Genomic DNA, 144,179 nt, shown 5'->3' with positions numbered 1-144,179 from the left:
TGGCACCGCCTGCCCATTGAAGCAACCAGAGTACGGATGACATCCCGGGGGATGGTGGCCCACTCGGCCTGCAAGGCTGCTGCCAGCTCGGGCAGGGTCTGGGGCTGTGGTTGTCGCTGTCGGAGGCGTCGGTCCAACTCGTCCCATAGATGCTCAATTGGGTTCAAATCTGGTGATATCGATGGCCAAGGAAGGACATTAATGTTGTTGTTCTGTAGGAAAGCCGTTGTGAGACGTGCTGTGTGAGGCCTGGCGTTGTCATGTTGGAACACTGCGTTGGCCATAACTGGAACGATGTGTGGCCGGAGGATCTGGTCAATGTAGCCCTGTGCATTCAGGTTGCCCTGCACGTGGACCAGGTCAGTTCTGCCAGTGTGTGAGATGGCTGCCCACACCATGACACTACCCCCGCCGAATCTGTCCACTTCCTGCACGCAGTTTGCCGCATAACGTTCACCACGACGCCTATACACGCGACATCTTCCATCATGACGTCGGAGCAGAAATCGGGACTCGTCACTGAACCACACCTGTCTCCATCGCAGTTGAGGCCATTGTCGATGAATCTGGCACCACTGCAGTCGGAGTCGACGGTGTTGTGGTGTTAAGATGACACCTCGAACTGGACGCCTGGCACGAATTCCTACCTCACGTAGGCGGTTCCGTACGGTCTGGTCGGATATCCTGCGCAAACCTGGTATTGCTGCGGCTGTGGAGGTGGCAGTAGTCAATCGTTCCCGAAGGTGGCGTACCCGGATGTAGCGGTCCTGCCCGGGGGTAGTGACCCGTGGTCGACCGGATCTAGGGAGGTCACGTGTTGATCCATGTTGCTGGTAACGGTCCCACAGTCTGGAGATGGTGCTTGGGGACACATGGAATGCCCTGGCAACGGCCGTTCTGGATTCACCTGCGTCTAGTCGGCCGATGGCATTGTTTCTCTGCGGTTCACCGAGACGTGGCATGTCCTGGATTGTCAACTGTCGGCCAGATACAGAGGCCAGGCAAGCGAACACCCTGCACTTTTATACTGTCGGTGTTCATGTTGCACGTGCAGACAACGCACGTGCAGTGGTGACATGGTTTGCACGTGGCTGCGTTTTTGCGAATATTCACATTTTGAAACTTTATTTTACAGTAGCTGCGTTTTATCGAATGTAACCGTGGGAATGTGTTTGGGACATGCAATGACCTTATATTCACAAAGCATGAACCGGTAGGAAACATAAAATCGGAGTTATAACCCATTTGTACCCTTTTGCGTTTCTTTTTTTGAAGAGTATATATACAATAAAGGTTCAAGCACTCTGGTATGAACACACCTAATCCATATACGCTGTCTGTTCAAGACAGTGGTTAATTGTTAGTAAGTGTTAGTGAGAGTGTTAATGAAGAAAGAAGGTGTAGTGAGCTTATACATACATTTTTGACTGGCCTTTTCGTCAGCTTGTTAAAATGCACGTATGGCTGTGAGTTGCCCTCCCACACTTTTACTACAACGTGATCTTTATACCAAAAGTTTATTTTTTTAGATTGATTCATTTTCTTTTTATTGTTATTCATTTTTTTTTTTTTTTTAAATATTACAAAATAAATTGTGGTTTAAAATTTTGACAATGAATGTTCAGGGCAGAGTGATACAAACTGTGGTGTTTCAAAGTTTTATAGTACCGTGTAACAATATAGTAGAAACTCTAAAACGATTGGCAGGTTGCTATTAACCAATAGAATATCTATAACCCGTTTCCCACGATTTAGTGTCTTGTCATTTTCCCCCTACTGTTTAGAAATGGCTAGTTGTGTCAAAGTTTCTATTTCTATAGAAAGCATAGATGTCGGTCACATCTTTAATTTCAAATGATGGGAGTATGTTCTTTTAATTAGAAAATTCCTCACGCTTTTTTTTTTGTAAATACTTTAGGTTAAATACATAATGGTCAAATTGTAAACATATTCTGGTTCTTCAATTATCCAAGACTATTTTAAGATGTTACCATTGAACCACCGGGCTTTTGGGTCCCGCCTTTTGGTTTTAAACTTCTATTCATCAATAGAAATAACAGGTGTTTCGTGTACTAATAGTTTGCCTCGAAGCATTAATAAATTTGAATGATGATGGGTATATTTTTGAAAATAGGTTATTCCTAAGTATTTTCACAAATACATACTGGACAGTGATTAAACATTAAATATAAAACGTATTGTGTTTAGTATACCAAGCGAGACTATTTTCTATATTATGTTCAAACGATGTTTGGTTACTTTTATTATTCTCTACTTTAAAGAATAAAATACAAAAGTGTTAACCTAGAAACGTAGATAGCATTACCCTACATCCATAACTTATTAAACATATTTGTTTGTAAGCGATTATTTTTTAAATCAAACAAATATATTAATGTTATATGTAAATTAAAGGAATAGTTAATGAGTCAATCTATACTAAAATCGACACTATCGAGAGCTCTACTTATTGATCTGTTGAATGTAATTTTACTCTGCGAGTTGGTTGTTATTTAATGTTAACATATATGTATATCTTAAAGGTATAATTTCAATATTAGTTAGACTGTAGGTTTATTTTAATATCTGTTCAACCACTTTGATAAACTAATCGACGTTGGAGTGTACTATAAAAGTTCAGTAACATCACTACAGTAATTAAATGATTGACAGATTATAAGTTGTATAAACCGGTTTTGTAATTGGGTTACGGGGTACAGTGTAGTCATATAAAAAGTTATTTGACCCCACCGCTATAATTAAACCGTTTATGATTGGTTAATAAAGCGGTTGACGGAAAAGACAAAAAATGATCTTTCCTTTAAAAGCAATACGTTGCTCAGTCACAGACACTCTTGCTTGGGAGTGCTACTTGCTTGGGAAATCTACCAACTAAATCTCTTGCTTCTGAATCTATATTGAAGGTATGTGTTTTAGATATACTTTTCATAGTGCCAAACTTATCCTATTTTAAAGCAACCACTTAGCTTTTATGCGTTTGTTAAGCCGTTTAACATACAACTTGGAAATAAATTTTCAGTTAAATAGTGTAATTGTTATAACTTGAAAATATGACTTACTAATGTTTTATTCACTAATCATACTAAACAGCTTAGTTAAAAGGTTTTTCATTTATTTGCAGGGTACTGAAAGTGTTCATATGCAACATGTTAACATAAAATGTGATCAAAGTTTTAAAACAATGTAATCAAAGTAGATAGTTTAATATATAACCAGAATAGTCAGTTAAAATATGTAATCAAGAATGTAGTTTTATATATATGCAATTAGGAATAGATAGTTTATAATTAATCTAAACAAGAATAAACAGTACTTAAACCTTTAAAATGTCCTCTCACACAACATGCAGAATATTTTTGTGTGAACTGTGTCAGAGCCGCTTTTCTCGGAATGCTGATCTTCTTAGGCATAAAAGGAATTGTTTCAATCAGTCACACATTTTCATGTGTGAACTGTGTGGTGAACATTTTACCAGAAAAGATAACTATCACAGACATGTTAAACGGTTTCATGAACATACTTTACAATGTTTAAACTGTTCGTATCAGTGTTCAAACCGAAACAAGCTCGAAAATCACGTTTCAGCATGTATCAGTAGACCTCAGTCGTATTCGTGTAATCAGTGTCAGAGCATTTTTTCAACATTTAGAGAACTATCAATACACAACTCTCGTAATCATAAACCGCAAAGAACATTTCAGTGTTCATTATGTCTAATAGACTTTGTCAATGTGCATATGTTAAAAAGACATTTTAAAGTATGTCGAGAACAATCGGGGGGTGGAAAGCCACGAACCAAACGAGCAAAGCCACGAACCAAACGAGCAAAGCCAGCTCCGTCAGTCAGTACTACATCTTCCCAAACTGTCAGTAGTGTTCAGCCACATAACAAGCGACGCAAACCATCGGCCACCATTAGTCGTAACCCTGACACAACGCCCCCACCACAGATTAATCTCATAGCTGAACAAGCCCCTTCCCCACAACCAGAAGATGATCAGATTCCCGACGAGCCACTTTCTCCAAACAGAGGTTGTAATAGACAAGCTCTGGGTGGTGACGTGAGAGAATTTGACTATGTCGGTACTGAGCAAGATAGGTCGGACTTGATGCGATTTCTAGTCGCACGTCGTAGTGACATTATTCGTGATATTCAGTCAGAACTAAGAGAAAAATTATCGATAAAATGGGGTATTTGTGTACAAATTAAAATGTCAAAAGTAACCACAGAAGGTGAACAGACATTTGTAGAACCGTACTTCAAAAACAAAATGGTCGTTGCTACAGAGACAGATGATTTAGCAGAACAATATTCTACTGCAATGAATACTATCATGATTAGATTAGACGACTATGAAGGCGAAGAATCAAATCTTAATTTTGAAGAAGTCATTACCATGAAACTGACCGTTGTTCGATTTCAACCTTTCAGGGGCGCGTCATACATCGAATTACCTGTAGAGTTAAAGCAAAAGAAAAAAAGTATACTTAACATTCAAAACGATGATGACAAATGCTTTCTGTATTGTGTTCTGGCGCAACTGTACCCCGCTCCCAGTCATTCACACCCAGAGAGAACGCATCACTATTTACCTCATGAAGACAAACTGAATGTTAATGGTATAACATTTCCAGTTACACTAAAACAAATCGATTTATTTGAAAAAAATAATGACTTGACTGTAAATGTTTACGGTTATGAAGAAATTCCACCAGTGGGTAGAAACGAACCTAAAGACTCTCCGCCCCCGAAGGTTGTATACCCCATACGAATAAGCAAATCTCTCAACGTATCAAATAACCATCACGTTGATCTTCTCATGTTAACGGAAAATACACTAAACGATAAAAAAAAAATTCATTTCTGTCTAATCAAAAGCTTGTCCGGTTTAACATCGTGCACGGAATACCGTGATCGACAACATTACATATGTAAAAAGTGTCTGTGGCCCTTTACCAGCGAAGAACGGTTAGACAAACACAGAGATTACTGTTATCACAACGCACAGAGAATAGTTATGCCACCATTTGATGAAGCAATAAAATGTTTTGGTGTGAAACAAAAGTATAAAACACAGCGATTTCCGTTCATTATATACAGCGATTTTGAGAGTGTTCTCGAACCAACAACCGAAAAAAATCGAATACAAAAACACGTACCGTGTGGGTACGCATACAAGGTCGTAAGTATCCTAGATAAATACACAAAACCCCTGAAAGTCTACACCGGTAGAGATGCGTCAGAACATTTTATAGAAAGCATTTTAGAGGAATATGAAGAAATAATGGATATTTTTAATAATCCCGTTGACGTTGTGCTCACGACCGAGGCAAGATGGGAAATTGCTAACGCTACACACTGTTATCTGTGTGGCGAAGAGTTAGATTACAGTAGACACGTAGACCACTGTCACCTCACGGGAAAGTTTAGGGGGGTTTGTCATGGTTACTGTAATTTAAATTTCAAACTGGAAAAAGAAGTGATATGTGTGCTTCATAACAGCGAACGGTATGACACGCATTTAATACTTCAAGCATCTACTAAGTTTGCTGATAGAAAACTCAGCTGCATTCCGCATAATACTGAACAGTTTCTGTCGTTCTCCATTGATGATTTAGTTTTCGTCGACTCTTTTAAATTCCTAACAGCATCTCTCGATTCGCTGACAAAAAATCTCATGAGCAAAGGAAAGCAATGTTTTGTACATTTAAGTAAACATTTTCCCAATCACATCGACATGCTAACCCGTAAACTTCCTTTCTGTTATGAATACGTAGATTCATTCGAGAAATTAAATGACAAACAGTTACCCAGTCACAAAGACTTTTATTCACAACTCGCGGAAAGTAACATTTCTGACGAAGAATATACCTTTGCAGAACAACTTTGGAAGGAATTTCATATCACAACACTAGAGGAATTCATGAGACTTTACGTTTCTGTCGATGTACTCTTATTGTGTGATGTCATGGAATCATTTAGGGATATGTGTATTAAAAGTTACGAACTAGATCCGTTACATTACAAAAGTCTCCCGGGTTTTGCTTTAGATGCTGCTTTAAAAATGACCGATGTTGAACTCGATCTGTTCACAGACCCTGACATGTACGGTTTCATTGAGAAAGGTTTACGTGGCGGGGTGTCGATGATTTCGCACAGATATTCCAAAGCAAATAATAAATATATGAGTGATTTTGACACACAAAAAGACACGTGCTACCTCATGTACTTCGATGTTAATTCACTGTATGCAACCACTATGTTAGAACCACTTGCTCTCTGTGACTACAAGTTCATCTCACGCGACGAGTTTATTGATATCGAATGGACGACTTTGGACACTGAGGGTGAGTTAGGGTACATTTTAGAAGTCGATCTGGAATATCCAAAAGAACTTCACGCAAAACACATCTCTTTTCCTTTTGCCCCACTACACGATAACATACCCGCAGATGAGTTTTCACCATACTGCAAACAGTTACTTGAACAATTCGGTCTAAATTTAAATAAACCATCGGGCAAAAAATTGTTTTGTACTTTAAAAAATAAAAGCAACTACGTCATTCATTTTGCAACTCTAAAGTTATATTTAAAACTCGGTTTGGAGTTGAAATGCATTCACAAAGTTTTAAAATTCAAGCAATCAAAGTGGATGAAACCTTTTGTAACTCGGAACATAGAAAATCGCAAGCATGCTAGAGACAAATGTTCACAAGATTTGTACAAAGCAATGTCAAATGTGTGTTATGGAAAATTCATAGAGTCGGTCAGAAAATACAAACAAGTCGAATTGGTTACACAACGAGAACGACTAAGACGATACACTGCAAAATCAAATTTCAAACACGTAAATATTTTTTCGGAAGACTGTTACCTTAGACAAACCAATTGTCAGTTGAAATGCAAAGAACCACTGTTACCTTAAACAAACCAATTGCAGTAGGATTTTGTATTTTAGAACACGCTAAACGTCACATTCTGTCTTTTTATTATGAGACCATGGTGAAACAGTACAACGACCGCGTGCGACTACTCATGACTGACACTGACAGTTTGTTCATGGAAATCAGGGAAGCTCCGGGTAAACATTTGTTAGACCCATACGAGTTCATGCAACAAAAGAGTCACTTGTTTGACACGTCCAACTTTCCCCCAGACCATCCATTATTTTCTATGGTAAGGCACAAGGTGACAGGACTGATGAAAGACGAAGCTGGCGGTTCAGTCATTGACGAGTTCGTGGGACTTAGGGCTAAAAATTACAGTTTTACCATCATCGATAAAAATACAAATTCTAAAATCGAACACAAAAAAGCAAAGGGTATCAAACGGGGTTTTGTTAAAAAGTCATTGCGTCACGAACTGTTTAAGCAATGTCTGTTTCAGAAAAAAACGTTCTCTGCCACATTTAATTTGATACGTTCATTTAACAATACCCTGTACACAATCAAAAACACTAAAGTAGCTTTAATACCTTTAGATAATAAACGGTACATTTTAGAAGATGGCATTACCTCAGTACCATATGGTTATCAAGCATTTTAAAATAAATAAAGATCACAGTTATTGTTAACATGTACGAACTGAACGAAAAGAAGAAGAAATATACAAGGTACAACTTTATTTATAATCTATATATTTAATTAGCAAAGTTACTTAATGTTAACGAATCCATATACATACTGTATGTCTACATAGCGTTTCAGAATTTAAAACAGATAAATGTTCACACACACTTTGATTAAAGTAATAAATTATGACTTATTAATATATGTGAAGATATTAATATATGTGTTTTTATGATATAAGCTCTGCACAATCTAATAATAATAATTATATATTAAACTAATATTTCACTCTATTACAGAATGGACTCCAACTGCTATTATTACCAGGTGGTAAACAGGGACACGGGAAGAGTTGTTTATAGACACTCAGTTCTATTTAGAAGCCGAAGACGGTGCCTGCGACATGCACTTAGGCATAACCTAGCTCAGTACAGAAATGAACATACAGCTGTACGCATAAAGGTTGTTATGTGTTCAGTGAACATTGTTGGGGAACGGAATACTTCTTGGAGAACCCCCTTTGAAATGACCCTCATTGCCTTTTACTTGCATGTGCTGCAACCAGCAATAAACCAAATGACAAAAGACAGTTGTGAAGGATGTGCAATTGATCATCCATCTCAAACGCAACACAGTTGTTTAATGATGACTCAGAATGAAGCCATTGATACCTATTTTCAAAGAGCCCTGCAGTCGTTGCCACACGAGTCAATAGTGCGAGATGCAGAACGTTTCGTTCGCATACACGGTGAACCGACTCATGCGATACACACCCTACCTTACACCAGCGTTGAGTGGCTGCAAGAGAACTTTCTTAGTGAAGATCGTCGGAATGTACTGGAGTTGATGTTACGTGTACAAATGACTGAATGACTTTCCAGCAATAAAACAACACTATAGATTAATTAGAAAACTAAGTAATAAACAAAGACTACATATTAATTAGAAAGTAAGAAATAAACACACCATACTAGTGAATAAAGAACACTTTATTTCTTTTAATACTTTTCTAACACCTTTAATTTCTTCACGCCGGGAATGCCCGCGTTAGCTTTTCTTTTTAAATAAAACTGTTTATTCTTGTTTACAGCTGGTGTTTGTTTTCTTTGTTTGCCGCTACCTTTCTGTGTCAATACCAAGAGTTTCTGGGGTACATTTAACTCTTTCAATTTATTAATGAAATGTTCATAGCCCACGGGTTGCTTTGTAGAATCAGTGTCCAACACAGCGTAGCGTATCATCATTGGTATATTAGATCCCACGTGAGCGTGTTCATCTTTATCAAGTAGTTCACCATCATCATTCCACTGTAATGTGCCCTTTTCAAACTGATCCTTAACAAAAATCCACAAAGCCATTAATTTTCCGATTAGTCTTGCACTGGGAACACCTTGTAGTATAGCAGTTTGTAAAGATAACAGTGAATTGTTGTTGTTTGACTGTTCTGATAAACTCGTATAATGTTTATTAGATGTATCACCATCATTCGACATGGTCTGTTTCTCTGTTGACGAAGCAGTTTCAATAGAACGGTCTTCACATTCACTTTTAATAGATGTAGAATCACTCAACCGAGTCGGTGTGTTGCTCCTCTTCAATAGATTGTTGTACGTGTCTCGGCTCAATAGAACATGTGCTTTCGCCATTGTTCAACTGTAATTCGGTAGTGTCGTTCCCTTTCAAGTAGTTTAAGAGCGCTTCAATGCAACTAGGTATTATGAAATGGTTAGATCGTAACAGTCTGTATTTCTCCTTTTTGTTAACTGATCTATCGACCAGTTGACGAATGATCACTCTGTAGCGATACAGACGTTTTTGTACACTGTCCGAGATTGAAATGTTACCACGTAGAATGTTATAGATCACTTCAATTAATGCCTTGAACTGTTCGGGTGATGCGTGGATCAACAGCGCACGTCTCTGTTTGATGCATGCATCCTTGAGAAGTGTCAGGTAGCTCAAATTGTTGCTAATTAAGTCTGTCATAATTTACAACATAATCGGATCTCCTTACTATAAAATAGTACGGACCACCCCAACAATCTGGAATGTCAACACCACGTGCAACAAAACGTTTAAGTGAGTCGATAGCTTCAGACTTGCTTTTATACCACTGCGAACCCTCCGATAATACTCTCTCTGGTTTACCACGTGGGTATGCCACAATAATCCAAGAGTACTGCTTGCTCATGTCGTATGCAATCGCACAAATGAGCATTATCGTACACAACACTGGTTTTATATTAGTCTTTAGGAAGATAGACAGTACACAGTTCTCCAGGTAAAATACCCGTACGTAGTCGTCCATATTCGGGATTACTGTATGGTGCCACATCCACTAACATATATCCATATTTTCTTGATTGCACGGCATCTTGATATGCCTCGGTAAAGTACTTAGACTGACCGGGAAATATCTGTGAAGCAAAAATCTTATATTCATGCGCTGATCGCGCATTAGCCATTAACACAAACAAATGGGTATTTAAACTCATGGTGCGAGAACACTTTCCTTTAGGGTAAAGACTTTGTTGTAAACTAATGCATGTAATACCCAAATGATGTGAAAGAGTAGAATAAACTTTCAACATGAGCTCACTGTTACACACTTCCATCATCAGATCGTCCAAGACCAACACAATATGGTTCTGAGCCTCGTCTGCCCACGTGTACAGCTCTTCCTGTGTCGGCAGTCCCTCGTAAAACAGTATGTTAGGAACGGAGTGTTGCATGTCTGTGTACACATCCTGCCATACCACGTAACAATAAACAATGCGTGTAGGTGTTACATCAAACACAAACTTGGCATTCTCCAAAAGACGCTTTGTAAAAAACGTTTTCCCGCTACCACTTCCACCTACTATCGTAATTGTTGTAGGGGTCGTTATCTTTATCAAACATTCTTGTTCGGTCATGGTTTAGAATGAACCGTTACATACAAAGCACTGACGTCAATTAAACATAATGTTTATGATCATTAATCTATGTACCATACACAATTGTTAGGTCAATCGCATACATATCTTGAATAACGTTGATTTCCTATACAAAAGAATATTTCATTATAACTAAAAATAAAAATCCTTTTAAAACCAATAACACATTTATAAAAACAACCTTTCAAAAGCCACTTTATTTCAAATACGCACTTTTGCAGTGACCCCATCGCACCCAACAAAAACATTATTTATAGAACAATAGAATATTGCACCACACTTGCACTGCCTTGACCCTATTTCTAAAAATAGAAGGCTCCTGATGTAGAACTCTCATAATGCTACCTTTTAAAAAGCCACTTTATTTCAAATACGCACTTTTACAGTGACCCCATCGAACCAAACAAAAACGCGGACGTTCCCGCCCAAATTTGAAAAAATGCCAGTCATCCTTTTTAAAAAAAAATGCCAGTCATCCACTCAGCACAATAGGTGCACTTCTTTTGTTCAAAAATCCATTATTCGCTCCACTGAACCGGAAAACCCAATTATCCGCTCCACTGAACCGGAAAAACCAATTATACGCTCCACTGAACCGGAAAGACAATAGGTGCGACCCTATCATCTAGCTGTGTCTCTGACGGCCCTATCATCTAGCTATGTCTCTGACGACCCTATCATCTGGCTGTGTCTCTGACGACCCTATCATCTAGCTATGTCTCTGACGGCCCTATCATCTAGCTGTGTCTCTGACGACCCTATCATCTAGCTGTGTCTCTGACGACCCTATCATCTGGCTGTGTCTCTGACGACCCTATCATCTGGCTGTGTCTCTGACGGCCCTATCATCTAGCTATGTCTCTGACGACCCTATCATCTAGCTATGTCTCTGACGACCCTATCATCTAGCTGTGTCTCTGACGGCCCTATCATCTGGCTGTGTCTCTGACGGCCCTATCATCTGGCTGTGTCTCTGACGGCCCTATCATCTAGCTGTGTATCTTGCGACCCTATCATCTAGTTGTGTCTCTGACTGCCCTGTCATCTAGCTGTCTCTGACGACCCTATCATCTAGCTGTGTATCTTACGACCCTATCATCTAGCTGTGTCTCTGACGGCCCTATCATCTAGCTGTGTCTCTGACGGCCCTATCATTTGGCTGTGTCTCTGACGGCCCTATCATCTAGCTGTGTATCTTACGACCCTATCATCTAGCTGTGTCTCTGACGACCCTATCATCTAGTTGTGTCTCTGACGACCCTATCATCTAGCTGTGTCTCTGACGACCCTATCATCTAGCTGTGTCTCTGACGACCCTATCATCTAGCTGTGTCTCTGACGACCCTATCATCTAGCTGTGTCTCTGACGACCCTATCATCTAGCTGTGTCTCTGACGACCCTATCATCTAGCTGTGTCTCTGACGACCCTATCATCTGGCTGTGTCTCTGACGACCCTATCATCTAGCTGTGTCTCTGACGGCCCTATCATCTAGCTGTGTCTCTGACGACCCTATCATCTAGCTATGTCTCTGACGGCCCTATCATCTAGCTATATCTCTGACGACCCTATCATCTGGCTGTGTCTCTGGCGGCCCTATCATCTAGCTATGTCTCTGACGACCCTATCATCTAGCTGTGTCTCTGACGACCCTATCATCTAGTTGTGTCTCTGACGACCCTATCATCTAGCTGTGTCTCTGACGACCCTATCATCTAGCTGTGTCTCTGACGACCCTATCATCTAGCTGTGTCTCTGACGACCCTATCATCTAGCTGTGTGTCTGACTACCCTATCATCTAACTGTGTCTCTGACGACCCTATCATCTAGCTGTGTCTCTGACGGCCCTATCATCTAGCTGTCGACAATGAATTTGCCAGATTTTGTGGATTCGCCCATTTCAGAAAATTAGTTACAGCATGATAAGATAGAAATCTAGTCGTATTGGCATTCCAGCTAGCACAGTATGTACAATTTCGATATTCCTGAGCCAATTATAGAAAGATTACATGTGTGGCATCAATTAATCTGTAGTTAATTATCACAAATAAATGTACACATTTCTGACATTCTTTAAACAGTTAATAAACATGTTGGATTTACAGTTTTAAATCGCCACAAACTACACTGAACAGGGTATGCGAAAAATCATGGAATATGCATGTCACGATCGATGCCGGTTTTTATCATGTAGGGCCTAAACACCAGCGGCCTAATTCACAAAGGTCTCTTAGGCTCTGCTAAACAACAAAGCATCCTCTTTGCAAGTCTTTTGGCATTGCACTGCGATATCGCAAAGTTGCGAGAGTTGAGTGAATTAGGCTCTTGATCTATTGCTACATTTGCAAATGCCTGTCAGATTAAACACGATTCGTTGACCACATGTTAATTGATATGATACTAGAACTTTGGTATATCACTTCTAGGGAAGGGGTGCACTACGAAAATAGTCCACAGTACACTAGAATGAATTATATGTAGACAGAGTTTTAAAACAAATAACAACATGAACTGATTATAATATACATTGTGTACATGTATACATCTAAGCTATAGGCATGCGCTAAACATAGAACACGTTGGCACTTGTCGCTCTTTAGAGTTGGAATGGGGTACGTATCCCAGTATAACTTTTAAAACTGCGTATACATCATATTTTAGATTTGTACGGTCTAGCTCAGCTAAAACAGTTAAACCATTACTGAACTTAGATTGGCAAACATAAGGTATGGGCTTAAATATAATATGTACACATGGTTGAAGCCCTTTAAAGATAAGGGTTTTAGTTTATGCGAATTTGTTATCTTTCTTTGCATATGGGATTTTCACACGTGAGGTAAGAAGCACCAAAATAGCGAGCGACTATTCAGAATGTAGGCTATGTACTGTAATAAAGGTGAGGTTTCGCAAGCACACTGTTACTGTTACGGATACTGGTAATCACACCGTAGGAACGGTGTACGGCAGGAGTTAATTGCAGGGGCGTATCATGATCTGGACCTGGGGGGGGGGGGGTCGAATATGAACCAAGTGGACCTTTTTCTATTTTGTTTTTGCACCACCCGAAACTCCATATTTATAAACCTGTATGTTTTAGTACTGAAAGTGGACCATTTGCTTCAGCGGGGGGGGGGGGGGTCGTCCGACCAACCCCCCCGACCCCCCGACCCCCCCCCGACCCCCCGACCCCCCGACCCCCCCCCCCCCAGCCTACGCCCCTGAATTGCACACCAGGAAATGCTTGTTTTGTATCACGAATTCCTTTCGTTATCACCGTGACATTTTAAACAACATCTCAATACATAATTAACTAATCTGTATGAAATTTTAGGCTGTAAAAATATACAGTTTAATTGACTTTCATACCGAAAATCACATATTTTTTTCTTTTGCCATTCACGAACAGCATGAATAAACGGCACTGGTTCGGTGTCTTCAGCTCTCTTTCACAACAAAGGCCACATAACGTCATTCATAACTTCTAAAATTGAATACACAACCTTTTACGTAGATAATATTTGAATCTTCATGTAAAATATCTAAACTTTCTGTTCGGTGTTAATTGCACAATTCGCTTCGAAAGACGATCATAGTGCACAACGCGCACCAGCCCGTGTATACGACGCACGCCCATTTGCCAATTTTCAACGTGTACGAATTGCATCTCGTAACCTTTTGCTTGTCTCGTTACATCGTGTTCTTTTTTATGAATTATTTTTCTTTTACAACTACATTTCTACGGTGATAATGAAAAAATGGAGCCTACCCAAGCAAAAAAATCGTGTGCCATTATTTCCTGCCGTACACCGGTCCTACAGTGTGGTAATGGGCTGAATTTACAAAGCCTGTTTGTGTCTTACACGCGTGTAACTACATACAAGTACACTGCTTAAACGTCTGTATTTAAAATAAATAACAAAACAAAACAAAAACAAACAAACAAAAAAGCAACAAACAGGCTTCGTAAATTCGAACCAATATGATTCGGTAGGTCTACTAATTGTTCAGCTAGTTTCGCAGATCGGCACTTAGTGATTTAAAGATGGCGGTATTTTCAGAAGTACTATTTATTTATTATTATTATTTAAATTATATATTAGCCACAAAAATTAATTGTAACAAGCATTCAGAGAGTACTGCTAAAGCAATGCATGTCTCCTACCGAACCCAACAATTCTTCGTATCTCCTAAATTCAAGAGCCATAACTCCGTCAAAAATAAAGTTAACCTTGATCTGTAACAGTACATGATAAAGCTATATATACAATTTCAGGTCAATATCTGAATGCCTTCTGAACAAAAAAGTCCGGAAAACAAATGTTCATATCTCATTAGTTCAAGGGCCATAACTCCGTCAAAAATGAGTAAATCGCCATGAAAGACAAACTTGATCTGTAACACTACATGATAAAAATATACACAAAATTTCAGGTCAATATCTCAAGTCTTTCTAAAAACAAACATCCGGAACACTATGTGTGAGACAGACGGACAGAAGGACGGAGATGAAACCTATAGTCCCCTCCTGTTGGACCGGTAGGGGACTAAAAAGCGGGTTGCAAATAGCTGTGACGTCACCAAATACACTCTAAGTGGTGACCTACCACTATCCGTAACAGTAACGGTGTGGTAGCGAAACATCTGTAATATAACAGTGTTCAACTCTTTCAATAGTCCACACTAGTAGCCCACTTCATCATGAAATTCGCAGTTGCATTTGTTCTCGTCGTGGCAGTTTGTTCCGTTAATGGTTAGTAAATATTATCATTACTTTTTACTTTTTATTTATTAAAATATGATATTACGTGTTGTATTTACAATGTGTTTCTCGTCTTCCTAACGTTTGTAGCATGTCAAACTTCTTTTAACTTCCTACTACATGTATTCATATTATTCGCACGTTTGAAATTATTGAGAGCTAAAACCCAGTTTGGAATACTGCAAATATTAGCACGACTTGAAAGACGTGCCGAATGGTATTAAAGCGCTTGTCTGATACGCGGTCGGTCTAAGATCGATCTTCGTCGGCGGCCCCATTTCTTTTTCTGGTATATGAAAGGCTGAGGTATGTGCTATCCTGTTTGTGGGATGGTGCATTTAAAATGGAAAAATGTAGCGGGTGTCCTCTTTAAGACTATGACAAAATTACCAAATGTTTGACTTACAATACCCGATGATTAATAAATCAATGTGCTCTAGCGGTATCGTTAACCTAAAAAAAATTAACTTTACTTTATTCAGCTGATATTTAAAACACATTCAGAACACTTCATTCGCTTTTACAAGTACGAGAGGATTCCACTGCCAGTATATGAATGAATGAATGAATGAATGAATGTTTAACGACACCCTAGCACAAAAATAGACATTGGCTATTGGGTGTCAAACAAGGTAAGTACATCAATATGATTATTTGCATATTAAATATATTTTCTTGTTTAGAATATCAGTGTCTGTATATTCAATGTGTTTCTGGTCGTCTTAATATTTGTAAGAAGCCCAAACTGGATTTTTTCTTCAAATAATTTCGTACGTACGAAAAAATTATATTTTAGGAAATAAAATGAAATTTAACCTAGTACTAATACTAGAACGATCCCATAGCAGATGAAATTGGGAAAACAAAATAAACAATGAAGACAAATTGAGAATTTTCAATGCCTGTTTCTTTTGGGTGGGGGACCTTTTTGGGTACCAGAGAATGTCTGGATAGATCCCTGACATATAGGCCTATATGTAGTTATATTATAGAATATTATAGACTCATACTGTAAGTAATGACTTCAGGGCCCCCAACCCTGACATTACTAGAACGATCCGAAACACTTTTAATATACAGCCATTAATATTTTATGCAGAAAAATATATTTGATAAGTAATTACAATCGTTAAAAAGTCTCTGTTAATCGATAACATCTTAAAAATTGCAGCAAACTCAGGAATGTCTCTTTGAAAGATTCCAAAACATATCTGTTGCCAAATATATCGTTTCTCGTCGGCTTCAGATGATTACACTAAACCAAAATGTGGCGCACAGTCAATGTTCACTGACAGTGTTCACACTGAGGAGGAGAGTCCTTTAAAATAAATGTTGTGTTAAAGGTGTATGGCCGATGCGAGCACGACACAGGACTTCTTCATCCTTCCTGCACCGCCTGGCTTCACGGAATGAAGTTTGTTCGCGACCGCATATTGATTTAATTGACACTTTGGAAACTCCTTCATATTTTGTTTTACCACCATGGTGTATTACACCACCTAAAATTGTGTTTGATGTGGCGCATCTGAAGAAAGATCGCACAGATGCTGTTGTGTTTAAACAGTTTTTAATGGAAATTCAGGACAAGTACCGTGATTACATTCCTGTGTATACAGATGGATCACAGGATGGGAATTCCGTGGCTTGTGCTACAATTTTTCCATCAGACACAATACTTTCCATGAGACTGCCTGACTCGGCATCAATTTTTAGTGGTGAAGTTTGGGCAGTCATTAAAGCCTTAGAAGAAATCAAAGATTCCATAGCATCCAAGTTTATTATATTTACTGACTCACTTTCGTGTCTCCAAGCTTTACGTAATATGAAGCTGGACCATCCCTTAATTGGGATGGTGATACGAAAGTGTGTCTTTTTATCTATTGCCAATAAAGACATTGTATTTTGTTGGGTACCCAGCCATGTTGGCATCAGGGGTAATGAAAAGACAGATTCAGCTGCCAAGTCTGCTTTGGATTTGCCTCATTCCAGGATTGGTGTAGGCCTACCTTATACTGATTTTAAATATTGTATCAACCAATTTATCTTTTTGACTTGGCAACGTAATTGGGACGGTGAGGTTGCGAACAAGCTTCATGCTATCAAGCCGGTCTTGGGAGAGTGGCAGTCCTCCTATAGACAGTGCAGAAGGGATGAGGTAGTCTTGTGTCGTGCCCGCATTGGTCATACCTATTTGCCCATTCATTTATTTTGAAGACGGATCCTCCACCTCAGTGTGAGCACTGTCAGTGTACTCTGACAGTACGCCATATTTTGGTGGAGTGTACACATCTGAAAGCAATTCGAAAAGATATATTTGGACTAAGAACTGTGATGGAATCCTTTCGATTCCATCCAGAACTTATTTTACAATTTTTACGTGATACTGAATTTTATTCTAAATTTTAATTATATATATCTGTGATATTTGTATTTTTACACAGTCCTTTACACTGTGTTTTAATTTAACTGTTGAATTTTTATATTGATGTTGATTATCAAATTTGGTTTGGTTTTACCATAGTTTGACACCCAATAGCCGATGTATTTTTCGTACTGGGGTGTCGTTAAACATTCATTCATTCATTCATTCGTTCCAATTACTTTGCCATGTATATATATATATATATATATATATATATATATATATATATATATATATATATATGTATATATAATGTACGTACGTACGTATGTATTTATGTATGTATGTATGTATGTATGTATGTATGTACGTATGTACGTACGTACGTGTGTGTGTGTGTGTGTATGCATGTATGTATGTTTGTATGTATATATATATGTGTGTGTGTGTGTGTGTATATATATATATATATATATATATATATATATATATATATATACACAAAGAAACAAGTTAAGCACCCCCTGTATTTTTCACAATGACTTGTCTTACGAGGTTTGGCGTTGAAAGCCTGATCACATAACCTCGGAAAAACAAATGTGTTTTGCAAGAATACATCTTTGACAGTAAGAAAACATAAGAAGTGTATCCAATTTTGAAATTTTAATCATGATTCTGAGAAGAATTCCAATATGCTGTATTTGAGCCAAAAACTGAGGCACAATAAGTATGGAGGTGCAGAGTCAGAAACACAAGTCAACATCATGATTGATGATGAAAAATGTCATTTGAAGTTCACAGATGACATTCATGACACAAACCATCAATAGCGGGTAAACCCACCACGTGCCCGGATGGCAGCTTCCACCCTTTGTCTCATCCCTCCAGTAAGTCGTCTGATCTGCTGCATGGGCAACTGCTGCCATTCTCAATGAAGAGCTGCTTCTAATTGTGCCAGAGTCTGTACAGGTGGGGTCAGTGCCTGTACTCAACACCCCAAGATGTCCCAAACATGCTCTAGTGGGTTTAGGTCAGGACTCATGGCCGGCCAGGGCAGGGTCGTCACAGCTTCAGTTTGGAGTAAAACTGTTACTACTCGGGAACGATGTGGCCTAGCTTTGTCATCCATGTACAGAGGTCTGGTGGGGAGTGGATGGTTGTCAAAATGCGGCACAACAATTGGTTGCAGGACATTACGAATGTACCGATCACCACTTAGGTTGCCTTGGATGGTGACAAGATCCAGCCCATTACTGAACCTCCACCATACATGGTCATAGGTCGTATGTTCCTGGGTGTGTAGGCAGCATTTTTATGCATCCAAACTCTCAATCGGCCATCTGTGACATGGAGCAGGAACCGGCTTTCGTCGAACCAATGGACTCTTCGCCAGGAACTCAGATTCCAACCTCTCCGGGCCAAATACCACGCTAAATTGCGTCTCGCATGATGATCAGCAAGAAAGGGACGCTTGATGACCCTTCTGGCCTTCCATCCCACAAATTTCAGACAATTCCTCACTGTTCTGGCTGACATCCGTCTATTGGGTAACCATTGGCTCTTCAGAACAGGAGACGTAGCAAAGGGTTGACGACGTATGAGCCGAAGCAGGGCCCTGTCCTCATGTTGTGACGTCAGCCGCGGTCTCCCTGACCGTGGGAGATCCTTTACAGCATTGGTATGCCCGTGTTTTCGTATCAGTCTGCTGATTATGGTGTAATGATACCCCAGTTGACGTCGTATACTTTTGAAGGTCATGCCGGTCGCATGCATACCAATAATACACCATCTTTGGGCCTCTGATAACCGTCGACGTGCCATATTCAACAATTAAACTTCAACAATGCAAGACAGTGATGTTAAATGGCAACAATTGCAGTGTATTGATACTGCATTTTGAGCAAAGCATGGGTGGCATGATGGATGTGCATGTCGTTCTGTTGTGGGACGTCACAGTTGTCATTGTACTCTCCTATTATTTCGATGGAACACCATTCTTGACATACTCGTCACGTCATTTGCAGTTTTTACGAATGGGGATATTTCAGTACTAACTACATCTAGGGGTGCTGAACTTTTTTCTTAGAAACATATTTAAACTCACTGTAGGGTACACCAACATTGGCATGTGGCAAATTCAAAGCAGACTTGGCTGTAGAATCTGCCTTTTCATTACCCTTAATGCCAACATGGCTGGGTAGCCAACAAAAAATAACATCTTTATTGGAAATTGAAAAAAAAAGACAAATGGCCGCCATTTTCATATTTAGCTATGTTTCTAAAATGGTCATCACGTTTTCATACAGCTGACATCAAGTTCACTGAAAACAATAGTTACTTTTAGTCCCATTGTAGGTAGTCTAATTTTGTCTGGCTCATGGACTATGTTTAATATGTAATTGTGATTGTTAAAAAGGCTCCAATAGCCGAAACACATCTTACAATGGTAGCAAACTCAGGACTGTCCCTTGAATACTTACTTTGATACGCATTAGCCAATATTTTTGTTCTGGGATGGCATTCATTCATTCATTCATTCATTCATTCATTCATTCATAATTTAAAACTTTTTTTTACACGTATTATGTCGTCCAGATTAAAAAAGCGGCGATATTATATTTATTAACAATCACGAAATAATTTAGAAATACTAAAACATAGCACTGAATTTAGGTGATACTTCAAGTCTTATTTATTCAAGCTGTTATATATACTGAACAAAATAAGAAACTTCCGCTAACTTTGCTTGAACATAACTTGATGAAAACAAACCGGGGGAATAATTGTTACATATGCGTTTAAAGAGTGTTCCATGATGCATCGTTTGGTGCAAAAATCATGGCCATAGGTCAACAGAAACTGGGAGAAATTTTGACCAAGTGTCGTAGGGGTTAAAAATAAAAACACCCACTTAATAACTGGTATGACCACCTCTTGAACTGACCACTGCAGTGCATCGCAGGCGCATATAATTGACTAAAGTGTTGATTTCTGCCTGTGGAATATTGTTCCATTCCTGAATGAGCGCTTGATGAAGTTCGTTGACGTTAGCGGGTGGGTTGGGACGACGCCTCAATCGTCTGTCCAGACTATCCCAGGCATGCTCGATGGGGTTGAGATCAGGACTTTTAGTGGGCCAGTCATCAATGAAATCAATGTTATTTGTCCTAAGAAAATTTACAGTGTCTCTAGCTGTATGAGAGGTGGCATTATCATGCTGAAAAATCGAGATGTTGGCGTTGTTATGGAACAGAGGAATGACGTGATGAGCGAGAATGTCATCGCGGTAACGTTGAGCATTTAAATTGCCATCAATGACTAGTGGTGAACGATAACCATGGGCAATGGCTGCTCAGACCATGACACAACCCCCACCCCCGAAACGATCTTGTTCAAGAACACAACAGTCAGCATAGCGTTCATTTCTCCTACGGTAGACGCGCACCCTGCCATCACCACGTTGTAAAGAAAATCTGGATTCATCCGAAAAAAGAACGGTATTCCAGCGTTGCCGTATCCAACGAGTGTGTACACGTGCCCAATTAAGACGATTTAGACGATGACGTTGCGTTAAAACGCATCCGACGTAAGGGCGTCGTGCATGTAAACCGTTCTCCCGCAGACCATTACGAACAGTTTGCCCACTGATTCAGTTATTATGAAGCCCAGGTGTGTTAGCAGCAGTAGCAGTGGCAGTTTGGAATCGATTGCGCAAATGCGTGTTCATGATATAGCGGTCTTGACCACGCGTTGTAACACGCGGACGTCCACGACGTGGCAAGTCGTTGTTGCTTCCTGTCGTTCGAAATCTTACGCGAAGATTTCGTATCGCTCGACTAGAACTCCCAACATGCCTTGCAACGTCTTCTGTCGACATGCCAGCATCAAGCATGCCAATCGCCCGTTCGCGTAAATTATTGGTTATTCTTGGCATACTAAAAATGCTACAATGTAAAAAACGGTAATTTTTTTACAAATTTTGAAGCGTTTTCGTTCACTTGACAACAATGTCAGTAAGACAAGTAAAACAAATTGACCGAATACTACACGGGACATGTCGAACCATTCATGCATGTGCAAATTGAATTTCACGTTGTCGACGATTAACAGCGCAAAAATAATCGATAAAATTCATGAATCCTGATAATACAGCTCAAGGCTAATACTACCTATATAATTTCATTACACAATGAATTCTTTAACACAACAAATACTATATGTACAAATCGGAAGTTTCTTTTTTTGTTCAGTATATATATATATATCATTTCAGGTGCACCAGTTGAGGAACGAAGTTTCCTTGGTGGCAGTAAGTATAAAGGCTATTCAAAGGAATTCAGTGTAGCGCTACCAGCTTTAAACCCTGTGGTCCGACTATTGCGCTGTATAAACCTACGGTTGGTTATACGTAATTTCAAGTCAACCAGCCATCAATATTTACTTACACCTTCCAAAACTAGACCCATCAGAGTTACATTTGAACCGTGAATGGGAAGGTTAGGGTGTCACAGACTAACATTGGTTAATATCAACGTTAGGTTGTGTACACCTGTGGGAGCGATCGAGTGCATGTACCTCACAAGTTTTTACCAAATGCTTTTAGATGCATTCTAAACATTTTAGGTAAGCTTTTCTATCATCTAACAAAGAGGTCGGTTAAAAGGGAGGAGGGTAGCCTCCTAAGAGTCCTAGTCTTCCTACCCTGCTCTAGTCAAGATAACAACTCACCGATATCGACATACGCTACCTATATAATTTTCCTTTGTTTTATTGTGCATGTGACATAACATAACACTGGCCCTATCGCCGATATTCTTTAGTATAGGGCACCACAGAAAATAGCTGATATTTTCTGAAGAGCGTACTTTTAAATTACAAATATATCTTATGAAAGATTATCATCTTTATTATTTATAGGTTTTTTAGTTTTTCAACATTATTTCTATGAAATAGTCACAATTTCCAACTTGGAAAGGAACAAAAAATTGCAAGAAATCATTTAACAAATTTTGCTATGGTTTTTCTGTATTCCACATCTCAGTACATAATTTCAATACCTTCATGTTTTGCAGTCACCGAGTTATATATACACGGAACTATACAATGAGTTTCCTTGTTGTTTGTATATAATAAACGACTATTATAATAAAAATATTGTGTAAATGTGTTCTGGCATACAATTAAGATAGAAACTATTGTTTTAGTCTTGGGGAACAACTTCGGATGTTCGGGCATGGTCAACTGCTTTGTCGACCCCTGTATGATGGGCTGCGCGGCGCACCCAGGCGCCGTGTGCCAGTAAGTGGGCTTTTTTTGTGTTCACTTATCAAGCCTGAACAATTATTTAATGGAACTAATACATTTTTCTTTCTTAAATCACAAATTGACAAATGACTAATTCTTTACCCCAATTATCAAACTTCATGATTTCCTGAACAATCAGTGGAAAAGCGAACTCAACAAAAGTATTAATTAACAGTAACATAAATACGCACAGATAACATTTATTTACTGTAATGTATCGGCTTCAAACATTCAAAAAGAGCAGAAAACTACCACTCAACTGATTCACCAATTTTCTTTTCATAAAAAACTTTAAATTATTATTATTAATATATACATATTGTATTTATTTCCTACTATATAACATTAAACATGTTTTTAATTTCAGCGCTGGGTGTTACTGCAGTGCAACATACACTGTGAATGGTGTAACAGTTCAATGTTAATAAACAGCACGCTTGGTGCGTTCTTTGCAATTATATACAAAGGAGAAACAATAGTACTTCGTCATGTTTTAGTTTATTGAATATTTTCTTTTACAAAATCCACGATGGGGGGGGGGGGGGGGGGGGAGGAGAATGTAGCTCAGTTTGTAGTGCTCACCTAAGGTGCTCAGGTAGAAGGATCTAATCCACGATGATGGGGAGAGAATGTAGCTCAGTTTGTAGTGCTCACCTAAGGATCTAATCCCCTTGCTGGACCCATTTTCCTATCCCAACCTATACTACCCAACTAGTAAATACATGGTATATGTTGTCCTGTATATGAATTCTCATGTCAGGCCTCACAGCCACTTGTACATATTAAAATATAGGAATTTGCATACCAAAATATAGGAATTTTATAGGAATTTTGAGGTCAAATATAGGACTTTTATTGGAAAATTTGGACCGATTGTCACAATTATAGGCATTTTACACGGATTTCTAAAGACATTTACATTACTAGTAATGGTATGTTCTTACCTTGCGTATGTACACAAGATACAATCTACTACCTCAACAATAATATACCAAGGCTTGCCAGCAGTCCATGCCCATATCCTGGATACTTTGAAAGTTGGTGCATCTTGTATCAGTAACACATCCTCCTCACCTCATCAGGTGAGCAGTATCTTGATTGGCACTTGATACAGATCTCCCACATTCAAAGGATCTTCTGAATTTCTGACAGGGTGGCTACCTTTCACTGCGAATATAACTCAGTAATATATTTTATTCATCGGCATTTTGGCAAAGCAATCGAGTCAAATATAGGAAATCAATCTCAATATAGGAGTTTTATAGGATCCTATAAAAAATATATAGGAAATATAGGAGGTTTGGGAGGCCTGTCATGTATATAAGTCAGAAGTAGTTATGAGATAGGGTAGACCAACCTAACAGTTAACCCTATAAAAATATGAAGAAACAAATTACATTAGAAAAAGATTTATTCTGATACAACACAAAATAATGCTGACGTTTCTCAAACAAAATCATACATATGAGAAAACAACGTCTAATAGAAATGTTTTTCACATTGGTACAAACACTGTTCTTACAAATGAATAAACAAGAAAATGGAATTAAAAACCAAAACAAACAAAAAATCAAACATTAAAAAACAAATACATGTTATTTTTATAAACTTTTTTATGCTTTAGATAGATATGTATTGACCAAATTGCATCAGTGTTCTTCAGTCAACACAAATGCATACTTCTCCTTACTGTTTCATCTGACACAACAATAGACTTGTGGAATCTGTCAGACTGTGTTAAAATTGCCACAGTTCTAGGACTAAGTATTTTGTGTCATTTAAAACGTGTAGTAGTAATGTACATGACAAAACATAAAAGAATCATTTGGATAGAACACGATCAGTGACTACCATACAAATGGATTTAAAATCACAATTCAAAAATTGATCATAATTGCTTAAAACAATTCTAGTCCAATAAAGTCAAATAAATGATCAACAAGGCATTGCTTTTAACTATCCTGAACGGAGGAGCCCACATGGATCGACACCTGCACCCATGGCAGGCGTGCGCTACAACAACTTACTCTGAATGTGCAGTTAAGCCACACGAACTGACTTGACCTTGCTATTAATTTGAGAGATGTGGGTGTAGGACAATTATTTAATTTGCTAAAGGTAAATTTAACCTAATTTGTTTCATTTTAAAAATTGTAAACTCAATGTTAACAAAATATTCCTTGTAATAATCTTGTAAACACAAGCAAAGGTGTACCAAAGAGAGTATGACGCTACCAGATATAAGTACTGTTTCTGTTAATAACAATTTGGTTTCTTTAAATGTCATTAAATGCCACTACAAAGTTATAATGTTTTCATCCTACTTGTGATAACTATGTATCAGCAGAATATGAGGACAAAAAGGAGAGAGAGAGAGAGAGAAAAAAGAATAGAAGTATTTTAACAAATGTATTGTTTTAAAGAAATAGCAACATTGTCCTTACACTGAGGACTGTAACATTCCAGGACATTTTCAAAACACCTTGGGATTTTCCCACAACACAAAATTTGAAGTGATCGAGTTTACAAGAGAATGTGCAACGCCATCACTAGCCATACACGCACATGGAATGTTTCATTTCCATGTGTGTTATAATACTGAGTTTATTCTGCTAATTATGAAATTAGCAGACTGCTTAAAAACAAGTTATAATCTTACAATTTCCAAACTGTAATTCTGACCGAAATGTTGTTTTTAGTGAAATTCAAGCACAACATGGATAAAGGTATTTTGCCAAGACATTCAAGGCCTGAATTTTAACATCATAAAATTCAAGCACTCCCCAGGATACGTACAAACCCCTGAGTAACCAATAAAGCTTAGATGTTACTTTACTGGTACCAACATGGTTCTTGCAGTTGGAGGACCCTAACATTCCAGGATCTTGTGGGATTTTATTCCAGAAAAAAATAAGCAGTGACTGCATTTATTAAAGTATGTTGACTCCATCAAATGTTTCATTTCTCTGTTTGTATATTACCGGTAAGTTCATTCAGCCTTTTATTAAATTCACAAATACGTAAGGTTATGTTACAATTTTCAGAACTGTAATTCCAATCAAAAGCATAACTTTTGTTGCATTTAATAGTTAATTTCTATTACTGTTAGTTGTTTTTGTTAAAGCACTTTTTAAGGACAACAGGTAGTTTTTCCAGGACATTTTTTAACTTTAAAATCATGAAATTCAGGCACTTTTCTGAATGCCCAAGCACCTGGTTACAAATGTGTTTGTTTTAGACAGTGATAGTGGGAGACAAGTGATAATGGACATCTAAACGTTGTTATGATCTTAGTCCTACACACTACCTTTACACTACTGTTTCAATCTACATGTAGATGTGACATAAAATTCAGAAGTAAGAGAGGAAGTGAGAGGAATCCAGGTGTTGCCACACAGACTGCTTGTATCATAAGCATTTTCCCATATGCAGCAGTACACACCACAACCTCCATGTACTATTTGTTCAGCACTCGTTGGAATGTTAACCATAAGAGAGGATTTCTTATAACGAGAATCTGCACAGAACTATTTAAAAACTGATACTGTACTTTCATGTAATAAATAAATGACCTTTTTCTTGATAATGTTAAAATGCAATAAACTGAATCATAAAACAATATGTAATACATTTATTATATTAGCGACAACTTACCTTGGAATGTGGTTAAATTTAGGTGATTTTATATTTTTTTAAATATTAAGTTCTACTTAAAAATCTCACGAAGTATTTCTACAAGTTCTCACTGTTTATGTATCCATGGGAGACGAGCACGAAAAATTACACTCATCTATTTTCGTGCTTATATCCAATGAAGGTTCAAGCACGCTGTCCTGGGCACACCTCAGCTAGGCTGTCTGTCCAGAACAGTGAGTTAGCTGTTAGTTGGTTAGTGGTTAATGAGAGAGAAGAAGGTGCAGTGGCCTTACACCTACCCATTGAGCCCTTAAGAACTCGTTCTGGGTTGGAGCAGGTACCGGGATGCAAACCATGTACCTACCAGCCTATAATCAGATGGCTTAACCAATGTGCCACCAAGGCCGGTTATAAAGGATATAACATGCAACCCAGTAATACAATGTATACTTAACTGTCACACGGTCAGTGTGTTTTTTCACTGAAGGTCTGGGCACTTGTAACTGTTAGCTGCCAAACCGAATGTCATTCTACCAGGGTAATTAATCGAAATATTTCACCCTTTAACAAGGATAAGTTTGAATGTGTTGTCTTTGGTTTAATAACACAAATTAGAGCACCAAGGCAAGCTATCTGGGTGCCAAGGCACGCCGAGGCACCACACCAAAACTGGCTGTAAGTATGTTTAGTTGTGAAAAATCAAGATAAAAAACTGTCACAAATTGTTCTGCCTAACTGTCAGTTCTTTCACAAATTTGTATTATATTTTTTGCATTATATTTTTTGCAATTAAAGATACATATAAAATAAGGGATGTAATGGTAGAGACAAACAAAGTACAGCACCACAGTATTTTTCTTGTCACTGATAACGTCTGATTTTCAGGGACACAATGGCAAGTAAGGAGGGCAACCACAGCACTTGCCATCAGTGTCGTGGTAAAATTAGGAATGTTGCTTTAACATTTAATTTTTTTTACAATATAGACACTGAGATTTTCATTTTGTAACTTAATTTTTTTTATTATTGGAAAAAAAAAAAAAAAAAAAATAATGAAGCAATGAACCATAATCGACTGCGGACATTGCTGTATACTAAAACTGATGAAGACATTCTTGAAAAAAATTTGAAATTATTGCTAAAGGAAAATGTAGACGACAGTAGAGTTAATCCACTGAAATCAATTACATCCGGATTCTGTCATAACAATCTCACATTCAGCCAATAATTGATACAGATGATCCAGGCCTCAAATTTGGCAAATAAGAGGGCAATGTCATTTGGCCTAGGCCAACGAAGATTTATGGGAAGGCATGTGAACACGGCAAACTTTAACAAATGCCTTAACATAACACAACAGCGTTCATTCAAAATAAATAAGTGAACAGTTTCACATTTTTGTAATAAAACAACTCAAAAGTCTTGTTTGAGGATGATGACAAATTATAAATAGCAAATTACAAACAAAGGCACGGCCAGTTTGGCCGTGAGACTGTTTCATTTTCAGGGCACTGGAGCATGACAAGGTCATTGCTGAAATTTGCTGCATGGCCAAGTTAAATCCAAGCCCTGTTGATGCATTAGTTCAAAGCTCATATACAATGTATAATGTACAAGAAAGCACATACCTACCATAGCATTTCAAACACCAGTCACATAATATAGAATGGCATGAGAACAAACTACTGGGTCCACTGAAGGGTTCCTTCATTAATGCATAGGATATTGAGTGAACGCTTTACAAGTGAGCTACACCCCATCCACGAAAAAACCAGTCAGTAGCACACAGTGGTAAAAAAATATGTATCAATACAGTTATCTGCTATCAAGACACTGGAAGAATAGCGACATGATAGATGAACTACATTTTAAACTTAACATCTCTCTTTTTCAGTGTTAAGAACAGTATGCAAGGGATAGTTACATCAGACATCTTCCCAATATCAATAGTAAATAACTGAAGGAAAAAAACAAAGAAGAAAACAAAATCCCCCAGAAAAACATCAACTATCAGGAACAGCGAATGCTTGTACACACAGTGACAATCTGTAAAGACATGTAACATTTACTGTTCTGTGTACAGGGAACATTTTGTTCAGTATTATAAGTTTCAAAGACTGCCACACAATTCTAAAATTTTAGACAGTACATTATTTTTGCTAATGAACTAACCGATTAGCCAAATCAAAATTTTAAAAAAGAAATGTCTACCGAGTACGGTACTAGTAATTTCTTGTCCATACAATTTGTGTAACCCATTTATGGATTAGGCAAATCCAAATCCAGGTAAGTCATTTTGGTTTTTTGCATAACCCATATAATGACCATGGAAATTATGTTCTAAATTTAATATGCAAACAAGAAATGGATTACACAAAACGAGTCTTGCCTGAACGAAACCATCATTCATCAAGAGCCTGCTATCTACTTTGCAAGGACAATCACAAATTAATCCTGTGTGATACTGCCTAGAGATGACTTTAACCTGCATCAAACAAGACTTTGATGATCATAATGCATTCAGTCATCAAACAAACGATCGACCAACGTCATAAACTTTAAGATTTTAAGCTTTGATCTGCTTAGAGGATTAGAAAAAAAATAATAAAAAAGAAAGACATTTTCAAAACTTACCTGTTCAGTGACAATTAAGGATGATCTAAAATTGTCTTTGTTCCTTGTTTGAAGGTCTCATCATGCTTACAAATATACTGGTAGCATTTCAAAGGACTCTCACCAAAAAAAGTAGTTAAAATGAATGCTCTGATATTCACAATGCTATAGACAGAGGCCTATACAATATCCACACATCTTTTCTTACAGGGATGCCAGTGAAAGCAGAGCACAATGATCTGATCAAAGTTAACGTTTCTTATTAAAATCATCTTACTGTTATATGTGGAGATTACAATATTAATATTTCACTTATAAACTATACTTTGATGCTATGTATTTTTCTACAATTTATCAAATACTTCAAAATATTGTTTCAAGTGTCGAGTGGAGTGGGGTTGATATTACAACAAAAAAATCAAAAAAATCAACAAAATGAGATTTAAAAAAGATGTTAGGGCCCCTAGTTTTAAAGCTAAGTTAGCAATTTCACAAGCTACTGCTTGTTTGTACATTCCTGGTAACCAGTGTTTGTGACATACATACACTGATCCAGTCCTGTGATCACAGCAAGAACAGGAGTAAATCATTCAACTCACCGTTTACTGCTTACTGGCTTTGCTGAAGATTGCACCATAGCAAACAGTGGAGTCATGTTGGAAACAAACCCCAACTAACTTTCTGTCAGTCATATAATTAAGCTTAATTAGAAGACTTCAAGACAGCTTAGGAGTTACAAAGAATTTTGTTGTTGGCTTCATAAACACTTATTTCCATCTATGTGTCATGCAAACTTTGTCCCACAATGAAGTGGAGTTTTAATAACATTGATGAAGCCACCTTCGTTGAGGAAGTTTCACTAAAATGAAAATAATCTGAATTTAGCAACATTGTTTTGGGTATTTAATGCAATTTTAACTGATAACACTACCAAAAAAGTACCATTTCACATTTCTTCAATGGCATTACAGAAAAAAATCCAAATATAGTTCATACACAAAGAGTGAATTGTTTTATTATTACATGTGTATGTTTAGTTTAGTTTGTCATGAAACAATGCCAGCATGTGTTTGCAGTCACTTGCCCAAGACAGTGTTAATAGATTATGCCATGTGAAAGACTTGGCAGAACGAGAACACACTGTTCTGATCAAAGTTAATGATTTTTAAGAGAATCCTTACAAAAAAGTGCAGACCAAACGGCAATTTATCAGAACTTGTATATGTAGTAGTATGTTCACGATATTTACGGAAATACTATTCTAGCTTGTTCAGCTACAATATGTGAAACAAAATAGATGGCTAAAAAATCAACAATATCAATGAAAAACAAATCCATGCTAGGAAACAAAAGTGAAGCACCCTCCAGTAAACAGGAAAGAGTGCAACGTTTCTAACTGCATTCAGGCACATGCGTTTGCAAAAAGTATCGTACCGCGCAAATGTGGTTCGTCATTTAAAAAATTTAAGGTCACTATATGAAAAAATATAGGTTTCTTAACTATGCACAGTTGACAAACACTTTGTTAAAAAAAAAATTAAAGGAAACTTTTAGTTTCTCAAGCGTTCTGGTTTGGTCCACGTTTTACCAATACCCATTGCTAACACTTGATACTGATAGGCATTACATTCATACCAGTGAATATTTTGTCAAATATATATATATTTTAATCAATTGATTCTTAATTAACACAATTTATACTCTCAAAATTATTTATAATTGTTATGAATGGATTACGAATACTATTCACTACAGTAGAGGCACAAAAATGTAGCATACCTTTTGCAGATCGAATATAATAATTGAAAGCAAATTCTAACGGGGCTTAAAAATCATAAAAATTAAATGCTTTGGCGTTGTTGATCTGGCACGTGTGAAGTCATGTGACGTGCACCAAATGTTTATTAATCTTCCTCCATTTTATGTCAATTTCTACAAGTCATGTGGACCCATTATTGTAAGGAATAAACAAAAATGACTTAGTGAAAATAATGGTTTTAAGGGTTTGTAAAGTATTTTATTTATTTACTTAATTATCTGAACTTTATTGTTAATGAAAATGTTATAGAACTGTGAAGAAAAACCTCACAAATGAACGACAAGCAGACGACAACAAATCGAATGTTGATTGCGTGAACCCTGAAAAAAAGTGGTTCGGAAGTATCAGTGCATGAATATAAACAAAAGATGCAGATCAAATATTATATTTAAGAACCGTGGAATATTCACAAGAATGCAATATCATATGAATGCAATATCAGATGAATGCAATATCACAAGAATGCAATATCAGATGAATGCAATATCACATGAATGCAATATCAGATGAATGCAATATCACATGAATGCAATATCACATGAATGCAATATCATATTCATATACCAGTTAAAAAGTCCAAACACAAAGCAGTATGTGCATCACTTTTGTAAGCACATGTGAATTAAAGCTTACTCTAAATATAAAAAAAAGGAAAAAGAAAAGATAATATAGAATAATTAATAACTATTAGGCCAACAAACAAAAATATAAAATATATTTTAATTTTTCCCTCTTGGAACATTTTATAGGAAAATATAGATGGTGTACATTCCTTTTAACCGTTGTTAATTGTTCTTTATAGAGACTATCAAATGAGTGTGGATGTTCGTCTTTTAGACTGTCAAAACAATGGCATGTCATAACAATAATTGATGTATAGAACACTCATTAAGCAGTATACACATTGTAGCCTGTCCAGATAGAGTGGAAAAACAAATAATCACATCCGTTAACATTGTGTTTAATGTTCTTTCTTTGAACATGTATTTGGATCTTGACAATGATACAGTGGTACTAATTGCTGTACTGGCTTATACAACAACAAAAAAGGAAGAAAACAAGAGCAAAGGATATGTTGTGTGCACCCAATTAACATGCACAGAAAACACCATTGTGTATTTCACCATCTTTGTAGGGAACTATATACTAACAGAATCTATCACTGTTGTGAAGCATAGATAAGGCAATTCCAAACCCAAACCTCGGCCCTAAAAAAAACCCCCAAAAAAACAACATTTTGTCCATTGGTCTGGAATTGCCTTATACACCAGAATAGATTCAGTTAACATACACACAAATACAACCCACGGTATTGGGGGTTTTCCCCATACAGATTAAATACAGTGACAGCAAACAATCACTACTCTAAGATTCGGTCACTTGCTAAATTGTTGGATTGCCACATTATTGGATGCTATCACCATTACAGGCCATAGGATTTCAAATTTCATGGGAAACACCTTTTCGGTTCCATGCCTTGTGATCATGGGCACGATCAGAAACTGTTTTTAGGTTCCGTTGAATAGTCGTACTCGATATATTAATCATGGGAATTTTTTTTTCGGTTCTGCGATTTTACCGACACAGAAATCCAAAGACCTGCCATTACTGTCCACATGTGTACACAGACATTGGATCTAGTAGTTAGTAATTTGCATTATTGTTGCCATTGCTGGTAAAATGCTACATGTGTATACAGACATTGAATCTAGTAGTAGGTAATTTGCATTATTGTTGCCATTGCTGGTAAAATGCTACATGTGTACACAGCTTTATATCCAGTGAGATGATCAATCTGTTACAAGCTGCCTGACCAACAAAAAGAACAGAAACACGTGTATTATTGTGACCATATAATTATTTTTACTTCACTAAAGGCAACAGCCACAGCCTTCTACTTTTTATGCTTACAGCTATATACCTCACAGCATTCAGCATAGACACACAGGCTCCCATTTTAGTAGGGGGCATGCCGACTTTTGCTCAAATAAAAAGCAAGCATTGAAATAAGTAATGTGTCTGATAACCCATGTATAGCTTTCCACTAAATACACACACGGTAACCAATAGGTTACGACACATTGTATATTTTTATTATTAAATCCCTTCACAGAAACACCAATACTTGTTATTCATTCTTATCTCTGTTCTCACGAACAAGACAGTGTATGTGTTATCTAAATAATATTCAACTGATCACAGTGTAAGTGGTGTACTTATACTTTAATAAGATTCAGCGAACAACAAAATACTGCTCGACTTTTTTGACAAGTGGTAACCCCCTGGCAACCCAAATGACCGTTCTCGGCTTATTTCGATGCCTGTAAAAGAAAATACCTGAATCTGGATAACATCAGATGTTCATATTAGCATACTGCCAAACAGCTATATAAAGTTGCAAATGAATCACTATGCATATGTTTCCACAGATTACAAGTAATACTTTGCCTAAATCTCTCTATTGTTTTAGCTATAATTTTAGGAGTTGCTTCAGAACTGACCACATCTTGTAGACCCTGCTGCCTACTTTTTTCAAAAAGCCTCCTAATTTCAAAACCACTTGATCACGCTCACTGCTATTTACTATATGGAAATATGAAAAGAATTAATATGCAAACAGCATCAACCTAACTCAAATGCTTATCCTTAAACTTACATTTACAAAATAAAGCTAAAAATAACAGCATAATTTGCATATTGTACGATCATGTGAAAATACAAACAAATATCAACAAAGAACTGAGTCTGGCAAGTGAAAATGTTTACAATGTGCAAAGATAGGGTTAACTCAACAAGTATCCAGTTTCTACACATTCAGCAAGCAGTTCACTAAGATAAACCAATAAACCTGGAAAACAAGAAAACTAGTGCAATGAAATTTACAAATGAAATATCCTTATCTATTGTTTTTATTAAAAACAATAATCCTTTAAGCATTTGCTGAATGAAAATGCATAAAACCATGATGAACAATACAAAGATTCATTTGTGACCCACTCTGGCAAAATTAGTTGCATATCGCAGAAGACCATTTTGTACAACTGGCAATTAGTAAAAAAATCCAATACCTCTTTAAAATTGTGATTTTGACAGAAAACAGTACTTTATTGTTTAACTTAATATCTCAGACTACTCGCATTTAACTTAATCAACTTTAACACTTTTCCTAAACCAACCATAAACAACCTGGTTTGTTGCTAGGCAGCTAACTGATATATCACCCGTGACTGGCCCACTCTGGCATTCTGGGTAATTGTTTACAGCAGTATAAATATATATGGCTGTATTTGTAGCATAATTCGGAATTTATATAACATTACGATAGATTACATTACATTACACTGTGATATATTTACCACGTGTACAAAAGAATCTCTTATTGTGAGAGGTTTTAAAAAGTTGAACACAAAAAGTTTAAGTGGTGCAAATGGTTAACAAAATTACAGGCAAAAACTGAGTACCACATAAAATATGTCTAAGTATTTGTTTATCTAGTTTGGGCATGAATAATGTTGTTACATTTGCTATTGATCTCTGGATTAATCTGATCTGTGAATATTTCTAAGATGATGAGAAAAATGATGAGGACAAGATTGTTTCTTCTGATGGAGAGAGAGTACTTGTCCTCATACAGACATCCCAGGCCTATTTTGGAAATGTTAATTGGTACAGTGCCAGTAACAATCACAATACACTTTCAAATGTTGCAAATGCTGTGTTATATGATTATCGTGTACCTGTGTTGAATGATTCTACTCTTCCTGTGCTATATCACCATTCTGTTCCTGAAGTCACAACAGACCATGAAATTAATGACATAATGAAAAGTGGCATAGAACAAACTGATTTGAGTTTTAAGTTTTCAGTGGCCATTATCTCAAAATAAGTTGTCATATACCCCAAACATTTATACTCAAACTCCGACAAATTAATATATTTCAATAAGTTTTGCACCAAAATGATGCTGAACATGTACAGGTTCAGAGTATGCATGTAACTCCCAATTTGTTAATTTGTTTTGCAACTTTTGACTGAATTCACCCAGGTGGGTCACATTTTAAAAATACATTTATGGAAATAAGATATAGTGGTATTCATTATTAAGGAATATTAGGGCTCCGGCACACTTTGACTGGGAACAAATGTGCATCCGTTTCATTTTGATCATTACAATGGAATATTCAAATATACCAGTAGTAATTGTTGATAACAAACGTGTATTTCAAATGTATTGTTTGTTCTTTATTATGACACACAGATTTACTGGCAGGTGTATATCTGTAATTAGTAAAGTTGTTTTGTTAAATAGTTGCACCGTTTTTGAGCGCCGTCGGTTCCCACCGTAAGACTACCTGTGCACACCGGATTAGGTGTGGTTAATCGCACATGCAACGTAGTGATTACAAGGTCTATTGTTTAACACTAGTGTCTTAGAACCAGGGTGGGAAGTAATTAAAACATCTCACATTATGTTCTTCGAGTTCAATTACTATTGTCAAATTTTGTTAACAGACAGTTTGGGATATACGAATACAGATTATTTTTCATTTATTTACGATTTATATGGAGAAAATGTCACAGCCTCAGGTGAAGTGACGTCGTACAGACATTTTGTTAAGTGAAAAACAAGTAACCAATTTCAAAGAGTCACCCTAAACACACACACAATGAAATTGCTAGCCATATTAGCACAGAATGGCGAAATAGTCTTAACAGGTCGACAGTTGGAGACATTCTGCTAGAAATTATGTTACAGTATGTGATATTCAGATTGTTGTGTACGCACACCGTACTGTTACGTATATATAAAATATATTATTTTGTTGTTTAGTTTTGTTTCTGTGTCAGAAGTTTATTAAATATAATACAGCATGTGCATATTAATTTTTTTTTAATCACTTTCAAATTCGATATAACGGCAAGACCTGTACAGCACCAATATGGCTGTTATAAAGAGAGTTCACTGTATATTGGGCATTTGCTATTTACTTCCCTTTATTTCCAAATAGTGTATCCAGAACTTAAAAACTCTGAATGCAAAGTAAACATACAAAATATAAAACTGACCTATGGAAACTTCAAATGCATACATATCTACCACCACTACTGTTACTACCTTCAGTTTAAGAGAAAAGGTTCAGTTGTTTTAAGTGCAGGTCATAATGTGAAACCATGGAGACAATTACAAAATTCTGTTAATTAAGGACACTTTCCATTTTCTTTTTGTGCCAGGTTTCCTTCCACATTCTACTGCTTACATCTTTTTTCTACTCTTGTTGTTGTTGCTTTCCTTCAACATGCTACTACCTATGGCTTCTTCAAGACAATGCAAGTTTTGCACTCAAAGCTTCTATCTGCTTTTTAATTGTTGCATCATCTGAAAAAGAAGAAAACAGGACTTTGTAAAGGGGTGTGTGCCAATGAGCCAAGCCTTCAAAGAGAGTGAGGTATATACAAGGTTTTGCTGCATGCTCCTTAATTTTTTTTTAAATAAACGATACTCAGACATGTTTTTACGACAATATAGTGTTGTAAATTGTGGATGATGAATTAAAGAAGGCACTTCAATCAGGCAAATGGGCCACGGGAACACTGTGACCCCCATTCTGGATCCATCAATGTGTTAAATAATGTCATTAGAAACTATTTTTTGTCTTGTTAAACAACATAATCTATACCATTATAAAATTTTATGGAAGGTCCTTTGAATTAGTCTTGAATATTTACTTATACCTACATTATGCAGAGTTTTTTGAACAGTACAATTTAGAAATTATGTTTTTAACAGTTGTTATAACAGAGGTTCTGGAATATGGTTTTTTGATTCGGGTCACTAAAATTTACTTTGAGCGATCCTGATGGCAAGTGGTGAATGTTTTTTAAACTGACGCTATTTCGAAAACAAAACAAACATCTACAAGTCACTTCTTTCTATTTGCTGTCACATGCAACATTTCACTAACAAATAGTTGGCTACCAGTGATCTTTGACCTATCCATGACATTAATATACCTAGCGATGTAATTTTATTCAAGTTATAAAAGTGTAAACATTGAAAACACAAAAGTTCATTGTTTTGCCGCCATTTTCGTTTGGAAAACGTTAAATTTGTAAATTTATTTATTTAATTTAAAAAATATCACATACTGTAAATCATAAAATTAATGCGAGCAAGTAATTAAAGCGAAAAATGCGGTGAACACATCGACGCAATACATTTTGTTTAGACTCATTCCCAATACAAAAAATGTGCAGGATTTTGCTATAATACTTCTCAATAAAATCAATCTAATTAAAATTAGCTCCACTATTACATGTGGATCTAACACCAGCCAGTTGGAGCTCATGTCCACCAATCAAAACCTTACTTGCAGAATCGTGCCAGTGATTTGAAAATAATTTGAAAATATTCCGAATTATCCTGAGGGTATACGATATGTTTCATGTGAATTACGAATGCCTTATTTAGACCAGTAGAACTAATTTTAATCGGATTACTAACAACACTGCGTAGTCTCCAATGTCAAGGTAACATTTCGTCAGTAAATAATAATTTAAATATTGACCAATCACACTTCGCCTTTTATAACGTTATTTGGGAGCATACAAATTCTAAAAATATCGGGTGAGTGTATTTTAGTGGCTGCAGTACAGCGAACCATACCAATACGTACGGGATAAGTTATCAGTCTTCAATTTTACATTAAAAATTATTTATTTATTTATTAAAAACCCCCAACTAAATCAGTCTTCAGTTTTACATTACAAATTATTTATTTTATAAAATAAAACATGTTTTAAGGCATTTGTAATTCGCACGAAACATGTCGTATACCCTCAGGATAACTCGGAATGTTTTCAAATTATTTTTAAATCACTGGCATAATTCTGCAAGTAAGGTTTTGATTGGTGGACATGAGCTCCAACTGGCTGGTGTTAGATCCACATGTAATAGTGGAGCTAATTTTAATTAGATTGCAATAAAATAAAACTTTTATAATATAAAGATGAAACAAAATACAAAAACTATTTTTCTTAAACCAGGGTTCATACACTTAAAGGAAGTCAAAATTCCAGGGTTTTTCAAGCACTTTCCAGGTCAACTTTACCAAAATTCCAGGACCTTACCGAGTTTCCACAGGTCGTTACACATGCAAGTGCCAACCATCTTTGTGGGTTTACAATAGATTCATTAACTTGACACGCTCCCTGAACTTGCTAAATACCCAGCGGCAAAAAGTGACAAACTTTCTTTTCCAATATGGCGACGCTGTCGCTTGGATCTCGTGGCCGCGTGATCCTCGCATCGCAAGATAAAAAACAACAACAAACATTCACACGTCAACTGAGCCGGTAAACATCGATTGGCCGGACGATTGGCATTTGATTATGCCTCGGAAATGAAACAAATAATTTAATTACATGTTAAATAAAGTAAATAAAGCCTCCGTTTTAGGCGTTTATATTTTATTTGACATCAAATTATCATTTTCAAGGATTTTCCAGACCGCAAGATGATTTTCAAGGGTATTCAAGCACTGGAATACATTAGTTTATTTTTAAGGGTTTTCAAGGATTTTCCAGGCGCGTACGAACCCTGTTAAACGTCTTTTTGTGAATACTTCAAGAATCTTTCTTTTGTTTCGATGTTGCCATTCTATTTTCACTTTCCTGGAATATCATAGTGGTTATATAATACAGTGATGTTCCAAATGTTTTGTTTTTAAAAAGTTCATTTTGCGATGTGAGTATTTTTCAAATTTTCTTATACTTCTGGATTACTGTATACATTTAAACTGTTTTGAACATTTGTAAAATTATAATCAACAAATTTTATTACTAAATATATTCCTGTAAAAATGAAACAGTAGAAAATTATATAACCGTAACCAACAATCTGTGCATATTTCTTCAAACCATTTGGTCTTGACTCTATACATGGCATTTAAATTTAGACTGGTCGCAAGTTGTCACTGTTGTAAGATATCGCATTTGTTAACGTCTATTCCTATGCTGCGCATCAAGAGTACAAAATCAGTCTCAAACATTTGTTAGAATAATACGTCTGCGTTCGCGTGAAATATTGTGCCCTGTAATAGCGACTCGTTTACCTTTTATTCCTACTGGTGGATTAATTAGAAGCAATCACCACACAAAAGTGCAAGGCATACCCTTAACAATAAGGTGTAGTTATACTAATTACACTGCTTTAATTAGGGCTTCTTGGTCGACCCACCATGCGATTAGCTTCAGGTTATGTAGTAGCTGTGAAAACAACTACTGACTTCTTTTAACATGAAAGATGAAGCCCAAACAATATAATAACAACACAACTGGTTTTTATGTGATGTGGACTTTTAACCGACGCATTAATAAAAATACGCATTTTTGTTCACTCATGTACGGACGCAATAATATCATGACGTATTAATTACATGATTTACAGTAAATTGCAAGACTTGTCAAAAAATAAATAAAAAATAAAAATAATTAAGTATACAATATCATGAAATAGATTAATTTAACAAAGTATTTACATTAACAAATTATTAATTTGGTGGTGGTGGGGTGTGTGTGGGGGGGGTGTAAGCCTTAAATATATACAGTGGAATCTGTCTAAACCGGCACAGTTTTAAAGTCACGTTCAGCTACTGTTAATTTATTAAGAATAATACTCTGTCTGCACCGGATGCTACCTATTCCAGACTTCGGATGCAAATTCAAGAACAAAAGAACGGTTCATGTAGTAATTAGCTCTGTCTACACTGGCAGGCTATCTTACCTCTACGGTCTACACCGGCACGCGATCATACCTCTACTGTCTGCTACCTTTTAAACAATGACGGCAGTTCCCCAGTAATTAGGACACCAAAGAAAGTGTTATGAAATAATCACGCCTCTTTGAAGGCTTAATAAACAATGAACCACACCTGTAGTAACGGGTGTAGGTAGCAAGATAAATCGGATTATTATTTGTATGTGTTCATACCTGCGCTAAATAATATCCATCTGTCTAAAACTATAAAACTTTTAAATGCATTCTAGTTTATAGAGGATACTCCCTGAGTGTCTTGTGGTATCATAATTTATCAGCACGAGTTGATAAAAGTATAAAATCCTTGGTAAAAGTATGAACTCTGAGGCTTGCCGAGGATTTTGTACTTTTATCAACGAGTGCTGATAAATTATGATCTCACAAGACACGAGGGGGAGTATTCTTTTAATCATCCATTATCATTCTTTTCATTTGCGACAGTTGTAAACAATGTCAGTAATGTGGTTTGAATGTTAATTAGCAGAACGGCAGTGGCGTGATGTCACTAATGGTAGGTTTAGTGCTGAAACAAAACATTGTCTTGTGATTAAAATCTGACAATCAAGATTAGTTATTATAATTATACAAATTATAGTGCCAGCGATATCTCCTACAAAAGCCTTTAATGGATGATAAAAACACATATTTTTATTAGTTACCGTATATTGCCGTCTAGAAATACTTTCCAAAAGAAGAGTCGGCTTATACACGGAGGCAACAAATTGGTTCATAAAATTCTGATCGAAAACACTCATAACCGCTACTTACAAATTTGATCAGACCCTTACAGCCTTTCACAGCTTATGTAACAATAATTTGTGCACAGTATAAATAGAACACCCCATCAGGCAATATTATGTATTTTTTGTTCTTGACGAACTCTGTCTACACTGGCATATTTTATCAGTTCCAAGTGAATCCAGTTTAGACAAGAGTCCACTGTATATATATATACTCATTTATAAGTTACAAAACATGCATTTGTTTTTAATGCTGTTAATTGTTATAATAGGTAACATGGATTATTTTTATAACTTAGGTTGTTTTTGTTTTTTTCACCAAGGCCAGTAAAATTTCAAATCCACTGGTCCCATGGCAAGTGAATTAAAAAACAATTCTAGAACCCCTGTACATATACTTCTTATTAACTAATTACAGTTTACCGGCCTCAGTGGCGTAGTGGTTAGGCCATCGGTCTACAGGCTGGTAAGTACTGGGTTCGGATCCCAGTCGAGGCATGGGATTTTTAATCCAGATACCGACTCCAAACCCTGAGTGAGTGCCCCGCAAGGCTCAATGGGTAGGTGTAAACCACTTGCACCGACCAGTGATCCATAACTGGTTCAACAAAGGCCATGGTTTGTGCTATCCTGCCTGTGGGAAGCGCATATAAAAGATCCCTTGCTGCCTGTCGTAAAAGAGTAGTCTATGTGGCGACAGCGGGTTTCCTCTAAAAAAAATCTGTGTGGTCCATAACCATATGTCTGACGCCATATAACCGTAAATAAAATGTGTTGAGTGCGTCGTTAAATAAAACACTTCTTTCTTTCTTTCTTTCCAATTACAGTTTAACATACTAATAATATGTAAAGATATTTGTCAAACACACAAACCTAATGCCAAGCCATTGATGACCATCTCCTTTGCCAAGTCTGTATCTGTCTCAGGATCAGTTAACTGGATTTTGTAAACATGATTCTGAACATTTACAACAGAAGCATTCAGCAGCTTTTCTTTTCGTTGGGAGAGAAATTCCACAGCTTTTGCATCCCATTCTGCACCAACAGGATGCACATCTATAAAAAAAAAGTAAAATTTGGCACCAAACTAAATACAGAAATAAAACATAACGAAAATGAAAAGTAGTTTCATTAAGATTTTGGAGTAAAATTCATAACTTTGCTTTATATTACATGCAATTACTATATTGTAAATTATGATGTTAATGGAAACAAGTTGAAATGAGAAAAATGTGAATGATGAGTGCAATAATTAACTGATGCATTGTATTTTTAACCAATACAACAACAAAGAATAAAACATAAAAAAAGACAACAAAACCAACACAACAGACATATTTCTGTCAGAATGAATGTTAAAGTTTTGTTTAATGACACACTAGAGCACCTTAAAGCCGCACACCCTAGTTCCATCCAGCGAAAATAAATTATAATTTGGTTAATCTACAAACCTGTAACACACTTAGATCACGTTTTTATCAAATGGAGTGAAAAAGCAGGTTTTATATCGATAAATACCATGGGAATCCCCATGTCCCAATTGCTTGAAATAATTTTGAAAGTTAGTATTCTGATGTCACCGGTATATGTCGCTCGAAGCACAACAATGCCTACGTCACGACAAATTTCACAGAGTGCGCACAGACTTGGGGTGCGTTCCTTTCACCTCTCCTGGACATGTTCCAACTGTTCTGTCCTGGTTGTATCCCCTCTCCAGATATCGTAAGACTTAGCAAAATTATTGGTTTAAAGGGTTTGTAATGTTTTGTATTGAGACACTTACTTGTCTGAACTTTATTGTTACTGAAAATGTTCACGAACAACAAATCGGATGTTGATTGCGCAAACCGTGCACGAGAAAACAAACCGAACCAAAATGATTACGGTCACGTGATATACCAACGTCTGTGACATTGAAATGGAAATATCCCCTCTAAAAATAGGTTAGACCTTGTCTGCTCAACGTTTTTTTTATCAGACGTGTGTGCGATTTTATGAAATACGAAAAATGCATTTTGTGGTATTACAAAAACCAGGATTACCAAAAAACACTTCAGGTGAATGGAAATGTATATTCTAAATAATAAACGGTAAGTAAAGTGCAATTTTATTTGTGAAAAAATGGGTTTAATAGCGAAAAACAACGCCGTAATGGTTAACAGCTAGCCGTAACTAGGGTGTGTCCCTTTAATTAATCATCGGCTATTGGATGTAATCCTGACAAGTAGTCATCAGAGGAAACCCGCTACATTGCTCCTAATGCAACAAGGGATCTTTTATATGCACTTTCCCACAGACAGGAAAGCACATCCCACAGCCTTTGACCAGTTGTTGGACTGCACTGGTTGGAACAAGAAAAATCTCAATCAATTGAATGGATCCACCGAGGTGGATCATGCGATGCAGGCACCTCAAGCCAGCACTCAACTGATTGAGCTAAATCCCACTCTCTGTCAGAATGAAAATGAAAGAAAGAATTGGTTTATATTAACAGAAAATAATATTAACATTTTACTTGTTAACTTAGCTGTAATCCATGTTAAAATGCGTAGAGATTTGCTTGCTTGCAACCTTGTTTGGCAGTAATGCTAATATGAATAAAGGTTATCCAGATTCAGGCATTTTCGTTTAATTCGAGCAAAAACCAGCCCGTACACCTATGGTCAAAACAAATGCTGATTTTTTTTTTCAATTGATGCAAGGTAAAAAAAAACCCCACACATTTAGTGAAACAACTTTTTAAAATGTTATTATTTTCACAATCTGATGAGGTGAAAACTGGGTCCACCAAGAAGGATCAATCTTACCACCCATCACACTTCACAAGCACCTTTAACGGAGTTAAAAATAAAGACATTTAAACGGACAGTCAACTCAAACAAGAGCCTTATATGTTGGAAAGATGCATACCCTGGCCACCAATAAATAAAAACACTTTAACAAATAAAAAACGTGTAATTTTAGAGTTAATAAAAAACTATGATTATTCCTGCTAACGGGGGGCAGCCATTTTGTTCAGTTTTTGTGGTGTCCGGTGCTATAGCTTGGGGTGAAGTGACGTCAGCTCCGACCAACTCCTGTATGCACAGTGTCAACAAACGCTCTACTTTCATCAACCTGACTTGTAAAACAACATAAATGACTTGATAGTATAATAAACTATTTAACTAAATATATTTCAATTTGCATCAATAGAACGAAATGGAGCTATAGTATTTTTCTCTCCTAAAAAATCCAAAAGAAAAAATGCATATTATTAGGCCTATTGGTAGGATACGTTGGAGCAAAAATGACCACTCACGATACCCACACAATACCCTGTGATCTTAATAAAAGACACACATATTTTCAGTGTGTCTAAACAGAGTCTGGGACCGTCTAAATATACACCTGTCAATCAGGAACCACAGGTACAGGCCATGGAAAGAAAAGACGAATTAACTAAGAAAACACTCCGATTTTTATTTTAGTATATGGGTTAATTTATGGACAAAACATAATACAGTTATTTCGACACTTTGACAATGGTGGTTTATTTTGTATTGAAAAATAATATATACTTATTGCTGGATTACTGGGATGGATATTATTACAGAACATTGCAATGCATCCGCAAAAATCAGGTACGTTTTGTTTCTTCAGTTCTAAGACTAATTCCTGATGTGACATATAAGTATTATGTAACCACTGGCTCGCAAGAGGGCGTATTCACTAGGATGGTACAAACTGGCTGCGCCCGTTATATATAACAGCCGTCACATTTAACAGCCGTCACATTTAACCGTTTTATTATTAACTATATGATTATACTTGTTGATATTAAGCAATAATGTGTATTATATATCACTGAATATGCATACCAGTCCAATAGCCTTGTGTGAGCATCCCTTTAAGAAGAAAGCTGTTTTTTAAGTTCTGTGCCGGTTAAACATTACCACCTTATTTTCACTGACATTTCAGCACGTTAAGAATATCTACTGGTGTCTGACATCTGTAAACTCACCATGCAGTTTGCAGTGGATGGCCATCACTTTAGCTTGTGCATGCTCCTTCAGCAGGATGCGCGTGTCAGACAGATCCACCTCGTTGGTGTTGCCGTAGTCGATGTAGAACAAACTGACACGATTACCAGGGAGTACTTTCTTTACTTCACCGCGAAACCATTCTGTTCAAGCAGAAAAAAACCTTACTATTTTCCAATGGTTTATGAATAATAACTGTTGTAATGACATAAGACTGACAACTTTAACTGTACAAAGGGTGCTAAACACTGAGAAGGTGTTCACAGTACAGTTTTAGTGATTATACTGTAAAATAATAACTGCTTCTGGATTGGTTGATAGCTGTGAAGTTTTCCTTAGAGACATCTGTGGAAACAATAGTGGAGTAACTACCTGACACGGATCATGGAATGTTGTTAAATTGATTTTCAAAAAGTTTCACTAGGTTACCTTTTGGATTTGATTAAGTAACTGGTAAATAATTTTAACGCTTATTTTTAAGTCAAGATGGTGTCACACCATTGAAGCATGCCCAATTTGTGTCTTAACAACTGGCAATTGCATTTGCCAAAGAACACTGTGGGCTGTGGGAGTGCAGAAAATACTTGCCCAGGGTACACACAGAATTTCTAAATTAAAATTCCCTGCATTTCCCCTGTCTATTTTATTGCATACAAGGGCCTCCTGCCACCCTCAATAGTCGCGCCTTTACCTCCAAATACCATAATCAACTTATTGTTACAATATGTGTGTGTGTGTATATACATTTCAACTCATTAATTTGTATTTATTTTTCCAGTTATTGTTAAAATTGTCTAGCCATAAAAACTACAAATGTTCATTGTGGTCCTTGGGGAAAACATTAGGCATTATGTTGTATTATAACTACATGTAAAAGCTACATGCTGAATATAAAGATTATGGTTTACAAATATAACAATACTTGTATATAGATTAAGTCTGGTATAACCTTCTACTCTTGACTTCTAGTGTTTTGGGTGCTATATGTAGATAATATAAATATGACATTTTCTTTGGTGGTACAATTTGATAGTGACCAGATGATTTCTGAATAAAAATAAATAGATAGTTTTTGAAACACATACTAGAAATCATCAGTACATGTAGCTATCACTCAATACCCTCATGAAAAAGACAAAGGAATTGAAAACACCAATATCTTACATTTTTACATGATATTGTATCCATGTATATAAAATATAGGACTCAACAAAATTCCCTGATATTTTTCCAGATTCCATTACATCCAAATAAAATTCTTTGTATATTCCCTGAATCAGACAAAAATTTCAAATTCCCTGAATTTTCCCTACAGGGAATTTTTTAAAACCATTTTGCCTGTCCCGTGAGTAACCTGTCGGCCGAGGGGCAGGACGTAGCCCAGTGGTACAGCGCTCGCTCAAAGTGCGGTCGGTGCGGGATCGATCCTCGTCAGTGGGTCCATTGGGCTATTTCTCGATCCAGCCAGTGCATCACGACTGGTATATCAAAGGCTGTGGTATGTACTACCCTCTCTGTGGATGGTGCATATAACTTGCTGCTAATCGAAAAGTAGTCCATGAAGTAGAGACAGTGGGTTTCCTCTCTCAATATCTGTGGTCCTTGTCTGACGCCATATAATCGTAAATAACATGTGTTAAGTGCGTTGTTAAATAAAATATTTCTTTCTTTCTTTCTTTTCCCGTCTCCTGCTCACCAAATGAGAGTACAAATTCTGATGGATGAGTTAAAAAATGCAACTAGTAGTCCGACGGACGATCTGTCTTTTTCCGACTGACTAATTTTAAATTTTTTTGTTCATTGAATCTGTGACTCCACATGCCAAAATTACAAACCATTCAAACAAACGGTTTATATTGTTAAACAATAACATTGTTCTACAGGCTGGAGGATTAGTAAAAATTCTGGCAGGCTAGTAAATTTTAGTTGGTTGTGGTCCGGCGGGCCGGTAAACTATTTTCCATTCTGCACCTCTAGGCTGTGATGGCTATTGATCTAGGGGATGACTGGCACCGAGAAGTGGATTCAGCATTCAGACCGGTATGTATTTCAACTGTTATCAATGCCTTACAAATGACTGGCACCGAGAAGTGGATTCAGCATTCCTACCGGTACGTATTTCAACTGTTATCAATGCCTTACCAATGACTGGCACCGAGAAGTGGATTCAGCATTCCAACCGGTACGTATTTCAACTGTTATCAATGCCTTACCAATGACTGGCAACGAGAAGTGGATTCAGCATTCCTACAGGTACTTACTTCAACTGTTATCAATGCTTTACCAATGACTGGCACCGAGAAGTGGATTCAGCATTCAGACCGATACATATTTCAACTGTTATCAATGTCTTACCAACGACTGGCACAGAGAAGTGGATTCAGCATTCCAACCAGTACGTATTTCAACTGTTATCAATGCCTTACCAATGACTGGCATCGAGAAGTGGATTCAGCATTCAGACCGGTACGTATTTCAACTGTTATCAATGCTTTACCAATGACTGGCATCGAGAAGTGGATTCAGCATTCAGACCGGTACGTATTTCAACTGTTATCAATGCTTTACCAATGACTGGCATCGAGAAGTGGATTCAGCATTCAGACCGGTACGTATTTCAACTGTTATCAATGCTTTACCAATGACTGGCACCGAGAAGTGGATTCAGCATTCCTACCGGTATGTATTTCAACTGTTATCAATGCCTTACCAATGACTGGCACAGAGAAGTGGATTCAGCATTCCTACCGGTAAGTATTTCAACTGTTATCAATGCCTTACCAATGACTGGCACCGAGAAGTGGATTCAGCATTCCATCCGGTACGTATTTCAACGGTTATCAATGCCTTACCAACGATTGGCACCGAGAAGTGGATTCAGCATTCCTACTGGTACTTACTTCAACTGTTATCAATGCTTTACCAATGACTGGCACCGAGAAGTGGATTCAGCATTCAGACCGGTACGTATTTCAACTGTTATCAATGCCTTACCAATGACTGGCACCGAGAAGTGGATTCAGCATTCAGACCGGTATGTATTTCAACTGTTATCAATGCCTTACCAACGACTGGCACCGAGAAGTGGATTCAGCATTCCTACTGGTACTTACTTCAACTGTTATCAATGCTTTACCAATGACTGGCACCGAGAAGTGGATTCAGCATTCAGACCGGTACATATTTCAACTGTTATCAATGCCTTACCAATGACTGGCACCGAGAAGTGGATTCAGCATTCAGACCGGTATGTATTTCAACTGTTATCAATGCCTTACCAATGACCCAATGACTGGCACTAAGAAGTGGATTCAGCATTCCAACCAGTACTTATTTCAACTGTTATCAATGCCTTACCAATGACTGGCACCGAGAAGTGGATTCAGCATTCCAACCGGTACGTATTTCAACTGTTATCAATGCCTTACCAATGACTGGCAACGAGAAGTGGATTCAGCATTCCTACAGGTACTTACTTCAACTGTTATCAATGCTTTACCAATGACTGGCATCGAGAAGTGGATTCAGCATTCAGACCGGTACGTATTTCAACTGTTATCAATGCTTTACCAATGACTGGCACCGAGAAGTGGATTCAGCATTCCTACCGGTACGTATTTCAACTGTTATCAATGCCTTACCAATGACTGGCACGGAGAAGTGGATTCAGCATTCCTACCGGTAAGTATTTCAACTGTTATCAATGCCTTACCAATGACTGGCACGGAGAAGTGGATTCAGCATTCCAACCGGTACGTATTTCAACTGTTATCAATGCCTTACCAATGACTGGCACCGAGAAGTGGATTCAGCATTCCAACCGGTACGTATTTCAACTGTTATGAATGCCTTACCAATGACTGGCAACGAGAAGTGGATTCAGCATTCCTACAGGTACGTATTTCAACTGTTATCAATGCCTTACCAATGACTGGCACCGAGAAGTGGATTCAGCATTCAGATCGGTACTTATTTCAACTGTTTACCAATGCTTTACCAGTGTGCGATTTTGAGGAGTCTGGGAGCCCGGGCAATCTAATTAAAATTAGCTCCACAATTACATGTGGATCTAACACCAGCCAGTGGGAGCTCATGTCCACCAATCAAAACCTTACTTGCAGAATCCTGCCAGTGATTTAAAAATAATTTGAAAACATTCCGAATTATTCTGAGGGTATACGACATGTTTCGTGTGAATTACGAATGCCTTAAAACATGTTTTATTTTATAAAATAAATAATTTGTAATGTAAAACTGAAGATTGATTTAGTGGGGTTTTTTTTATAAATAAATAAATAATTTTTAATGTAAAATTGAAGACTGATAACCCACCCCGTACGTATTGGTATGGTTCGCTGTACTGCGGCCACTAAAATAGACTCGCCCGATATTTTTAGAATTTGTATGCTCCCAAATAACGTTATAAAAGGCAAAGTGTGATTGGACAATATTTAAATTATTATTTAGAGACGAAATGTTACCTGGACAACGCAGTGTTGTTAGTTTTAAATCACTGGCAGGATTCTGCAAGTATGGTTTTGATTGGTGGACATGAGCTCCAACTGGCTGGTGTTAGATTCACATGTAATTGTGGAGCTAATTTTAATTAGATTGGGAACCCAGGGCTCACAAAAATCATGTAGGACTCTCTAGCTTGGCTAGCATACGAGCCTGCATGGCTTGTAAAAAAAATTGTACAAATTACATTGATTCTTCAAAATGACACAGTCAACATATATCTCAAAATCCTGGGAAACCAGAGTCTTGAATAGCAATCTTTTCTAGTTTCATGCCAAACATTTAGTGTATCTTCTGTTCTAGTGGAGATGCACAGCAGGGCTCGCTGGGTTGCTCTAAAGATTTGCAAACAGGGAGTCTTTATGACACTTAAATTTTGGCATGTTAACTAGTACCCTTCAAAACTTCAAATTGCTTAATGCCAAATAATGTCATACATATTTAGATGGAACACTTTTCTTATGTTAACTTGCATATGGCCATCAAAAAAACATGCATAAATGTGAGGTGTTTATATTTTCTAAATTATGTATCATTTCTTATATTACTTTGGATAAAACAAAAAATTAAAGTTTTCATAAAAAAAACTAAAGGAGGATTGTAAAGGAGGAGGTGCCCTTCTTCAGGCCAACACATTGCATTGTGTGCATATTTAAAAAGCTTCATGTAGCCAAAGCTGTGCTGAAAAGGGAAATAGTATCACTGCTGATGCGACAACAGATTGCTGTGATCACAGCATTTTAAATATCATTGCAGAATCCAATTTCTTGGCTGTTAGTCAGGTTAACTATGAAAAGAAATTGACCTGTAGTACAAAGCAGGACATGACGTGAACCTACCTCCATCAAACAGGCCGCAGCAAAGGTCTCCAACTTTCAGGTCTGTGCATCTGGGTGTGGAGGGGTCGTGACAGCACTCAGTCAGAGCTGCATTCAGGGCAGTCTGCTCCTCCATCGCTACAAGCAAACAACAATTTTCAACAATCATTTTATCATCCATTCCAAATAGCATATTCCAACTGTAATGACTGTGTTGTTAAATTTAATCAGTTAAAAAAAGTAACTTTATGTATCCATGAATACAGACACTGAGATGCACCCAATTTTAATATTCACAGTAATAAACAGTTTCATCTTAAAAGCTACAATAAATTCATTTGTTAGCACAAATGCTATATTATAGTGTAAACAAAACACTAAGAAAACAATGGCTAAATGTTATAATGGTACACCGTAGCAACTTTATTTCATTTTTAACATGGGAATTTAATTATGTACAAGCATAGCCATTTCTGTTACCTACAATGTATAAATACTGTTATACTATTAGTGAAAATTATTTAATCAAACATGAAGTTTGTAGTTTTTTCCAAGATGTGAAAATGATAATCATTTATACCCATGGACTTATTCAAAAGTAATGTAAGAACCAACCTTTAATGTCAAGTTCTGTGCAATAAAACTGTGATGGACTAACAACATCCTGGATTGCCACCTGGAACTCGGCTTCTGTTGGCTGGTGATACGTGAGCGATTCGACTGTCACCGTTGGTGTGACTTCTTTTTCATGCAGCAATTCCCTTACATTGCTACCATCAGGCAAAAAGACCTCAATAGCATATCGGTGCTGATTGTCTGATGGGACAACTTTCACTTTCACCTTTTTGGCAGCAACCAGATTCATAAATGTTTGCTTTACTTTTTCAGAGGACAAGTCTTTTTGGGGAACATCAACCAGACCACATGGGATAGCTTGTACTGGCAATTTGGAAAAGTTTGAATCAAGCTTTCTTATCGAGGAGAATGTTGCCTGTTCACTGTTTCCAAAGTCAATAAAGTTGACCCTGCACGACTGACCAGTAACCTCAAACACCAGACCTCTATTCCATGTGTTGTCCTCACTGAAATTCACAGCTACCACTTCTCCAACGATCGGTTTGTGACTCTCTGTAAGACCCTTGCATGAACTGTTCAAGTTCACCATCAGTTCATGTAACGCGGTTCTACATTTGATGTCATCTTTCCTGACAAAGAAGTTGGTTAAATCTTCCACATGGATGAATTCACAGTCGACCAGGGATCCGTCAATGGGTAGCTCTGCTGAGGACATGTCTGAAGACATGACTACAGAAGGTTTCTTTGATGACAGAACAGATGTGAGTTCGGACGACAGCACATAATTGTCCTTGTACAGGTCAATGCCAATCAGATCTCCTTCTAGACTCTTCACTTCTGCTTGGGCTAGAGGCATTTCCACAGACAGTAAAAATATGCCCAATATCTTCTGGCAAAGTTCACCTTTTTCTGCCATTAACACTTCATCGTTGTTTGCTCGGTGGACTCCCTCAATGATGCAATTCACTACAAAAGCTGGCTGCTTGGACCATTCTGTTGGCAAAGGTCGGATGTTCTTTAGTTCAACATCTTCTTTGTTTCCAAAATCAACATAAAAAACACTAAGTTTTGTGTCAGAAATGATTTCAACCTTTGCTCGATACCACTGTTGGTCTTCCGAGAACTGAGCCACTACATAATCTCCCACCTGAGGGCTGAAATTTAATGAACATTATTACATCATCTTTTAATTTTATTAATACTATATCATACTACAGAGTAAACAAACCCAATAAAAAAATAATAATAATAATATAAAGAATAACCGAAAATAGAACACACATACAAAAACACACACCATAATAAAAATTAACACATTTTCCTATTTAATCAACAATTTGTATTTCTTAAAAAAAGGAAAGTGTCACATGAACTTCAGTGTCTGCTCTGCTATTGCATTGTGCACCCCTCATTATTGTTCTGCATCCTGCTATATTTGACAGGACCCAGTCTGCTATTTCAAAATGCACACTTTTTCCACACTTACAAAAAGTGATCAGTCTGTAACACTGGACATCAAAGGCAATAAGCCGCGATGTGTACGGAACACAACTGACGAAAAACTACAGTAGCTTTCGACAGTTACAATAACATAATTTAGGCAAATGTTTATCTTACAAATTTTGGTAATTTGTCTTGGCATTAATACTCATTATTACTTCAGGTTAATCTCCTTATCATGTACAATACAAAGCAAGCTTCAGAATCATACAATATTTAGCATCCCCATTAAAAAAGAATCATGATGCCTCAAGCCAACAACATCCTAGATGACATCATTACCTAAGACCGACAGTGGGCAAGTTGGCAACAGCTTGGTTCAGTTCAGCCTGCAGCTCATTCCTCTTGTCCAGTATCTCCTGGTCAACAATTTCCACGGTCAGCCGGTCAGGTGGGCAATAATTTGAAATTATCACTTGGAACTGTTGTCCAACGTGCAGACTTCCTGCTAGTGAAGGAATAGTAGGCGACACACTGGAAATAGAAGGAAATATTTTATTTAACAACGCACTCGACACATTTTTTTAAACGGTTATATGGCATCAGACATATGGTTAACATTGGAAATAGAAGATGGTAAAATAACAATCCAAAGAATATTATATTTAGGAAGGTTTACTGAGACAACAAACAAATAATATATATATATATATTTTTAAATAACTGAATAAAGCACAATTTTCTAGTATATTCTATTATATACTCTTCAAAAAAAGAAACGCAAAAGGGTACAAATGGGTTATAACTCCGATTTTATGTTTCCTACCGGTTCATGCTTTGTGAATATAAGGTCATTGCATGTCCCAAACACATTCCCACGGTTACATTCGATAAAACGCAGCTACTGTACAATAAAGTTCCAAAATGTGAATATTCGCAAAAACGCAGCCACGTGCAAACCATGTCACCACTGCACGTGTGTTGTCTACACGTGCAACATGAACACCGACAGTATAAAAGTGCAGGGTGTTCGCTTGCCTGGCCTCTGTATCTGGCCGACAGTTGACAATCCAGGACATGCCACGTCTCAGTGAACCGCAGAGAAACAATGCCATCGGCCGACTAGACGCAGGCGAATCCAGAACGGCCGTTGCCAGGGCATTCCATGTGTCCCCAAGCACCATCTCCAGACTGTGGGACCGTTACCAGCAACATGGATCAACACGTGACCTCCCTAGATCCGGTCGACCACGGGTCACTACCCCCGGGCAGGACCGCTACATCCGGGTACGCCACCTTCGGGAACGATTGACTACTGCCACCTCCACAGCCGCAGCAAATACCAGGTTTGCGCAGGATATCCGACCAGACCGCACAGAACCGCCTACGTGAGGTAGGAATTCGTGCCAGACGTCCAGTTCGAAGTGTCATCTTAACACCACAACACCGTCGACTCCGACTGCAGTGGTGCCAGATTCATCGACAATGGCCTCAACTGCGATGGAGACAGGTGTGGTTCAGTGACGAGTCCCGATTTCTGCTCCGCCGTCATGATGGAAGATGTCGCGTGTATAGGCGTCGTCGTGAACGTTATGCGGCAAACTGCGTGCAGGAAGTGGACAGATGCGGCGGGGGTAGTGTCATGGTGTGGGCAGCCATCTCACACACTGGCAGAACTGACCTGGTCCACGTGCAGGGCAACCTGAATGCACAGGGCTACATTGACCAGATCCTCCGGCCACACATCGTTCCAGTTATGGCCAACGCCAACGCAGTGTTCCAACATGACAACGCCAGGCCTCACACAGCACGTCTCACAACGGCTTTCCTACAGAACAACAACATTAATGTCCTTCCTTGGTCATCGATATCACCGGATTTGAACCCAATTGAGCATCTATGGGACGAGTTGGACCGACGCCTCCGACAGCGACAACCACAGCCCCAGACCCTGCCCGAGCTGGCAGCAGCCTTGCAGGCCGAGTGGGCCACCATCCCCCGGGACGTCATCCATACTCTGGTTGCTTCAATGGGCAGGCGGTGCCAGGCAGTTGTCAACACACGCGGAGGCCACACCCGGTATTGACTCCAGATGACCTTGACCTTGGTGGTGTGTCCTATCACTTACTCACAATGGACTAGAGTGAATTGTGAACAATCCTGCAACATTTGGTAATTATCGGACTCACCATTCAATAATTAAATCAATTCTCCAAATGTTACGACAATGTGGTTTTGCGTTTCTTCTTTTGAAGAGTATATATCAAATTCTATTAAAATAGGTAAAAATTTAAGTCAATACACTATCAAAAACGTTTCACATTAAATACATAAGTGTACATCTGAGACAATGATGAATGAAAACTATTTACAATTTCTTTAAGTTAATGAATCATAAGGTTATTTTGATTTCAGAAATAAAACAAACCTTTGTTTAGTTGGAGTTGAGGCAGAAGGTTCATCTTTTTCTGACAAAAAACCCAAAACAAAACCCAACAATTTATTAGAAAAGTAAATATAAAAGTGAGTATAAACATCACAATTTTCCTAGGCAGCAAATATAGAACTGAGCTATAAAACAAAGACAAAAGAAAAGTACCATTGCATTAAAACAACATTTAACAAGTTTTATAAATATATTTAGCTTTATAGCTATATTTAAACAAGAGTACCGGTGAGGTACATGATACGCCCTTCACAGGTTTGATGGAAAACCATATCTATATTAGTGAATATGTCACAGGTATGATTCAGTTCTAATTATTTGAAATTTTTGCAATGGGATGGATGAACAGTTTGTTTTGGACCAACCACCACTGTTCCTACATGTGATTTGATAGTACTGTATGCATCTGTAGGCAAGATATGATCTGTACAAGGGTTTACTGTTATGTGCAGTAGACCATGAAAAGTTGGTCACAGTGACTTAGTAATAGTATGCGACACACCGCCATCCAAAGTTGTTCTTACATGTGAGGTCTGATGGTCCTGTATGCCTCTATATGCAAGATATGATCCGGACAAGGATTTACTGTGATGTGCAGTAGAGAGTACCCTAGTAACAGTATGCAACAGGCTGTTTTTCTTACACACATGGTAAATATATAGTTACATGTGTACAAGATATGATCCGGACAAGGATTTACTGTGATGTGCAGTAGAGAGTACCCTAGTAACAGTATGCAACAGGCTGTTTTTCTTACACACATGGTAAATATATAGTTACATGTGTACAAGATATGATCCGGACAAGGATTTACTGTGATGTGCAGTAGAGAGTACCCTAGTAACAGTATGCAACAGGCTGTTTTTCTTACACACATGGTAAATATATAGTTACATGTATGCAAGATATAATCCGGACAAGGATTTACTGTGATGTGCAGTAGAGAGTACCCTAGTAACAGTATGCAACAGGCTGTTTTTCTTACACATATGGTAAATATATAGTTACATGTGTGCAAGACAAAAATAGACTTAGTAAATTAAGCCCACAATGTTTTACAAAATGATTTATGATTTGTGAAACTGCCTAGAGTCAGATTTATAGTTACATACAAAGTACTAAACTTAGGATACTTTGTGAAATAGAGCTCCAGGAGTTTTATTTGTTAAACATTTTAACCTTTGACAAAAATCCCATTGTGTGGGTACAACTAATTATACATACGATAAAGTTCATATTTGAATAGGTAAGTACTATTTTTGTGGGTTCTTCTAATTTTTATTCCCAATAACTGTGGTTTTCTGACCAGAATTGTTATTATTTTTTTAACGAATTACGATTCATATCGTAATATATGGTGATTTTCGTTGTTGGTAAAGCAATCAAATTTATTATTAAATTAACTGTCACAATCAGCTATCAATTCTTCAAAATGACTGCGATGTTCCACCATTGTTGTCTAGCAAAAATACTTGCCGAAAACCACTTTTTCAACTTAAAATTCCCAGGTATTTTCCATTGAAAAATTAAAAATTAAAGCTGCCATACCCTGAACTAAACTGTTTCCTGTTGTTCTATTATTATTGGGAAAAATTGGGGAACATACTGTATATGGTATGTTGACTGGTGTGACGTCGGGTGAGATATCTCGTCTGCAGTAGTCAGAAGGTAAAATAATAATTATTGAAGATTGCAGCCAAATATTTTTTATAAGCAAAAATATTCTGTGCTCTAAAACTGATTGAAGACTTACCAAGTTTTGAAAGAGCAAAGCCTTTGTTCAGAAGCATCTCAGCAACATGAACATTTGGCTTTTCATTTTGCACCAAACTGACACTGTAGCTTGCATTAGTTTCATCTTCAACTTTCAACATCATAATCTTGCCCATGAACTGTCTTAGCATATCGCTGCATTTTTCACTCCAAGAACCTTCCTTGGGCTGCAATCCTGAAATTTTTGTTTTTTAAAACCATACTTAAAATTCCTTTCAACAACTCTTTAAGAACTCTCAAACCAAGTCTGGAAATAAGTGACCAGTCACGGTCGTTATCCGGTACAAATTTGTCATTTGTCAAGCTTTGACAGTCACCAACTTAATATTAGCGGTCATTTTGTCCAACACAAACTGAAGTATTTCTGTGTTGAAGCAGTTAGATGCAGTACATTTTTAAATGCATATTTAAAATATTTTTTTTAACCATATCGTGCAGCATGCATGTGTTTATGGAACTCTTCCTTGAACACCTTCATATTTGCCAGGAAATGGTGTTACCAATGTCTATTAATAGACCCAAGCAAGCCCAATGATCCATGTGTTCTGAATGACTCAACAATCAACACATTTTTTAACTGGAAAATTACCTGTCTAAAAACTGAACAGTGGACGATTTATCTAGTGGCATTATGTTTACTTAATGTAAGTTGTACCTCACAAACTGCACGGTCCTGCTGGTAGCAATCATTATTTACAGCAGCCTAATAAACAGTGTTATGTGTGCATGCTCTGGGCTAGCTGTCAGTACATATATGTGTATTTATCAACAATAGCTTAGCTTGTGGTGCAGTTCTTACGAATGTCAGTTAAGCAAACAAAAATAAATGGAAACGGATAATAATTGTTTTAAAATAACTAAAGAAAACATTATTCAATGTTTATTAGATGCTTTGTTATTCTAAAGTTATTTCAATTGCAGAATCTGATGACATTTCGGAGGCCTCATCATACGAATACAGGCAGTCATGAATTTTATGTTTCTGTTGTAATTTTCTTAACGTATAATGAACTAAATGAATTTTTCAACTTGGCTTTGTGGAAAGATATCAACTATATTTTATGTCCAAATGAAATTGCAGCATTTTAGAAAGTCCGATGAAATGTCAACTTGTTTCATTATGAACAAAACTCCCCTCCCTCAACCCAAGTGCTTATAATTTGCATTATTATATCCAAAATTGACTGTAGTTGTTATTTACCGGTTTTATGTTTTTTCTATATTTAATAGTGAACAGAATACAACACAGACATTTACCTCAATCCAAACCCATCAAAACCATACTTTTTTACATTCGGCTCAATTTGCCCCATGGGTGTAATGTTTAGATGGGTTTCACAACATCATGAAAACTAGTTCTACGGGTATATGTAACAGTAAATGATTAATAAATGACAATAGTAACATTTCAACATTTGGTTCACACGCAGTTTCATTTTTGACAGGATCAAATTGATTGACATCTAAAGGTAATTTTGACAGGCACAATTAAAACATTATTTCTAGGCCTGCAAACTGTCATACAAACAGTCATTTTGTAAAAAAAAAATTATCATTATTATTGTAAAATAAATCCTGTCTCCATTATCAAAAAACCCCCACTTAAATTCAAAATCTTTACTATGAGTCAAATAAAAAAGCAAAAAGATTAAACTTTATAAAGACATTTTACAATTAAGTAGAACTATACAACTCCTAACAAAGATATTAGAATAGGTTTTTCAGATATTACCATGCAGTGAACACCGGACAGCCAGGTATGGAATTTCAGCAAACTCTTTCACCATTGGCCTCATGTCATCTATGGAGACAGACTCAACATTGCCATAATCGACATACTTCAGTTCAAATAAACCCTTTGGAAGCTTTTTCTCTACTCTTGCACGGTAAAAGGAACCAGCTGAAATGTGAAAAGCAGACACTGAAATTTGAATGAAACAATCGGTGCACTGCAGAAACAAAATATTGTTAGCTACAGTTAAGAAAAGAAAATGTGCGACTAACTTTCACTATTACTTAGTTACCAACTACACAACTGCAATGCCAGATATTCTATTGTAAGTACAGTGCACTACACTTATTTGTATACTGCATAAAAGAACAGCCCAGCAGCAATAACCATAGAAGGTCCCTGCAGGCACTCAAGGTCAAATCAATGAATATAATGACTCTCTCAACACATTTTTAATTACAGCCATATTGCGTCGGATACATGGTTACAGCAGCAAGAGATCTTTTATATGCCAAACCAATGAGTCAGTTTATACAAAGTGTTGGCTAACAGACAGCAAAATACAAAAATGCCAACATATTTTTTTTTTTTTTTAAATTTGGGGAGAGGGTTGAGATCCTTTGCTAAAGAGAACATTATTATTAAAATTAATTTTATAAATCCAGACACTAAGGCATATAATAATATACTCACACAATACTCAAAGAGCATTTTACACATACTCACAAAACTGACCAAAGCAGAAATCACCCACTTGAGGGCTGAAGCCTTTTGGTACAGGATCTTTTGTGCAGTACTCGACCATACTTGGAGTTATTTGAGAAAGCTCCTTGACTGAAATTTAATATATAGATCACATCTTGAATCATCTTTCTTGAAAAAGTAAACTAATCAACTGTCAAATCTAGCTACATAGAATGAAAGGCTATATGGTCGAAACATTGACAATAAATCAGGAAAATAATGTGTAATGATATTATTGCTTTGGGACCGGACACACTAAAATGTATAATTTTAATAATGTGTCTGGCAAATGGAACTTTTTAAAGATCGCACGGCGAACAAAAATGCATAGCTGTGAATTTTCAGTGCCACTTGCTTGTAGGGAAAGGATTTATGTTAGGTGCTTCAGAAGGCCTAAATAAAGCCTAGTGGGGAGAAGACAAAAAAAAAAAAAAAAGGGGGTCAACATTTTTTTTTGGGGGGGGGGGGGGGCGCGGCAAGGCAAGTGTTGACTTCGGTTTAATAACAAAAATTAGGGCACCAAGGCAAGTTGTAGGAGCACGAAGACAAACATTTCTGCAAAAGAGAGGCATCAAAGGCAACATACTTTCTATCAAGTTCTAACAAAGAAGGATTATATATTATAATTAATTACATTTGTATATTTTTAAAAAAGTACAACATAACTACATTTTTGAATTAAAAAAGGAGTCATGAAGTGATCATAAAAGTACCTAACATTATTATAATATGGTAATAGTAAATACATGATACAGGTACATGTATATAACCTCATATCCAAGACTCGTATCACTTAAGTTTGGTTTAGCTAACATCAATGATTTTTGTGTTAGATGATATCTTACATATATTGTATACAAGTAGATACTAATACTATAGACTTGCTGAACAAAGGAACGATATCTGGAATGTGGGGGCAGTACTAAGTTCAGCCAACGAGCCTTTCCGCCAATGTCAGCCAGTGGAGCTAGTTTTAATCACATTATGAAATGCATAAACCTGTCTTGTGGACGTTTATCTGCTTTGTTTCACTGAACTCAGCCCAGGTGTTCTGATCACAAACACTTCACGTGATTCTGACATGCTTGAAAGTGTTATTATTAGTTAATTTATTTGAGGATGAGAGCAGTATCCAAACGTAACTGAACAATAATGTGTAAGTCATAAAGAATGTATTTATAAATGTCTTAAACTTTAAACTGCTGTAAATAACGTGATTTCTCATGGGCATTTTAGCACGTTTCATCTTAGATCCAAGTATAACTGACCTGTCACTTCATGTGTCAATAAGCAAATCGACTTCGCTAGATGTGATTTTTCATGATACATTTTGTGTCATCGCTAAATAATAAAATGGTGGGTTTAAGAATATATATATTTTTTTATTATATTATATTATCAGTGGATGCATGGGAAGGGCACGGTGGCAAACCAGGTAAGGCACCGCGGCATTTTTCTTGCCGTCGATGCCGTAATATTTTTGGGGCATAACGGCAAGTAAGGAGGTGCTGTTATGAAATTCGAACCCTGAAAAAGAAGAAAATTTGGAAAACTAAAAGTATGGTGTTTTTCTTCTTCAACAGTTGTGATTTTTGTTTTTTCTATTTATAGCAGAGAATATTTTATTTTCAAAATCTTCGATTAGCAACTACTATTTAATGTTTTAGAACAACATAGTGATCTCTAAAACTTGCATATACATAATAAAGATGTGAAACTGCATAAAACGCCTCTGTATAGTTGTTTATAATGATAATAACAATATCTTACACTCTTTTCTCAATAGTTGACAGCAAAAGTTTCCTGGATCAGTCACAAAAGAAATGGCAACTGGCTGAATCTCATGCAGCACTGGCTTAATAGCAGTGATAGTCAGTGAGGTCTGTACAGGCAAGCTGGATTTCTCAAGCATGGCTGGGTCCTTGGACGTAGCAAGAGGCGCCTCTCTGAACCTGTCATTCAGACACTGTCCATCAGACAAGAAAATCTCAACTTCATACTCTGAACTGTCGTATGACAACACCTTGAACTTGTTGACACAACTTAAAACAAGGGTGGCAAAGCTCTGTAGATCAGCCTCCGATGTTTTCACGGCTCCTGCAAGTCTACCTTTCACAGCCTGAATAGGCATGTTGACAAATGTTTTGTCACATGTCTTGATCAAGGTCTTGGATACTTTATCCTCGTTTCCAAAGTCCACAAACAGCAGCACACAGTGGTCATCTTTGACTTGTTCTACTTTACACCGGTACCACTGACCATCGGAGAATTTGGCACAGACAAGCTCACCCACAATGGGATTTGGCCGATCTTCTGCCGATTCCACATATGTGGATATGTCAAGCATCAACTGTTTCAAATACTGAATTGAAGTCTCTGAAACGAGATGAATGCTGAAGTTGTTGAAGGAAACAATATCCACTACAGTGGCCCGTACCAGTGAAGCATCCACTGGCAGTGTTACAGACTGTAAGGAATCTGCCATGATGGGCAAGGCAGGTTCTGGTGCTGGACTATGTGGTGCTGGCTGGAGGGCTGAAAACATGTCTGACAGTGGCTGCGAAGATGCCGTGAAGATTTCTAAACCAATGCGGTCTGCTGACTTAGCTTTTACTACACATATATGAGCAAGTTCTGTTCCAAATCCAATCTGCTCTTTGAATTTTGCAATATCTTCATCAGACCACTGTTTGGGAGTTTGTTGGACACTGAGGAAGCATCTGATAGCTTGACCTGGGAGAGAAGAAAATGTTTGTTTGAGTGCAGTAATGCGAGAGAACTCCAACTCTTCTATGTTACCATAGTCAATATATCTTATCTTGGCTTTTATGTCAGTGACGTTAATTACTTCTGCTCTTGTCCAACAGTCATCGGCAGTGTAACGACCAAAAACCATCTCTCCAACTTCAGGTCTACAAAAAGAATAAAAAGTGTTTTTTAATATATAATGTACACAAATATATTGCATTAACTTTGTGTTATTATCCTTCTTTTGAGAACTGTCAATGGGCAAAATCTACATGTAACCTTGAATAAAAGATTTCACACCCATAATAACATCTGTCATTGAATATTTATCCATATATCTCACATCTAATATCTATCATTGAATACATCTTCATAATATGTATCACTGAATAATTCTTATCACCAAAATAACATACCAAGACAGTTGACTGTTACCCACTAATACCTTTTTACTCATAACTTTATGCGATTATCCTTAAACATGTAATTTGTTGTATTTGTCAGTCACAAGATATTTATTACTCTAGTGGGTGACTGACAAAATACATCAATCATGAATAAATACAATTACTTTACCTGTGATATTAATAAAAGACTCTCAAGCCATAGGCAACTACATCAATATTACTGCAATTCTGCAAACTGTGTATGTTAAAAAAAATCTTCTAAAGAACAGGCAAATAAAATGTTCTGTTGATAACTTTCAGTAAAAGACCTTCTCAAATATAAGACAATAGTTTCAGGGATGAAAATGACTATGGCAGAAAAAATGCAGAATCCTTTGCAAGGTGCTAGGGGGTTACAGCGAGCTTTGTATCAAACAACAAGGACAGGAATATTGTTTAGATAGTATTAACTCCACAAATATGTCAACAACTATCATCTCTGCAGCTGTCTGCTGGGCAGTATGTCAAGACAATTAGTCCACAGGCACTAGATATTAAGTGTTTTCAGGGTTCATACACTTGTAGCTTTACCAAATTCCAGGGCATATTTCCAAAATTCTAGGACTATTACATACACATGGAATAACAGTGGATAATAATTCAAATAGATGAAACAAAAGTGAAATATTGTGTTGTGGGGGGTTGTGGGTTTGTTTAAACATACAGTCTCAAGTATTTAGGATGGATCATCAAAATCAATTTTCTTACCGTTGCACACCATTATTTCTTTAATATCCTTTGACCATACATGTAGTTGCTAATGTAAGTCAAATAAAAATTTATTCTTTTTTTATTTTAACCCTTAGTAGTAGTGAGCTATTTCAGTTTTACGTCACATTGTATCAAAACTCGAACAATATCCCATGCACTGGTCTTGCACACATCAATTCGGAATGAATAAGTAGAGAAAATAACACGGGCCCAGTGTGCATGTTAGCTGCAGTTAATGGCTGTTTTTTCTAAACTGAATAAAATCCAAGTTTGGTCCTAGTGAAGTGTCCTATTACTTTGTAATGGTTCTGTTTTCATAAGTTACCATGGTTACGGTATCAAGGTGCATGCAACATATTATTTATGTTCAAAGGAAAAAAAGAAAATAACGAAAAAATTTAATAAAATAAAAACGAAGAATGAAAAGAAAAAAATATATTACAAAGCAAATAATGTTAACATACTTGATAAAACATGTTTATTTGACTAGTGACACCAGCCTTTATTGCCAATGGCGGCAACTTCATTCACAGGCTACCGTTTTACGTGGTCCCCCCCCCCCCCCTTTTTACCGTATCTTTTTTGCTTACTCTCACAAGTAATCAGGCCACTATCACTGTATTAAAATTAATTTAATGTTGGACATAAAATAAAAATACACAAAAAAGAAAGGAAAAAGAAAACTGCAAAACATTATCTGCTGAACTCGGTGTAAGGCAATAAATGTAATCCACGCATGCACACTATAGATAAACTAAAAAAACTCTGTGACGATTGGATCCTGACTTAGGGCCAGACCAAATAAATGTTCGAATGGTGATTATAGGAATGGGAAAATAAAGGTTGAGAAAATGTCAGCAGTCATCTGTTTTGAAATTGACAACATATTTTCCAATTTCCAGGACAAAGTACATAAATTACCATTTTCCAGGACTTTCAAGCACTGGAAAACAGCTTCCCAAAATTCACGGATTTTCAAAGAATATAAGGACACGTACAAACCCTGCGTTTTACTGCTCTAACCTGTATGGAGTGATTGGTGCATTGGCTGCCATGTCTTCTACAACGTCTCGCAACATCTGTTGAAACTGTTGCACCCGCACTTCCTCCAGGATCTGAGCCGTGAAGTCAGAAGGCGACTTACAGTCCACAAAGTACAGATTGAGCTCCTGTCCTACCTGCAGCTCATCCACAAGGGACTTCATATCACTGGCCATTATCTTCGAGCTGCAAGTCAACGGAGCACATTTTACAAACAATCGGACAATAATCTTTGACAAAAAAAGATTTGTTTTCTACAGCACTAGTTAACCTCCGTATCAAGCACAAACAATCATAGAATTTAGTGCCATAAATAGTGTGGTGTCTTCTGTCACCTAATTTGGGAAGTTTATTAGCATCCGACACTACTTTTGGAGGATACTGCTTCTGCTGTCATCACTGGCTACAGAAAAAGTGTACAACAGTGCACACATTTAAATTGTATTATAATTTTGTCATGACTTAATTGTTTCGAATCATCCATTCTGCCAGAAAAATTACTTACCCTAAAATCTTGCAAATTAATGGATTATGTTTTTAAGTTTTAGAAAGATCACAGTAAGAGAAGCGCTGATATCTGGCAAAGTGCATGAAATACAGGGTCCAATTTCAGAATATTTCAAACCCAGAACTTGGGCACTTATGGTTTGTTTTGTTTTTACAGTATTATGTATCCTCAAATTATTATCTGGCAGAAAGCCTGTATATAGACTACTACTACTGTCTACTGTCCTGGTCTATTTCACTATACCAATATAGAGCATTTAATTTTCTGAGTTTGTTTTTTTTGGGGGTAAAATATGCCATTATCATAAAAGACAGCAACAAAGACATTTTTTGTTAGGACTTCACAAACATAATTATGAGCATTTAATAGTTGATCTGTCCTGATGCCATTACCAAACAGCCATTATTATATTTAATAGTTGATCTGTCCTGATGCCATTACCAAACAGCCATTATTATATTTAATAGTTGATCTGTCCTGATGCCATTATCAAACAGCCATTATTATATTTAATAGTTGATCTGTCCTGATGCCATTACCAAACAGCCATTATTTTCTGTTTCAAACAATTTGTCATCACATACATATACAATGTACAATAAGTAACAAGCATACTGAGAGTACTCCTAAAAAAAATACATCTCCCCTACCATGGACAACATGTTTTCATATCTCCCAAATTCAAGGGCATTAACTCTACAGTGTGCACTTGGGATTCTTTTTGAATTGCCATTCGGGTGAATAATACATTATAAAAAATATAACTATTTAAAAAAAAAAAAAAAAATTCAATATCACAGATTCAGTCCTTGCCTTTTGAAAAACAAAGGCGAGTGAAAAATCACACACCTCAAAACGCTTAGGCGAGTGAAACATCGCACTCATCAAAATGCTAAGGCGAGTGAAAACCAAGCATTATTAATTTATAAAGTAATTGGTACATGTAAATGCAGACACATATGTTGCAAAATGAACCAATAAACCAATACTGGTTTTTTTCCTAATTTTATGTTGTTTGGTTCATTAGCGTAGTCTGACTTCTTTTCCCTTTCATGAATGGAGTTATAATTTATTAAAAAGTTTCTGGAGTAATACTATAGAAATATAATGACATGTATACACTGATCCAGACAATTTGATTTTTTAATTACAATATGTACTATTCAGATAATTTGATGCACACAATTATATACTAGTATATACCTTTTCAGTGTTAGGTGGTTTGATGAACGTGCAGCTAAACATATATAGAAATCAACTTGTCTTGAATTTCATTATTATGTACAACGAATATGATTAGGATAGTTGGGATGGAAAAAGCCCACTGGTTCCGAGGATGTGGTTCATGAACTATGACACAAGCATCTCAGGTGTGCACTATTGACTCATATTATTAAAACATTTTTTAAATAACTCGTGAAACGTAGGCCTACAATTGCTTCAATTGATAGTGTTGGTTGGGACATTGACATTCACGTGGCATTTTTAATTCAACAATTACGCAACCTATCTCCCTCCCTCAACATTTTGTAACACATCATTTGATCTACCGCTACAAGTTACGAAAGTCATTGATCTAGAACAGCCCTAATGTTGTTGATAAAATAAAATAAAACTGACAAAATCTGTTATTACAAAGGATTTTATTCCAAACATGGGATGCCATAATAAAGATAATAAAAAAACCCCATCATTTTAGACATCAATCATCAATGCGTAATAAGTTGTCAAGTAGACCAGTGTTTGCGTGCAGAATTCTAAGAGTAAAAATAATCTGACCCCGATAGCTCTGATTGGTCAATATGCTACAGAGTACTGCGCATCAAATCATGTTCCAGTCACTTGGTCTGCGACTTTCTAATAAACGAAACAAAAATTAAAGATTCGGAAATTATCATTGATTACTGTTACTATAGTGTGTACATATATACATATATAAATAACATAATATGCACATTCATTAACCTCTGGCTGAAATACAAATATTTAAATGAAGTTTTATTTGATTTTTTTTAAAGCTAGAAAAAAAAAATAATAGACATACAAAAATACCTAGGCTTATTCCTACATACCTATTATCATTTCTTTTCTTTCTTTTTATTATTCCGTCTAAATTTATTTATTATTTTTTTAAAGAAAGTATAAAATTACACGATTGGCATTTTCGGGACCTCGCGTAAACTTTGTAGGCCAACAGTTATGAACTAATAGAGACAATTTTACAGACTTCGCTAATGTCCGTAACGAGTTCATTTGTGTAGGCTACAGAAGCCACTATTTATTTCAATCCCTTTTTGTCATAACTATATGAACAGTATAAATGAGTTATCCTCATCAGACATTGTGACCTATTACTTTACAAAAGTGGACTGTTTCTAATAAATAATAAATTAAATAGTTTTGAATCGATTGGTATGTCTTTGAAGATATCTGTTAAACCTGTGTTTTCCGATTTGTATAGCAAAGATAAGTACCAGTCATATATTAAAATCTTGCATGGATGCTACCATTCTCGTAAATGTTTTTTAAAATTATGGTATTATTAAACGGATCTTTCTATCAGCTACATAAGGTAAATAGTGGCAATCAATATACAAAATTATTTTACGTGCGCCGTTTGTTAAGTGTAACATGCGTTATTTTCCACACTTGCCAGATTGAAATTATGTGCGCTGTACGAGCGCGATCGCACCCATGCACCTTAAAAGGCAAGGTCTGCAGATTTTCAAAACAACCTAAAACCGTTTCCATTTCAACTTATTCTTCCACATTTGGGCCCCACCACTCAGGCTTTTGACCAAATTGACAAAAATTGTTTTTCCATGTGTCAGAAAACCTCAACAAAATTTAGTTAAAATTGATCAAGTAGTGTTAAAGAATTTGAAGAAATAAAGAGTTTACATGCATTTCACTATGTAACAATAGTACACTTCACCACATACCAGGCGACAAACAGGGGACTCAACAATAATGACATTAACAAGTTAGATAACCCACTTATTGTCCTTTTACTCACATATATTCACTTAAATATTTTATAAATATATAAAATAAAGTTCATATTTGAACTGGTAAGCATTATTTTTGTAGGTTTTTCTAGTTTGTATGATATTTTAGAAAACATCGCGTTTACTTCGGGCATTTATGACCAGCTGTCCAATATTTATGTCTATTATTCCCAATAACTGGTTTTCTGACCTTATTGTTATTTGTAAAACTACAATTCATATCCCAATATTTGGTGATTTTCTTTGTTGGTAAACGATCAAATTTATTATCAAATTAGCTGTCACAGTCAGATATTGATCCCTGACAATGACTGAGACATTGTTATTAGGTGAAAATACTTGTCGAAAATAACTTTTTGAACAAAAAATCCAAGGTATTTTCCATTGAAAAATGAAAAACTAAAGCAGTCATACTGTCAGTCAATCTGATTCCTGTGTTGTATAATTTTTACTCAGTGAGTGTCGTGTGCAAAACAGCGGGAAATATGAATTGGGGAATGCACTTTATACAGTGTACAGCGAGATATCTCGCCTGCAGTAGTCACAAGGTTAACGTTGACGGGTGGTGATTGCTTGTATTTAGTACCACACTATTGGATTTCATGTTAGCGTGGAGTACATGACTCATGCATTTGTTGCTGTACCATGGTAACTGATAACCCACGAGATCGAATGATGATACAATATAGGCTATATGATTTTCAAATGAATATATGCCAATATTAAATGATACTGAAAACCAAAAAATATTTAAAGACAGAAATATACTTACTGACTTAAAACTGGTGTAGCTACTCTTGCACTGATTAGTCTTTGGATAATATTAATACCTATATAAAAAAAAAATAATAATGCCAAAAATAAAAATAAAAATGCTTACTGTAGAATAACCAACAAAATGCAGCAGTTTGTGACAATAAAAACACCAATTCATGTCCACAAATCGGAACACATTAGTGTTATCCCTATTCTACTTTCAACTGTTTTTCTTGTCATTTTCCTGCAAACAACTTATAAATGATTTTTCTAAGAATTGTTATTACACTAAAAATAATCTAAAGAAATTAAGAAAACCACTGCTGTAATAAATGAAACCAGGATAAAACACTGGCCGAACGGAGCAACACTAGCTGTCAAGCTTTGGAGTTCCAAAGAAGACTTGACAGAAACAGCGTTTTTTATCACCACAGCCAGACTCCAAATCTAAAGCATGATCAACTATAGCTTGAGCACAGAAGAACTGCTGTAATAAAAAAAAGCTAAATATTGTTGTGTACAGTGAACCGTATTGAATATCTAGCAGATGCTAGTAAATTCTTAGAGAGAATGGTCATTTAGCTGTATTTGATGTAAGTGTAATAAACACCGCAAGTAGCATGTAGGCTGCTGTTCCTTAAAACCTGTCAATTATTCAATTATTGGTTACTCAGCCACTAATTAACTTACAGACCTGAGCCCCGTTCCACGAAGCGATCTTAGCCCTAAGATCACCATAAGTGCATAACTACCTTATAGTTACGATGATTGTAGCACTAAGATCACTTCGTGGAACGGGGCCCAGGAACTTAGAATTTATGTTGGAATTTAAGTTAATTTATTAAAGTGAAACAAAAAAAATCAAAACTGTCATATTTTCCTTTAAAAATCACCAAGTCACTGTATTAGATTTAAAGAAAAAAAATCTTTAAGTTAAAAACAGTAAATTCAAAATAGCCGCCATTGGTTTTAACCAGGGAGAAATCTCGGTATATTGTCAAAGGGCCACTTTTATTGTGTACTACCTGACAAAGGTCATGTCATTAGTTGTTTTACAAGAAACTGCTCAATTAAAAAAACAGCCAAGAAATTGGAGGAAATGTGCAATAAGTGTGCATAATTCACGATAGTGGCTATATGCAAATTCATGATATCCAAAGTTTTAATCTATTGGATAAGCCATATTTCTATCTTACTGCCAAGTTTCAGGAGTTTTAAGCTATATGTTTTAGTTTTATAACAGCATAGATGTACCTAGATGCACAAAATGCGTGTGGAAAACAGGGTGTTAGCAATATGCATTTTTGTATGAGATCCATCTTTTTATGCCTATTAAACAATAAGCGTCCTCATGTTCCACAACATTTTTACAAGTTTTTGCGAAATAGCCTTCAAGATATACACAATCAAGGAAGGAAATGTTTTATTTAACGATGCACTCAATACATTTTATTAACAGTTATATTGTGTCGGACATATGGTTAGATATTGTGAGAGGAAACCCGTTGTAGCCACTTCATGGGTTACTCTTTTCGATTAGCAGCAAGGGTTCTTTTATATGCGCCATTCCACGACCTTTGATATACCAGTCGTGGTGCACTGGCTAGAACGAGAAGTAGCCCAATAGGCCCACCGACTGGGATCGATCCCAAACCGACCGCGCATCAAGAGAGCACTTTACCACTGGGCTACGTCCTGCCCACAATCAAAGAGGTGGATTAATAATAATAATAATAATAATTCTAATGATTGCAATAGGTCTCTGCTACCAAGGCAGGCCATTGGATTTCACGGTAATGATCGTTACCAGTAGCGTGTTGGCAAAACCACAGAACAAAAATTTCGTTTCCCATGATTATTATGTCGATTTTTTTTTTTTATATATTTATCTATATGTAATAAATTATACAAATAATAATGTTTTTCATATAAAACTACTGGAGACAGTTTTCAACACAATCACGACACCCGATTTGGATTTTAGTGTTCGCCATACCTCTCAATGTTCGATTAAACCCGAATCAGAGTTCGACACCGCACTCAAATCAAACCCGACCAAAAATTATATATGACATCATGGCATCTACTCCAAAGAACACGAGTCCATTCCCATTTCGATGACGTAGGTAATAATAGGTATGAGCCTACATTGTACCCGCGTATGCATATATATAAATAATTGATCCATATGTACATTGCACATTTGAACCAAAATCACTGGCGCTAATTATTTGTAGTGTCGCTGTTAAATTTAGGGACCTAAAATAGGATTTTAATTCAAATATTATTTGATAAAAATAATTAACTTTTTATTACTGTCACTGAAGTCGACAAATTTATTGCCGATGTCACGCACGCACTTGAGTACTGAAGGTGACAGTCGAGTAAGTTCCACTATTTCCTGTCTTTTCATTAAGGGTGGACATGACGTAAACTGTTATATTTATGTAGCTCTCAGTCAGAACAGCATGCGTATGTAATGTGGAGGGGACGGGAGGGGAAGGGGCGTGACTGTGTCGAAAATATTGAGTTTGAAAACGTGTCTCTTTTCACGGGTTTGTGTGTTGGATAATCGGTAGCTTGGGTGGACTCAACTTTTTCAGCCCAGAACTGGCTGTAATGCAAACAGTCAGTTGGATGGATTGGAACCTTTATTTGATGTAAAAAAAAACCCAGTCAGTTGGCTGGATTGGAACCTTTATTTGTTGTCATTTAAAATAATAAGTCAGTTGGCAAGATTCGAACATATTACCCAACCTGCATAGCATTTTGACAATCCATTGCATTATGGTATAAGAAATGGGTTCCCATAATTTGTTTTCAAGGAACCTAAATATAGTTTCCGATGGGTTCCCATGATCTCAGGGCACGGAACCCAAAAAGTGTTTCCCATGAAATTTGAAATCCTATGGCTTGCAAGGCGCTTGGAGAACTAATAACAGGGAATAATATAGAACAAGTACCAGAGAACTAATAACAGGGAATAATATAGAACAAGTACAAGAGAACAAAAAACAACCGTGATATTGTCCTAACACTGGTTTTAAAAAAAAGGTAGGTATGATTTTATTTAACGCTGTTGAAGGTTAATGCTGCAATTGTGCACATAAGTTGTTGGATTATGCACTTTTAATTTTTAAAATAATATAATAACAATTTGATTTATTTTGCTTGGTGCAGGTTTTGAGTTGTGTTTGTAGCGCAAGGACTTGTACTTAGAGAAATCTAGGCATTAATACAGAACAATTACATGTATAATTATCTATGCAATATATAAAATTATCTATTTATAAATCATATAGACAGACTTATTGAAGTGTCATAAAGATTGCTGGGTAATTCCATTGTCAGGTAAGGTCATGTTTAAAAACTCATTCAAATGATATGTTTGATATCATTTGAAAGGTTATTATTTCTAGTGTCAAATATTACATTATTAATTTTTCAGGAGATGTGTTTGAGTCACTTATAATGCAACTAATGCATTAAGTGTGAATGCAGCAATATTTTACAAAAAATTCTAATAACATATTTATCAACATATTTTTTATACGTAAGCGAGTAGAAATAAAAATCTTTGTAAATAAATAATCCCAAACATGTCCTTTGTTAACTGACATAATATATAAAAGAAATATTTATATTTCAAGCCAACTTTTATCCAGTTTTTACGTGTGTTACTTGTGTATGTGCAACACTACAATATTACATTTTTTAATCTCCACTTCTGCTAACTACTGGTTGTAAAATGTTAGTAACTGAGATGCAATGTTAATTTTATATGGTTGATTAATAAATGTAAAAACAATGACTGAATATGTAACAATTACCATACTACTGTGGTGCATGTCTGACACCATAACACATGTGTATTCTTTCCCATTTTGAAGCAAAGTACTGATATTTATTTAACGCCAGTGTGATATTAGCACACATTTTTATAACTAGAGCCAATTATGACCATCAGTATTAATTTTTATCCATATAATTGGATTAAAGGGGGATTTATCAAAGTGTGCAATAGGCAGCTTCCTGCAAAAAGTATTGTTTTAAAATGTAAAAATTATACATGCAACTGTTCATGCAGTCCTTGGCTTTTGAAAAACCATGGCGAGTGAAAAATTGCACTCATCAAAATGCTAAGGAGGGTGAAAACCAAGCATTAATATTAATTTATGAAGCAATTTCTACATGTAAATGTAGATACATGTTGCAAAAATTAACTAATAAACCAATAATGTTTTCTTCCAATTTTATGTTGTTTGGTTCATTAGTGTAGTCCAACGTCTTTTCCCTTTTAGGAATGAAGTTATTCAAAAATTTCAGGAGCAGTGCTATAGAAATATAATTATGACACACACTGATGCAGACAATAATTTTTTTAATTCAGTATGTACTATTCAGATAATTTGATGCACACAATTATAAATACCTTTTCAGTGTTGGATGGTTTGATGAACATGCAGTTAAATGTGTAGGAATCAACTTGTTTCGAATTTCATTATTATGTACAACAAACATTATTAGAATAGTTGGGATGGGAAAAACCCACTGGTTTTAAGGTGGTGGTTCAATTAGAACTACAACCCAAGCATCTCAGGTGTGTACTACCAACTGAATTAGATTCCTCATATTATTTTAATTTTTTAAAAATAACTTGTTAAACGTGGGCCTACAATTAGTTCCAGTGATAGTGTTGGTTGTGGCATTGACATTGACATGACATTTTTATATCAACAATTACGCAACCGGTCTCCCTCCCTCAACATTTTGTAACACATCATTTGACCTACCACTACCTCTTACAAACGGCTCCGACGTCAGAATTACATTATTGATCTAGAACAGTCCCAATGTTGATAAACAATATACAAACTTCGACAAAATCTGTCATTACAAAGGATTTTATTCCAAACGTGTAACTTTCATTTCTTTCTTTTTTTAAAAGTAGAAAGTTACACGCTTGCCATTTTCAGGACCTCACGTAAGCTTTGCAGGCTAACAGTTATGAACTAATCGAGACAATTTTACTGACTTCTTTAAAAAGTTCATTTGGGTAGGCTACAGAAACCACTAATTAATTCAATTCCTTTTTTCTTTTGTCATAACTATATGAACAGTATAAATGAGTTAGTCTTATCAAACGTTGTGCTCTATTACCTTATAAAAGTGGTCTGTTTCTAATTAATAATAAATTAAATAGGCAAAAGAGTTTTGATCAGACTGGTACGTCTTCGAAGATGTCTATTAAACCAGTATTTACATAGCAAAGATAAGTACCGGCCATATATTAAAAACTTGCATGGACGCTACCGTTCACGTCATTATTAAATGGGTCTTTCTATGAGCTACATAAGGTAAATAGTGGCAATCAATATACAACATTATTTTACGTACGCTGTTTGTTAAGTGTAACATGCGTTATTTTTCACACTCGCCAGACTGAAATTACGTGCGCTGAAAGAGCGCAATCGCACTCGCGCACCTTAAAAGACAAGGTCTGGTTCATGTCCATAAAAAAACATAATAAACCAATAATTGTATTTACTGGCAGAATTTTATAAATAGAATTTGTTTACATGATTATGACGAAGATGTTCAATGTGGGAAAACCACTATTTACATTCAATGGCAGCACTTTACTATTTTAATATTCTTGAGTTAATTACAGAGATTATGTGTGGAATCAATAAACATATATTTATTTATCATAAATAAATGCAAAAATAGTACAACATGGCACATACACCTTGTTCCCAAGTCCATAGTAATGGGGGGGGGGGGGGGGGGGGGGAAGGCTGCCAGTTACCCCATCTAATGTGCATTTAGCTGTAGAATAATGTGGTTTTGTCATGATAGTCATACATGTAGGTAGTTCCACTTGTCAGATTTGTAGGCCCTATACATGTACAGTTAGTCACAAGGTAGCTAGTGTATGATAAAACCAAAATGCTTTTACATCTGATATACAGATAAACATCTACCCTTTAAGAACAGGACACAATATTTACAATATGCCCTCACACATCACAGAATAAAGTTTATATATGACAACGATGCCCCAATTGGTTCTTACAATATATAATAAAAAGTTGTGGAACTTTCTGTACATTAATTTAATGCTCAGCTAAAGTGTCTGAAATGTACGTCCGACACCACGGAATTGCACTAAAAACTAAAATATTATTGATTTTCTGCCTTAAATAATTATTTTTAGATTATTTTGATAATATAAGAAGTCAAATTTATGGCAAAATCATTGCCTAAACTGAACACTTATTTATGTGACATATCTGGGAATGAGAAGACATTACGGCAATACAGACGAAAAGCGTTGGTCACACTTACCACTGTTGTTTTCATACAGGTTGATCAAGTAAAGATCACCATGTTTTTCAATTGCCTCCACTGTGTAATCTGTATCAGTACGCACAATAGAAGACACTACCTTCTTGGCTTCATCACTCCAGACAGAGCCCTTCACAGGCAGAATACCAGCAATACAACAACGGACAGCCTATAACAAACAGTGACAATCAGGTACAGGATATGCCCCAGTACAAGTTTCATAAAGATACATTATAATGAATGGCTTAGGTTTAAGACTGGTTTATAATTTTGTGAAATTTGTGCAGTGGGATGGATGAACAGTTTGTTTTGGACCAACTACTGATGATATCGCACTCATTATAAAAGATGCTGTTTATGCAGTTATTGTTCTTTATTAAAAGGCTGAACAAGACTTTTCAATCATGGTCAGAATCTAGACAAATTATGCCATTTCTTAAGGTCAGTTATTTGGAAAACAGGTCTGGTGACCTAGTAATAGCAGGTCTTTTTATCTAGAACCATGAATAGGAGGTCATAATGATCCAAGTCTGGACTTGAGAAATTGATTGTCACCTAAAAAAACATGCTACATGAAATCAAATGTGATGTATTTAGAGTGCCATGCACAAACTAATGTGGTTTAGTTTTGTGACAGTGGTGTATGACTATGATAGTTAAAAGTACAAGAAGAAGAAACTAGACCTGTGCTGATGGAGAAAGCATGCTTTTAGGCAGAGGTTGCAGGTTGGTGGCCGACACACAGCACATGTTGCCAAAGTCCAAGTATCGAACTTGAAACTGTCCGGAAGACTTAACAGCCACCACTGATGATCTATACCATTTTTCATTCACTGCCTTTGCTAGGCACAAATCTCCAATCTGTGGATTGCCTTCAAATGTTCCCAACTCCTACCAAAATAAGAATCATTAGTGTTATTCCACTTGACTGACATTTGCTTATTAATATGATTCACGAAAAGCACAAGAAAACCGTAAAACTGTATTAGCCTTATGATGACCTGTTATTGTCAACAAACATGATAAATGTCAAAACGTTTCTTTTATAGATTAAAAGTTTTAAAATGTTGCTAGAATAATAATTCTAAAGAGACAATCTGAAAGAATAGTGAACAAACACAAGAATCTGTTTTGTGAGTAATGCCGGACAACCTAGTGAGGTTGACAGGAAAGTGGACACAAATTATTGTTGCACTTGGTAAATTCACATCAACACACAGGTGTAAATATGAAGATTACTAGTGCACATCTCAATACGTTAAGCAACAACAGGCAAAAGGTAAAAGGACTTTTACATGCACTTTCTCATGGACAAGACAGTTCATACCATAGCTTTTGATGTACCCATTAGGATGTGGGGGGGGGGGGGGGGGGGAGGGGAGGGAGATAGAGGTGAATACAGCGTCCATTGAGTGAGATTTAGCATACCAGACAATCCTTTGCACCTCTAACGAGTAGGCTATTAGGCCAAACAAAAAAATAGGTGTGTTTCCGGTCGACCGACCATCCCTAGTTTTACCCCCCCCCCCCCGACCCTAATTTTTTTTCTCTTAAACAGAAAAAAAAGAAGATTTAAAATAAAAAAAATAAAAAATAAAAAAAAGAAGTAAAAATAAAAGAGGACAACATCACCAAACAAGAGTAGTTCCTTCCTTGCACATTGTTTACGTACTATTATACGATACATTTTGCACATGTAATTCCTTTCTGACAAACATCGAGAAATTATGGAAAAGCTACCACCGAACAGCTTGGTCGGTCACGGAAGTAACCGAATGAGAACATAGCCTTGGTACAGGTTATTTCGATATTTTAAACATCTGTGTATGCCACAAATCCATATATATTATTTATAGATAATGTTATATAAGTACACACACATTAAGGAAGAAAGGGAACCCCCCCCTTACCAAAAAAAAAACCCCAACCCTACCTACCTACCCTAATTTTTTGGGGGATGCAATCGGAAACACACCTATTTTTTTTGTTTGGCCTTACCGAGTTACATCCTGCCCACTAGAGTCAGGGAAATGTAGAGGTTACAGGTTGAATGACACACCATACCTTTGTTTGTGCAGCAATATTGGTAAGAACCATCGTAAGGTCTTCAGATGCGACCTGTATCCACACCTCAGAAGGACTATCGACATGAGAAACCCACACCTGAAACAAATTTCAAAAAACAGTTCTCAAAGCATGCCAACATTTACTGTGAATACCAACAAATTAAATCCCATAGAAGTAACATGTGGCTAATGTTGTTACATGCAACATTTCAATCAACACTGACACATACATCAACAACAGGGTTCAAACTTAATGCTAGCATCAATGCTATTTGCCTTAGCTGCAATATGAATTGCCGTAGGTTAGAGACTTTACCGATGGAAGATTTGTTTTGGATGGGTGGGGTGGGGGGGGTGGGGTGGGTGGGGGGTTACTGCTAGATAAAAACAACTGCCATTGGTTGAAGGAATAATTTTTGTTTTTTAATTTTGTTTATTTGTGCTGCATTAGTTACTTGTTTAAAATTGCTGTAGACGGGCCCAGAATTATCTAGGTGAGCATTTTACCAGGGGTAACACATTCTTAAGTTTGAGCTCCGAACAATGACTCCGATTGTGATAAAAGCTTTACACAAGCGTCTTTGCACAAGTGTCCAACACAACATTCTAAACATTTACAGAGGTGAAGCCAAAGTGAACTGTACATTCCTTAGCAACCAGTATATAGGATGCCTGCAGACTAATTTTGCAAAACAATTATAATGCATAGTATCTAAAACTTTACTCTTAATAATAACATTAATCTGGAGCAATTATTCCCTATACAAGGCTTAACAAAATTTGCTAGGCAACACATTTCGGTGCTTGTATCACCATCTGAGACTGCATTCAAAGAATATTATGGATCAGCAGTCGATCGAGTGCCTCACAACTATACAATCAAAGCGTCTCAGGGTAAACATCAAGCCAATAACAGCTACCATCACCAGGAACCAGGTTGTACTGTTCATTGAACAAGCAAAAAGGTTGAATAAAGCAGGGACAAAGGTCGATCTTCGTAAAATTGAATCCTGTCTATTCGCAAGGCTGTATATTGCATGCCAGGCGAGAGATGGTGACTTGGACAATTTTTTCAGCCACGAAAATCATCTATTTCCACCATCTATATCTTCCTATGGGCAGTTACGTTTGCCAGGGAAAAAGTTGGATCTCAAACATGTACAGTCTACACGTGATGTAAAGCCAGAGACGGGACATGAGCATCATGGATGATGCTGTACTCGTGAACATTCTTAGACCTGGAGAATGCAAGACATTTGGCGACTACACTGCAAAGGTGTTTGTTCCACATATCAAAAAGGAGCAAAATCAGGCTCAATAAGTAGACATTGTGTGGGATCAGTACTTTGACAACAGTCTGAAGACACAGCGTGCTGCAGGTCTTAGTCAACGAAGACATGTGGAGGTGTCCAGCCGCATATCAAAGAACTGGCAGCAGTTCCTTCACTTGAACAACAACAAAATAAGAGTTGTTTAAACTTTTGAACGATGAACTGATGGTAAGTGCATCTGCAGAGCAGCCTCTTGTTGTTACTGATGGTTATACTGTACTCTATGTACCTACACGAGACACGACCAACTTAGCTCCCTGCAATCATGAGGAAGCAGATTCCAGAATCATGGTACATGTTGCTGATGCTGTTATGCAAGGCTTTTACAACCTTGTTCAAACAGTAGATACCGATGTAGTTGTACCAGCAGTATCGGCTGTGCAGCAGCTAGGAATGATAGAACTATGGATTTGCATTCGTTACTGGCAAGGACTTTCACTACATCCCGGCTCATGAGATGTGTGCACCACTTGGCCCATAAAAATCCTTGGCACTTCCGGTGTTTCATGCTTTCACTAGCTGACGACACTGTCTCCCAGTTTGCCCAAGTGGGAAAGAAGACTGCATGGAAAGTGTGGGGAACACATGATGAATTCACTAAAGCCTTCTATGTGCTGCTGCACAATTCACCAGAGCAAATATCTGAAGAGACAGAAGCTTCCCTAGAGTAGTTCACTATCCTTCTCTATGATAGCACTTCAACATGTGCCTCAATCAACAGGGTTACAAAGCTTCTGGTCACACCAAGGCTGCCCTACAGCAACATATCAGGAGGGTAGTATTGCATGGTGGGCACTACTGGGGGCCTACCACCATGCTATATCACCAGTTACCCTCCCCTGCTGAATGGGGATGGACCTGCCCAGAACAGTAAATGCCCCTGTGGACAAATCTGCCAGAAGCCAGAGCATCCTGCCCATAGCTACTGAATTGTGCATGTAGGAGCAGGTGTAGAGGGTGTAAATGTGTACAAGCGCACTTAGAATGCACTATGCAGGGGAGACTGTGACAATGCCTAAAACTATGGCAAAGGTCTAAAGATGGTTCAAGATGATAACATAATTGAAAATAGCTGGTTGCTACCGTGAATGTGTTGCCTAGCAACAATCTTCTGATTTGATGTATGGTGTATAATGCCTTTGCTTTCATTATGTTTCCAGGAATTAGGTCTTCTATTGATAAAAAGACTGAGTCAAATGAATGCCATGTTCACAGGTCTGTGTACTGTGTGTACATAGCCGGTTGCTATTTTAAATAGGTTACTAAGCAACTAATTTTTTTATGTTTCGTTACTTTTTGATAACAATTATGACAACCTGTATGGATTATTTACCCAAAACATTTATCTTCTGTAGGCTGTTAGGCAATATGAAGTAGAAGCATCTTTTACAAATAGATAATAAATATAAAAATAGACAGTTGGTATGGTTTTTCTGTTACCTAGCAACAAAACAAATGTTATTTTGTTCTCTGGTGACACTTATTGTCTTTAAAACATGTCTACTGATAGTGCTGATGTTCTGAAAATAGCATCAACCTTTTCGAATGGAGTAGATGGCCTTAACAAGCTTGTTGCTAAGGTAAATATGTTTCCTAGCAAACATTGCTACGCAACATGCTGTATTCAATGGCTCCACCCTTAAAATATATCAGTATGAAGAATGACTGTTCCAAGTTTCATGCTTTTATCACTAACTGTGCAATTCTAGCTCTATATTGCAGCCATCACTTACACTATTACCTCTCAGCCTTGAAATAAATCAGACAAATGGGGGGTTGGTTGGGGGCTGGGGGGTTGGGGATGGGTTTCTGCTGCTAGTTTCCAATAGAACAGAAAGCATCTTTTATATGCACAGACATTTCGTGGTTAAACCAAGAATTCATGTACGTTGTGCTAAATGCATGGTGTGTAAACAACAGTTTATATAGAAATCAAATGAAAGAAAGAAAGAAATGTTTTATTTAATGACGCATTCAACACATTTTATTTACGGTTATATGGCGTCAGACACATGGTTAAGGACCACACAGATTTTGAGAGGAAACCTGCTGTCGCCACTACATGGGCTACTCTTCTGATTAGCAGCAAGGGATCTTTTATTTGCGCTTCCCACAGGCAGGATAGCACAAACCATGGCCTTTGTTGAACCAGTTATGGATCACTGGTCGGTGCAAGTGGTTTACACCTACCCATTGAGCCTTGCGGAGCACTCACTCAGGGTTTGGAGTCGGTATCTGGATTAAAAATCCCATGCCTCGATTGGGATCCGAACCCAGTACCTACCAGTCTGTAGACCGATGGCCTAACCACGACGCCACCGAGGCCGGTTAGAAATAAAATGAAGTACTTCCATATGTACGAAATGTGTAGTGTGTGTTGCATAATGAGAAATACATTAATTCCCAAACTCCATGGTGCCCAGTACAATAAGCATGACACAACACGCACACATGGATTCCTTGCTTTAGGGTTAGAAATGTTCATCTAAATGTTAGTGGCACACTGCATGTTTCATTTGAAACAGTAAGTGGTACACTAACATTAATCAAATTACAGCAATTTCCTGGCCAGATGAAGGTCCCCTTGCATATCTCGCTAATGGCAGCATAGCAGTATTAATACTATGTTTAAAGGTGGGGGAACTTCAAACTTTGACCTCGTCAGATGCTATTTGGAATAATGCACAATTTAAAGATATTGACTTTCAACATTAAATAACAAGACAAAAACATATCATTCATTAGCATTCCATAAAGATAATATCCACTATTCTATAAGGATCATAGCTGAAAGTAACTAAACAAACCTTTTTTTTAGTTTTTATTGGCAGGGTCATAGTGATAATATCATATTCTCGATAGACGTGTTTTGTAACAGCATTCTTGATCTTCACATCTATTACAGGTTTTCGAACAGGCTTGTCAGCTTTTGCCTAATAAAGATGCAAATTAGAAAGTGTATTGCCAAGTATAGGACTATTTATGTTACATCACAGTATCAAAACTCTACAAGAAAATAGACTTTCAAATATTCAAGGTTAAATTTCTATTTAAATATTTTACTCACATATTTTCACTTAAATTTTTATAAATACATGTAATAATGTTCATATGTAAATGAGGAGTATTATTTTCATAGATTTGTTTTAATTTTAAAGCAGTTAATGTTGTTTAAAATTACGCAAAAATTCCATGTTGCCAGTACTCGTAATTACTGTATTTTACTAACCACAATGTGTTTTTGAAACAAGCTACAATTCATATCCTACTATCTTATTACTTATTGTTGTTAAAACGGTCAAGTTATTATGAAATTAGCTGTCACAATCAGTTATTAATTCCTGAAAATGACTGCAATTTTCCACCAATGTTCTCAAGCAAAATTACTTGCCAAAATCCACTTTTTCAACTTAAATTACCAGGTAGTTTTTTTTTCAATAAAAAAATATTAAAAGTAAAGTGGCAACAGATTTTACAATGTTCACCAGGTGGATAATCAAAATAAACATTGTAAATCATGAAATTAATGCGAGCAAGAAATAATTACATTATATTTTTAACCTATGTCATCACAAAGAAAATCCGAACCGAACCAAACCAAACATGCGCATCTATTACTTTGGTATCAGAATTAAAGTGCTATTTTATGCTATTAAAAAGTACTAGTAATCATGTAATCAATAAGATAATACAAACGTAAAAGAAATGTATTCTAAAGTAAAGTAACATTTATTTTATTTAACGATGCCACTAGAGCACATTGATTTTTTATCTTATCATCGGCTATTGGACGTCAAACATATGGCCATTCTGACACTGGTTTTTTAGAGGAAACCTGCTGTCGCCACATAGGCTACTCTTTTACAACAGACAGCAAGGGATCTTTTATTTGTGCTTCACACAGGCAGGATAGCACAAACCATGGCCTCTGTTGAACCAGTTATGGATCACTGGTCGGTGCAAGTGGTTTACACCTACCCATTGAACCTTGCGGAGCACTCACTCAGGGTTTGGAGTTGGTATCTGGATTAAAAATCCCATACCTCGACTGGGAGCCGAAGCCAGTACCTACCAGCCTGTAGACCGATGAAATGTATTCTGGACCAGCTAAACAAACAATTCATCAATTGTTGTTGTTCATACTAGGTAGGTGTACCATGTTAGTTCCACAACTTGTCATTTCTATGGAAGAAATTACCACTAACACAAATGACTAGCTTCCACTGGTTGGATTGTCCACAAATGCCAACTGCTATTGTTTAGTTGATGTGAGCTAAAACTTATATAAATTCTGTGAAAGCAATTCAGCATTTTTTATTTGCAATGTGATCTTTAAAAGTGGTATTTGCCAGATGCATGAATAAAAATGCACATTTTAGTGTGTACCTGTCCCAAGACAATAATATCATTACGCATTGTTTTCATGAGTGACAGTATCTGGTGTTCTCTTGATGTTTAAAGCTGTATAGTTAAAAAAATAAGTAATGTCAACTATAGTCAACCTGTCCAGCAGTTTTGCTCTTGTCCACCTTCTCTCGTCTATGAGCATTTTTCCTTATTGGTCTTGGCTCTCTACTAATTAGTGATTCAGAATCTGAAACGTCTGTTACCAGCTGATCAAATGATCTCTGAAATTGCTGAAATGAATACATTTATAAGACAAGATAAAAGGTGTTTTTTTTATTTCAGCAGACAAAAAATGTTCACCAGTGCTGGTGTCCCCTACAGTGATTTCAAATATTGTATTAACCAATATATTTTTTTGACTTGGCAAGATGATTGTGAACAAGCTTCATTCAGCCTAGTTACGGTATTGTAACGGAAACTTTCGCCTACGTCTCGGTTACCGTTACGGGATATGGATGCTATTTCTTCGTAGCAGCGCCGCCACAGATCACAGCGGCACGTTTCTCGGCAATATTATCTCTTGTTTCGTTCAAATAAAGTTGTAGTTGTATACATAGTTAAGTTTCTTCACGACTGACACGCATCAGGCGCCATAAAGATGTCTTATGTATTGGTAAGCCCTTAAAATTCGCAATGTACAATATCGTCTGGCTATTCTTATCCCTTGACTACCATGTTGGTTGTAAGTAGTTTCCTCCGCTATCTTCTTCGGAGCACCGCAGAAACTGCGTCGAGTAATATACATGTATATATTTGTTTTTTACTTACCTAAAACTATTTATTAACTGTAGGTATTTTAAAACCATATACTATCCGAGATGAGCTCATGAGGAATATTTGGCGATCACTAATAGTAATACAGTGCTAATAATAACAATACATTTATTAATTAAAGTCTAAGCATGGGCGTACATGGGGGGGTTCGACTGAACCCCGACCCCCCCCCCCCCCCCCCCCCCCCCCCCCCCGAAATCGCTTTTTTTATAATTTAATATATCTGACATTATTATATTTACTCAACATAGAAATATATGCCCAATATCTCTGCAATCTATTTTGGAACCCCCCTTTTCAAAATCCTATGTATTGGAACCCCCCTTTTCAAAATCCTATGTACGCCCATGCTAAGACTACACTACTAGCACAAAGTTAACATTATTTACAGTTCTTCGTCTCAGATCTGAGATTTAAGCCACTACAATAATGCACAAAATACACACTAATATTAAAATTACATTCTACCACTACACTACTAGTAAACGGCTAGCACTGTAAGTACTTTAAAAACCACTACGGTGGACGACGGTCACTTTTCGCACCCTTATTTTGGCTTTGTACAGAATAAATATTCTACAGTAATGTCACTTGAAATCCATATTTCGTAAATAGTACAGTTTTTTTAATCACGAGATTTTCTTCAGAGTGAAGTGCATTAGTAATAAAAAAAAAAAAAAAATTCTATAGCAATTTTGCATTGAAATGTTTCCAGCGTTCTTACAACAGAAATGTCATTCACCCAGTTTATTGTTCTTGTAAAGAGATGTAAAGTGACGTCATGCAAAAAAAAAATTAAAAAATTATCTATATTATTACAATGCTTCGCCACATTAAAATAAAAACTGGTCTACTTACCTTGACCTGTCAAAAGTTCCGAGAGCAGACAATGCAGTTTAAATGTCGGTATGTTTTTATTTTTCATAATTTTAGACAAACTATTAAGTTTAAGTTTTAAACGATAAATAAAAACAATAAATTTCGTCAAATATATCATAAAAACTAAAAAAGTACAAAAAGTAGATTATATATTTTTATGTATGGATATTTCACATTCTCACGAGATTCTCGTATTATCTGTCATGGCTGCCGAAGAACGCTTTTAGTCTTTATAATTGTTAATCTGCATTGTATTAATTATATTTGCAACAAAAATTAATTTAATATATATCAACGATATCGAGCAAGTGTTTCCAACAAAGTGTGAATGTTTTTTCACAGAACACTGAAGTTTGTTTTTGCTACACATAGGGTATATGCCTCATCTCGTAGCGCTGAACAGAAGACCGTGTCGATGCCAGCGCTACGTTATCGTATCTACATTCAGCCAAGCCAGTCCTGGGAGTGGCAGTCCTCCTACAGAATATGCATGAAGGATTAGGAGTTCTTGTGTCGTGCTCGCATTGGCCACACACATATAACACATTCATTTATTTTAAAGGACTCCTCAGTTTGAGTACTGCCAATGCACACTGACTGAGCGCCACATTTTGGTGGAGTGTAATCATCTGAAGCCAATGAGAACAGATAGAGGTAACAAAAATTTATAAGAATCTGCTAAATTCTGTCCAGAATTAATTTTAAAGTTTTTAAAACATGTGGACTTTTATAGAAAGTTTTAAAATATACTTACCTTGATATTCGTATTGTATTGTGCTTTTACCCACAGCTCTTTACAGTGTATTTTTACATAATTATATAAATAGGATGTTTAATTTATTCCAATTTATATACCTACCTTTGTTTTGTCCTAGGATGTCGTTAAACATTCATACAGATATGCAAGAGGTAATATCTAAGTCAGATTTGTAAATGTACTGGATATAAAAGTTTACTGGATTAAAACTACTAAAGAATCAGTTTAACTAAGATATTAAGATATTACAAAGTAGAATGTACAAATACCCCCAAAATATTATGAGAATAATTTTAACAGTAACTACACATGCCAAGACAATACTTACTGTGACATCATCCATGTTAACTGTGACATCAAACTGAGAATCAAGCTTTTCTGGATCACAATCATTTCTAGCCATCAAGCTGAAATGTAACAATAAATAATACTATCAAAACGGATGAAAACAAAATGCCACAAATGCAAAAACAAGAGTACCAGTGAGGTACATGATACGCCTCTCAGGAGTTTGATGGAAAACCATATCTATATTAGTGAATATGTTGGAATAGTTGAAGTAGTTATGGGCAAGAAGACAAGAAAAAACAAGTTTAAATGTATATAACTATATAACTTATGATAATAGTAAACTTCAACTCTACCAGGACCCAACATTAATGACAATATGTGAATTGGCTCAATGTTTTTTTTGGGGGGTCCTGTCCTTCATGAGGAAGGGGCGGGAGGGGTTACAAATGACCAAATTTATAAATTAGTCTTGGTGGGAATTGGTAAAGTGTTTTTGAAGAAAAATGTGAAGGAATCAGTTTAAATGCATTTCTCTTTATAACTAATAAACTTCACCCACCTCTCCAAATTCCAAGGATGGTTTCTACAAAATTTGCTTGGAATAGGTCAAGTAGTTTTAAGCAAAAAGTTGAAAAAAATAATTCTTTAAATGCATTCTTCAATATAACTAGTAAACTTCACCCTCTCCATGGGGACAAAAGGGGGACCCAACATTAATAACATTAACAATTTCCTTTTGGGCCTTGCACGGAGGAAGGAGGTCAGAATAAACAAATAAATATTTAGTTTATTCTTGTGCCAAAGAAGATTCCCTAAAAATTTGGTAGAAATTGGTAAAGTCAAAAACTGTGTTGCAAAAGCAATACCTATATACTGCATTCCGACGGTGTAACTTTAGGCTATTTCTCATTTCAGCCAGTGCTCCACAACTGGTGTAACAAGGCTGTGATATGGTGGGATGGTGCATATAAAATATCCCTTGCTGCTAATCGAAAAGAGTAGCCCATGAAGTGGCGGCAGTGGGTTTTCTCTCTTTCTATATCTGTGTGGTCCTTAACCATTTGTCTGATGCCATGTAACCGTAAATAAACTGTGTTGAGTGCATCGTTAAATAAAACATTTCCTTCCTTCTTTCGTATAACTTTAGGCAAGACAAAACCCTGATATACTCTTTTTGAATTACAACACAGCTTACCACACCACATTCTATTCACTTTGATACTCAATAAATATTTTTTTAGAAAAAGTAAATTAAAATATTGTTTGATAGCAATTATAAGAATATTAACAGAGTTAATAAACATAAATAGCAAAAGAATTTATGACATGAATATTATGGGCAAGTTTTAGGTTTTGTTGGGGTTTTTTTTTACAAAAATAATACCATGTTGTGAAACTCACGATAGTTGTAAACATGTTTCCTTGTGTTCGGGAAAATGCTTCTTCTGGCAAGTGGAACTACAATATGGAAGCTTACATCGACCACATTTTTTTGATGCTGGAAAAAAGTTTTAATATTGTCAGTGTTCTAGTTTTGAAAACACGAAGTTGGTGATTACCAAGGTACAGAAGGTGAAATATTAAATATATTAAAATCTAGCAAATATCAAATAGTTGCAGGAATCCGGCATATAAAACAATGTTTACATGTTTATAAAACAAAGGACCTGTTTCACATAATATTTTCAGTTCAATCTAAGAGCACACTTTGTGACACTACTAGATATTGCTATACATACCAATAACTGATAGCTTAACTAGCAATAAGCAAATCATCCGTCATTTATCATTATCCACAGTGTACAGTTACTATTATTTTAAAAAGGAATTTTATCAAGATAGAAAAAACTTAAGAATCTGGTAAAACTACTAAATGGTATTTTTAAAGGTAGATTATATTACGAAACTCACCTGGCTGTTTACAAGCTATGCAATGAAATTTCTGCTTCCTCTTTTCTGTTTCTGCAGGCCAAAGATAGAATGTAAATTTTTTTTATTAAAAATTATTTAGTCATAAAAATTCTCAATGTATTAAAAACAAACTTTAAGATATTTTACCTGATGGTATATAATAGTAAAACAATGGACTTACTTACTAGATGTTTAATCCATTAGGATTGGTAAAAATTGGTCACAATCTATTATATAATTCTAAGAATTCATAAAACTGACAAACATCTACTAGTCAGTTAGTGAAAGGGGTACAAAATCATTTGAAAGTAAATAAATAACACACACACACACACACACACACAGACAGACAGACAGACAGACACAGACAGACACACACACACACACACACACACACACACACCAAACCATGAGCTATCTACTTCACTTGAGAATCAGGCTACAATAAAGTAACACGTTTAACAATGGTCTTAGGAACTCACTGAACACCATTATGCTTCTTCCTTTTTCAATCACCAATTACCTTTGGCTGCTGGAGTAATAAATGTACGATTGAATCCTTCATCTCTTGGTCGTTGACGCCTCTCTTCACCATATCCATTATAGGGTCTTGGAGCCTGGGGCCTACAATTGTAGAATTCATTGGGATATTTCCCATACCCACGACTCAATCCAGGCCTGAACCGAGGTAATGGATGATCAAACCCATATAGACCTAAAGAAAATGAGGATGACAGTGAATATTATCTTCATGTCCAACTAGCAATGCAGACCATACATTTATGTGACAGAAGAAGAAAAAAAAGTAACCCATATATCATGTTAATCAATAAGAACAGTTAAAATTAACTAATTGAAAAAAGAACAATGACAACATTAGACAAAAGTAGGTAAAGAAAATCTATTTTCTCTAGTGTTTAAGCCATGTCTGATATGTCAACTGCATCAACACATGCTTTTGAACAGGCACTTTCCACAACCTATTTGCTTGTAAATAAAAATACACTGTTCTCTTCTCGTGTTGCAAAGCACAACAAAAACACAATCCAAGATCATCTGCAAAACCTTGGCTGAAGTAATTGTTTTTTAAATACATTTTTACAAAATAAGTCTGCTTTTCACAGGCCACCATTTTAAGCCCTGTGTGAGTTTTATAAATAAGACATAAATATGAATTACAGGTTCATACAGGTTGGAGAAAATAAAACTCAAAGACTTTCAAGGACTTTTCCCAAGTACTTAAATTCATTTTTCAAGGACACAAAAATATGTTTTAAATAAATCTTGTTGTCTTCATCTTAGTGCTGATATCTGTGTGTTTCTTCCATTTCATATGACTTCGTAACGCTGCCTCGTCCATGCTTGCTGCATTGAATGCTTTAGAGCATAGTCTGCATCGCGCTTTGTGTCCATCATCGGGCACACACAAAAGCCAGTCCTTGTAATCCGCGGTTTGCATCCAGGTATCGTTACATTTACACTTGCCTGGCCTGTTGAAAGAATTTTCACGGTCAATTAAACAATCAAACAATGGCGTCTTCCGATTATGCACAACGACCACATGTCCGCATGTGCAAATACTTTGACCCAATCAGACAGCAGTATTTGTGAATATTTAATTTCCGTGGACAGCTGAAGCACATATTTGGCGGGAATGACAAAGAAGTTTTGGATCGACGCGTAAATAAACCTTTGGAAGCAATTCAATTTTTTTTACTAAAGCTAGGAAAGGCATATTTCCTATTTTTTCAGGAGGGGAAAATAAAATTCAAGGACTTTTCAAAGACTTTCATAAAAATACGATTTTTCAAGATTATCAAGGCCTTGAAATTACATTAACAAAATTCAAGTACTTTCAAGCACTTCAAGCACCTGTGTGAACCCTAAATTACCTTGAGGTCCTAATAAAGGTGGGCCATGCCAATAGCCTCGACCAAAACTTGGTCCATATCCTGCATGATCAGGGTAAGGAAGAATTGGCGGCCTTTCCCACCCTGTAAAGAACAAAAGTGATACAAAATTGAACAACTGTCCACAACTTAAAGTTTATTTTGTTTAAACGTTAACTTTATAACAAAGTACCAGTAAAGCTAAAACCAGACCGCCCTCCCCCCCCAAAAAAAAGAAAGAAAAAGAAAAAAGAGAAGGTTTCGCCAAGTTATCATTACATTATTTATATTTACAATAAACACTATTCCAATTTTATAAAATTGAAAATTCTGCATTAAACTGGACAGGAAAGCACATGCCAGTGGCCTTTGACCAGTTGTGGTGCACTGGTTGGAACGAGGAAAAAAGCAATCAGTTGATTGGATCCACCGATGTGGATCAATACGGTGAGACAAGCACCTCAAGCAAGAGCTCAAGCGATCATATATGTAAAAGTCATTCAATGGTTTATTAAAGCTTCTCGATGGCTATTGCATTTTGACACTCTGCTTTCATGTTGTCACACACACACACGCGCTTATTTCCTTTACCAAAAAAGGAAAAACTAACACTTCCTGGTCCATTATCAAGTGATTTACATCATTTGTTTTTTCATTAATGAAAAGTCTGTTTTCTCCAATACCAAATACAAGGATCCCAAGACGGAAACTGCCAAACATGTAAATAGAATGAGTGTGCGACTAATCGTTACATTTTACGTAGTATGCCAAAAGTGGGTTCTATTTAAAATTTGCTATGGCAAATGAAATCGGATATAGATAATAATAACAAATAGTGTGCCGTATACAGCACTGGTCCATCTTGTTAAGTAAACAAGCATTCTGAGAGTACTGTTACAGGGTTCAAGCTAGGCTAGAAAAACAGGGAGAAGTGACTTCTCCCTCTAGACACATTAGGGAGAAGTGAAGAAATTTAGGGAGAAGTGAGGTTTGGTGAAGGAGAAATGGGAAACATTCAAAGTGTTTGACCCACACCAATCTATATCAAAGGCTCTAAAATTAAACTTAACACTAACCCTAGCCATTGATGAAATTGGGGGTGGGGGGGGGGAGTGGGGGGGGGCGCGCGGCGGGCATAACAGGTCAAACTAATGCCGATAAAGGAGACATCCGATTTAAAAAGAAGTCCGAGTTAAATCTTTGGAAAAAAAATGTTTAGTTCATAGGGAACACCTTTTTTCATACTACGACATTTACTACAACTTTTTTATATTTGAAATCATTTTTTTCTAAAATTGTACACAGAAATAGTATTTTTGTCTTTATTTCCAAAACGCTTTTACTTTTCTTTTTACGTCAAACCGAACTGAAAATATTTACAAAAAACATTTTTGGTAGGATGATGGGACATGTATGCATCGATATTCAGTTTGTAATAAAACACAGTCTTTAACAAACTCTTTTATACAGACTCATGCCATAGGTGGTAAAATTATTTAACAAACGTTTTGTTCCGACGTTTGTTTATGCCGACTTGAGGCCCACTACATCTAGTCTCGTACCCTTATTTACGTAGGTTTGTAATCTTTACTACACATGTAATTATGTACCGTCATTTATCATGTCCATATCAATTAATTTAATTTGTGTACAAGTTTACAAGAACTGTGTTTATTGTCAATCTCTAATCACAAAGGTAAAACAATGCTTTTTTGCAGCAATTCATACAGTTGGTCACATGATCTCCTTTCACGTGACCAGCTAGTGATAGGCAGCCGTCTGTAGTACTCAGTCGTAGACATGAAGTCTGCATCAATTAACTGAATGAGATAAGGAGATTTCTGTTTATTGTCATTAAAAATTCCAAAGAGCTCGCAGAGAAACAAAGAAGGCCTATTAATGATCTTTAAACCGACTCCTTTATGTTTGACTGACTCCTTTATGTTTGAAAGCGATGAATCTTGAAAAGTCGGCAACATTGAACATTATTTTTAACAAGTTATTTTTGTTTGTGATTTATTTATTCAGTTCCCTTGTGTTTGTAAAACAGTACGTAACAAATAAAGAATAGCAATAAAATATTATGTTGTTCCCCAATGTATAATTTGACAGAAATAAGTCCACTGGCCAATTGCAAGAAGTGGTCACATGATCTTTGGACAAATGGAGGCAAAATGTATGGATACTTTCGATGTGAAAAAAGCCAGAATCATTGTGATATTTTTTTTTAAAAGAAGGCGAAAGAAAAAAAGAAATGTTTTATTTAACGACGCACTCAACACATTTTATTTACGGTTATATGGCGTCAGACATATGGTTAAGGACCACACAGATTTTAAGAGGAAACCCGCTGTCGCCACTACATGGGCTACTCTTCCGATTGGCAGAAAGGGATCTTTTATTTGCGCTTCCCACAGGCAGGATAGCACAAACCATGGCCTTTGTTGAACCAGTTATGGATCACTGGTCGGTGCAAGTGGTTTACACCTACCATTGAGCCTTACGGAGCACTCACTCAGGGTTTGGAGTCTGTATCCGGATTAAAAATCCCATGCCTCGACTGGGATCTGAATCCAGTACCTACCAGCCTGTAGACCGATGGCCTGCCACAACGCCACCAAGGCCGGTATAAAAGAAGGCGACTTAGAACTTCGCCATGGATGAAAAGTTAGGCGAAGTTTAGTATGAAAGCGTGATCCCTGCTGTTAAAGCAATACATGTCCCTTACCGGGCCCAACTATTTTTCTTTATTTCCTAAATTCAAGGGCCATAACTCTGTGAAAAGTGGGTAAATCACCATGAAAGTTAAACTTGATCTGTAACAGTATATGATAAAGCTAAACACAAAATTTCAGCTCAATATCTCAAGGCCTTCTAAAAAAAAAAAAACCTCTGTAAAAATTTTTTTTACATCTCCTAACTCAATTAAAAATGGGTAAATCATCATGAAAGTCAAACGTGATCTGTAACAGTACATGATAAAGCTATTTAAAAAATTTCAGGTCAAAATCTCAAGGCCTACTAAAAAAAAAATCCAGAAAATAAATTTTAATATCTAAGTTCAAGGGTCATAACTTGGTGAAAAATGGGTAAATCTCTATGAAAGTCTGTAATAGTACATGATAAACACAAAATTTCAGTTCAATATATCGAGGCATACTAAAAAGACAAAAAACATCTGGAAAACTATGTGGGACAGACAGACGGATGGAGATGAAACCTATGGTCCCCTCCTGTTGTACCAGTAGGAAACAAATAGTATCCTATTTATTTTATTGCTTTTCGGTTACACGTTTACGTTACTCTTTATCCTTATTGATGACTCCAGAATACATCACAATGTTCAATTCTCCTGCTTTAGAGTACTGGTTGGAATATGAGAAACTCAAATGGGTCTATACACTGGATTTACACAGAAACACAACCACTTTAGCCAAGTTTTTTATTAACTGATTTTGCAGATGTGCACACATCCCATTATCCACCACCCAATGTGTTTCAAGGTTAAAGATTTCCCATTCCATCTAGCTGGAGAAGACCCGACATTATTATGTCAATTCACACACATTATTGTTGTATTAATTACAGTATACAAGTACTAAAGACATACCTGGACCATATCCTGCTCCAAAATGTAGTGGTGAAGGTTCAGGATGATGAATTAAAGGTGGTCTTTCAAATGCTGTCAAAAATAATCACATTATAATCATAGTAACTATTGTGGTGACCAGTGTTTCATCCTTTAAAATCAGTGCATATGAATATAATATTATATAGACACATTTTGGGGTCTAAAAATGCCAAACTGGTTTAAATAAAAACATTTCTTTTTAAACAATACATTAGCTGAAGTGCAAGAATAACACTGGACAGTGTCATCAATATCCCCATTAATGAAATAAAAACCACACTCATTTGGCTGGTGTAGGCCTCAGCCGTGTCATGGTTAATAAAAACCACACTCATTTGGCTGGTGTAGGCCTCAGCGGTGTCATGGTTAATAAAAACCACACTCATTTGGCTGGTGTAGGCCTCAGCGGTGTCATGGTTAATAAAAACCACACTCATTTGGCTGGTGTAGGCCTCAGCGGTGTCATGGTTAATAAAAACCACACTCATTTGGCTGGTGTAGGCCTCAGCGGTGTCATGGTTAATAAAAACCACACTCATTTGGCTGGTGTAGGCCTCAGCCGTGTCATGGTTAATAAAAACCACACTCATTTGGCTGGTGTAGGCCTCAGCCGTGTCATGGTTAAGCCATTGGACATAATGCTGATAGGTACAGGGTTCGCAGCCTGGTACTGGAGTGAGTTTTAATGACTAAATGGGTAGGTGTAAGGCCGCTACACCCTCTTCTCTCTCACTAACCACTAACAACGACTAATGAATGAATGAATGAATGAATGAATGAATGAATGAATGGCTGGTGTAGCTCATACACTTTCTCAAAAATATTTTGTGAAGTTATCTTGAATGGTTTCAGTGTTGTGCTTTGGAAACAGTGAATTTGGTCATTCTAAGTGTTTGTTTCCATAGCAACAGAAAGGATATCGAAAATGGAAACTTACTCAAGCAAATAGTACTACTAGACTAATATGTGTATGTACAATGTTTCGTGAAGTTATCTTGAAATGGATATGGAGTAGTACCATGAAAACACCATTGGATGGACACACATTTAAAACTGTATATTTTAAATAGTTTTTGGGCCATATCATGCAGTATGCATGTGCTTACAGAGACCTAATGGCAGAATGTCATCAGTTGCCTGGGAAAGAAGAAGGTTCCCTTTCTCCTATTAACAGATGGTGCCATCTATTAGGGGTGTCACGATACACCTACTTCATGATACGATATGTATCACGATACGTAGCCCACGATATGATACGTATCACGATACGTAGCCCACGATATGATATGTATCACGATACATAACCCACAATACGATAAGTATCACGATAGATGATTCATGGTATTTTCACTGAAAAACAAGTTGAAGCTTGGGTGAAGCAATTTAAAAATAAGAAATAAACATGATAAAAGTAAAACACTGATTAAACACAATTTTAATGTGGAAACTGCACCAGACATTTTGACATAAGCAGGCACATAAAGTAAAGTTTGTTTTATTTAACGACGCCACTAGAGCACATTGATTTTATCTTATCATCGGCTATTGGACGTCAAACATATGGTAATTCTGACAGTTTTTAGAGGAAACTCGCTGTCGCCACATAGGCTACTCTTTTACGACAGGCAGCAAGGGATCTTTTATTTGCGCTTCCCACAGGCAGGATAGCAAGGGATCTTTTATTTGCGCTTCCCAGGCAGGATAGCACAAACCATGGCCTTTGTTGAACCAGTTATGGATCACTGGTCGGTGCAAGTGGTTTACACCTACCCATTGAGCCTTGCGGAGGACTCACTCAAGGTTTGGAGTCGGTATCTGGATTAAAAATCCCATGCCTTGACTGGGATCCAAAGCCAGTACCTACCAGCCTCTAGATCGATGGCCTAACCACGACGCCACCGAGGCCGGTCTAAGCAGGCACATATTCTGTCCAATTTAGCTTTTCCTTGACAGAAATAACTTGTTAGTAAGTACGTCTTAGCAGTGATAGAAATAAGCAGTAATTTTTTCACTCGTATACCAGACAAATACTTCTAGAAATCTACTTGTCTTCCAATATTTTCATTTGTCCAAATAAATGGTTTATTTTATTCAAGTACCAGGATGATGTTTGTGATTGTTAAAAATTAAACTTCACTGAAAATGTTTACTTGTCCACCGAGGCACATTGTGCTTGTTTGAATCGATTTTCACTTGTCGGGACAAACGGACAAGTGCTTATTTCGAATACTGCTTAATACAACTTGGTACTGGTAAATCGATAAGAAATAAAAATAGGAATTGATACATGGTCAAAATATAAATTGATACACAAGCAAGGGTATCGTGCATCATATATCACCAGCTGTAGAATCGAGATACATAGATGCATTGGTGTATCGTGACACCCCTATTATCTATATATTTTGATCTCCAAGAATCCAGAATGGCTCAAACAATCAACCCTCTTTCAACATAAATACTGACCCCTATAAGGCCTGGTGCAAATAAGGTGTGACATTTGACACAAACAAATATTTCTTCAAACATGCACAAATCACCTATTTTTGGATGGGGTACATGTTTTATTTTAAGATTTTTTTTTTATTGGCATGCCATCAAGCTTGATGTTTATTAGTAAAATATATCCATTATGGTTGGAACCTATTTCGTTATGGTGGGACATGTAGATTTCAGCATGCTCTATGAGTAATATCTCGAGAAAGCAGTCTCTGAAATAAAAAGGTGGTAACATGCATTAATGAAAGCTGAGAAATTAAAATGAATTAAGGGTTAGTAGTCGGAATATTAACCATCATTACCTTTAGCTGGTGTTGCAGTTTTGACAAATGCCAATTAATCAAAGTTAAAAGGGAATCTTTGTTTTTTTTAAATAACTACAGTACCCAAATTAGTCAATATGTTTATTAGTTAATGCATATAGGTAATAAATATTAATATGTCTTTAAGTTTTATTTTGTTTGTCTTTTAATATCTTAAATGAATGTCATGAAATACATGTATTAGCATTTTGTAAGGCCTCGCTAAATTCGTTAATATTTTATGCTTGCTAACATTTCCTAATTTACAGTATTTGATTTGGTGACAGGCACAATTTTTTCCCTGACAGACTTAAATTGATTGACATAAGTAATTTTTACAAGCACACTAATTTATTTTTTATTTCCAGGCCTGCACTGAGTAATTACAGCACTTTTATCAAATTGTTTAGAGAATAAGGACACAAAATTTAATGTAATTTAAGATGTACTGAACATTAATTCACTGTGATCAGACTGACTACTCATTTCAACTGCCCTAACCAAAAGTGTGTTCTACGGTCTGCTTTTGCTTGCATACTACCAATGAAGACATGACTTTTTTTTAATGGCACTTCGCATTTTCTATGGTTTTATTGGGTACAGCCAACAGTCTATGAATTAAAATAAAAACCAAACAAAAAACCCTCCCGCAAAAAACCAAACAAACCCCAAACAAACAAACAAACATGCCAGGCTATCTGCCAAAAAATACGTAATAATAGAACTGGGTGCCATTTGGCTTCTAGACAGAAACCTTTTATGACTCCCAATAGCCAATGTGTATTTTTGTGCTGGTTATCATTAAACATTCATTCATTCATTCCTAGACAAAAAAGTTAGGCTAGAGGTCTGTTGTCTGTTGTCTGGGTTTTTTGTGTCCTTTTTTTAAAGATACTATAAAATGCTTTAGTCACCAAATGAAGAAAAATGGTTACATATGCGACCAAATTGGTTGCAATATCGAGGAACATTTTATTCAGTATCGCGTAGCGATTCTCTACGCAAGTTTCTAAGATCGCTACACAATTTTGAAACATTAAACAATAGTTGCTAATCGATTTTCACTTGACTAGAAATATTGCTAATGAAGATTTTGAAAACCAAATGTTGCCTGAACGTAGAGGATTGGACAGTAAGTGTCTTATATTATTAGATGGGTTAAGGGTTTGAAATGTTTTCAAACTGGACACTGCATTTTATGTGCTTTGACAATTTTACACAGCAGTTGTCAGGCCTTGAATTTGGCAAATTAGAGGGCCATTTAGCCCAGACCAATGTTGATTTGTTCATGAATGAATGAAAGTTTAACGACACCCCAGCACGAAAAATACACCGGCTATTGGGTGTCAAACTATGGTAATGCAAACAAATAAGGTGATGATCAACATCAATATAAAAATTCAAGATTTAAACAAAAACAGCGCAAAGAACTGTACAAAAATACAAATATCACAGATAGATACTGACTTTTACTCAAAATTTCAATTTGTGCTGTATTGGCCATTCTCAAAGAGAATGTTACACCCACCACGGTGAGGTTACAGCATGCGCAGGGGTGATTTGTTCAAGGCATTACGGCCATAAAGCCGCACAAGGCAAACCTCAACAAGTGTCTTAATACAAATCTAAAGCATCCATTCAAAATAAAGTGCGAGGGGTTTCATATTCTCATAATAAAACAACTTTCAGTAGACTATGATGACCAGTTACCACCATGCAGAATAAGACATGAGACTATCTTTAACCTTGAGGGCATTGAGGCATATGACTAGGGCATTATGGCAATTTGCCGCATGGCCATAGTTAAATTTGAGTTCTCTATCATGTAACGTTTTTTTATAAAAATGTGTCAATTTTCGAGATATGTAAATTTTACCTTCTGGCAGAAAATCTGCATGCATAACATGTAATAATTGTTGGGCAGAAACCTGTGTTAGTAACCTAGTAGAACTAAACAAACAAGAGTACCGGTGTACATGATACGCCCATCAGGAGTTTGATGGAAAATCATAGATATTAATGAATATGTTATGGGTATGATTTAATTCTAATTATGTGAAATGTTTGCAATGGGATGGATGAAAATTGTTTCTACATGTGAGGTTTGATGGTCCTGTATGCATCTGTGTGCAAGATATGATCCGGACAAGGATTTACTGTTATGGATATCAACTGAAACATGTTCCACGCCTTTCTGGTAGTGGTGGAGTTGCTGTCATGCAGAAAAAACTCACAGTGGATCTGTGCTCATTGTCAGTACGATTAAAATCATTTGAAATAATTGAGTTAGAATTTAGCTTGGGGAAAAACGACTATACATACAGTATGTTTCTATAGACCACCACCTTCTAAATCAAGTGAGTTAACACTTTCAGTTTCATGAAGATTTTACTTTTGTGGTAAAAACATTCAGTATTAAAAAGGGCCCTTAATTATCCTGGGTGATATGAATATTCATTACAATGTCCCACAAAAACCTAACACTAAAAGGAGCCAGAAATCATTCATGGCCACTGGCTTGTTCAACACATAAAATAGCCAACACATAAGAGTGGGCATATTCTTGACTGGATTAATACAAGAGAAACAGATTCTCTTTTAAACCAAATATCAGTCGAAGATCGTCTCATGTCAGATAATTTTTGGCCGTTGTTCACTTAATTTTTCAAAACCTCTAGACAAACAATATGTTACATGCCGAAATATCAAGGGCATATCTAGTGAAGATTTCAGAAAAGATTTATTGGATTCTCCACTGTTAACACACTCTTCCACAGAACTTAACGAGCTTACAGAGTTATATAACTCAACTCTAATAGGTCTGCTCAACAAACATGCGCCAGCAGTGCTGAGATGCTTCCATGTGAAGTCAAATTCACCATAGTATTCAGATGATGTGAAGGTTGCCAAGCTGGATAAACGCATAGCAGAACGTCAATGGCACAAATCTAAATTGGAAAATCTATCAGCAAGAAAGATTCAAGGTTAAAAGTTTAATGGAAAAAACAAAATCAAAGTTTCACAACGACACTATAATATCAAATCTGAAAAATCCAAAGGCCCTCTGGGACCATATGTTGAAGCTCCTTGGAAAAACCAAAGACTGTTCGCTTCCTGATGCCAATAGTGATGAAAAATTGGCTGACAAGTTCAATCAATATTTCGTAGACAAAATCAAAAGCATTAGATTAACCCTTCAGTCCGACATGCACAAACTCTGGACTCTAGTATAACTACATTTTGTGGTACAGAGCTTAAAGAATTTGTTGCAGATACCGAAAGTCAAGTCCTGGCTCTTATAAACAACTCAAAACTAACATCTTGTGACTTAGACCCCATTCCTACAAAACTCATGCTTCACTTTTGTGATGATGTTCTCCAGTTGATCGCCAGTATCATCAATACCAGTCTCCACAAAGGAGCTGTGCCCAATGTGTTTAAAACGGCCATTGTAAAACCTCTCTTAAAGAAATCCAATCTAGATACAAATGATTTCAAAAACTATCGCCCGGTCTCGAATCTGCCATTTATTTCGGAGATTCTCGAGAAATCTGTGAATGCCCAGCTCTCAAAACATCTTGAAAGGAATAATTTGATAGCAAAATTCCAGTCCACCTACAGGAGTGCTCACAGTACGGAAACTGCTCTGCTAAGAGTAGTTAATGATCTTCAGATAGGAGTGGATGCTGCAAAGGTGGCACTTCTAGTGCTTCTTGACCTCTCTGCAGCATTCGATACCATTGATCATCATAAAGTCCAGAGGCACCTCCAGATGGAATGTGGATTAGATAACACTGTGCTTTCTTGGTTTTCCTCATACAGGTCAGACAGAAGTCAGTCAATAGTTATCAAACAGACACGATCAGCATCAGTTAACTTGACATGTGGCGTACCACAAAGTTCAGTCCTCCGTCCTGTATTGTACACCCTTTACACCAAACCACTAGAGAACATCATTCAGAACCATGAGATTTTTCATCATTTTTATGCTGATGACACACAGTTAACCGACAGCTTCCATCCCGACTACTCCTGTTAGACAGTGTTAACAAAACTCGAGACTTGTACTAAGGATATAAAATCATGGATGAGAAGCAATATCCTTAAATTAAATGACAAAACAGAGGCTATGCTAGTTGGTCCTAACCCCAGAGTTGCCAAAACAAACATCTGACTCATCTGACAATGTGCAATGCACCAATTTCATTCACTACTTCAGTGAAGTATCTGGGAGTCAATCTTCAGTCTCGGCTATCAATGGAAAAATATGTCATGCAGGTTTGTAAAACTTGCAACATGCACCTCAAGAATATCGGAGATATAGGACACCTATTGACACTGGAAACTGCATCAGCTCTTGCCAGATTGTTGATTTTATCACGCCTGGACTACTGCAACAGCCTTCTTGTCGGTATCCCGAAAGACTACACACACAAGTTAAAGCGTATCCAAAATAAGGCTGCACGCATGATTACAAGATCGTCTAAAGACACAAGTTCATCATCTCTGTTAAAGACTCCTCATTGGCTACCAATCCCAGCACGAGTGGACTATAAGATTTTGTCCATTGCATACCAGTGCGTCCATGGACCTGCTCGTATTTATCTGTGTGAGCTCCTACAGGTCTATCAACCATCTAGGTATCTTTGTTCTAGCCAGCAAACCCTACTGGCTGTCCCAGGATGGAAGCTTAAATTTCTTGGCTCCCATTCCTTTAGTGCGAGTGCTGTGAAGAAATGGAATGAATTGCCACCCTCTCTTAAAAATGCCACAAATCTTATATTGTTTAAAAAACTTCTTAAAACACATTTTTTATCCAGTACTTTTATCTCCCCCCTCTTAAGCATTTATAATAACTTGTATTTATTTGTTATTTTAGTATTATCCTACCAATTGTTATACTATGTTATTGTTTTAAACATGTCATTTTAATTATGTAATGCGCTTTTGAGCATAATACATTAGTGTGGAGTTTGGCGCTATATAAATGAACTTATTATTATTATGTGCAATAGACCGTGAAAAGTAGGTCACAGTGACCTAGTAATAGTACGTGACAAGTTGTTCCTACATATGATGTTTGATGATCCTGTATGCAAGATATGGTCCGGACAAGAAAAAGTTAACAGACGAACATACGGACAACACCATACCATAATATGACTTAACATAGACAGGTGTATAAAAAAATAATGAATGAAAGAATGAATGTTTTAACTACAGCCAAAGCACACAATATATCGGCTGCTGGATGTCAAACAAAGGCAAAGTGTAAATGAAATGATGATCAACATCAATATAAAATTCAAGAGTTAAATTAAAACACACAGTAAACAAACTAAAGCAAAGGTTACCAGTGCCTGCATCTTGTCCCGCTTTCAGATCTCGACCCATTCCTGGAAAGAGAGGTTTATTTTTGCGAGTTTTATTCACCTTACTGCCACGACCTAAACCAGTCTTCGTCTGATATGGTCTGATATATGCAGATGGATTGTTACTGGTAATTTTTAATTTACCAAAATTTTCTGACTCATATCCATCATCCTGAGGTGAATTTCTATGTACTTTTGCACTAGCACCACCTTGCACCCTCGAGCCTGGTGGGTCTTCTTTAGCTGGAAATAAAATTATAAATGGTCACGGATAACCTACAGACCACTGTTATTTTTCAAGCTTTGACAGTCACAAACTTAATAATAGCAGTCATTTTGTCGGACATATTTCTGTGTTGAAGTAGTCTGAAACGAATGTAAAAAGATATTCACTTAATGTGCTTGTTGAAGCAGATGGATGCAGTACATTTTAAAATGCATATTTAATATAGTTTTTTGACATACAGCATGCACATGCTTATGGAACTATTGCTAGAACGCCTTGACGCTTGCCAGGAAATGATGTTTCCCATAACTATTAATAAACCTGAGCAAGCCTGATGATCAGCCCTAAGTTCAGCCAATGTTCGCAGACTATTTGACTGGTTCCCAAAGTTGCATTTCTGGTTTACTATGAAGCACATAAACCAGTCTAGTAGAAATTTTTATGCTCGGCCTGGCTTAACTATTTGATTTGTTCCCAACGTGGCCATTTGGTTCACCATGAAGTGCATAAACCAGTCTAGTGGACGTTTTTATGCTCAGTCTGGCTGAACTCTGCTGCGATATGTTCTGAATAGCTTAACACATCTTTTAATATGAAAATTTAAACGTCTAAACTGAACAGTATATTTAATGCAAGTTGTACCTCAGAAACAGCATGGTCCTGTGGGTAACGGCCATTATTTACATCGGCCAAATAAACAGGTAGCTGTCAGGTCTATATTTATCAACAGTACCTTAGCGTGTGTTGCAGTTCTTATGAATGTCAATTAAGCAATCAAAATTAAATGGAAACCTATATTTGTTTTAAAATAACTAAAGTACACATTATTCAATATGTTTATTAGGTGCTTTGTTATTATAATTATAGTTTCGAACGTGATTGGAATTCATCGACATTTCCTAGGACGGAAGGAAGGAAATGTTTTATTTTAACGACACACTCAACACATTATTTACGGCTATATGGCGTCGGACATATGTTTAAGGACCACACATATATTGAGGGAAGGAAGGAAATGTTTTATTTAACGACGCACTCAACACATTTTATTTACGGTTATATGGCATCAGACATATGGTTAAGGACCACACAGATATTGATAGAGAAAACCCGCTGTTGCCACTACATAGGCTACTCTTTCGATTAGCAGCAAGGGATCTTTTATATGCACCATCCCACAGAAAGGATAGTACATACCACGGCCTTTGTTACACCAGTTGTAGAGCACTAGCTGGAATGAAAAATAGTCCAATGGGCCCACCGATGGGAATCGATCTAGGATCGATTGCGCATCAGGCAAGCGCTGTACCACTGAGCTACGACCCGCACCCTACATTTCCTAGGCCTCATCGCAGGAACTGAGCATTTGTAAAAAAAAATATTTTGCAGGTTATTTTTTAAATATATATTTAACCATGGGGGAGCAACCCATATTGGAGGGGGGCCAACCCACACTACGTATGTATGTATGATTTTATAAAATTTAAGTTTAAAATAGTTTCAATGGGGGACATGACCCCATGACTCCCGTCACTGTATTTAACCAAATGAATTTTTTACTTGGTTTCTTAGAAAGATATCAACTGTATTTCATTTCCAAATGAAATTGCAGCATGACAGAAAGTATGATGAAACATCAACTTGTTTGATTATGAACAAAACGCCCAACCCCAAATCCAACTTCTTATAAATTGCATTATTTTACACACAATTGATTGTAGTTATTTGGCAATTTAATTACTTTTTCTATATTTAATATCAAACGAAATACAATACAGACATTTACCTCAATCCAAACCCATCGAAACCATACTTTTTACATTGGGCTCGATTTGGCCCATGGGTGTAATGTTTAGATGGGATTCACTACATCATGAAAAGTAGTTCTACGGGTAAAATATAATAGTACCTGATTAATAAAGGACAAAAGTAACATTATTTCAACATGTGGTTGACAGTTTTAATTTTTACAGGCTCAAATTGAATGACATAGGTCATTTTGACAGGCACCACTAAAGATTTTATTTCCAGGCTACATGTAATTGTAACATAGATTTGTGTCCCTACAGCTGTATGAAATGTATGCATTAGATTAGTGGTGAAAGATTGCATCAGGAGTAAAAGTCACAATAATAACAACCAAATATAATGTTAATAAAAGATAATTGTTCATCACAGTCAAGCAGCAATTGATTTAAGGTTGATTACACATCATCAAGAAGACATAAAGGGCTGTATAAATGAACTTATTATTTTCATTAGTAACAAGGGATCTTTTATATGCACCATCCCACAGACAGGGCAGCACACACACACACACACACACACACACATCAGTAGTGGTGCACTGGCTGGAATGAAAAATAGCCCAATAGGCTCGACGACGGGGATCGATCCTAAACCAACCATGCATCAAGCGAGCGCTTTACCCACAGCCAATTCCCACCCCTTCTACAAAGAGCATTTTCAGATGAAAAGTCAAGAGGTTGTTTTTCAGCTTTATTTTTGACAGATGTAAAAGCATCTGTACTGAAAGACCCTTGCGCGTGCTGTAACCTCACCGTGGTGCAGGGGTGTAACATTCTCTTTGAGAATGGCCAATACAGCACAAATTGAAGTTTTGAGTAAAAGTCAGTATCTATCTGCGATATTTGTGTTTTTGCACAGTTCTTTACACTGTGTTTTTGTTGAAGTCTTGCATTTTTATATTGATGTTGATCATCACTTTATTTGTTTGCATTACCATAGTTTGACACCCAATAGGTCGATGTATTTTTCATGCTGGGGTGTCGCTAAACATTCATTCATTCATTCATTCTGTACTAAAAGAAGAGGAGAATTTATGAAAGAAATTGTATGTTAATGCATTGGCAATGTCTTGATGAGACGTCACATCTGTATCATTGTTGATGGTTATGGGGTCTAGTGGAGAAAAAAAGAGAAAAAAAAAGAAGTAAATTAAAACTTGTTTTAATGCCTTTTATACAGGTACGATTTTGTTACAATTTAATAATTTGGCCACAAGGGAACTATTTCCACAAAAGAATGTTCCTGGTTATTGCGCAAGGGGACATGGGGTTATGAGGTGAAAAGCCCCTAATGAGCTTAATCCCATGGGTACCATTCTGTGGAAAAGCCAAGCTACACAAGGTACATGGTTATTTATCAAACCATTCTTATTTTTGACCCACCACCTTCCCTCACTTCACCAACTTTAACCCATGGCTGTTTATACGATGTAAGTTTGTGATGTACATGTAAAGTGATGGTCATTAATGCATTGTTTTTAAACATGTTCATCTATGTATGAATGTATAACTTTGTGTATCATGGTTCATACTGGCAAGGACCCATAAAATTCAAGCACTTTTCAAGGACCTACCTTATGTTTTCAAGAACCATAAATACAAACCTTAACCAGCCTTTTCAAACAATGTTTTTTAATAGAAAATGTATGTTTATGTAGACAGTACTTACCATTTGCAGATAATGTAATCAAGTTTAACATGTTTAGTATTGTAAGCTTCACAAATGTCCTTTTCTAGTTGGCAAGAATTTAAAGTTTTCTGTGTTTTTCGCTGTTTTCATGCGATTTGAGTGCTCTCTCGCCCATGGCGCCAATGTAAATATCCTTGCGACAATAGGAACACACGGCCTTTGACACGTCCTTACTCTCTCTGATCCACGCATATTTTTGACACCACGTTTTGTTAAACATACTTTCCACTAGGCATGTTTAAATTTGTGCTTGCAAAATCTTCAACATCTAAGTGATTCCGTGTCGTCTCGCCTGACTATTGTTTGCAGTTCTCAAAACGAGGCTATTACGCTTGTCAATAATCGGTAAATCTCGGCTGAGGCTTTCATAACATAGCATTTGTCCCGGAATGGGCCGAGTACATTCGGGTCGCGGAACATCGCAAGTGCTGGAATGAAAGTGCGAACACGGAAATAAATTTCTTTCGAGATTGTTCCACTTTTGCACTTTTCAAGCACTTTCACGTAAGTGAAAATAAGCACTTTTCATTTCAAACTCCTAAATTCAAGCACTTTTCAAGACCGTGCGAACCATGTATACAATATTGTTGTTAACCATGTTATATTATGTCTGAAGGTAATAATATGTGTATACAATTTAGTTGTGGTAGGCGTTTGTTCTGAATCCCACCTAAGACCATTCGTTACTCGTCACAAAGATTGGAGTATAAACACACGTTTGTTCTGAACCCCACCTAAGACCATTCGTTACTCGTCACAAAGATTGGAGTATAAACATACAGATTGGAGTATAAACATACGTTTGTTCTGAACCCCACCTAAGACCATTCGTTACTCATCACAAAGATTGGAGTATAAACATACGTTTGTTCTGAACCCCACCTAAGACCATTCGTTACTCATCACAAAGATTGGAGTATAAACATACGTTTGTTCTGAACCCCACCTAAGACCATTCTTTACTCATCACAAAGATTGGAGTATAAACATACGTTTGTTCTGAACCCCACCTAAGACCATTGTTTACTCATCACAAAGATTGGAGTATAAACATACGTTTGTTCTGAACCCCACCTAAGACCATTCGTTACTCATCACAAAGATTGGAGTATAAACATACGTTTGTTCCAAACCCCACCTAAGTCCATTCTTTACTCATCACAAAGATTGGAGTATAAACACACGTTTGTTCTGAACCCCACCTAAGACCATTCGTTACTCGTCACAAAGATTGGAGTATAAACATACCATTCTTTACTCGTCACAAAGATTCGAGTACAAACATACCATTCTTTACTCGTCACAAAGATTGGAGTATAAACATACCATTCGTTACTCGTCACAAAGATTGGAATATAAACATACGTTTTGTATACTCTGTGTTACATATTTACATGTCATGTAACTAACTCTGTCGTTTTGAATAAACGGCCTTTTCATTTACAATCCGCCTGTCTCCTGTTTTGTTTATCATTGGTCTTGCTCTCTTTAGGATCCTGTATTAAAAAACTTTTTTTTAACTAACATTTTATATTTTAATTTTAAAACATACCTTCTATTTTCTTACAGCATGTGGGTTTGTTGTTGAGAAAAAAGTATTTGGTTTATCGATTTTCCCCCTCCCCCACTCTAAATCTTTTTTTAAACATTTAAAATATTTTTTTACAACTGTTAAAATTATTTCTTCAGTGTCCGTGAGGTGGGTTTTTTCACACTATCAATTTAGGGGAGAAATATGTTGTATTTGACAGTCGCAATTGAATATTACCGGCTGTCATTACTTACAAAGAATGCCAGGTTTGGGAAGGTTATAGTTTGCCAATTCATGTAATATACCTGCACGACCTTTTGCCCTTGGTTGTGTCATCTTTGTGGAGCTGTAATGAAGGAAAATAAAAATCGACATTGAAAATTATTAAAGAACTAAGAGAAAAATGATCATACAAACATATTTACCTGTTTCAGTTTTTGTTTGTTTGGTTTCTTTTTATAAAAAAAAACAACGTAAAATATAAATTCATTGCTTTAATCACTACTCATTTAGTTGATACAAATATTTAGCATAAGCATTCAATTTGAAACAGTATCACATTACCATTTTGTTCAGTATCACGTATAGCATATTGCTACACAATTTAAAACATTAAAAAGTAGTTGCCAATCAATTTTCAATGGACTAAAAATATTGCTAATCGAGATTTTGAAAACAAAATATTCCCTGCATGACTAGGCCTTTCAAGATAATTTAGTTTTTTAAAGCATTTACATTTTTATTAGTCAGTTAGCTATAAGTAGCAATATTTAATTGGTTAAGAATATATATCTATTATCAAATCAAACAAACATGTGGAAGGGGTGAAATTTATGGATTGGTTAAAACTATAGATATAAATAGTTTTCCTCACCATGTGTTTCGGTTATCTGTGTCAGAAACTATCTGGCTGAGATTCTGTTAATTTTTGTTTTTGTAAACCTTCACAATCTATAGATTTTGATTGTGACAATGATAATGATGGTTACAATCAACAATCAACTGCCACACACAATCAATTACAGTCAAGCAGCAATTGATTTAAGGTTGATTACACATATCAAGAAGACATAAAGGGCTGCTATGCTTTATGGCTCTAGGGAAATGCCTGCGTGTGTGAGAGTATGCCATATACCACAGAACAGAGTAGGATAACAACAAATCATTATGTCACAGCAGGCATAGTTATAGAGCTATCAACCTGAAAATGTTTTAAGGCTTGAGATTCACCCTAAAGTTGGGCTCCAGAGACTGCTGGTACCTGGTCAGGAGGTCACATGGGAGTGAAGCAAATTTGCTAATTTGGCAACAGGGACATTCCTAAAATACCATACACCCCTCTCAAGTAAAACAAAAAATAATGTTTGCTAGAAGTTCACATTTCTATCATGAGACTAACCCCTCACAAAAAAAAAAGAAAAAAAAAAGGATTTGTAATGTTTATTAGATAATATTTAAGGCCTACGATAGCTGTATGTTTTACAAATGACATTCTGAAGATCAACATTTTTTTAATAGATGTTTTGATACAAGTTAGTTAGATATCTATGACATTCATTTCACAATATAATGAAAACACTATCCTATCCTATCCTATCCTATCCTATTATTGTATTAATGACATTAGACGAAAACATTCAGTATGTAACAAGGTCACAATAGTTCACTTAACTTTTTTTTTCTCTGTACAAATAATTAAGGATGTGAGATTTAACATCTTGAAGAGCGATTGATTTTGATCAAAATCCCACGAGTCATATGATAAATGTGGAGCTAACACGACTGTAGTTGCCCATGTTTAATTCATTTATTTGATAAACAGGCTTGTAACATAAAACATACAGCACAAAAAAAAAAAGCTATGGGATTGAATGCCCACCTACACATTACCATTAATGTTTTAAACTAAATCTGTACAGTACTTTAACCTTCTAGATATGCAAATCTACATACTGTACGCTGTATACAATTCTGCACATGGTACTTACCGGAAACAATAGAACAGGTAATCGATTAATTGAGAGTTGGGAAGCTTTAGCTTTAGTTTTTAATTTTTCAATGGAAAATACCTGGGAATTTTGAATTGAAAAAGTGATTTTCGGCAAGTATTTTTGCTAGACAATGACGGAAAATCACGGTCATTTTGAGGAATCGATAGCACTGTGATAATAAATTTTATTGTTTTACCAACAACAAAAGTCACGATAAATTGGGATATGAGTTATAGTTATAGTTTCAAAAAAAAATGTGGTTAGGAAAACTTAGTGACTGGGAATAAGAGTTGTAAATACCACGGACAGCTAATCCCAATTGTGCTCTAGTAGGTGCGACGTGATAGATTTTTTGCATATTTTAAAACCTAATTAATTAACTAATCTAAAATATAAAAATTTTAAAAAATCATGGAAATAAAAGTTTACCTTTTCACATATGGACATTATTTTATGTATTTAAAAAAAAATGATAAAAAGTGAAAATATGTGAGTAAAAGCTATAAACTTGTATCCACTCAACATGGTTTTTGTCTAAAATTAATCCAGTAATCAGGTTAAATGATTCATTTTGAGTAACAATTTCAGGAGAGGCACAACTCTTTCAAAATTATACCCAATCCATCCAATTCGAAGCACTATTTTTTTTTTAAACCACATCTTTCCTAAAACATCCTAATTTTAATAAATAAATAGTATTGCATGTTAAAAACCTGATCAAAAGGCAATCATCTGCAATGAATATTAAAGTTTGCTAAACAGTTTCAAGATAACAATGACAGTATTGACATGGACAAATAGATCTGAAAATTTTACAAACTTGTATCAACAAGTTAGTTTAAAAATGAGTTTTCAACTCATATCTTACTACAACTTAACTTTTAACTCCCAGTTTGTTCATATTTTCATTTGTCCACCATACTTGATCAAGGGCAGATAATTCAAGGGAAATAATTCAAGGGAAATAATCTGAATTTAGTCTAATGGTATGGCAGATGAGTATTGCAAAATTTAATACTATATGGCTTGTCCCATCATTCTCTACACATTTTTTTTTTTATCAATAATTTCAGTTTGGTTTGACATAAGAAGAAAAAGAAAAGTGTTTTGGAAATAACAAAAACATACTATTTTTGTGCAATAGACCAATCATTCAGCTCAGACATAAATAACTTGTAGTAAATTCCATAGTATGAAAAAAGGCATTCCCATGGGACAGACTATAGGTATTTAGTAATAATAGACTGTAAATTAAAAACATTTACCTTGCTGTACATGTATTATCCAGTGGAACCTAAGAATATAAAAATAACAAACTTTATTGTTTGCATTCACAAGACAACACATTTGAATACACAAAATGACAACAAAATAAAGTCTTCTTTGGAGTACTAATTAGGCAATCCAAATTTGACAATTTTGAATTTGTTTATTTATTTTGCTACCTATTGCAACAAATCTCTTCTACTGAAGTAGTTATAATTAAAAAAAACCCAAAAAAAACCCAACAATCAAATCAAAACTTGGTTTCTGGACTAACTGGTTTCATATTAGCTCTAAATGCTAAAAGAGGCTTTCTTCTGTTTCCAGATGCACAGACTAATATTATATATATACATACATACATGGAAGATCAAACTGGTTTTTGATTATTAAAAAGGAACAATAAAATTTTATTATTATAATTTGCTCTGATTAGACATGATTACATATGGGTAGTCATTTTGTGATCCAAAACTGCAGCTATTATTAAAAATGGCTAACATTAAAACGGATTGCATTTATAAACTGTTGGATTGAGTATGCTTGCAATAAGACACTATACAGTTTCATCCAGTAGCTATCACTGCATTACACCAGAAATGTATCAATACAATGAAACTAAAGTGTACTTTCTAAAATTACAAAAAGTGGCAGTTTATTAATGCCATCCATATTTGCGCAAACAAGGACAGTGAGACGCTCTTTACTTTTTTGCACACCATGACACTGGACATCCTCAAACTTGAGAGTTCTGTCTGGCACTAGTCTGAAAAAAATGCCCGTTTCATCTGCATTATAAAATGTCAGCTGTCTCATATCTTTCAAGGATATTTGACAGTCGATGTTCTCAGTCTGTCATTATTTCCGAAGATGAAAGAAAGAAAGAAATGTTTTATTTAATGACACACTCAACACATTTTATTTTACGGTTATATGGCATCAGACATATGGTTAAGGACCACACAGTTTTGAGAGAAAACCCGCTGTCGCTACTACATGGGCTACTCTTTCCGATTAGCAGCAAGGGATCTTTTATTTGCGCTTCCCACAGGCAGGATAGCACAAACCATGGCCTTTGTTCAACCAGTTATGGATCACTGGTCAGTGCAAGTGGTTTACACCTACCCATTGAGAGCCTTGCGGAGCACTTACTCAGGGTTTGGAGTCAGTATCTGGATTAAAAATCCCATGCCTCGACTGGGATCCAAACCCAGTACCTACCAGCCTGTAGACCGATGCCCTAAACACGATGCCACCGAGGCCGGTTTCCGAAGATGAATACACAAATTTGGATTCTCAGCAAACTTTCTTGAAAGATATTCCGTGGTGTTGTTTAAACCATTTCAACCACCCAACCGACTGCTTGAAGTTAGCACACCCCAAACGGTCAGCAAACTGTTGGTTTTTTTCTAAGAGAAGTGGCCCAGAAATGGGGATATTTTGGTCTTGCATAGTAGTAAACCACTTCAACATTACTGATTCTAGCTCTTCAAACTGACCTACTCTCATAAGTTTTTGCTTAGGGCTGAATTTTGTATACCCCTCTTTAATGGCATCCGCCTTTTTGATCCACCTTGAAAGAGTATTTTTAGGGACGTCAAATATTTTTGCAACTTCTGTATTTGATTTCCCTCCTTTTTCTAATTCCATAATCACCTGGTATTTTAGTTCAATAGTTTTTGTATGTAAACAACGTTTCGTTCCACATTTTCTTAGTACTGATCCAGGTATCCACCTGATATCGGGGCCTTCCTAGATTTGCTCAGCAATTTCAGTCATACCTTCTTCAGCGATAACTTTGGTGATAAATATTACCTATGACTGAGAACAGAATTTTATAGAATAAATGTTTGGGTAAAAGGATTTCCTCAAAATTAAGGTGCATGAAGCTCAGGCGGAGGCCCTTTACCTGTAATTGTTGCAATCACTATATTTCCTTGATCTCTCCTGTACTTCAAGTCAAAAACACAATATGCCGACGCTCATGCATAGAGCAGCGATTAAAATTATTAAAGTAAACTTGCGTGGTATGCTGAGGCTCACCGGTTGATGGGCATTACATGCAAGGTTCATTCATCTAACGATTACCAAAGTACAATTGTCTGTACTTTAAAGGTAATTACAGACAGGTAATTATAAACAAAACGATAAGCCGGCATATGATCTAGGATTAATTCGTTCCACTTATAGATTTAATTCCAAATTTATAATAACTTACTTTGTGACTGACATGAAAGGGTCGATGAAAAATTCCTACATAAATGATTTTGTATATTTCTTTGGATAGACTTAAGCCCTTCAAGCTAAATATGTTTAATTTTACAGTTCAAAAAAGAGAAAGCTTCTGTTTGACCCCAGGGGTATTCGACCAATCAGCACCAAAATAAAAGGGTTTAATAGACAGAAAAATTGGGACTTCTGTTCTTGGTTCGAGAATACCGATAGGTTCGACCGTTGGGCATTAAGCCCATGAGATTCTACTGTATTCCATTTTGATGTTTCCAAAATAATTTTCTTTTGTTCAAATATCACATGTAAAAGCCATCTGTGGTCTTGTGGTGTTGGGAGAATGTTATTGTATGATGGGTGGGGGGTGGGGTGGGGTAGGAGAATTATTATTACCTTGGCAAGACACCAGGGGCCTAATTCACTAAACTCTCACAACTTTGCGATCTCGCAGTGCAAAGACTTGCAAAGAGGATGCTTTGTTGTCTAACAAAGCCTAACAGACCTTTGTGAATTAGGCTCCTGGCTTATTATGCAATATTTATCTTTACCTTTATCTTTATCTTTTGTGAGAAATAACACAAACTCACTGGTCTATTTAATAAAGCATTAACTGCACGCATCAAGCTAATAGAACAAATCAAATGATTAAACAAAATCATATCTGCATGGAAGTAAAACATTTTATATTTAGCAGCTTGTAACAATCCAGATATTTCTTATGTATCTACCTTTTCATCACTTTCATGACTATTATTAACATTCTGTTGATGCTGGCCCAGTGAACTGAGAAATTCTTCTTCTTCCTGAAATTTTACAAACATTAATAGCCAATAACAAATAGTGGATCAAACTGTAACTATGCAGTGTAACAAACAATAACTATGCAGTGTAACAAAAATCAAGATCTAGCCAGTACACCACAACTGGTATATCAATGGCCATGGTATGTGCTATCCTGTCTGTGGGATGGTGCATATAAAAGATCTCTTGCTACTGATGGATATATGTAGCAGGCTTTCTCTGTACGGTTGTGTGTCAGAATTACCAAATGTTTGACATCCAATGTGCTCAAGTGGCGTCGTTAAACAAAACTTTAAAAATCAAGCATTCTGCCAAATTAACACCATAAACATATTTAGTGTTGCTGATAGCTGTATCCATAGATCTTTATCCCAAAGCATTAAAAAAATTCTTTAACAATAATAATAATAAGCTTTAAAAAAATTAAATACAAAATTTAATTTAACAACTTTCAATTGTTTTTTAAACATGCAATTGGAGATGAACATTCATACAATCTGATCTAACTTTGAATAAAGTATCATTGATGTAGGACTTACAGTTTGTGAAAAATAGAATTAAAAGCAAAATTTTAACAAGCTAAACTCTTGTAATCAGAAAAATAATACCTATATCTTGTCTCTTTACCCACCAACTCCCCCCACAAATACCCATTAACACGTTGAGTGCCATAAACAAAATGGCAGCTGGTCCAGTTTGCCAAGTCATGCATTTCCTTTATTTACCCATAAATGTTATTTCTAAGTTATTTTATGCATATTACTTAGTACGTTTATGGAAGAGCGTTTGACACGAAATTACTCGTAGCTGACAATAAAATACAACATTTTTATTTGGTATGCCAAGTACGAGTCGTAGTCTGGCAACATTATGCAATCACTGTATTGTATTTGCCAGCTACGAGTCACGTGCCTCACAGATTTTATTACGTCATTGGTTTTTGTTACGTAATTTTGATACTCAGTACTTGCTACTTTCCAAAATGGCGACTAGAAACCTTTCTGCAAAGCAAGTTGCCGCTTTGATGATGGAAAGTGATGATCCTGATATGGATATTAGTGATACTGATTCACTAGATCTTGATACTAATTGGAACAGTGAAGAAGGTGATACAATGATTTCATCAGACTCATATGTTTCAAGTGACGATGGGGTACAACCGGCAACACGTGGCAGGTCTACATCATGTAGATTTCGTGGTGTTCGCACTCGAGGACCTCGTGGTCATGGAACTCCTGGAAGCGGTGATGGCCGTGGTGGGTGTGGTGTGGTTACAACAGCTAGAGGTCGAAGTGTACGATATCGTGGTCAAGGTAGAGATGCAATTTTGTTTAATAGACAAGCAGTTTCCAGCCCAGCACCAGACACAGAATGGAATGGAGCAGGTAAGCGTAGAAATTGTGCTGTCCCAATGCATACATGGTCAGATGTTGCCCAAGATCCACCTGACTTTGCTTTCACTGAAAACTCTGGTCTTAGAATGGACTTACAGGATACATCGCCCGGGACATATTTTGATTTATTTCTGACACCGCAGTTGATAGATAAAATGGTTACAGAAACAAATCGATATGCTGCAGTGGAAATAAACAAGCAACGTCCTTTAAGAAGAGAATCACGTTTGAAATCTTGGAAGGACACAGATGCTTAGAAAATGAAACAGTTCATTGCATTGTTGCTTCACATGGGTCCAAAAAACTTGCCTACTATACAACACTACTGGAGTACTGATGTTCTATACAGTTCGCCATTTTTTGGTGGTGTCATGAGCCGCAACCGTTTCCAACTACTTTTGCGTTTCTGGCATTTTGCAGACAATGATCAACATAATGACTATCGCCTGTTCAAGTTACGCACTGTTCTGGATCATTTCAACGATGTCATGCCGGCTATTTACTATCCAGGGAAAGATCTCTCTATTGATGAGTCCATGGTACTTTGGCGTGGCAGATCGCCAGTATATCAAGAATAAACGTCATAAATATGGAATCAAACTCTATGAACTGTGCGAGCCTCGAGGCACTGTTCTGAAGATTCGGGTATACAGTGGCGTCCACCTAACTGATGATGACGGCTATGGTCAAGTTGCTGCAACTGTTCTAGACCTCTTGGACGGCTACCTAGACAAAGGCCATGTGGTGTACACAGATAATTATTACAATTCTGTGAGTCTGGTGAAGAAGATGACAGAAAAGAAAATCCAAAAGATTTAATCAAACAGAAGTTGAAGATGGGGGAACATGTTTGGAAGCGGTCTGAATCAGTGGTAGTTTGCAAATGGAAAGACAAACGTGAAGTTCTTACAATCAGCAACATGCATCGAATTGAGATGGTTGATGTTAGAAATCGGAATGACAAGCTGTCAAGAAAGCCGAACTCAGTCCGAGATTACAACAATGGCATGGCCGGAGTAGACAGGTCAGCTCAAATGCTGTCTTACTACTCGGCGCTGCGCAAGACAATCCGGTGGTATAAGAAGATTGTCCTGCATATCCTAGAAGTGTTTCTTCTAAATGCCCACATCCTGTACAACGCAAACAACAGAGAGCAGATGAAGCTATTAAAATTTAGTGACCTGGTCACAATTCACCTGTCTATGACAAATTACGTGACCATGGCCCAGCACATTCCCAGGCTCCAGTAAATGGGACATTCCATTACCTTGCACCACTGCCTCCCACAGAGAAGAAAGAGCGACCTAAAAAACCTTGCCGAGTGTGCACAAAGGCCGGTACGAGACGGGAATCCTGTTACATCTGTGAAGTCTGCCCCGGGAAGCCAGCTCTTTGTGTGGGAAAATGTTTCAAAGTTTATCACATGTCAGAATAATGGACATACCAATTCAATATGACACTGACAATAAACCCACATTTATTAATAGTTCAAACATAGACACATTATACATGGCAAAAAAAAAAAAATTCTTTTGATCGTTGTGTTATAGTTTTGACTTTCATCGATGAAGACGATCATTGATTCATCATTTATATGAATGTTTCAAACATAGTCCAGATTGCTCTGAAACATTAGGAATAAATCTGTTCCTGTATTTATGTTCATTTTTAACATTATAACTATAAATGATTTAGTTAGAGAGATATGTGTCAAGATATTTCCATTATGAAATGCGGCAACTTGTGTTCACAATCAAAATCATTCAAACATTAATTAATAAATAATTTCATTGATTATTACATCAATTTGTTATTAGTCATTGCCAGAAAGGTTACTAATTGTGTTATTGCCATTGCTGACAACTTTAATTTAATATGACACAGCACTCGTTTCACTACGAGTAAACTCGTAGTGGCAAAATCTGGTGCGCTCAGCATACGAATATACTCGTGGGCGGCAGTCAGCATGTTAACATGAGGTGAATATAAAATACATGATGCCTATCAGCTTGGAGAGAGCATTATTTATATATCTATGTTTTATTGAAATCTTCAGGGTGGAACATCAGAAGAGGTAGAAAACATCTCATTTAATCAGAAGCCACAGCGGCTGTCTCGAGTTCTAAATCGTCCCGAAAAATAACAACATTTGGTCAGAACCATGTGAGGATCTGACCTACCATATCTTTGCCTATAAGTCAATTTTTTTACTTATAAGGGGGTAAAAAAATTAGATAAAAAGTATTATCATTTTGGAGATGATTTTGCATTTTTGCATATTAATTATGTTTGAGTTGACAAAATAATATTTAAAATCTTTCTTTTGGGGGGGGGGGGGGGGGGGGTTTAGCGCATTAGTTTTAATGTTAAAATGTGTCCTGGGACATTTGTGTGATCTCAAAACAGCAGCCTACTTACCGTATATCGCTGTGTATTAGCCGACTCCATGCATTAGCCGACCCCCTAGTTTCACCCTCCAAATCGGCTTTAAAATTATCGACCTTGTATATAAGCCGACCCCCCTATATAAAACTAACCAAGTCAGATGTCTGTGTGGTCTCTACAAAATGACAAAGTACATCTGCTTTCAAACGTCATTTGTCACAGCAAACTTATCCGGAAGCAGTAGCCGATTTCTATTTATAGAAACGGTGTCCGGTTAATTTATTTCTCGTAAAATATAAGTACCAAGATAGCGAAATATACCTAAACATTCTTGATTGCAGCCACACGTTAAAAACACAGTGACTGTTTGCATTGTTGATTGTGCTAATCGGTCTTTTCATTACTAGTCGGCTATACCCTACCATACCCAACCACCCGTGTCGATTAATCCCAAGCCGACAAACAAAACAAATGAAGCTGGAACAATTAACGTGTTCACCGGTTTAGTAAGCAGTTTTGTAATGACACGTGACCTGCGAAGTTTTCCGAAATTGTTTTGATCGGTCACCATTTATTGTTGTTTAAACAGATAAATATTACTAAATAACTTTTAAACACCAACATTTATTAAAGATGAACATATATATACAATTTTAATATCTTTTATTTGTAATAGCTTGTGTTAAAATGCAATATTAAACCTTTATGAAAGCGGAAATGCAGAGCACAATAATGACAATAGATCGAGTCGAGCCGTGACGTCACTATTCTAACTTTACATTTCCAATAAAATGTTGACTCCTTAGATAAGCCGACCCCAGCCTTTGACTTGATAAATTTTGTATAAAAAAGTCGGCTAATACACAGCGATATACGGTACCTAAAATAACAACCATCAGAAACAGCAATAGCAGCAGTGTAAACAATACTAACCACCTATTGCCTATGTTTATTCTGAAATCTGGTCACTGGCAATCAGAGCTGCCAACCCCTAGCCACAAGTGAGAAAGAAAGAAGTGTTTTATTTAACGACGCACTCAACACATTTTATTTACGGTTATATGGCGTCAGACATATGGTTAAGGACCACACAGATTTTTTTTTAGAGGAAACCCGCTGTCACCACATAGGCTACTCTTTTACAACAGGCAGCAAGGGATCTTTTATTTGCGCTTCCCACAGGCAGGATAGCACAAACCATGGCCTTTGTTGAACCAGTTATGGATCACTGGTCGGTGCAAGTGGTTTACACCTACCCATTGAGCCTTGCTCAGGGTTTGGAGTCGGTATCTGGATTAAAAATTCCATGTCTCGACTGGGATCCGAACCCAGTACCTACCAGCCTGTAGACCGATGGCCTGCCACGACGCCACCGAGGCCGGTCCTAGCCACAAGTGAGAGTAGCATTCATGACAAGCTGAGTGTAGCAAATAAACAGCAAAAGAAACCACCAAATAACTACGTCATAATAACCGCAAAAGACTGTCATTCTATTCGTTGGTTAAGGAATACGGACATACCCGGAAATGTAATGAATGTTGTCAAATAAGTCGGGCGATTTGAACTTTGTAGACCTATAACTTGTTATATATTATAAAGATGAAACGTATACGCTTGGCAAATAAAACATAATTCATTAGTAGAAACTTTGGCCAAATACACTAATCATCCAGTTATGTTTATCTGTTGCAAAAGTTATTACTGGTTTTCATTAGCGTATCATACTGGGGGTTTTTCAACTGAGCATAGAAATTTGGGATTGAGTGTAGCAAACGTCGACTAAGCGTAGTAAACTATGCCCACAGTGTAGCACTTGGCAGCTCTGGGCAGTAATAGGTTTTTTTTAAATGTCCGTGATCAGACTCCTGAATATTAATCAGTTTTCACTTAAAAAGTTCAGACTGGTCTCTGCAGTTTACTAGGCTAACAGTGACATATACCATTTCGTACTAAAACCAGTTGTCTCCACAACAGAGTTATCCGTACATTGTTAAAATGGCAGATAAATATATACATTCAACTTTCAGTTTTAAACTGGATATCGTACTATGTGTTGATACATAAATTTGCTGTCTGTGCACAATACCATACTGTCAGGGTTTCTGCCAGAGGGTAAAACGGGTATGGCGCCATACCCAATTTTTTTTGCACATTTTATTTTTTAAAGTTCATTTTTTGACAAAATCAATTACTTTTATCATTACTGTACGATTTTCTCAACTCTAACCCTAAACATAACCTTTTTTCTTTCTTGGGGAGGCCCTCCATACCCTCTGTTGATAGTGGTTGCATTTAATTCCATAGTGCCATACCCAAAAATTTCTTTCTGGCAGAAACACTGACTGTACAGTGCTATAAGGTAACAGTGAAACAGTCTTTGCTATTTACTAAGGACATATTCCATTTTGATGTTTCTAAAATAATTTTCTTGTTCAAATATTGTACGCAAGAGCCATTTGTGATTCTCATTGGTTGAAAGTAAGATATACTTCAATATTTATAGGTAATTTTTCATGGGTCAATATTTGTTTTTTGTGTTTTCAGGGCTTGCAATTAGGGATTTGACTTATAGCGAGATCAACTTACAGGTGAAGATACAGTAAAACCCCACCTAACGACCACCCCGGTTCTAAGACCTCCCCGCTACAAAGACCAATATTTTAAAGACCAGAATATTTCCTTATTATTTTATAGTAAAACTACCCCGGTATTAGACCACCCTGCTATTAAAGATTACGACTAGTAAAGTCAGACCCAATGGTCGTTTCAGTGCATTTAGGCCCCACAAATACGACCACAGCATTTACTTGTCACATCACATAAGCGACAAACAATAAATAACATGGTAAAATCTTGCCTAGTTATACACGCCACGCCATGGTGTTAAAAGTTAATTGCAGGTATGTGTCTTGCTCAATCTAGCAATTAAATAATCTTATATTTATTTAATTCGAAAGACAAGAGATTACTTTCTAACTAGGAAGTCATAGTTAATTTCTGGAAGGAACGGCACACAGTCATTTTATTGTATAACTTGCACACAATAATGTTGAAAGGTAATAAAAAAGAGTAAAGTTTGTTTTGTTTAACAACACCACTAGAGCACATTGATATATTAATAACTGGCTATTGTATAACAAATGCCATGGTATGTACTGTTAAATCAAGGCCATGGTATGTACTGATAAACCAAGGCCATGGTATGTACTGATAAACCAAGGCCATGGCCATGGCCATGGTATGTACTGATAAACCAAGGCCATGGTATGTACTGATAAACCAAGGCCATGGTATGTACTGATAAACCAAGGCCATGGTCATGGTATGTACTGATAAACCAAGGCCATGGCCATGGTATGTACTGATAAACCAAGGCCATGGTATGTACTGATAAACCAAGGCTATGGTATGTACTGATAAACCAAGGCCATGGCCATGGTATGTACTGATAAACCAAGGCCATGGTATGTACTGATAAACCAAGGCCATGGTATGTACTGATAAACCAAGGCCATGGTATGCTGTATTCTCAGTAAAAATTTCCATGTTAAAATATGCAGAGGGGTCATTAAACAAAAACATTTTTTTCCTATATCCTGGCAAGTTTTATGCTGGACAATGAAACTTATTAGCAATTTTGTGAATTTGGTCAGAAAATCTTTCGCTGAATTAGCCAAACAAAATATAAACAATGAAAAAAACAAAGGTGAAATGATCCGAAGGACAAAATGATGACAAAAGCGAGGTCTGAATGAATTATGAATATGAGCCAACAGTGGAGTAAGCAAAATTAAAGCAAAAAAAAAAAAAAAAAAAAAAAAAAAAATTAAAAGTGAGCCAGCTAAAATGGTGGTAGATTTACAAATCACGCAAAACGACTATTTATTTAGCTTTTTGGCAAATTAGCACATATGCCAAATTAAACTTTCATTTGCATTTTATGAAGAACAGTTCAAATGGTGATGTAGTAACAAACCTTTTGCTGCCGAAGTTTAGCCTCCTTCTCTGCTGCAGTCATTGCTATTTTCACGTGAAGTTGACATCGCTGAATACGATAACCTTCAAAACAGTGCATGGCCTTTTCTGCTTCACTCAGTGATTTCATAGTAACAAATCTGAAATGTTAATGTCAGGGTTAGAATTTCACTATGGCACGACGGCAGTTGCCCTCCTTACTTGCCGTTATGCCCTGAAAATGTACAGTATCAACAGTTATAAAAATGCTGCAGTGCCGTACCTGGTTTGCCACTGTGCCCTTCCCATGCATTCCATGTTGTAATGTGGAAGTATACAAATAGTATACTTCCACTTCCCATAGCATTGTTTTACTGACCATATCAAATTAAGTGTCAAAACACCTCCATGAAGATGTGATTGGTGAACAGTTGTAAATACCATGCTCACGTACGTGCTCAGCCATGAAAGGGGATTGTGTGAATTGAAGGTCCAGACTTTAAAGCATTTTTTGTGTTACACCTGACCTATTGCTAGTGGTTTTTGAAAAGTAACTTCCCTTTTACAAAATATAATTAAAATATTAAAATTTAAAAAAAAATAAAAAAAAATAAAAAAACCCAACATTTTATTATTTAGTTGATGACACAAAATGCAAAAAAAAAAAAAAAATCATCACAACTAGCGAAGTTGGCTTGTTTGTTGAAATATGAAATGACAGATCGGTTATACTTGGATCTAAAATAAAATGTGCTAAAATGACCATTAAAATGTATTAAAAGGCATCCATATCAGGGGTGGAGAAAAGCCCTTTTTAACCAATCTGGAACCAATTCTCAATCTCTCAGACCGATATTATTTCTTTTTATAAACATGTTTGCCGGTCCCACTTATGTCGGTCCGAAGCATGTGTCTGTTTTCATTATTGCCAAAACTGTTTATTTTCATTATCTTGCATAAAGATTGCACGGTCTTTGTGCATACCAGGTACATAGCCTAAAATTTAATCTATTCTTTATTGCAGTTCCAGATTAGTTCAGGGGATTAGCTGGTTAATATCCCAAGTTGTTCTTACGTGCGAGGTTTGATGGCCCTGTATGCATCTATATGCAAGATATGGTCCAGACAAGGATTTACTGTTATGTGCAGTAAACCGTGAAAAGTAAATCAGTGACTTAGTAATAGTATGCGAAACACCACCATCCCAAGTTGTTCCTACATTTGAGATTTGATGGTCCTGTATGCATCTATATTTCAAGATATGGTCCAGACAAGGATTTACTGTTATGTGCAGTAAACCGTGAAAAGTAAATCAGAGTGACTTAGTAATAGTATGCGAAACACCACCATCCCAAGTTGTTCCTATATGTGAGATTTGATGGTCCTGTATGCATCTATATGCAAGATATGGTCCAGACAAGGATTTACTGTTATGTGCAGTAAACCGTGAAAAGTAAATCAGAGTGACTTAGCAATAGTATGCGAAACACCACCATCCCAAGTTGTTCCTACATGTGAGATTTGATGGTCCTGCTATACCATAATACGACCCATCATAGACGGGCATATAAAAAGGAATATACTGACTTTTTATAATGCAGGTAAAAATATAACATCTGATTAAGTTTTAAATGACTTAATACAGGTGTGTAAATGCATTTTTTTTCTCCTTTAGCAATGTTGTGCAGTGTTTTCATATCTGACCTATGACATTGAGGTACTTACCATTGTTTGACACCCAATAGACGATCTCTATTTTTGTGCTGGGGTGTCGTTAAACATGCATTCATTCATTCAAGACTAATAACTAAATCATTTCCAGGTCTACTACTACTAACATCTTGCTAAAACTGACCTAGATATGCATTACAAAAATATGTTTATATGACAACAGCTATACAAATATTTGAATGGGCTTTATAATGAAAGCATACAAGTTTATTAATGTTTCAGTTATTGAAATACAAAGTTTGTCGCCATCTGTCCTGTACATTAATACTGTTATGATAATTAATTGTCGTTTTGTTTTGATTTTTTAAATATCTGTTTGCTGACACCAGTTTGTTTGGTATTATGCAATAAATTGAATTGAACTGAATTGTAATAAGGTCTAATAAGGTGATTTTTATAATTTTTTAAAAGTAGATGTCTATTGCTTTCCATACCCAAAAGTAGAATCAGACCGGGAGTTCTTCGAAGTCACTACCTTGGCCTCTTCAACATAACCAGCGTCAAGGAATAAATTCCGTAGTCCGTCCTTAATTAAAAAAAAATATTTTAAAATGACAGTTGTGCACAATATTAAATATAATTTGTATGCTCTATTCAAAGTTACTGTGGCTAAAATGTATTTTATTTTTAAACCAGAAAATGTATATACATCACACACAAAAAAAGCTGGTCACAAAATGATTTTTGTTTTTAATCACATAATCTACAATACAATTAACAAATCATGGCAAAATGAACAAAATAATAAACTGAAATTCACATTCAGAAATTTCAAAGATGTTCAGCAAAACTTAATATGAAAACTATAACAAAAAACATACATGTATCTAAAATCATAAAATATTTTGAACATTCTCTCCAATATTCTCTGTAATATCACACAGATGCATCAGGTATTATTTAATTACTATGCTAATTTGTAGACCAGTTATTTGCTAGTTCAAAAGTAACACCATTGTCTTTCCCATTAAATAAACATAAGACTTTAATTACTAGTTTGACCATCACATGTACATGTAATTAACTTCAATACCATGACATGAACAATTAGGCAAGATTTTACTACATTAATTGTTTTTCACTTTTGTGGTCTTATTTGTGGGGTCCAAATGCACTAAAAAGCCACTGGGTCTGACTTTACATATTAGCAGGGTGGTCTTAATACTGGATTAGTTTTACTATAAATAATAAGGAAATATTCCGTTTTTTAAAATAATGGTCTTTATAATGAGGTAGTCTTGGAAACAGAGTGGTTGTTTTGTGGGATTTTACGTATAGATATACATATATACATGTAATACCTTACATTTTAAGTGATATCAAAATATATTTTTCAGATCACATACTTTAAGAATTTGAGAATTTGATAACTTTGCAAATTAGATGTAAATTAATTGAGGTCACGTTTATGGACATTTAAGCAAACGTACTAGGGTGACACTCCATAATTGACTTTTCTCTTTTATAGATACATCACCTGTCCTCAAACTAGTGCATATTCCCCTAAGGATAGTAGTCTGGTTCGAACATCCCAACAGCCAATTGAATGGTCTTAAATTCTTCTACTGCGCACCCCTTCCTGTTCCGGTCACGTGACTAACTTCCTTCTTTGCCCTGAGTGGATCTCACGGAGAACTGGAAGTGGGGAGGCCGGGTGGGTATCATCCCTTGAAGACAGGTGATATATCTATAAAAAAGAAAACACTCCAAGTTTTCTCCATTTCTTTTCAACATCACCTGTCCTCAAACTAGTGCAGCATTTGACAGCGGGCGGTGGGTTCCGTACTCCGAAGATGCACACATCTTCTCCCCATGGACTGGAAGGAATCTGACACAGTGGAAGAAAAAGGCCAGCCTTGGTTAGCTCATCCCCCATGGGATGTTCGGAACAGACCAAAATCAGTGCTGTTAGTATTAACAGCGGTAATGGTGGCATCCGTCACTGGCGTGGAGGAAAAACGAAGCTGCATAGTATGTATCGACTCACAATTGCATCCCACGCCATTCTTGTGTTGGTAACAACTGCAACAATATTGTTGGTGCATTCATCAGAACACTGAACCAAACAAACACCAGTTTTTTCTAACTAAATGAATGAATGAATGTTTAACGACAGCCCAGCACGTAAAATACATCGGCTATTGGACGTCAAACTATGGTACCTGCAACAGTAATGTTTTTCTAACTATAAAACAGTGAATTGTTAGTTCAATTGGGTGGAAACAGTTCGTCAATGTGCAGTGAAGTAGATTGTCTAGTATAATCCTGACAAAAGACTTGTCATCAACTGGTGCGAAAACTTCGGAATGGTGCAAAAACAAAACTGTCAAAGTCACCTGTCGATTTGTTGGACATCTCTGGGTGCAGTCTGGAATTCGACAGACGTCAGCAGCGATGAGGACAACCAGTATTGACCAGAGCTTGACCGAGATGATGGAATCCCTCAACATCTTTGGTAGTAGTTGGCAAAGATAACACCTTGTTAAAATGATGTTAATGGGTGTATTGCAGTGCAGCGACATGGTGGCGGTTAAGGCGCCGATGGTGGAAGTAACCCCTCTGCCTGGTAAGAGCACAGAATTGTGGACCAGATCCAAGTAGGACTGTGTTCTTAGTGAAGTTTTTCAAATGTCTCTGGTTGCATGAGAGGAACAGGCACTTTCGATGCTTGCGAAAAGACCTGAGTTCTCTCAATGTAATGCTTGAGGACTCGAACAGGACATAATGATAAGTTCTGAACATCGTGGGAACCCACCATGGAAGAGAGTGCGAGAGTGCTTGGACAGCGTAGGTGCGTGGCGCTTGGTCAGGCAACTGGTTCTTAGCCACCAAAGTTCATCAGGAGGCCCAGTTAAACTGACACATTGTCTCGATGGAACTGCACCATGTCCACATCCAGAGCATGGATATCTGACACTCTCGCCACCATAACAAACACCAGCAAGAACAGTTTTCATTGATAAAACCTCTAAAGATGCCTCAGCAATGGGCTTGTAAGGTGCTTTGAACAAGGCCCTCAGAACCAGGTTCAAGTCCCATTTTGGTGGTCGAAAACACTGGACCTGATCATTGTGTTTGAAACCCTTGATAATGGAGTGGATCTCAGGAACAGTAGCCAACTTGGTACCAGTGGCGGAGTCCCGAACCGTTGCGATGACCAAAACGTAGCCAGCAATAATGGAGCCTTTGAGTTTCAATGATGACCCGAGATACAGCAAACACTCTGTCAATTTCTCTGCACAAATAGTCTGAGGTTTCAGCTTTTGTCTGATGTACCATCGATGAAAACATAACCACCGGACATTGTATACAGCAGCTGTGGATGCCCAGTGAGCTTTCAAAATCGCTGATGTGGTCTGAGAAGAGAAACGTTGCTTCCTTAAACCCTCAGAGATAATGTCCATGCGTGTAGTTGAAACAAGCATGGATTTGGATGGTGCTGTATCAACATGGGATGAAGCAGGAGGTGATCCCAATTGGGTAGCGGTAGGGGATCTGGATCCGCGTGACGTATGAGGTCTGGATACCAGATTCTGCTTGGCACATCGGAGCAATGAGGAGTAACTGGCAATGGAACTCCTGAAATCGCTGGAGTATTCTTGGGAAAAGTACTGGTGGTGGAAACGCATAAGCGTCCCAACTGATGGCCAATGTGTCGAAATCTAGAGCTTCTGAATCCAGAATCGGTGAGAAGTACAATCTCAGCTTATAATTGAAGTGCATCGCAAAAAGATCGACATTCGGTGTCCATAGCCTATGGTCGAGCAGGCTGCTGGAATGTGTTCGCTCTGTCGATTGATGTATACTGCCGCCGTCACGTGGTCGGTTACTACCATTAGTCGCATGGATCAATTGCCGACGCCAATGACATATTACATTGAACACTGTCAGAAGTTCTAACACGTTGATGTCGAAACTTGCTTCGATGGAAGACCACAGCCCCGATGTTGTCCGACTGTTGAGATGAGTTCCCCAACATTCTAGAGATGCGTCCACAAACCTGTAGATGATGTGTCACTTGAAATGGCTGCAAGGAGACTCCGTCTAAGATGTTTGACGGAATCAGCCACCACTGGAAACTGGGCCGAAGGTTGTTGGGAAGGCTGATTATCAGTCTGGGATTGTCCAACGTGATGAATGGATTCAAGAAGACTTGGTAATAAACTGGAGATTCTGTGTTTGACAATCCACCCGAAGCGATTCCCCAATACAGTAGGTTTCCAAAGAGTTGTGTTTCTTCGAAAGGGCTGCTGCTTGAAAGGTGTATTCTTCCACTTCTTAACCTGGGTTGCCTGCGGAAATAGAATTTTCTGTTTGGATGATTCAAGGGTGGCAATAAGCTGAAGAGCTTTAACTGTGGCAGTGGCCTGCTGTGTCTTCTCCTTATCATTAATGACGTTTGTGACTTTGCCCGCAGTTTAGACGAAGACCAGGATTGCGATGACGTCTTATGTGACTCATCAGAAATAGACCTTTTTGAACAGGAGTTGTGCCGTTGTTGAGTCAGGATAATCGACATGGACATAATCATGGAAGTCATAAAGGCAATCATCTTTGCTGACTGTTACAATATAGCGTAACCATTCCCATCTTTCACTTGAGAATCTAACGCTGCCAAGACATCCAGATACTATAAAATGTATAGAAGTCGTCTCTGAGTGGTGTCCATGGATGCAACCCTATGCTCTGGAATCTCAACTGTAATTAGATGTTTGCAGAGTCTGGATAAATCCGCATCAGGTTCAGGCCCCTCGTCTTTGAAAGACATATTGAAGACTGGATAAAGATCGAGTACCATGGAGGAAAAGCCAACGGTGACGTGATGTCCTTGAAGGTTGCATTCAACTCCAAATCAACGTTCACAATCATAGTACCAACGGCTAATGGTCAAAGCACAACATCCTCTGGAGCTGCGTTGGTGGCTATCATCGGCACCGGATCCTTCCGTGTTGGCGCAGGCAGATGCGGTAAAGAAGGCAGCAACTCATAAACAATGGCAAGACAATCTTTCCGCCAACTCTTCGTTAGGAAAATCACGTAACAATCTCGCACAGGCATGTCGATCCCCGACACTGGAAGGCCGCGGAGACCGTGAACGGTCGCGACGGGACCTGGTGGAAGTCCGTAACGCTTGATTCTCCAAATGTCTTGAATGGTGAAGTCGGTTGGAATGAGCCGAAGTCCATGAGGATCGGCTATGCTCCCAGCTCCAGTGATCCATAGAAGTTCTGCCAGGTGATCTAGACGACGTCGACGTCGACTTCCAAGTCAAAGCTTGTAAGTCCTCATGGACCGACCTGGAAACCGTGTCACCTGTAGGTGCGGAGGCCATCGACACCGTAGCTTGAGCAGTAGCCTTAGCTGGAGCCAATATAGGAACCATAGCATCAGTAGAAACCATAGTCGCTGGACCAGTACATAGTCGCTGGACCAGTACCCGCAGTGGCCGTCATCAATGCAGCAAAGATGACTTGTAACGTACCAAGTAGCAAAGTCTTAAAAACGTCAGCAACTGACTCGATGATTGACGACTGTGGAGGAGCTGAAGTGGAAGCCGTCTCAACTTAATTGGCCCTCTAAAATAGCAAACACATAAGTACAATTCCGGCAAACAAGAAGCCGCCATTTTAAAAATGGCGACCAGAGCTATTAACCGGCATATTTTCACACAACACTTTAAATAAAGTGATTACAACCAAAATAATTGTACAACAATAAAGTAAGTTAGTAACAACATTGTAGAATGTGTTACAGACATAAAAGTCGCAAATAAACTAAGTAAAATAGATAGATGGCTCAGATGACGACAGAGAGAAAATAAGAACATCCGAACCATAAGACGCAAAGGCAAAAGAAGGAAGTTTCAGAATTTTAGGCCATCACATTGGGATGTTCAAACCAGACTACTATCCTTATGCACTGTTTCAGGACAGGTAATGGTGAAAAGAAATGCAGTCATAGCCATCAAATAAAACATTTCAATAGCAATTTTAAACTGAAAGCTATCCAGCGTTCAGAAAACAAAAAATGTTATGCACTAGTTTATTTTGATGTAAGGACATCCAAAATTACATCATTCGAGTTTGACGTCATTCTCTCTCTCCCCCTCCCTTTGTATAAAACTGCTGTGATGATGAAAGCATTTTAGTGCATAGTGAATATCATGATGTGGATTTTGATTACTTTTAATAAAACTTTCAGACTTTCAATTTATTACAAAGCCATTGTGGATTTATCAATATATCTATCCACAGTCTCTTAAATATTTCTCATGCAATAGTCTTCATTTATTTTAAAGGTAAAGTTCATAAAACACTGTCGGGTTGAAGACAAACACTGTCCCCATAACATTTGTTTAAAAGGGTCTGCAGGTGAAAAAAAGAACCTATTTTGATAATGATAAGTTACAATACTACCAATGTCATATCCGGATGTATTTTTAGATTACCATTGTACGGAAATATTTCATACATGTCGCAGTAGTTGCTAGTGCCATACGATATGGATTCATTAAAAATTAATAGGTGTATCAAAAACTATGGTTAATCAAAATTGGGGGGTCTCGCCTGCCTCCACCCCCACTCCCGCAACCCCACCAAAACTTTCAGACTTTCAATTTATTACAAAGCCATTGTGGAATTATCAATATATCTATCCACAGTCTCTTAATGCATGCATGCATGCATGCATTCATACATACATACATACATACATCTATGTATGTATATATATATATATATACTAGGCGGCAATAAAAACGCAATCTCGGAAATGATCATGGTTTATTTTATTATGCGAGATCCCACAAAAATGAAACTGATACCACCAGTGAGACCAACCACTGGCCCATCTGACTGGCACTGTCAGCCGCCAACAGTGAATCGCGCATAACGTCTCTGGCGATGTCAACGTCATGGGGGTCAGTATTTCGTGTGACCTCCATGTGCTGCGATGCACGCCTGCAGCCTCCTAGGCATGGACATGCACAGGCGCCTCACCACACGTCGTGGGATGGCTGCCCAGTGATGCTGCAATGCCTGCTGCAGCTCAGCAAAGTTCTGTGGTGGATTCGGTTGGTTTTGAACACGACATCCCAGCTCGTCCCACATGTGCTCTATTGGGTTCATGTCCGGGGAAACTGCTGGCCAGTCCAACATAGTGACATGGTGGGCACGAAGAAACGCCTGTGTACGCCTGGCAGTGTGCGGCCGAGCGTTGTCTTGCTGGAAGACGAGCCTGTTTCCGCCATGCCGTCTCATCAATGGGAGGAGGACCGGCCGCAGGATGTTATCGACGTAGTGTTGCGCATTAAGGTTTCCCTGTACCATCACGAGTTCGGACCGGAAGTCAGCATTGATGGCGCCCCAAACCATGACTCCGCCGCCCCCATAGCGGTCCCTCTCCAGAACACAGGCATGCGCGACACGTTCTCCACGACGGCGGTAAATGCAATGACGTCTGTCCGTGACACTCACGTTAAATCTCGATTCATCCGAGAAGATGACATCTCGCCATCTCATGGGTCGCAAATGCCCACCATTCCTGGCCCATAAGAGTCTTGCTTGACGATGTCTGTGCAGGAGGATAAGGCCACGGTAGGGTCGGTGGCAATGCAGTCGTGCTGCGGCAAGACGTCCCCGGACAGTTCAGGCGCTGATGAGTCGTCCACTGGTTCCCACTTCAGTCCTGAAAGTGCTTGCGGCTGTCAAAAACCGATTGCGCAGGTGCCGCAACCGTATGTTCCGGTCCTGTCTATTGGTCGTTACGCGTGGTGTGCCTGAACGACGGCGGTCATTGACAGTCCCTGTCGTCTGATATCGGTTGAGGAGCCGATTAATGGTTGACGGGTGCACGTGGAACCGTTGTGCTAACCGCAATTGCGAGTTTCCGGCATTCAACAAGCCAATGGCTTGATTCCGATCGGCGTTGTTCAACCGAGGCATCATGTAGGAGTGAGATACTCATTGCCACCTGCGTGTTCTGAGTGTGCCCGGGTATCAGGAAATGCACGTGCAAAGTGTTATTTCGCCAAGTGGTTGCGTGTGCGCGATTTACTGGATAATGCGTTTTTAGCGTTGTTCCCCTTATGTTGGGAACAGGCCGGAAGTCGACCTTTACATGCTGCTGAAATAATGTGTACCACTGTACCATGTACATTGACGAATAGCGTCAACGAAGTCCAACCGGAACGTATATTATTTTGACAAAAGGAAATTGCGTTATTAATGCCCGCTAGTATATGTGTATATATATATATATATATATATATATATATATATATATATATATATATATATATATATGAAGAAAAGTTTTAAATATTACAAGCGGTTTCCCTCAAATATTCTTGTAAAACTAACTTGAATTATGATCCTAGACAATGAAGTTAATAAAGAGATAGAAATTAAGATTGTATAGTATTAACTTACATTAGTCAATTCACTTGGAATCCCAGTCACAAACAGTTGCACTGCACCTTGTTTTTTTCTAAAAATACAAAGAATATAAGATTAAAACCCACAAATTAGGTTTCCAGTACATGCTAGAATGGGTCTCCTTTGCATGTCACTTGCACGTTTAGTTTTACACCAATTTTTCACTTTCACAATAAAGTTTGGACATCACTTACAGTGCCGTAACAATTTGTTGGCACAACACATAAAGATCAATTTTCAGTTCTCAAAGGCTTGCAGTACCAAAACTTGGTTTCCACAGTCAAGTGAAGGTTGAATATTTCATAATCTATTAAACTGTTTATTTTCATTATCTTGCATAAAGATTGCACGGTCTTTGTGCATACCAGGTACATAGCCTAAAATTTTATCTATTCTTTATTGCAGTTCCAGATTAGTTCAGGGGATTAGTTGGTTAATATCTGGTGGGCTTACATGTCTGTAGCAAAATTAATCTCATGCAACTAAAACAGATACATGATCGTTATTTTTCTATTACCTTTATTTCAAGACATGACTCTCAGACAGTACAGCAATCTTTCAAGCTACAGATCAAGTTACATTGCTGGACATAGGTTCAAATTAGAACAAACTTGTCTTCCTCAAATAACGTGGTTAGGCCATCGGTCTACAGGCTGGTAGGTAATGGGTTCGGATCCCAGTCGAGGCATGGAATTTTTAATCCAGATACCTACTCCAAATCCTGAGTGAGTGCTCCGCAAGGCTCAATGGGTAGGTGTAAACCACTTGCACCGACCAGTGATCCATAACTGGTTCAACAAAGGCCATGGTTTGTGCTATCCTGCCTGTGGGAAGTGCAAATAAAAGATCCCTTGCTGCCTGTCATAAAAGAGTAGCCTATGTGGCAACAGCGGGTTTCCTCTAAAAAAACAGTGTCAGAATGACCATATGTTTGACGTCCAATAGTCGATGATAACATAAAAAAATCAATGTGCTCTAGTGGCGTCGTTAAATAAAACAAACTTTACTTTACTTTTTTCCTCAAATAAATACTAGACAAATTTTCGAAGCAAAATCTCCTATCAATCTTTTAACTACTTACAATTCTAATACATGTAAATACATTATAATAATCAGTATGTACATTACAATATAGTAGTACAGGGTTCTCACTCATCCAAGAATATGGACTCATCACTCAAAATATTGAGGCTCCACTACAAATGTAGAGAGTCCATTATTAATTTTTAAGTCTATATTTGAAGAAGTCGTGGGAATTGTATAACAATTGACAATGCAAAAATAACTGCATTTAAAATCAAATAAGTTCATATATATATATATATAACACCCCAGCAGAGAGAATACTATGGCTATTGGGTATAAAACATAGGTACAAATGTAAGTATATGCATGAATGAAGCATTAAACAAATGGATGATATTAAACACTAATAAATGCATGCTTTCTTACTTATACTTTGGTATAGATATTTATTTACTTGTGTAATGGGAAATCATCTGCCCTACCCACACAAACAAAAATTGCTAGCAAAAAATGTTTCATAGTTTTAAAGGCTTATAGTATTATACTCCCACCCACAAATGAGTAACTGTACGTCAAGAATAAAACAGGAACAATTTTGTTTCTTAATGTAGGTCATTGTTGTTACATTTGTGTTATTTCATCATAAAAATTAATTGACTGCAACTCTTGAAATTTGTATGAAATGCAACTTTTAAAAATAAAATAAATAATACATTTGAAGGTGACATGCAACCTTAACAGACTGGTCACCATTTGCATGATTACACCTGCACCATGTTAAAGGTAGTACTAAACCAAATAACTTCCACTGGGTCAAAGTTCAAGGTGCACCAAACTTTTGATAGCGAAGTTAACACCACAAGTCCTGTGATTGGTGATAAATATGAGTGTGTTGGTTGTAAAAAAAAAAAAAAAGTTTCATCTGGGCAAAAAATGTATGCAATTTTATTTCATCTAGTACCACTATGTCAAGTAGCCTTGTGCTTGAAACATGTATGGGGTACCTGTAAAAAATCTAAAAGTACTCAAATTTTGTGAAACACAAGGAGTGTTGTAAAAACATCTGGTTATACCGAAAGGTAGCATTTTCTTAAGTTAATACTTTGAGGTAGGGGTTGTAGTACTGATATTTATGGGTCATAGTTTGCTTGATATATTGCATTACATATATTGTTTTTAAACACAAATGTTAACATTGTCGCCTATAGTATTTTATTTGGTATAGTACAACCTATAGACGTTAGGGTGAGTAGCTAGAGAAAAATGGCAACAAAAGGACTTATTTAACTTGCAGGCCTTGGGATTTCAAATTTCATGGGAAACACTTTTTTGGTTCTGTGCCTTTGTAATCATGTGAACCAATCAGACTTTTGGGGTGCTCGAACAATGTAATTATTTGCTGGATATATATTTGTGGATGCAATATGTCATGTCCCATCCACTATCACTGCATCATTGACCAGGGACCTTGGGTCTGTGAGATCACCGATATGTATAAAAATGCAACTTCATTGTATTTATAAAATGTAATTTGCTAGGTTTTTAAACGCCCTGGTAACTGTAACTCATGTCATAATCAAAACTATTTCCTAGCTATATTACAATTATTATTATTATTATTATATTATCATTATTATTATTATATTATCATTATTATTACTGTACCAGTTACTGCCATTACCATTACTGCTAATAATATTATTATACTACCACCACCACTACTACAGTACTTGGTTTTTGAAAAACCATGGCGAGTGAAAAATTGCACACCTCAAAACGCTTAGGTGAGTGAAAAATCGCACTTATCAAAATGCTAAGGCGAGTGAAAACCAAGCATGATTAATTTATGAAGTAATTGGTACATGTAAATATAGAGACATACACTGCAAAAATGAACCATGAAACCAATGTTTTCTTCTAATTTTATGGTTGTTTGGTTCATTAGTGTAGTCTGATTACTTTTCCCTTTCAGGAATGGAGTTATTTAACCAAATCAGGATCAGTGCTATAGAGATATAATTATGACATACACTGCATGATGCACACAACTATAGATACCTTTTCAGTGTTAGATGGTTTGATGATCAGTGCTATAGAGATATAATTATGACATACACTGCATGATGCACACAACTATAGATACCTTTTCAGTGTTAAGATGGTTTGATGAACATGCATGCAGCTAAACATGTGTAGAAATCAACTTTTAATTATTATGTACGGTACAACAAACATGATTAGGATAGTTGGGACGGGAAAAACCCACTGGCACTGAGGTGGTTCAATTATAACTATGACCCAAGCATCTCAGGTGTGGACTACCAAGTGAATTAGATCCCTCATATTATTTTTTAATTTTAAAATTTAATTAGTTCAATTAATAGTGTTGGTTGGGGCATTGACATTAACGTGGCCTTTTTAATTCAACAATTACGCAACCAGTCTCCCTCCCTCAACATTTTGTAACACATCATTTGAGCACTAGATCCACCAGTTACGAACAGCTCTGACATCTGTCAAGTCAGCATTACGTTATTGATTAATGGTCCCTATGTTGTTGATAAAAAAACACCATACACACTCTGACAAAATATGTCATTACAAAGGATTTTATTCCAAAAGTGGGATGCCATAATAAAGATCATCTTTAAAAATTAATGCGAGTGGCCTCCCTTTGAAATATTACTTTTCTAACAACACATGTCTGTGTACTTTTCAGTTAAATCCGAGTTAAAGGTCTCTTCAATGAGATCGACTCACTAACATGTCTGTGTACTTTTCAGTTAAATCCCAGTTACAGGTCTCTTCAACAAGATCGACTCACTAACATGTCTGTGTACTTTTCAGTTAAATCCGAGTTAAAGGTCTCTTCAATGAGATCGACTCACTAACATGTCTGTGTACTTTTCTGTCAAATCCGAGTTAAAGGTCTCTTCAATGAGATCGACTCACTAACATGTCTGTGTACTTTTCTGTCAAATCCGAGTTAAAGGTCTCTTCAATGAGATCGACTCACTAACATGTCTGTGTACTTTTCTGTCAAATCCGAGTTAAAGGTCTCTTCAACGAGATCGACTCACTAACATGTCTGTGTACTTTTCTGTCAAATCCGAGTTAAAGGTCTCTTCAATGAGATCGACTCACTAACATGTCTGTGTACTTTTCAGTTAAATCCGAGTTACAGGTCTCTTCAACGAGATCGACTCACTAACATGTCTGTGTACTTTTCAGTTAAATCCGAGTTAAAGGTCTCTTCAACGAGATCGACTCACTAACATGTCTGTGTACTTTTCAGTTAAATCCCAGTTAGAGGTCTCTTCAACGAGATCGACTCACTAACATGTCTGTGTACTTTTCAGTTAAATCCGAGTTAAAGGTCTCTTCAATGAGATCCACTCACTAACATGTCTGTGTACTTTTCTGTCAAATCCGAGTTAAAGGTCTCTTCAATGAGATCAACTCACTAACATGTCTGTGTACTTTTCAGTTAAATCCGAGTTACAGGTCTCTTCAAGGAGATCGACTCACTAACATGTCTGTGTACTTTTCTGTTAAATCCGAGTTAAAGGTCTCTTCAAGGAGATCGACTCACTAACATGTCTGTGTACTTTTCAGTTAAATCCCAGTTAGAGGTCTCTTCAACGAGATCGACTCACTAACATGTCTGTGTACTTTTCAGTTAAATCCGAGTTAAAGGTCTCTTCAATGAGATCCACTCACTAACATGTCTGTGTACTTTTCTGTCAAATCCGAGTTAAAGGTCTCTTCAATGAGATCAACTCACTAACATGTCTGTGTACTTTTCAGTTAAATCCGAGTTACAGGTCTCTTCAAGGAGATCGACTCACTAACATGTCTGTGTACTTTTCTGTTAAATCCGAGTTAAAGGTCTCTTCAAGGAGATCGACTCACTAACATGTCTGTGTACTTTTCTGTTAAATCCGAGTTAAAGGTCTCTTCAACGAGATCGACTCACTAACATGTCTGTGTACTTTTCAGTTAAATCCGAGTTAAAGGTCTCTTCAACGAGATCGACTCACTAACATGTCTGTGTACTTTTCAGTTAAATCCCAGTTACAGGTCTCTTCAACGAGATCGACTCACTAACATGTCTGTGTACTTTTCAGTTAAATCCGAGTTAAAGGTCTCTTCAACTAGATCGACTCACTAACATGTCTGTGTACTTTTCAGTTAAATCCGAGTTAAAGGTCTCTTCAACGAGATCCACTCACTAACATGTCTGTGTACTTTTCAGTTAAATCAAGTTACAGGTCTCTTCAACGAGATCGACTCGCTAACATGTCTGTGTACTTTTCTGTTAAATCCAAGTTAAAGGTCTCTTCAATGAGATCGACTCGCTAACATGTCTGTGTACTTTTCAGTTAAATCCAAGTTAAAGGTCTCTTCAATGAGATCGACTCACTAACATGTCTGTGTACACATCAATTAACCTGTTTAGTCCCTTGTGTTTTTGGTGAGATCAACTCAAAGCATATGTTTTTAGCAATCATTTACGTAATGTGTATATTTAGCTAAATCTGGTTAAACATGTATGACTATTACAAGTTAATACAACTGTATCTTTATACATGAATGGTGATTTCAGTCATAATGAAGGAACAATTCACGCAGTGGTATACCGACAAAGTTGCATCAAATTTAAACAGTAAAAACAAAGAAACCGTCGACCTTAGGATCGTGTCGGCTATTGACAGGGTGGCCAAAGACCCTGCAATTGTCACACATGGCTGGCAGCTTGCTGAACTATTGGACAATTAGTCTGTCTCAGCTTTGATGAATTGTTTTCCAGTTGGGTTATAAATATATTCAAATTTTGTTTTGTTTTAATAACATAGGGCACATAGACAAAAACATAGAAATAAATGCGTCATATTATTAATGCGAATAACACGATCTCGGATTTTTTGCATTAATATTATTATCGCAATAATTTCAGGATCTACAGTAATCAGCTATGATCATTGATGACTGTTCAGTGTTCTAGCTGGGTGAAAATTAAAGGAGGATGGCCGCACAGCACCACACCCTTCAAAAAAAAAAGGGGGGGGAGAGCTTGGTTACCATATTGTTGTGTGTTGGTAGACTTTGTGGAAAGACATACTCCTTAATTTGCCTACAAAAAAACATGAAGACATCGGTCTGACATTCACGGGCAGTTCCGGTTTTTCTGAACCGATCAAAGTTTTAATAAAGATTTCAAGATATACAAAAAATAATAAAGATGTTTGTAAAGTGATCTCCTAATGTCGGATACATTTTTTGTTATTTCCATCTTCATCGAATGAATTGATCACCGTGATAAAATATTATCGCCAGCTGATAAAAAGTTTTGTTTTTGTAAAGGCGGCGCACTTTACTTCCAAAGAGTTCCAAATGAAAAGCTTCTGAGAGCCATTCGGAACTCATTGTACATTTCCACGAAATATAAGCGTAGCGGAATGTGACGAGGTGTTCCGATTGGATTCACAAGTTCCGAGTAGTTCCGAATGAGTACGAGAACATGTCCGAGAGTATGAAAATAGTTGTTTTCTTTTGATATCTCTGCTATGAGGATAGTTAGTATGGAGATCTTTTTGTTCATTTTTATTGACATCTTCGTTGTGTTCATGATGTACATTTTGTTACTGCAATACTGGCAATGAAATAGGCCGGGAAGATCAGTGTTGCTGCTGTAGTTGAGGGGGTGTTGTGGATCAGACCTTTGATATTAAAACTTTTTTCCAATGAACAAATTATAGTGTTATTTTGGTGATATCGTAGTTTATAACCTTACCGTGTAGTATTAGACGTGGGTGGTGTTTACATTAATACCGATTGTGGTTGGACTAGGTTTCGACGTGGGTTTTTTATAGAAAATAATTAATGATTCTCATTAGAGTATGTATTGTCAGTTGCACTGTAACACAAAGAAAGAGCTTTTAATATATTAATCTGCTATACTATTCAGGAAATATTAGCTCGAAAATGGGGGGGGGGGGGGGGGGGGGGAGTATTCCCTACCTACCTACCCTATTTGTTTTTGGCATTTAACAGGAACCAAACAATTTTTTTTTACTTGGCCTTGGCCCAATCAGACCTTAAAAAGTGGTCTGTTTCTAATTAATAATAAATTAAATAGGCAAAAGAGTTTTATTGGATTGGTATGCAGGCCTTTCCCCAGGATTTTTTTAAGGCGCTTACATTTTTAGCATCAGTAAAACACAAATCAAGCCAAAATAGTGGAGTAGTGGGTTGAAAACAATTAAGTGTTTGCCTTCAATCCATCTAATCAATGTTTTATTTTATTTTTAAATTATTATATCATTTATTTTATATTTCTTTAATTATTTTTATTTAATTTATATTATTTATTTTATTTTATTACTATTATTATTATTTTATGTTTATTATGTCAGCATTCTGTTAAAACCAGGCAGTGTTCTCGTTGGGTGAAAATTAAAGGTGGGCGGCTAAGCGACCCAGACCCCCCCCCCCCCAATCCTCCCTCGTCCTTCCAAGTAAATCAGAAAATCTGAATAAATCTGAACAATGAAACCGTATTACCTCATCAAAATCAAAGACAGCAATGGGGGTAGGAGCAGTTAATATATTACTTTGATTTTTCAGCAGGGGGGGTGGGGGGGATGCATTATCTTCAGAGTTGGAAGCCAGTACCCTGTACACCCACCCCCACTTCTAAGGCCTATGATCTTAAATTAACAAACATACAGAAATATGGGTGTGGGTGGATGTTTATGGAGGGTGTTGTTTTTTCTTTCTTCTTTTTTTTTCACAAATAAAAATTTGAGCTTTTTTTTTTTTTTAATATAGAGCTCATTATTATTTCTTTAAATAGCAATGTTTATGCTAGTTTGAATTGCTTTTTTTTTTTTTTTTTTTAACTTTTTTTAATTTAAGCTATGTTGTTGCTGTTGATTTCAGCGTTGTGTTAAATGCTTGTTGTGATTTCTGCCTGTAAAATACCTAGGCTAAGAATGCTGACTTCACAGTATATTCCATTTATAAAAAAAACCCCAAAAACCTTAATAAAATTAAAATTTACGGTCTTTTTAAAATCCAGCTAACTTATTAAATGTCACCTCACAGTCTTACAAATATATATCTTACAAATATATATCTAACATCTAACAAATATGATTATTGTAAACTAATTCAGTGTACGTTTAACTGCAATTTGTATAAATATTGCATGTTCATTTCCCGTGATTGCTATCTGCATGCGTGCTTTCGAACATAGGTACGAAATTCACAGTCAAAAAAACATAACGAAACTGCAGTTAGGTATTCATTGATGCAAACACCTATTGTTTTTCTACAAATTTACATCAAGATTTACATCTGTGTAATCGTATTGTTTAATGTCTGCAAGGATGTCTCTTGATACGTGGGTGTCAGCTGACTGAAACGTGACGTATATTTGCACCGATAGCTTTCCTCAGTTCAGCCAACGAACTTTCTTCCTAACGTTAGCGAACTATTTGATTAGTGTCCATCATGTCCATTTGGTTTAACGTGAAGCGCACATACCAGTGTAGCGAACGTTTTGTTTTCACTCGGTCTGGCTAAACTTGGCCCTTGGGATAGCCTACATGTCTTTTGGCCCTGAACTGGCATGTATATTCAAATTGACACGCATTGTTGGTTTGTTTTTATTACTTTGGTTCAAATATTTTACAAAGTTAAAATAACAAATTACAGATCTTCCAGACATTGAATCACCGTTACATTGCTGTCATACATGTTGAATGCATGCCGTTATAATTAATAACTGTGATTATTAAAATATGCAAACATCATTAGGCCTACGCTGTATTCTGGATGACACCGTTTTCCGTTACCGGTCGCGAGATCGCTATTATGCTAAATGAATATTTGGTATTATTATTTGAAGTGTCGGATAGATTATGTAATAGTTTGTTCACATCAGAAGATAGAAAATGGCTTAGCCAAAATTTTAGCCACTTGCAAATTTTATTAGCCATTTAAAAAAAAAAAAAATTTAATTAGCCAATGGCTAATTTGACTACAAATAGCACAAGCCCTAGATGTTTTCAATGTGTGCATGTTTTGAGGAGGGGGTGTTAGGTTAGAAATGATTGATTGCCAACTTAACTGTACTTTGAAAAAGTGCTTCACCGATCGTTTATTCAGTTAAATGCGCGGTACAGTTGATTCTGTCAATTGGCATCTTCTTTGATTGGCCTTGAAGCATGATTGCTCGGCACAGGAATCCCATTACGCGTTAAGCGCCTTCCTGGCGGATTAGTGGTCCCAATAGATGTAAAATTACCAAATCCCAATTGTGAGCAGACAACTGGTCCATTGTTTTGTATTTAGGAAGTGTTTTCCCTATCATAGTGATTAGGTGTGCTTGATATACTGTTACACAAGTTGTTTGCAAGAGGTAGTCGACTGCCACGCTCGTACTTGTGATAACTGTTTTTCTAAAGCACTTCAAATCAATGGCGTAGCGGCAATTGATTTAAGGCGCTTCCATGCCGTCCAAGCGCTTACTTTACAGACCAAGGTGTTTTGGGCCACTACGTTCAACGGCCCTGGGGAAACCCCTGGTATGTCTTTGAAGATTAAACCAGTGTTTTCCAATTTGTTTAGCAAAGATAAGTCCCAGTCATATATTAAAAGCTTGCATGGACTCTACCATTCTTGTCACATTTTTGTTTCTGATATTATTAAATGAGTCTTTCTATCAGCTACGTACGGTAAATAGTGGTAATCAATATACAAAATGATTTTATGTGCACCGTTTGTTAAGTGTAACGTACGTTATTTTTCACTCACCAGACTGAAATTATGTGTGCTGTATGAGCGCGATCGCACTTGCACACCTCAAAAGGTCTGCTACTATTACTACTATCACCATTATTATTATTATTATTACAACTGTTAGTGTCACAGTTATTACATGTATTATGCATTTTTATATTTTATTATTTCATCCTCCTGTAAACCATTTTGTCATCTTTATTCAATTTATTATATATGCTCCTCTAACGCCTTTGTGGAAAGGCCTGAGTGAAATAAATTTCTGTTTTGTTCAAAAAATATTAAACATGGGCTGAAAATACTAAGTGATTTAGTGGATGGATTGTCAACAAGTACTTTATTATTATACAGGCCAGGTCAAAAGTACTTGTCCGCTCGTCCCAGATGAGCAAACGTTACTCGGACAAGCAAAATTTACAATTCAGTCGTCCGCCAGGCAACCAAAATTTCCAATCACAAAGTGCCTGTTTATCCCTTTTGTACACTTGCAATTTTTGTAATTCGGTAGTCTGCAGCAAGCAAGCATGCGTGCATGCGAGTGAGGCCCCTGATTATTATATCGAGTACTGTTATTGACTGGAAGTAGGCCCACGTCTTTGAGTAAGTGCCCCTCCATTTTGAAGATATTTAAGAAATTAGGCATTTATTTGTAAATCATGGCATTTCATGGTGTCCGTCAAGTAAATTGCTGAAAACGTTGAAGAATCGAGAAAAAGCTGTTTAGAATGATACGATCCAGCACATTACTAAAATGGATAAGTAGACTCTTTGTAAAGTTAGTTTTCGCTTTATCTATGTGAGCTCGCGCAAAACACTTGTGACGTAAAACAAGGTCAGGGAATTCCTACCGCACGATTGGTTTTTCACTAATTTAGTAGCGTTTCGTACTACAATATTAGGTTGTCAATCTGCAAGTTTTTGCATTTGTTTCCTAATTAAATTAATGTATTAAATATACATACAATTAACATTTAATATGTTAAAGAACAGTGAGTAGGCTTGCATGCAGGAAAATTTGTAAAACAATTTGTGGGCAAGTAAAATTTGAGAGTTACATGTACTTGCCCGGTGGGCAATTGAAATGTTTTGGATATGAACAGCCCTGTTATATACTCTTCAAAAGAAGAAACGCAAAACCACATTGTCGTAACATTTGGAGAATTGATTTAATTATTGAATGGTGAGTCCGATAATTACCAAATGTTGCAGGATTGTTCACAATTCACTCTAGTCCATTGTGAGTAAGTGATAGGACACACTACCAAGGTCAAGGTCATCTGGAGTCAATACCGGGTGTGGCCTCCGCGTGTGTTGACAACTGCCTGGCACCGCCTGCCCATTGAAGCAACCAGAGTACGGATGACGTCCCGGGGGATGGTGGCCCACTCGGCCTGCAAGGCTGCTGCCAGCTCGGGCAGGGTCTGGGGCTGTGGTTGTCGCTGTCGGAGGCGTTGGTCCAACTCGTCCCATAGATGCTCAGTGTTGGAACACTGTGTTGGTGTTGGCCATAACTGGAACGATGTGTGGCCGGAGGATCTGGTCAATGTAGCCCTGTGCATTCAGGTTGCCCTGCACGTGGACCAGGTCAGTTCTGCCAGTGTGTGAGATGGCTGCCCACACCATGACACTACCCCCGCCGAATCTGTCCACTTCCTGCACGCAGTTTGCCGCATAACGTTCACCACGACGCCTATACACGCGACATCTTCCATCATGACGTCGGAGCAGAAATCGGGACTCGTCACTGAACCACACCCGTCTCCATCGCAGTTGAGGCCATTGTCGATGAATCTGGCACCACTGCAGTCGGAGTCGACGGTGTTGTGGTGTTAAGATGACACCTCGAACTGGACGTCTGGCACGAATTCCTACCTCACGTAGGCGGTTCCGTACGGTCTGGTCGGATATCCTGCGCAAACCTGGTATTGCTGCGGCTGTGGAGGTGGCAGTAGTCAATCGTTCCCGAAGGTGGCGTACCCGGATGTAGCGGTCCTGCCCAGGGGTAGTGACCCGTGGTCGACCGGATCTAGGGAGGTCACGTGTTGATCCATGTTGCTGGTAACGGTCCCACAGTCTGGAGATGGTGCTTGGGGACACATGGAATGCCCTGGCAACGGCCGTTCTGGATTCGCCTGCGTCTAGTCGGCCGATGGCATTGTTTCTCTGAGGTTCACTGAGACGTGGCATGTCCTGGATTGTCAACTGTCGGCCAGATACAGAGGCCAGGCAAGCGAACACCCTGCACTTTTATACTGTCGGTGTTCATGTTGCACGTGCAGACAACGCACGTGCAGTGGTGACATGGTTTGCACGTGGCTGTGTTTTTGCGAATATTCACATTTTGGAACTTTATTGTACAGTAGCTGCATTTTATCGAATGTAACCGTGGGAATGTGTTTGGGACATGCAATGACCTTATATTCACAAAGCATGAACCGGTAGGAAACATAAAATCGGAGTTATAACCCATTTGTACCCTTTTGCGTTTCTTTTTTTGAAGAGTATATATTATTATTTTAAGAATTAGTTTGGAAGACAATAATAAAAAAAAAGAAACAGGGGGAATAAAGTTTCAGTTTCCAAATATTAAAAATAACTACAAAATGAATTATATATTAGTTAGCCTTCACAAATGATCACAATTAAGCTGAAAACTTACTTTATTGACATATTGTAAGAGTTGAATAGGTCATCATTAAAATCCTCAGCTCTTGGGTCCCACCCATTCATGTCTTCTTCAGACCTGTAAGTGGCCAAGAAAAAAGAAAAGAAAAAAGGCATAAAATGGCTACAGATTGCAAAACTTATTTCACATTTACATGAATTTTTTGGGATGTCCACGGACGATACCTGTGGTTTTGGTATCATGGGTGGACCAGTTTCGGTGAGCATAAGCATTCGATTCTTGTTTTTAAAATACGGGTAGTTGTTTTTAAAATAGCTACCTTTTTATTAGTATTTCTATACTTCAAATTAGCACTAAACTGGCCACTATGTAGCAAAGATCACTGCACGTGTGTCAAAACCTGTAGCATGCACCAGCAGTAAATATTGTTAACTATATGTCACCTATTTCGGTGAGTGAAACGTTTAGTGGTATAGCTTACAGCCAAAACTTTACAACACAAAACTTTTCAGTGTTTTATTAAAACATGTATGTTGTTCAACAAAACATGTACATATAATAATTTATAAAGAATATTCTAAAAAATTTAAGAAAAATTACAAAATGGAGTCCTCGAGAACCAATGTTAATAGACAACATTTTAGGAAGACGAATATAACAATTTTGATGTCTTGCAGTTGTGTTAAAAGTTGAACAAATGAATACTTATAATGGTAAAATTGTTTGGTTAAAACATATAAGCTGCATTCTGAGTTTTAATAAATATACAAACAGATATCCAGAAATATGTCAGTCTGCGAAATTAGCCGGGTGCCCGATGCCCGAGACGTGTAGAAATCGCAACAGACGTATAAATTTTCCAATCTCACATGCCCAACGGGCACCCGTTTTAAAAACACATAAACGTAATAAAACTGGACAGTAGAAATGTTTTTTCTAAATACTTTTAAAATAACGAATTGTTTACACCAGAAATGAAAGTAGTCTAGAAGCGGACAAGTGTAAATTCGCGTTTTCGCTTTACTGACATCTCAGCCCTATGACGAGTCAGTTGATCGATACCTCGTCCCCGTTATGACTAGATACCGGAAAGGAAATTTGTTTCCTCGCCCCGGGTCGTTTCGTCCTAATTGTTTGTATATGTGTTTATACTACAAGTGCATGGCATGAAAACAACTGCATGACATCATGTCGAGTTTCTTGCAATATGTCGAGGGCACAAAGCCGTGGGAAGAAATGGCCATCTGAATGACAGGCGTCATCAAAAACAAAGTATGAAGCAAAAAGAAAGAAAGAAATGTTTTATTTAACGACGCACTCAACACATTTTATTTACGGTTATATGGCGTCAGACATATGGTTAAGGACCACACAGATTTTGAGAGGAAACCCGCTGTCGCCACTACATGGGCTACTCTTCCGATTAGCAGCAAGGGGTCTTTTATTTGCGCTTCCCACAGGCAGGATAGCACAAACCATGGCCTTTGTTGAACCAGTTATGGATCACTGGTCGGTGCAAGTGGTTTAGACCTACCCACTGAGCCTTGCGGAGCACTCACTCATGGTTTGGAGTCGGTATCTGGATTAAAAATTCCATGTCTCGACTGGGATCCGAACCCAGTACCTACCAGCCTGTAGACCGATGGCCTGCCACGACGCCACCGAGGCCGGTGAAGCAAAAAGAAAACGTAGCTTCCAGCCGCAATGGTTGAACCGCCAATGGTTGAAATATGACAGCGAAAAAAAGTTTTGTATGGCCTGTACCGATTTCGGTACCGACGTAGATTCGGCGTTTGTAATGGGGTCAAACCACTTTCGACTAGAGTCCATCAAGTAGCACGAGGCTTCAAAAGTACATGGTAGGGCAAATGAAAAATGCATCGCAAAATCTGCCCCTGTATCATAAAGCAAGGCAGCCGAGTGTCTTTATAACTTGAAAAAGGCCAACTATGACAGACTTACAAT

The 144,179-nt window shown here is 36.9% G+C and overlaps 1 protein-coding gene across 2 annotated transcripts; it reads right to left on the bottom strand.

Moving 5' to 3' along the window:
• Window positions 1-33,224: 33,224 nt before the first annotated feature.
• Window positions 33,225-142,515, bottom strand: LOC121383290 (tudor domain-containing 6-like). Of its 2 annotated transcripts, none has more exons than XM_041513213.1 (32): window positions 142,248-142,515; window positions 129,752-129,809; window positions 121,757-121,848; window positions 119,614-119,752; window positions 111,786-111,860; window positions 108,831-108,859; window positions 105,880-105,920; window positions 100,302-100,562; window positions 92,126-92,197; window positions 88,519-88,620; window positions 87,150-87,341; window positions 86,627-86,677; window positions 86,117-86,213; window positions 84,753-84,831; window positions 82,110-82,244; window positions 80,415-80,540; window positions 76,275-76,373; window positions 74,895-75,101; window positions 74,211-74,379; window positions 67,879-67,936; window positions 63,573-63,776; window positions 60,415-61,556; window positions 58,627-58,734; window positions 57,901-58,068; window positions 56,149-56,343; window positions 54,378-54,417; window positions 52,292-52,483; window positions 50,549-51,663; window positions 49,955-50,071; window positions 44,579-44,740; window positions 41,449-41,631; window positions 33,225-36,397 (listed from the first exon to the last, which is right to left on the bottom strand). In XM_041513213.1, the coding sequence occupies exons 1-32, from the start codon at window positions 142,484-142,486 to the stop codon at window positions 36,339-36,341; spliced, it is 6,006 nt and encodes a 2,001-aa protein (XP_041369147.1). In that variant the 5' UTR covers window positions 142,487-142,515; the 3' UTR covers window positions 33,225-36,338. The 2 variants fall into 2 exon arrangements, with proteins under 2 accessions (XP_041369147.1, XP_041369148.1); XM_041513214.1 differs by having other exon boundaries at window positions 100,302-100,343.
• Window positions 142,516-144,179: the final 1,664 nt, after the last annotated feature.

Source organism: Gigantopelta aegis, chromosome 10 (assembly GCF_016097555.1).
Source record: "Gigantopelta aegis isolate Gae_Host chromosome 10, Gae_host_genome, whole genome shotgun sequence".
NCBI classification, from domain to species: domain Eukaryota; kingdom Metazoa; phylum Mollusca; class Gastropoda; order Neomphalida; family Peltospiridae; genus Gigantopelta; species Gigantopelta aegis.
Note: the sequence above shows the minus strand (reverse complement) of the source record. Positions and strands in the feature narration are given on the sequence as shown.

Excerpts from the sequence above, each read along its gene's own strand:
- LOC121383290 (XM_041513213.1), bottom strand. The coding sequence starts at position 142,486 with ATGCTTATGCTCACCGAAACTGGTCCACCCATGATACCAAAACCACAG. Across the intron at positions 92,198-100,301 it reads GGGACAAGATGCAGGCACTG|CATTTGAAAGACCACCTTTA; the intron begins GTAACCTTTGCT and ends TATTTTTGACAG. Across the intron at positions 75,102-76,274 it reads ATATTGCTGCACAAACAAAG|GAGTTGGGAACATTTGAAGG; the intron begins GTATGGTGTGTC and ends TTATTTTGGTAG.